At 54.5% G+C, this 135,919-nt stretch overlaps 6 protein-coding genes across 17 annotated transcripts in view; 4 read left to right on the top strand and 2 right to left on the bottom strand.

Annotated features, from left to right (window-relative positions):
• The window catches only part of LOC135173238 (deleted in malignant brain tumors 1 protein-like), a 40,210-nt gene extending 4,036 nt beyond the window's left edge, over positions 1 to 36,174 (top strand). Inside the window, exons 5-22 of the mRNA XM_064139992.1 lie at positions 974 to 1,330; positions 2,943 to 3,126; positions 4,410 to 4,618; positions 5,745 to 5,917; positions 7,464 to 7,852; positions 8,769 to 9,040; positions 10,404 to 10,575; positions 21,444 to 21,451; positions 22,083 to 22,395; positions 26,401 to 26,721; positions 28,038 to 28,356; positions 28,543 to 28,567; positions 30,472 to 30,622; positions 30,882 to 31,093; positions 31,826 to 31,998; positions 33,235 to 33,623; positions 34,620 to 34,891; positions 36,008 to 36,174. Of these exons, the coding sequence (XP_063996062.1) occupies positions 974 to 1,330; positions 2,943 to 3,126; positions 4,410 to 4,618; positions 5,745 to 5,917; positions 7,464 to 7,852; positions 8,769 to 9,040; positions 10,404 to 10,575; positions 21,444 to 21,451; positions 22,083 to 22,395; positions 26,401 to 26,721; positions 28,038 to 28,356; positions 28,543 to 28,567; positions 30,472 to 30,622; positions 30,882 to 31,093; positions 31,826 to 31,998; positions 33,235 to 33,623; positions 34,620 to 34,891; positions 36,008 to 36,174 (4,106 nt within the window). The remainder of the gene's footprint in view (positions 1 to 973; positions 1,331 to 2,942; positions 3,127 to 4,409; positions 4,619 to 5,744; positions 5,918 to 7,463; positions 7,853 to 8,768; positions 9,041 to 10,403; positions 10,576 to 21,443; positions 21,452 to 22,082; positions 22,396 to 26,400; positions 26,722 to 28,037; positions 28,357 to 28,542; positions 28,568 to 30,471; positions 30,623 to 30,881; positions 31,094 to 31,825; positions 31,999 to 33,234; positions 33,624 to 34,619; positions 34,892 to 36,007) is intronic.
• An 11,779-nt stretch (positions 36,175 to 47,953) lies between these two features.
• On the top strand, positions 47,954 to 58,524 carry LOC135173230 (deleted in malignant brain tumors 1 protein-like). The gene is made up of 13 exons (XM_064139978.1): positions 47,954 to 47,993; positions 48,629 to 48,790; positions 50,363 to 50,392; positions 50,488 to 50,595; positions 51,739 to 51,843; positions 52,390 to 52,479; positions 52,798 to 52,893; positions 54,647 to 54,970; positions 55,295 to 55,327; positions 55,453 to 55,512; positions 56,686 to 56,721; positions 57,452 to 57,554; positions 58,116 to 58,524. Exons 1-13 carry the CDS (start codon positions 47,954 to 47,956, stop codon positions 58,336 to 58,338), a joined length of 1,410 nt encoding a protein of 469 aa, XP_063996048.1. The 3' UTR covers positions 58,339 to 58,524.
• Positions 58,525 to 61,085: 2,561 nt separating this feature from the next.
• C3H10orf88 (chromosome 3 C10orf88 homolog) lies at positions 61,086 to 70,349 on the bottom strand. 3 transcript variants are annotated; one of them, XM_064168380.1, is made up of 6 exons: positions 70,320 to 70,349; positions 68,324 to 68,521; positions 67,708 to 67,780; positions 66,382 to 66,588; positions 64,525 to 65,003; positions 61,086 to 61,906 (listed from the first exon to the last, which is right to left on the bottom strand). In XM_064168380.1, exons 2-6 carry the CDS (start codon positions 68,431 to 68,433, stop codon positions 61,678 to 61,680), a joined length of 1,098 nt encoding a protein of 365 aa, XP_064024450.1. In that variant the 5' UTR covers positions 68,434 to 68,521; positions 70,320 to 70,349; the 3' UTR covers positions 61,086 to 61,677. The 3 variants fall into 3 exon arrangements, with proteins under 3 accessions (XP_064024450.1, XP_064024435.1, XP_064024441.1); XM_064168365.1 differs by lacking the exon at positions 70,320 to 70,349 and adding an exon at positions 68,663 to 68,838; XM_064168371.1 differs by lacking the exon at positions 70,320 to 70,349 and adding an exon at positions 68,663 to 68,838 and having other exon boundaries at positions 61,718 to 61,906; positions 64,608 to 65,003.
• Positions 70,350 to 75,552: 5,203 nt separating this feature from the next.
• Positions 75,553 to 79,078, top strand: PSTK (phosphoseryl-tRNA kinase). Its single transcript, XM_064139966.1, has 6 exons — positions 75,553 to 75,771; positions 76,094 to 76,379; positions 76,764 to 76,980; positions 77,567 to 77,642; positions 78,597 to 78,690; positions 78,870 to 79,078. The coding sequence occupies exons 1-6, from the start codon at positions 75,553 to 75,555 to the stop codon at positions 79,073 to 79,075; spliced, it is 1,098 nt and encodes a 365-aa protein (XP_063996036.1). The 3' UTR covers positions 79,076 to 79,078.
• A 3,326-nt stretch (positions 79,079 to 82,404) lies between these two features.
• Positions 82,405 to 98,096, bottom strand: IKZF5 (IKAROS family zinc finger 5). Of its 2 annotated transcripts, none has more exons than XM_064168348.1 (6): positions 98,034 to 98,096; positions 94,442 to 94,521; positions 93,530 to 93,624; positions 92,452 to 92,615; positions 91,996 to 92,178; positions 82,405 to 87,516 (listed from the first exon to the last, which is right to left on the bottom strand). In XM_064168348.1, the coding sequence occupies exons 4-6, from the start codon at positions 92,582 to 92,584 to the stop codon at positions 86,573 to 86,575; spliced, it is 1,260 nt and encodes a 419-aa protein (XP_064024418.1). In that variant the 5' UTR covers positions 92,585 to 92,615; positions 93,530 to 93,624; positions 94,442 to 94,521; positions 98,034 to 98,096; the 3' UTR covers positions 82,405 to 86,572. The 2 variants fall into 2 exon arrangements, with proteins under 2 accessions (XP_064024418.1, XP_064024425.1); XM_064168355.1 differs by having other exon boundaries at positions 94,455 to 94,521.
• A 208-nt stretch (positions 98,097 to 98,304) lies between these two features.
• ACADSB (acyl-CoA dehydrogenase short/branched chain) lies at positions 98,305 to 134,001 on the top strand. 9 transcript variants are annotated; one of them, XM_064168279.1, is made up of 11 exons: positions 98,305 to 98,351; positions 103,175 to 103,337; positions 104,234 to 104,334; positions 105,835 to 106,041; positions 106,463 to 106,633; positions 109,351 to 109,476; positions 109,914 to 110,006; positions 115,425 to 115,514; positions 118,552 to 118,689; positions 119,889 to 119,988; positions 120,879 to 121,837. In XM_064168279.1, the coding sequence occupies exons 1-11, from the start codon at positions 98,313 to 98,315 to the stop codon at positions 120,947 to 120,949; spliced, it is 1,299 nt and encodes a 432-aa protein (XP_064024349.1). In that variant the 5' UTR covers positions 98,305 to 98,312; the 3' UTR covers positions 120,950 to 121,837. The 9 variants fall into 9 exon arrangements, with proteins under 9 accessions (XP_064024349.1, XP_064024358.1, XP_064024400.1 ...); XM_064168288.1 differs by having other exon boundaries at positions 98,311 to 98,351; positions 103,178 to 103,337; XM_064168330.1 differs by lacking the exon at positions 98,305 to 98,351 and adding an exon at positions 98,791 to 99,152.
• Positions 134,002 to 135,919: the final 1,918 nt, after the last annotated feature.

Here is a 135,919-nt window from a genome sequence, read left to right as displayed (position 1 = left end):
ACCACCTGCCCCTTTCTTGGCCACAGGTGGCTCTGTGCTCAACGACTCTCTTCAAAGCCTTGCAGAGCAGCTCTGCTCAGAGGGACCTGGCAGTGCTGGGGCCACGCTCAGCTGCTTTGGCTGCCTGCACTCTCTGTCCCTCTTTGCTACCAAATGCTCACTACAAGTTGCCACAGAGCGCTCAAATAATAAGCAGGGACCCAAGCAAGTCCCACGGCAGAGCAGTCTAAGCATGCCTGCATAAACAGCTTTGCTGTGGCTACACAGAGATGTGTCTGACCTGGCCTAGAGTGGGAAATGGCCTTGCATTTCTCTGACAAAGCAGAGAGCAACGTTGGTGCCATCAGAGCAGGGAGAACGCAACCAAAGCACAGTGCTGCACAGCCAGGGCAAACATCTCCTCTTCTTCTGCAGTAGCTACCTGCTCGTGCAGGGTTGTTCTCAGAGGAGAAAGAGCTCCTGCCCTGCTCACTCCTGCAGGGCAGGTTGGCTCTTCTCAGTGCTGCAGCAGAGCCAGGGAAGCACACGTTCTCATTCAGCAGAGGGTGGCCTTAGAGCTGCAGAGCGCAGCAGCGCCCCAGCAAGAGCAGGAGCAGGTGTGCCAGAGGCTTTCCCATGTCTTCCCCTTGCCTGTCTTCCCAAGGTCTCTCCCAGAGCCTGGCAAACTCCTCCACCCACGTGGCTCCTACCAGCTTCTTTCTCCATACAGGTGCCACAACTTGGACCACAGAGAGCACACCACCAACCACTGCAGTATCCACACAGGTCCCTTCAGGTGGGTCTCAGTCTGCCATGGCTTTTCTGCTCAGCAGCTTCGGCAGCAGCAGTTAGCAGCTCACAGGCTGCAGTTTGGTCTCCGCCGTGGCAGAGCACCGCCAGGGCAACGCAAGGGCAGTGCAAGGTGCACTGAAGTGAAGGGAGGGCTGAGCTGCACAGAGCACTGCCCATGCCATGCTGAGGGAAGGCAGCTGAGTGCTGGGTTGCTTTGCCACCTTTCCCCTCTCTGCTCCTCTCCAAGGTGCCTCCCTCAGCCTGGTGAACGGCAGGAACCGCTGTGAGGGTCGGGTGGAGATTTCCCACCCCGGGGGCCGCGGCACCGTCTGCGATGACGGCTGGGACCTGAAAGCTGCCCAGGTGGTGTGCAGGCAGCTGGGATGTGGCTTTGCTCTTTCTGCACCATCCAATGCCTACTTTGGACAAGGCTCTGGCAACATCTACCTGGACGATGTGAACTGCACGGGGCACGAGTCCTCCCTCTTCCAGTGCTGGCACCGTGGTTGGGGCGTCCACAACTGTGGCCACAGCGAAGATGCTGGCGTCGTGTGCTCAGGTACTGTTGCTTGGTCCTGCTCAGCGAGCACTGGGCACCTTCACCACCTGCCCCTTTCTTGGCCACAGGTGGCTCTGTGCTCAACGACTCTCTTCAAAGCCTTGCAGAGCAGCTCTGCTCAGAGGGACCTGGCAGTGCTGGGGCCACGCTCAGCTGCTTTGGCTGCCTGCACTCTCTGTCCCTCTTTGCTACCAAATGCTCACTACAAGTTGCCACAGAGCGCTCAAATAATAAGCAGGGACCCAAGCAAGTCCCACGGCAGAGCTGTCTAAGCATGCCTGCATAAACAGCTTTGCTGTGGCTACACAGAGATGTGTCTGACCTGGCCTAGAGTGGGAAATGGCCTTGCATTTCTCTGACAAAGCAGAGAGCAACGTTGGTGCCATCAGAGCAGGGAGAATGCAACCAAAGCACAGTGCTGCACAGCCAGGGCAAACATCTCCTCTTCTTCTGCAGCAGCTACCTGCTCGTGCAGGGACACATTCACCACCTGGCCCTTTCTTGGACACAATTTGCTGTCCCTTCAAGATTGGATACATTCAAAGATCATTTTTCATTGCACTCACTTGTATGACCTCCTGGCAGTGACCCCCAGGGTCTCTGTCACCCACATGGGAAGGTGGCACCAACAGCCTCAATGCTGGGAGAACACCTGGCCATGCTCTTTCATCTACAAAGTGCTCACTTACTCCTTCTCTTCCTTCCCTTACAGGTGCCAGTAACACAACCCCTGCACCATCAACCACTACAGGTGTGTTTGCTTTTTGCTGCTCTTTGCTGGGCTCCTGTGCACTTGCAGTAGTTGCTGCTCTAAGGGTTGCAGTTGTTTCCATTGCTATCTGCAATGCCTTTGGAAGACATCACTGCTGCCTCTGGCTCTGGATACACTACACATCAGTGCCTTTTGCCTCTCTGACTGCTGCCTGCCATGGATTACAGAGAGCGTTGCCTTTGGGCACTTTTTCTTCTCCAGTTTTCACATGATTTGGGACAGCAGCTCTTGCTTGCTCTCATTCACCTCTCTGCCTTTAGCCTGTCAAATGCAGAATGGTCAGGGAGAGTCAGAGGTCTTTGCAGAGGGCATCTCTCTTGTAGCTTAAGTGTGATTAAGTGTAGCTTAAGTATCCCTAGAGCTGTAAGCTGCTGTTGCCATGGGCTGGACACCTAAAAGCTCTCTTCTTTGAGCAGAACTAAATCTAAAGCATAGAATCATAGGCTCATAGAATGCTTTAGGTTGGAAGGGACCTCAAGGTTCATCCATTTCCAAGCCCCTGCCATAGGCAGGGACACCTCCCACTAGAGCATGTTGCTGAAGACCTCATCCAACCTGGCCTTGAACACCTCCAGGGAGGTTGTGGAGCACAGAATCACCCAATGTGATCTGATCACATTGGGTGATTCTGTGCTCCATAACCTCCCTGAGGAACTTGTGCCAGTGTCTCACCACCCTCAACCTGTGCCAGTGTCTCACTACTCTCACAGCAAAGAGCTTCTTCCTAGCATCCAGTTTCAATCTCCCCTCTGCCAGTTTAAAGCCATTACCCCTTGACCTGCCATTACAAGACCTGGACAATAGTCTCTCCTTGCAAACAGCCATCACACTTGTGTGCAGTACATTTATTTTCCTTTGTTTTTTTTCCAGCTGGGAAATATAACTGTGGTGGCTTCCTCTTTAATCCCTCTGGTACATTCCAGAGTCCTTTGTACCCTTCCAACTACCCGGAGAATGCAGATTGTTTGTGGCAGATCCAAGTGGCCAATAACTTCCGCATTAGGCTCACCTTTGCAAGTGTTCAGTAAGTAAACCCCCTTCTGCCTGGGCTGTAAACAGGTCCCAAAGCTCAGCTACATCTGCAGTGCCCAAGCACATTTCCCATCTTTGTAAGTGGATGAGAGATGTGAAATGGGAACTGTGTGAGTGCAGTGCCTGAGACAATGAATCACAGAATCAGTCAGGGCTGGAAGGGAGCACAAGGAGCAGGCAGTGCCAACCCCCTGCCATGCCCAGGGACACCCTACCCTAGAGCAGGCTGCACACAGCCTCAGCCAGCCTGGCCTCAAACACCTCCAGCCATGGGGCCTCAACCACCTCCCTGGGCAACCCACTCCAGCCTCTCACCACTCTCCTGCTCAACAACTTCCTCCTCACCTCCAGCCTCACTCTCCCCACCTCCACCTTTGCTCCATTCCCCCCAGTCCTGACACTCCCTCACACCCTCAAAAGTCCCTCCCCAGCTTTTTTGTGGCCCCTTCAGATCCTGGCAGGCCACAAGAAGGTCCCCTGGGAGCCTCCTCTGCTCCAGCCTGCACAGCCCCAACTCTTTCAGGCTGTGCTCACAGCAGAGCTGCTGCAGCCCTCTCAGCATCCTCCTGGCCCTGCTCTGGACACTCTCCAGCATCTCCACAGCCCTCTTGTCCCAGGGGCTCCAGAGCTGGATGCAGGACTCCAGGTGGGGTCTCAGCAGAGCAGAGCAGAGGGGGAGAATCCCCTCCCTGGCCCTGCTGGCCACACTGCTGCTGCAGCAGCCCAGGCTCTGCTTGGCTTTCTGGGCTGCAAGTGCACACTGCTGGCTCAGCAAGGGTTTGTTTGGCACTTAGAACACTGAGGTGATAGAATCATAGAATGGTTTAGGTTGGAAGGGACCTCACAGCTCATGCAGTTCCAACCCTGTGCTATAGGCAGGGACACCTCCCACTAGAACAGGTCACTCAAGGCCTCATCCAACCTGGTCTTTAACACCTTCAGGGAGGTTGCGGAGCACAGAAGCACAGAATGTGATCTTTGATCTCCCTGGGCAACCTGTGCCAGTGTCTCACCTCCCTCAACCTGTGCCAGTCTCTCACCACTCTCACTGCAAACAACTCCTTTCTAATATCCACTTTCAATCTCCCCTCTGCCACTTCAAACCCATTCCACCTCCTCCTGTCATCACCTAGACCTTGTCAATAGTCCCTCCCCAGCTCTCCTGGAGCCCCCTTCAGATCCTGGAAGGCCACTCCAAGGTCCCTTTGAAGCCTTCTCTTCTGCAGGCTGCAGAGCCCCCAGGTCACCCAATTCCTTTTGTTATGTGTTCCCCAGGCTGCAGGGTGGGTGCCAGAATGACTACATCGAGGTCTACGATGGACTACCCAACACTTCTCCTCTGCTTGGAAAAGTTTGCTCTAGTTCTCGCCCCACTTACACATCATCCTCAAACCTCCTGACTGTCAGGTTTCACAGTGACTCCAGATACTCCAGTCGAGGGTTCCATGCTGAGTATCAGTCCTTTCCAGCAGACCAGACCTCCAGTAAGTTTCTGCTCTGTCTGTAGTGCTTTCTCTGCCCAGAAGTCTTTATAGCCTGCTCTTATTTGCTGAATCAGCCTTTGCTAATGCTGCTGCAGCAGTCCCAGACAGATTACATTCCTGCTGCTTGTTGACCAATCACTTTCAGACAGTACTTCTCTTTTCCATTTTAAGAATGTGATGGTTTGAGAGTTACCTTTTCCCCCTCCCCCCCAATGAAATCACCCAGACTAGGCTCAGCTGGATGGCACTTAAGGAATGAAGTTTCATGTTCCCAGCTTAGCACAATATACAAGCAGATAGTTACAGTATCTACAGCTATGGACAGCAATATAGAACTGGCTGGAGGACAGGGCCCAGAGAGTGGTGCTGAATGGTGCCACATCCAGCTGGCAGCTGCCACTAGTGGTGTGCCCCAGGGATCAGTGCTGGGGACACAGTCCTATTGAATATCTTTATTGATGATGTGGAGCAGGGGATTGAGTCCAGCAGCAGTGAGTCAGAAGATGACACCAAGCTAGGAGCAGCTGTGGAGCTGTTGGAAGGTAGCAGAGCCCTGCAGAGAGACCTGGCCAGGCTGGATGGGTGGGCAGAGACCAAGAGGATGAGACTGAAGAAGGCCAAGTGCAGGGTTCTGCACTTTGGCCACAACAACCTCAAGCAGCAGAAACTCACAGGCTCACAGGATGTTAGAGACTGGAAGGGACCCAAGGAGATCATCCAGTCCAACCCCCTGCCAGAGCAGGACCACACAATCCAGCTCAGGGCACACAGGAACACATCCAGACTCAGATAGTTATAGACATTGATTCAATCCCCTCTCAGTCTTCTCTTCTCCAAACTAAGCAGCCCCCAAGGCCCTCAGCCTCTCCTCATCAGGCAGTGCCCTCCAGTCCCTTCATCATCCTCCTAGCCCTCTGCTGGACTCTCTCCAGCAGATCCCTGTCCCTTTCCAACTGGGGAGCCCCAAACTGAAGGCGATACTCAATCTGGGGTCTCTCCAGGCAGAGCAGAGGGAGAGGAGAACCTCCCTGGATCTGCTGGACACACTCTGCTCAATGCCCCCGGGATGCCCTTGGCCCTCTGGGCCAGCAGGGCGTTCCTAACGTGTGCTCCTTTCCTCCCCCAGCCCTGGTGTGCCAGTCGAGCTCCATGCGCGCGGCGCTGGACAGACGCTACCTGGAGCTCCAGGGCTACTCGGTGTGGAACGTCAGCCTGCCTGACTCTGCCTGCAGGCCAACCATCACAGCAGCTGAGGTGGCCTTCAGCATCCCCTACAACCGATGTGGCACCCGCAGAGAGGTTGGTGTCAGCACGGCTTGGAGAGCTCTCCCAGCCTGGGGGTGGATGTTTAACAGGCACCTGGGAAACTGGCACGGATTGCCAGGGGTGATGCAGCCCACTGGGTCCTCGGAGACAGAGCAGCAGCTTCTGATTCTGGAGCCTGCCATAGGATTGGTTTGGTTGGAAGAGATGTTTAAGATTGAGTCCAACCTTCCACCTAACACCACCTCAGCTGTGAAACCGTGTCCCCAAGTGCCACGCTCCTTGAACCCCTGCAGGGACAGGGACTCCATCACCTTGCTGGGCAGCCTGTTCCAGTGCCTGACCTTCAGTGTAGACTTTTTCCCTAATATCCAACCTAAACCTTCCCTGCACAATTTCAGGCCATTGCCTCTTGTTCTATCACTAGGGAGAAGAGACCAACCCCCATGTCACTACAGCCTCTCTCGGGGGAGTTGCAGATGAGAGCAATGAGCTCTCCCCTCAGCCTCCTCTTCTCTGTGCTAAGCAATCCCAGTTCCCTCAGCTGTTCCTCAGAAGATTTACTCCCTAGACCTTCAGCTTTGTTGCCCTGCTCTGGATGCACTCCAGCACCTCAATGGCTTTCCTGTAGCAAGGTCCCAAAAGTGAACATAGCAGTTGAGGTGCAGCCTCACAGGTGCCAAGCAGAAGGACACAATCACTTCCCTGTGGTTTGTTAAACATTCCTACTCATCCTTCCCAGGCTGTAGGTAATCCCTGTGTCTGTTTGACAGTGGTGTTCTTGGGAACAAGTCATAGGAAGCAGTTAAGTGAACAGTCTCATCTGGGTGCTAGGTTGGACTGGATAAGCCTGGAGGTCTCTTCCAAGCTGATTGATTCTGGTTCTATGACACACTGGTGGGGCTGAGTATAACCTGTTCTTTCTGATGCCTGCTGGCACCTGGCACATGCAGGTGTCTGCTGTGAATGCTGACTGCATGGGATCACAGGCTCACAGGATGTTACGGGTTAGAAGGGACCTCCATAGATCATTGAGTCCAACCCCCCTGCCAGAGCAGGACCATAGTATCTGGCTCAGGTCGGAAAAGAACACATCTAGACAGGACAGAATCATAGAATCAACCAGTTGGAAGAGAGCTCCAAGCCTAGCACCCAGCCCTGCCCAACCAACCAGACCATGGCAGTAAGTGCCCCAGCCAGGCTTGGCTGCAACACCTCCAGCCACGGCCACTCCACCACCTCCCTGGGCAGCCCATTCCAATGCCAATCACTCTCTGCCAGGAACTTCCTCCTCACATCCAGCCTAGACCTGCCCTGACACAGCTTGAGGCTGTGTCCCCTTCTTCTGTCCCTGGCTGCCTGGCAGCAGAGCCCAACCCCACCTGGCTACAGCCTCCCTGCAGGCAGCTGCAGGCAGCAATGAGCTCTGCCCTCAGCCTCCTCTGCTGCAGGCTGCACCCCCCAGCTCCCTCAGCCTCTCCTCACAGGGCTGTGCTCCAGGCCCCTCCCCAGCCTTGCTGCCCTGCTCTGGGCACCTTCCAACACCTCAACGTTTGATGTTCACATCTCATGTGTCAAACAGGGCAACGGTGAAACCATCACTTACTCCAACGTGATCAGAGTGCCTGCTCCTGGTGACCTCATCAAGAGGAGACAGGACCTTCACTTCCACATCCACTGCAAAATGCTGCAGAACAGCTGGGTGCAGGTCATGTACGTTGCAGATGACGTCATGGACGTCAGCCAAACCCAGTACGGCAGATACGACGTGAACCTGACCTTCTACAACTCCTCATCCTTCCTGTGGCCCGTGCAGAGCTTCCCATACTACGTCGACCTGAACCAGAATTTGTTCCTTCAGGCTTCTCTTCACAGCTCTGACACGAACCTGCTGCTGTCCGTGGACACGTGTGTGGCGTCGCCTGACCCTGACAACTTTGAAACAGGAACCTACCAACTGATCAGCAGTGGGTAAGGGCTTCCTGAGGAGCTGCCTGCCAGGGCCTGCTTGAGGGGTTCGGAGAGCCCAGCTGGTGAGGGAGGATATTTAGGGCCAGCAGGAGTTGGTTGAAATCCTCATCACAAATATACTTCCAAGGAAGACTTTTTGGCAAAGCCTGGAGCTTTGGACTAGCTAGAAGGAAGACTCTTTTTTATCCCAGGGTGGTTAGACACTGGCCCTGGCTGCCCAGGAAGGCAGTAGATGCCCTATGCCTCTAAGTAGCCCAGGTTGGGCTGGGCTGTGGGCAACCTGATCTAGCTGAAGCTGTCCCTGTCCAAAGGGACCTTTAAAGATCCCTTTCAACACTAACTATAAAGATGTTGAGGTGCTGGAAGGTGTTGAGAGAAGGGCAGCAAGGCTGGGAAGGGGCCTGGAGCAGAGCCCTGTGAGGAGAGGCTGAGGGAGCTGGGGGTGTGCAGCCTGCAGCAGAGGAGGCTCAGGGCAGAGCTCATTGCTGCCTGCAGCTGCCTGCAGGGAGGCTGTAGCCAGGTGGGGTTGGGCTCTGCTGCCAGGCAAGCAGCAAGAGAAGAAGGGGACAGAGCCTCAAGCTGCACCAGGGCAGGTTCAGGCTGGATGTTAGGAAGAAATTCTTCACTGAAAGAGTGATTGGCACTGGAATGGGCTGCCCGGGGAGGTGGTGGAGTGGCCGTGGCTGGAGGTGTTCCAAAGGAGGCTGATGAGGCACTTAGTGCCATGGGTTAGTTGATGAGAAGGGTTAGGTGCTAGGCTGGGCTGGGTGATCCCGGAGGTCTCTTCCAGCCTGGTTAATTCTGATTTCATCATCTCACTCCATAATCCTCTGTTTAAGCTCAAAACGTGGCACAGAGAGAGGGTCAGAGTGTTCCTGCTCACAGCAGCTAACGCATTAGCTCTCTGTCTTCCCAGGTGCGTTAAGGACCCAACCTACTCCTCTTACTACTCCCCGCAGAGCACCACCGCTCGCTTCGCTTTCAGCGCCTTCTCCTTCGTGAGCCGGCACCCGGCCGTGTACCTGCAGTGCCAGCTGCTGGTGTGCCGCTACGGCGACTACGCCTCCCGCTGCTACCAGGGCTGCGTCAGCAGGCTCAGGAGGAGCACAGACTCTTCTCATCGGACAGTGAACGTCGTGGTGGGGCCCATCAAGCTTCGGGAAGGTGTGGCGCAGAGCAGGAGGGCTGGTGAGTTTGGCTAGCTGGACCTTGGGTGTGTGCATGTCAGCTGGGATGGCTCACCAGCTCTGACACGCTCCTGTCCTGGCAGACCCTCAGATCTGCTCTAACTCCTCTGGGGACTTTGTGTCCTTTATGAAAATGCTTGGGCAGCTTTACGAGTCCTCTGCACCACGGTCTGGATCCAGTGCTTCTCCTGCACGTGTCAAAAGGCAACTGATGCAGCTCTGGGGGGGGAAGCTGAGCTGGAACATGTCTCCTGCAGGATTTATACCATAGAATCATAGAATCAGCCAGTGCCAAGCCCCTGCCATGCCCAGGGACACCCTACCCTAGAGCAGGCTGCACACAGCCTCAGCCAGCCTGGCCTCAAACACCTCCAGCCATGGGGCCTCAACCACCTCCCTGGGCAACCCAGTCCAGCCTCTCACCACTCTCCTGCTCAACAACTTCCTCCTCACCTCCAGCCTCACTCTCCCCACCTCCACCTTTGCTCCATTCCCCCCACTCCTGACACTCCCTCACACCCCCAGAAGTCCCTCCCCAGCTTTTTTGGAGCTCCCTTCAGATGCTGGAAGGCCACAAGAAGGTCCCCTGGGAGCCTCCTCTGCTCCAGCCTGCACAGCCCCAACTCTTTCAGGCTGTGCTCACAGCAGAGCTGCTGCAGCCTCTCAGCATCCTCCTGGCCCTGCTCTGGACACTCTCCAGCATCTCCACAGCCCTCTTGTCCCAGGGGCTCCAAACTGGCTACCAGTTTTCCATGGCTGTCTGTGACTGATTGGCAGGGCCCTTATTTGTTGACAATCGATATGCAGGTCCCCTTGGAAATCACAGAACCATAGAATCAAGCAGGTTGGAAGAGAGCTCCAAGCTCAGCCAGCCCAACCTAGCACCCAGCCCTGCCAACCAACCAGACCATGGCACTCAGTGCCCCAGCCAGGCTTGGCTGCAACACCTCCAGCCACGGCCACTCCACCACCTCCCTGGGCAGCCCATTCCAATGCCAATCACTCTCTCTGCCAGCAACTTCCTCCTAACATCCAGCCTAGACCTGCCCTGGCACAGCTTCAGGCTCTGTTCTTTCCAGTGTCCTGTAGCTGCTGTTTCCATTGTCAGAAACCAGCATTTTTTGATCTTAAGAGTGTAAAAGCACCACAGTCTCTGAGCTGCATTTTCCTTCCTGGCCACTGTCTTTACTTGCCTGGCACAGCCACGGAAGCATTTGCCAAGCAGTGTGTAATAGAAGCATTTAGCTTCTGACCTGATCCACACTGCAACGTTTTGACTGAACTTCGCCTAATTACCTTTGAAATTGACTGGGTCAGGACAACAAATCTAAGCCTCTCTCTCTCTCTCTCTCTCTTGTGCACAGAGCTGCTCTCTGACACCGAGGTGGAAGCGGAGTCCGAGCGCGCAGCGCCTGCTGCTGGCTCCCAGGCTGCTGCGGTGGCTGTGGGCGCCGCGGTGCTGGCAGCTGCTCTGCTCACGGCAGGAGGGCTTCTTCTGAAGCGCAAGCTGCGGGAGCCTGTCCCTTACCAGATCATGTGAGGAGCAGCCCACGACTTGCCGGTGGAAGCATCTTTTCACCGGCTCCCTGCTTCATGATTTGGTTTTGCTGTCCGTGTAGAGGGCAACTCTTCCATGACTGTTCCAGCAGCCAGATCTGGTCTGAAGGCTGTGCTGTACCAAGGAAACACTCAACGAACCAATGGAACTGCCACACAGGAGCTTGGCTTTAAAATCCTCTATCCAGACACACCCAAGGCCTAAAGAAGAGAGAGTTCTTGCACCCCTGCATCCAAAGGAGCGACCACCTTCAACACTGGACTCGAGAGCATCTCGGCTGAGCTGCTGGTTGATGTCTGGCTGAGAAGGCTGCTGTAGGTGACTGGAGAAAGAAGACCTGACTTCTTTTGCCCCTGCTGATGTGCAGATGGACCACCTGTGCAGCACCAGGAGACACCCTGGGAAGCAGCTAGCAGTCCAAGAGAAACGTTTCCTTGTGGTGAAAATACCTGAGTGAAGAGCCATGAGTGAAGATGCACAGGCTCACAGGACATCAGGGGCTGGAAGGCACCCAAGGAGAGCAGCCAGTCCAAAGCCTGCCAGAGCAGGACAACCCTATCCAACACAGACCACACAGGGACACATCCAGACAGGCCTTGAAAGGCTCCAGAGAAGGAGACCCCACAACCTCTCTGAGCAGCCTGTGCCAGTGAATGCACAGGGACTGCATCGGAGGAGTTGCTCCTGTGCAGAATCCCATGGGTCTGGGGGGATGGCTCTCACCTCTCTGGGAAAATCTAGTCCAATTCCAAGAGTTTGCCCAAAGGATGAGTAGGATCAAATCTGTTACAGAAATATGTAATTAAACATGCAGAGAAACAAAGGCAGGGGCTTGAGTAATGCTTTTTGGGGGGGAGGGGCACTTGCAAAGACGCCACCTGCGTGTCTGAACTCCCAGCCGAGGCACTGCCAGGCTGGCAAATCCGGCTCCTGAGGGGGCAGCTTTGCCAGGCAGTGGCTCCTGCTCTTGGGCATTGCTGCAGCTGTGCTGGGGGTGGCAGTGGACAGAGAATGCAGACAAGTGGCAGTGGGAGCTGGCTCCTGCCCCCGTGCACACAGAAAATAAGAACAGGAGCTGGGAGGAGCTGCTTGCTGCAGGTCAGAAGGTCGTTAGCACTGGGCTGAGAAATGCTCCTCTCCAAACTTTCCCATTTTCTAGCCAGCTGTGAAAGAGGAAAGTTCGTTGGGGCCGGCAGAGGTGAGCCAGAGGCGAAGCAGTGACGTGTAAGGAAGGTGAGCTGTGCTCTGGGCTGACGTCCTGACCTGATGAGAAGGATGTGGGCAGCTCTGACGGGAATCATCACTGCAGCCCGCACCATTTCTTCCTCCAAGTTGCCTTTTCCTGGTGTCTCCAGGCAGACCTCCTGTCACCTCTCCGTGCTTTGGAGAAGGGACCACACAAGGGGGGACTCTGACAGTGACCACAGGAAAAGGAGATGGATTTTGTTGTCCACATATGAGCACCAAGAACTGAGGAGGGTCCTCCTGTCCTCTCTGCCTACAGCCACCTTTGAAGGGCAGAGCAATCCAGGAGGCTGCCCTGCCTTCTGCTCACTCCTGTGGACCAGCCATTGCCCAGCCCCAGAGGAACCCAGCAGCCTGCTCAGCAGAGTGAAGAGCTTCCTCCTTCCCCAGAAAAGCCCCTGCTCTTCCCAGGCCTTCTCTGCTCTCTCCTGCTCCTGCTGTGGCCTTGCTGCTGTGGTATTGCCACCCCACCAAATTTTTCAGGGCATAGCTTGCTGGCACTTCTCTGCTTCTTCTTCTTCTAGTTGCTGAATGTTATTGTGATCAGGAAGCAGAAAGGTGCCAGAGCTAGAATGCTGCTGCCTGCAAGGTGCCTGTGCTGGTCAGAGCTATCTTCCCCAGAGCTCCCAACTGGAGATGTGCAAATGCTGCACCAGAAGGCAAGGCAGAGCTCCCAGGTTCAGTTGTTCCCATATAAAATGCTGTTAAACTGTTGGAGCTGTTGCTTGCTGTCTTGGGCTCATCCTCGTGTCCTGATGTTTCCCTTCCTTTAGAGCACTCCTGGAGAGGGGATTGCTCTAAACACACCTGTCTGGTGAGTCAGCTCTCTGCCAAAAACCTTTCCTCTCACCTTCAAGGAATCCTCTACTCGTAAACCCAGTGGGTCCAACTCTCAGTGGTGGGCAGTTGGGACCCACTTGCAGCCTCACCACTGCACAGATGCAAATCACTTTGTACTGGTGTGCTCAACCTGGCACAGATAACTGAGCCCAGGAGGACCCAGGGAGCCTGATAAGTTATACTAAGGTGCCTTGGTGCATCACAGTGCATGGGTCCAGCCTCTCATCCTGCTGTGCAGAAGGCTGTGGGTAGCCTTACTGCATCACAGGTGAAAGCTGGATCACCTCTTGTCCTTTCAATGGCTTTCATCTGGACCTGACAACAGCCTGCAGAGGAGAAAGTGATTTGAGCTTGGCAAGGCTTCGTTCGCAGAGTAGTGAGCTGAGAAGTATTTCAAGCTGCCAGGAGAAGTCCTGGACCACGGGAATATGTTACTGCAAGAGACTTACCCAGCCAGTGGGAAGGATATCCCAGCAGCTAACCAGCTGGGGTAGGAGGAGAGAAGTTTTATCTTGCATCAGTAAGGTGAAGTGCTGGGAAGAGCATCTCAGCTCAGTGCACAGGGTGAATGTCTGCCACGTGAAGTGCCTGGCAGGAATGCTTAGGACCTCAGTGTAGAGGGATTTCATCCACTGCTTTCCTGTGCAGTTCAGAGTATTTGAAGCACACACTCTGCTTCTTTCTCTTCAGCAGCTGCTGAACACCTGAACAGAAGGACTGGATTCACTTAAAGGGAGGTAAATTTAGAGCAGGAAAGAAAAGCATTTCACACACCATGACTGCAGCCTGTTTCCTTCACAGGAATGTGGAGTTAACAGGGACACAGACTTGTGGACTTGCTGGGTGGAGCACTGCTGGATAAGGAATGGGCTGGATGGTGGCAGGCAGAGAGTGGTGAGCAAGGGCACAATGCCCACCTGGAGAGCAGTGCCAAGTGGCTCCCTCAGGGGTCAGTGCTGGCACCAGTGCAGTTTGCCATCTTTGTCAGTGCCATGGACAGAGCAATCAGTGCACCCTCAGCAAGTGTGCAGATGGAACCAAGCTGTGTGGCACAGTTGACTCTCTAGAAAAAAGGGAAACATCCAGAGGAACCTGGACAGGCTGCTGACCTGTGCCCAGGCCAACCTCATGGCATTCAACAAGGCCAAGTGTAAGGTCCTGCACCTGGGCAGGGGCAATCCCAAGCACAGCTCCAGGCTGGGTGGGGAATGGCTGAGAGCAGTCCTGAGGAACAGGACCTGGGGGTCTGGGGTGGTGAAAAGCTCAAGAGGAGCCTGCAGTGTGAGTGCAGCCCAGACACAACCCTGTGCTGGGCTGCAGCAAGAGCAGTGTGGGCACAGGGCAAGGGAGGGGATTCTGCCTCTTGGCTCTGCTCTCCTCACACCCCACCTGCAGTCCTGGGGGCAGTTCTGCAGCCCTCAGCACAAGCAGGACATGGAAGTGTTGGAGCCAGTGCAGAGGAGGCCACCAAGATGCTGAGAGGGCTGCAGCAGCTCTACTCAGAGGCCAGGCTGAGAGAAGAGAAGGCTTCCAGGAGACCTTGGAGGGGCTTCCAGTATCTGAAGAGGGCTATAGAAGGGTTGGGAAGTGACTATTGACAAGGTCTGCTAATGACAGGAGGAGGAGGAGGAGGAATAGTTTTGAACTGGCAGAGGGGAGAATGATGTTAGGAAAGGGTTCTTTGCAGTGAGGGTTGGAATTGGATGAGCTTTCAGATGCCTTCCAACCTAAACCATTCCATGGTTCTATGTTGAGATAAATAGCATGTCTGATTTACATGGACTGCAAGGGTCTGTTTGACACAGCTGGAGCTAAGATTATCACAAAGATAAATAACATCACCATCTGGAACAGTCAGCAAGAAGTGTCCTGCAAACATATGCTGCAGCACACAACCGGTGAGATGAACTGGCAAGGCAGGATTTGTTGCTGGTGCCACAAGGGCAGAGGATGTAGCACACCAGAAAAGATGTAGAAAAGGCTGGACAAGGCTGGTGCAGACCTAGTGGGAGGTGTCCCTGCCCATGGCAGGGATGATCTTTAGGGTGACTTCCAACCTAAACCATTCTGTGATGAAGTGTGCAACATAGAATCATAGACTCATAGAATCTACCAGGTTGGCAGAGAGCTCCAAGCTCAGCCAGCCCAACCTAGCACCCAGCCCTGCCCAACCAACCAGACCATGGCACTAAGTGCCCCAGCCAGGCTTGGCTGCAACACCTCCAGCCACAGCCACTCCACTACCCCCCAGGGCAGCCCATTCCAGTGCCAATCACTCTCTCTGCCAGCAACTTCCTCCTATTGAGGAATTCCAGTTAATGGGAAGGTAGCATTTAGCAAGTCCTGCTGGACAGAGGCTGTCTGGTAACCGAGACCCTCAGAACTACTGAGAGCTTTGATGTTTGTAGCGAGAGGTTCAGTGGTGAAGAATGCAGTGAAGAATTAATTAGTCATCTGCTGGCCAAGCTGTCCGGGGCAGTTCGACACGTCACCTGAACCACCTGCAATCACTTCTGTGCTCCCCTTCCTCTCCAGCCCCTACAGTTGTCACAAGAGCTTGCAGATGATTTGCTGTCCATCTCTTACTGCTGCTTCACTGGTGGTAGTGTTTGATTGGCCAGCCACACACACTGCATTTGCTCTCCTTCTTGCCAAGGTGTCAAAACCAGCACAATATGAACAGCAAACACCTGCTGCTGCCTGCATTTCCTCATTCATGTGCTAATGTGGCTGTTTGTACAAAAAAGAAGCATATTTACCCTTCTCAACGTTCACTTTCAAGGTTTCCAACATTATCTTTGGCCTCTGGTGATTTGCACTTCCTTCTTCCTTTGTGGGAAGACCTTACAAGTCATTCACATTTTCCCTTGAGCTCCTGGACTTTAGTTTTCATCCTTGATGACTGCTGCCAGAGACAATACATCTGTGTGTGGCAGCTCTTGTGCCACAGATGGTAGCTCCTGATGAGGCCACCCAAGATGTAAGAGGTAGGAATCAGGTGAGGAGCAATGTTTTGGTCGCCAGTGCTGGGCTGACTGTCAGCTTTTCTCCTTGAGTGGTTAAAACACAGAAAGAGAGGGAAGTGACCACTCTGGCAGGAGCGATGGAGGAGAATTCAGCATTATTCCATGTTGTGGGAAAGCTTGGGACTCAAGGAATGGCAGAGCTGGAATTCTCACTACACAGAGTGAGCCAGGGGATCTTCTTAACAGAAACCTGAACCTTCCCTTTTGAGTAGCTTTCACACAAGTTGTCAGTTGGCTCTGATTGTCTTCACACATTTGTAAAGCCTGGCTGGGGCACTTAGTGCCATGGTCTGGTTGGTTGGGCAGGGCTGGGTGCTAGGTTGGGCTGGCTGAGCTTGGAGCTCTCTGCCAGCCTGCCTGAATCTATGATTCTATGACACTTTCTTGCACTCTAACACCCTCTCAGTGAATAGGGGTTTGGCTTGAACTTAGGAGTGCCCAAAAGGCAACCCACAAATGGGTTGCTATCAGAGCTGAAGGTGTTTACATCAGGGTCAAGGTTCTTCAAGGATGCCCCCAGTCAAACTTGATCAGGGCCATCAGGTCTCACATTATGTCATTTAAAGTCTGCTGAAACTGTAAGCTCTTCACAGCTCCCTAGAGAGATTTGCCACCAAGTTATGAAGCATTTTTATTACTCCTCTGGGGGAAACCCATTGGAGTTTCAAGATTCCACTGCCTTCCCCAGACCCAGCAAAGAACCCTGCCAGAAAACACTGAGATTCATCATTCGGAACCAAAGCTAGGAGCAGCTGTGGAGCTGTTGGAAGGTAGCAGAGCCCTGCAGAGGGACCTGCCCAGGCTGCATGGGTGGGCAGAGGCCAAGGGGATGAGACTGAACAAGGCCGAGGGCAGGGTTCTACACCTTGGCCACAACAACCCCAAGCAGCACTACAGGCTGGGGCCAGAGTGGCTGAGAGCAGCCAGGCAGAGAGGGCCCTGGGGGTGCTGGCAGAGAGGAGCTGAAGCTGAGGCAGCAGTGCCCAGGTGGGCAGCAGAGCCAATGGCATCCTGGGCTGGCTCAGGAGCAGTGTGGGCAGCAGGGCAAGGAAGGTTATTCTTCCCCTGTTCCCTACATTGTTCAGGCCACAGCTTGAGTGCTGTGTCCAGTTCTGGGCTCCTGAATTGCAGAGAGATGTTGAGGTCCTGGAAGGTGTCCAGAGAAGGGCGATCTTGGAGGTCTCTTCCAACCTGGTTGATTCTCTCTTCTCTTCTCTTCTCTTCTCTTCTCTTCTCTTCTCTTCTCTTCTCTTCTCTTCTCTTCTCTTCTCTTCTCTTCTCTTCTCTTCTCTTCTCTTCTCTTCTCTTCTCTTCTCTTCTCTTCTCTTCTCTTCTCTTCTCTTCTCTTCTCTTCTCTTTTTTTGGAGAGGAGATCATTTTCTTTGTGCACTGAGATGATTGTGAAATCTATGGCAGCACAAACATTGCCTTCCAGGCAGTGGAAAATGTTGCTCTTGAGATATTACCCTCCCAGATAACCCAGGAAGTTACTAAATCCGAAATAACAAATCAAACATTCCTTTGTTTGTTTGTTTCAGACCACAGGGCTGTCTTTGCTTTATTGTCCTGCTGTGGAAAGAGAAAGCTCTAGAGCCACTCCCCTTCAGCAGGAGAGAGTATATACTGTGGCTGTCCTTGCTGGCAGCACCGCTTGGTGAGATGGGCACCGCTGTGGTTTTGACCTGGCTGCTGTTGATAGGTTCAGCAGTTCTGGAGGCCAAATCAGGTAAAGCACTGAGATACATTTCAGGGCACAGAAAAAGGACTGTAAAGAATGTTGGGAACCTCTCTTAATTCCATGGACAGGAATCACATTTGTGTTCATGCCACTCTTGGTTTGAGCAGGTGGTTACAGGGGAACTGGGTGAAGGAAACAGCACAGTGTTGCTCTGCTAAGCTGCTGAACTGATCACCAGGGTGACTGATGAGAATGTTCCTTTCACTGACATAGGCTCTCACTTGTCTGGAGCTCCTTGTATCACTGTGGGAATTGTGTCCATGAGGATGTTATGAGCCAGTTGCAGAAGTCTGATCTAAGACTTAAGGGAGACTTGGTTTGTTTCCTTTAGGGGTGCAATTATGCCAGAGTATATGCACACATGTGTGCCCTGCCTGTGTAATATTGCTTTTGGTTCCTCTAACACTGCTATTTGGTGGTTCTAACAGTGCTCTTTGGTTCCTCTAACAGTGCTCTGTGGTTCCTCTAACAATGCTATTTGGTTCTTCTAACAGTTCTATTTGGTTATTCTGATAGTGCTGTTTGGTTCCTCTAACAGTGCCGTTTGATTCTTCTAACAGTGCTGCTTGGTTCTTCTAACAGTGCTGCTTGGTTCCTCTAACAGTTCTATTTGATTCTTCTAACAGTGCTGTTTGGTTCCTCTAACAGTGCCGTTTGGTTCTTCTAACAGTGCTGCTTGGTTCTTCTAACAGTTCTATTTGATTCTTCTAACAGTGCTCTTTGGTTCCTCTAACAGTGCTGTTTGGTTCTTCTAACAGTTCTATTTGATTCTTCTAACAGTGCTCTTTGGTTCCTCTAACAGTGCCATTTGGTTCCTCTAACAGTGCCATTTGGTTCCTCTAACAGCACCGTTTGGTTCCTCTAACAGTGCTCTTTGGTTCCTCTAACAGTGCTCTTTGGTTCCTCTAACAGTGCTCTCTGGTTCCTCTAACAGTGCCATTTGGTTCCTCTAACAGTGCTCTTTGGTTCCTCTAACAGTGCTCTTTGGTTCCTCTAACAGTGCTCTCTGGTTCCTCTAACAGTGCTCTCTGGTTCCTCTAACAGTGCTCTCTGGTTCTTCTAACAGTGCCATTTGGTTCCTCTAACAGTGCTCTCTGGTTCCTCTAACAGTGCCATTTGGTTCCTCTAACAGTGCTCTTTGGTTCCTCTAACAGTGCTCTCTGGTTCCTCTAACAGTGCTCGCTGGTTCCTCTAACAGTGCTCTTTGGTTCCTCTAACAGTGCTCTTTGGTTCCTCTAACAGTGCTCTTTGGTTCCTCTAACAGTGCTCTTTGGTTCCTCTAACAGTGCTCTCTGGTTCCTCTAACAGTGCTCTCTGGTTCCTCTAACAGTGCTCTCTGGTTCTTCTAACAGTGCCATTTGGTTCCTCTAACAGTGCTCTCTGGTTCCTCTAACAGTGCCATTTGGTTCCTCTAACAGTGCTCTTTGGTTCCTCTAACAGTGCTCTCTGGTTCCTCTAACAGTGCTCGCTGGTTCCTCTAACAGTGCTCTTTGGTTCCTCTAACAGTGCTCTTTGGTTCCTCTAACAGTGCTCTCTGGTTCCTCTAACAGTGCCATTTGGTTCCTCTAACAGTGCTCTTTGGTTCCTCTAACAGTGCTCTTTGGTTCCTCTAACAGTGCTCTCTGGTTCCTCTAACAGTGCTCTCTGGTTCCTCTAACAGTGCTCTCTGGTTCTTCTAACAGTGCCATTTGGTTCCTCTAACAGTGCTCTTTGGTTCCTCTAACAGTGCCATTTGGTTCCTCTAACAGTGCTCTTTGGTTCCTCTAACAGTGCTCTCTGGTTCCTCTAACAGTGCTCGCTGGTTCCTCTAACAGTGCTCTTTGGTTCCTCTAACAGTGCTCTTTGGTTCCTCTAACAGTGCTCTTTGGTTCCTCTAACAGTGCTCTCTGGTTCTTCTAACAGTGCCATTTGGTTCCTCTAACAGTGCTCTCTGGTTCCTCTAACAGTGCCATTTGGTTCCTCTAACAGTGCTCTTTGGTTCCTCTAACAGTGCTCTCTGGTTCCTCTAACAGTGCTCGCTGGTTCCTCTAACAGTGCTCTTTGGTTCCTCTAACAGTGCTCTCTGGTTCCTCTAACAGTGCTCTCTGGTTCCTCTAACAGTGCCATTTGGTTCCTCTAACAGTGCTCTTTGGTTCCTCTAACAGTGCTCTTTGGTTCCTCTAACAGTGCTCTCTGGTTCCTCTAACAGTGCTCTCTGGTTCCTCTAACAGTGCTCTCTGGTTCTTCTAACAGTGCCATTTGGTTCCTCTAACAGTGCTCTCTGGTTCCTCTAACAGTGCCATTTGGTTCCTCTAACAGTGCTCTTTGGTTCCTCTAACAGTGCTCTCTGGTTCCTCTAACAGTGCTCGCTGGTTCCTCTAACAGTGCTCTTTGGTTCCTCTAACAGTGCTCTTTGGTTCCTCTAACAGTGCTCTTTGGTTCCTCTAACAGTGCTCTTTGGTTCCTCTAACAGTGCTCTCTGGTTCCTCTAACAGTGCTCTCTGGTTCCTCTAACAGTGCTCTCTGGTTCTTCTAACAGTGCCATTTGGTTCCTCTAACAGTGCTCTCTGGTTCCTCTAACAGTGCCATTTGGTTCCTCTAACAGTGCTCTTTGGTTCCTCTAACAGTGCTCTCTGGTTCCTCTAACAGTGCTCGCTGGTTCCTCTAACAGTGCTCTTTGGTTCCTCTAACAGTGCTCTTTGGTTCCTCTAACAGTGCTCTTTGGTTCCTCTAACAGTGCTCTTTGGTTCCTCTAACAGTGCTGCTTGGTTCCTCTAACAGTGCCATTTGGTTCCTCTAACAGTGCTCTTTGGTTCCTCTAACAGTGCCATTTGGTTCCTCTAACAGTGCTCTTTGGTTCCTCTAACAGTGCTGCTTGGTTCCTCTAACAGTGCCATTTGGTTCCTCTAACAGTGCTCTCTGGTTCCTCTAACAGTGCCATTTGGTTCCTCTAACAGTGCTCTTTGGTTCCTCTAACAGTGCCATTTGGTTCCTCTAACAGTGCTCTCTGGTTCCTCTAACAGTGCTCTTTGGTTCCTCTAACAGTGCCATTTGGTTCCTCTAACAGTGCTCTCTGGTTCCTCTAACAGTGCTCTTTGGTTCCTCTAACAGTGCTCTCTGGTTCCTCTAACAGTGCTCTTTGGTTCCTCTAACAGTGCTCGCTGGTTCCTCTAACAGTGCTCTTTGGTTCCTCTAACAGTGCTCTCTGGTTCCTCTAACAGTGCTCTCTGGTTCCTCTAACAGTGCTCTTTGGTTCCTCTAACAGTGCTCTTTGGTTCCTCTAACAGTGCTCTCTGGTTCCTCTAACAGTGCTCTTTGGTTCCTCTAACAGTGCTCGCTGGTTCCTCTAACAGTGCTCTTTGGTTCCTCTAACAGTGCTCTCTGGTTCCTCTAACAGTGCTCTCTGGTTCCTCTAACAGTGCTCTCTGGTTCCTCTAACAGTGCTCGCTGGTTCCTCTAACAGTGCTCTTTGGTTCCTCTAACAGTGCTCGCTGGTTCCTCTAACAGTGCTCTTTGGTTCCTCTAACAGTGCTCTTTGGCAGAGAGGGTGACTGGAATTGGAATGGGCTGCCCAGGGAGGTGGTGGAGTCGCTGGTGCCATGGTCTGGTTGGTTGGGCAGGGCTGGGTGCTAGGTTGGGCTGGCTGAGCTTGGAGCTCTCTTCCAACCTGGTAGATTCCATGATTCTGTAATTCAAGCATCTTTATGATCATGTATACTTCAATCATCAACCCTCCTGTTGCCTGGTGATCAACTTTCTCTGGCTGCTCCTGTTCTTCTCTGTGCTCTTGGCTGTGTTCCCCAGCCCCTGCCCCCTGGGTCAGAGTAAGTGCTGTGTTTCTATAACCACAAGCTTTTGTTCTTTTGACACCTCCAAAGTGTGAGGCAGGACTCAACCTACCGAATTCACACCCAGCTGATGGTTGTGCTCTCAGGGTGATGAGAGACCCTGACTGAAAGCAGATAGAAGTGGCTTAAATCAGCTTTGCTTCCCTAATCCTGCTCTGACTGCTTGCCAGCTCTGCAAGTGAGTGAGGTTCAAAACTGTTGGTGTTGAAGCAGTATTTGATGAGACAAGCCAAGGGGCACTTCTGTAGCTTCTCCCTTTGAACTGCCAGATAGACTGAAACAAATAGGGGCAAATTTATTTTGGACACTGGCTTGGCTGTTGTTCTGCTCCAAGGACAGGAAATTAGCTGGTGTGAAGAAATCCTACAGCTGGTAACTTCTCAGGTTTGTTTTGCTCTGGGTGACTTACTCAGAGTTTAGTAAGAAGCTAAACATGGATCTGGCAGAAAGGCAAAACGTGTCGAGTGCAGCACACTGCTTCTGCTCTCCAGAGTGTCAACACTGAAATCTGCTTACAGCATCTCTTTGCTCTCTTACACCTAGCAGGAGAGTCCTCTTCCAAGACAGGAGGCTGTTGTCCCTTGTCCTATTGCTTGTTACCTGGGAGAAGAAACCAACACCCACATTGCCCCAGCCTCCTCCTGGGTAGTTCTAGAGAGCAAGAAGGTCTCCCCTCAGCCTCCTCTTCTCCAACCCGAGTTCCCTCAGCCACCCCTCATAGATCTATGCTCCAGACCCTTCACCAGCTTTGTGGCTTCCCTGTCTTTTTTGTCTGACTGTGTTTGTGCTCCATTTGCTCTCTCCCAAAGTGAACCTTCTCCAGCTGGCGAACGGAAGGCACAGATGTGAAGGTCGAGTGGAGATTTATTACAGAGGACACCTGGGAACAGTTTGTGATGATTACTGGGACCTTTCTGCTGCCCAGGTCGTGTGCAGGCAGCTGAGGTGTGGCCAGGCCATTGCAGCTCTGGGCAGCGCTTACTTCGGGCCAGGCTCGGGCCCCATCCTGCTGGACAACGTGAGGTGCAGGGGAGATGAGGTCTCCTTGGCACGCTGCAATCACTCTGGCTGGAGGGTGCACAACTGCGCCCACTACGAAGACGCCAGCGTTGTCTGCTCAGGTGCTGCCACATTCCTCTTTTCTAACTGGTTCTGCCACTCTCCTGAGGGAAGATTGCATTCAGTTGGGGCTGATGGTGGAAAGCTACAGCAGACAGAGCAGATGCATGTCTAAATCTTTCTACTTTGCTGTGTCTGTGGAAGAGGACACTGCCTCTCGAAAGGCTGTCCTCAGGACAGAGTCTGACTGCCCAGCAGCCCTGCCTTGTCACTCCCTGTCCTCAGGACAGAGTCTGATTGCCCAGCAGCCCTGCCTTGTCACTCCCTGTCCTCAGGACAGAGTCTGATTGCCCAGCAGCCCTGCCTTGTCACTCCCCCGACCCCACTGAACCAGCATGGACTCCTGTTTTTCTCCCTAGGGTGGTGTAGAGCTGTGCTGACTCTGTCTGTGCAAAGCAACTAAAAGCCCCAGGGGTGAGATATGCACTGCAGTGCACAGAACTCCCATTCCACCTAATCACTCAGCACTGACACAGAGAGTAAGTCAAGGGTAGAGGTGAAGCTGCATCAATGCTGCTCAGGCCACACCTGGAGTGCTGTGTCCAGCTCTGGGCCCCTCAATTCAAGAGAGATGTTAAGGTGCTGGAAGGTGTTTGGAGCAGGGCAGCAAGGCTGGGGAGGGGCCTGGAGCACAGCCCTGTGAGGAGAGGCTGAGGGAGCTGGGGGGGGTGCAGCCTGCAGCAGAAGAGGCTCAAGGCAGAGCTCATTGCTGCCTGCAGCTGCCTGCAGGGAGGCTGTAGCCAGGTGGGGTTGGGCTCTGCTGCCAGGCAAGCAGCAAGAGAAGAAGGGGACAGAGTCTGAAGCTGTGGCAGGGCAGGTCTAGGCTGGATGTTGCTAGGAAGTTGCTGGCAGAGAGAGTGATTGGCATTGGAATGGACTGCCCAGGGAGGTGGTGGAGTGGCCGTGGCTGGAGGTGTTGCAGCCAAGCCTGGCTGGGGCACTTAGTGCCATGGTCTGTTTGGTTGGGCAGGGCTGGGTGCTAGGTTGGGCTGGCTGAGCTTGGAGCTCTCTTCCAACCTGATTGATTCTATGGTTCTACGACAGGCAGTGCTCATCAGAGAGGAAGGGGGTGAGGTGGAACCCATCTCTCCGTGGCAGTCCTTAAGGCTGTCATGGAGGCAATAACAATTTTGCCACACTGCCACAGCTGATGGCTCACTTTGCATCGTTTCTGTGGTTTTGAAGTTTTCCTTCAAGTTCAGGTCCATCCTTCAGCAGTACCCATCCATTCTGAGTACTGTGTCACTGTGCTGCCTTCTGATACCACTTTCCCCTTGCTTTTTAAGAGAAGTTAATTCTTGGTTTATGTTATTTTCTCCTGTGTTAGCAGCAGATGGTCACCAGCTGAGCCATGGAGGTCATTCAGGTGTTTTATACACACACTGTAGTTTTCCCCATTTTTCTCAGGGAGCAGGAGCCCAGGGAGCTCCATGCTAGCAGGAAATTCTGGCTTCATCAGGGCTTTGCACTGAAATCTCCCAGACTTGCCTTGGCAACTCTGCCACCACACACGTGCTGCGTTCAGTGCTACCTTAAGGGCTGTTTGCTTCTCAGTTGCATTCATACCCCAGTGCCCACAACCAACTGGCCAGATTCAACAGATGATTGGTGCTGGGCTGATCCATCTGTTGTTGTGCCAAGCACCACCCCACAACCACTGCCTAGGCTGCTCCTAGGAATGACCCAGTCCCCTGCAGAAAGGCATCCACAACTGTGGTAGGTCCAAGCTCTACTGTTGCCAGCAACCAGACGTACCTCCTAGCTCTGTGACAGGAGCATGCAGAGAACAGCCTCTGGCCATGCCTGAGGTGTGGGGTCCTGTGGCTGGCAGTGGATGCCACATCAGTACCTGTCCCTGCTGTCACCACCTGGATATACTACTTTCAAGAAAAGATTTTGATTGACTACTACCCACCTCCATTCCCTTCACTGACCCCCAGGCAGGATGGACTATGCCATCAGAGTACTTGGTCTTGATTTCACTTCATCCTTTGAGGCACTGAGCTTGTAGGTGTACCCCTTGCATGAGCATGGTCCTTACTTGGGTGGTGTTCTTCTATACTCACAGAAAAAGACACTACAGAACTGACACCCTCAACACTGGAGGAAGCCTCCATAACCAACATGGCCTCATTAGAGGAGACAACCACTACAGAACACATTACCACTCCAGCAGAGACAACCGTCATAGAGTCAACAGCCCTCACAGAAGAGACAGCTTCCCCAGTGGGCACGACCATGAGAGAGGAGACAACCACTGAAGTAGCAGTGAGCTCCGCAGCACAACCAACCACTGCAGCAGAGACAACCACAGCACTCTGGTCCTCTGCAGCAGAGATGAGCTCCGCAGCACAACCAACCACTGCAGCAGAGACAACCACAGCACTCTGGTCCTCTGCAGCAGAGATGAGCTCCGCAGCACAACCAACCACTGCAGCAGAGACAACCACAGCACTCTGGTCCTCTGCAGCAGAGATGAGCTCCGCAGCACAACCAACCACTGCAGCAGAGACAACCACAGCACTCTGGTCCTCTGCAGCAGAGATGAGCACCGCAGCACAACCAACCACTGCAGCAGAGACAACCACAGCACTCTGGTCCTCTGCAGCAGAGATGAGCACCGCAGCACAACCAACCACTGCAGCAGAGGCAACCACAGCACTCTGGTCCTCTGCAGCAGAGATGAGCACCGCAGTGCCGTTCACAGCAGGAGCCACCAGCACAGCATTTCTGAACTCCCTAGCAGAGGCATCCTCCACGCCAGAGGCATCCTCCACACTAGAGACAACATCATCACTGCCATCAAGCACCATATTAGAGACAACCTCCCTGGCAGATACAACCCGCATGGAAATGACGACCGGCACAGCAGAGTACAGCTCATCAGGTTAAGTTGTCCACTGTCACCCACTGAGCTGCTTACTGCCCCAGTGCTGGGTTGCTCAAAGGCCATGCAGGAGACCAGAAAGACACGAGCTGATGCCAGTATTACACATAGAAGGCCAATCCCTGTACTGAAGCTAAGTGTGGTATTAGATAGTGGAATGGGTGATACGTAGGTAATTCTGACAGGCTCCGCTAGCCACAATATTTTGCCTGTTCCCAGGGCTGACCAGCCTGCCCCCATTCAAGGCCCCCTCGCACAGCTCAGCTACAAGATAGCAGCTAAACTTTCCCAGCTTCTACCCAAGGCAACTTCCCTGCAGCTGTGCCTCTTATCAGAGTGACCCTAGTCTTATTCTTGCTGTTCTTCTCACTTCTCAGACTATTCCATTCTGCTCAAACCCCAGCACCCCAGTTCCCCTTTCCCAAATCTAATTGCACTGGAAGGAGTCATAAAATCATAGAATCATAGACTCAAGCAGGTTGGAAGAGAGCTCCAAGCTCATCCAGCCCAACCTAGCACCCAGCCCTGGCCAATCAACCAGACCATGGCACTAAGTGCCCCAGCCAGGCTTTGCTTGGCAACCTCCAGGGACAGTGACTCCACCACCTCCCTGAGGAGACCATTTCAATGCCAATCACTCTCTCTGGCAAGAATTTCCTCCTAACATCCAGCCTAGACCTCCCCCACTCTGTGAAGAGCCACAGAACAGGGTGCTCTTGCAGATCATCTGCTTTGGGGTGCCAGACACACACTCATGTCTGCACAGCCTTTCTCATTGACACCACTTCTTGGTGCCTCCTGCCCTGTGAGTAGGGTGGTCACCTCAAAGGAACAACAGAATTTCCTGGCAGGAAGTGCCACGGCACAGGAGCTGGCTGGGCACAAGCTGCTCTGGGGGCACACAAGATACACTGAGTGTGTGCAGAGCCCTTCTCAGTGCTAACCAACACTGATTTGTCTCCGCAGCTCCAGTGACCACCACCTGGGCAACCTCAACAGGTAACTCCTGCCCCACAGAGCCATCCCCGGCCTGGCAGCAGCCATGCAGGCAGCCTGGCTGCCAGCTGGGCAGCGCAGGGGGCCAGGCTGCAGGGGCCCTCACCCCGAGCCTGGTGCCCCACCCCAGGCAGCCGCCTGCGTCTCTCCGGCGGGCGGCACGGCTGCGAGGGACGCGTGGAGCTGAGCGACGGCCGCGAATGGGGCACGGTGTGCGACGACTCCTGGGACCTGCGCGACGCCCAGGTGGTGTGCCAGCAGCTGGGCTGCGGCCATGCCCTGGCCGCCCCGGGCAGCGCTCGCTTCGGCCTCGGCTCCGGGCGCATCTTGCTGGACGACGTCGAGTGCCACGGGGAAGAAGCCTCCCTGCAGCTGTGCCGGCACCACGGCTGGGGCCTGCACAACTGCGGGCACCACGAGGATGCCAGCGTCGTCTGTGCAGGTGCGTGGGCAGCACAGGAACCCAGCTCAATGGCAGATCCTACAAGGCACATTGCAGTGCCCTCCCTTGGGAGCAGCTGCACCTTCCTCCCTCAGAAGAGCTGCGTTTGGCGATGTTTGCTGCCTGCTGCTGGAAGCAGGAGCCATGCAGGGGCCCTGTTTTGGCACACAGAGGGCACGGCAGGCTCTCCAGGCTCACAGGTGTAGGCGCTTGGTGCACTGGCACACAGCAGGACTGCAGGACCATGTTCTGGAAGGAAGCAGTAGCACTGCAGAGAGGTTAGGCTGGGGTGAGAAGGCAGAGCCAAGACAGAGCCCCACGGTCCCACCCCAGGAGTGCTCCAAACCTTCATTCTCTTGTCCATCTCCATGTCCATCCATCACCACAACTCGTCTGCATTTGCAGCCACTTCACTCTCCCTCTCTTCTTCCCTGCAGCTGCGCAGACCTCCACTCCTGCTCCACCGTCACACTCAGCAGGTAACTGCTGCTCTCTCTCAGCCTTGCAGCCAGCCCCAGCACGAGAGGAGAGCAGGGAGACATGACAAGCTGAGCCTGCCCACTTCATGGCTGCAGCTCCCCTCTGCCCAGGGTATCTGCAGAGCCTATGAGTGATCCCCCTCAGGGGTGGGCAACAGGCAACGTCTGCAGAAGTTTTCCCTGCAAGTGCTCCCCATGCCTGCACCACCTCTGCCCCCTGGCAGGCCCTGTGGGCCGTGCCAGCAGATCCCTGGGCAGGGAGGTTCTCCCTGCTGCCTATGCGGGTCGAGGCCTCAGTCCCTGCCCTCCCGTGCACTGCGTGAAGCAGACAGCTCCTGATGGTCACTTCAGCTGAACGAAAGGCTGCCACTCGCGGTGAGGTGCCACGGAACAGGGCGCCTTGCAGATCAGCTGCTCTGGGGTGCCAGACACACACTCATGTCTGCACAGCCTTTCTCAATGGCACCACTTCTTGGTGCCTCCCGCCCCAGGAGCACGGTGCTGTGTGAAACAAACCATCCCTGATGATCACCTCAGAGGAACAACAGACTTTCACTGGCAGGAAGTGCCACGGCACAGGAGCTGGCTGGGCACAAGCTGCTCTGGGGGCACACGAGATACACTGAGCGTGTGCAGAGCCCTTCTCGGTGCTAACCAACACTGATTTGTCTCCGCAGCTCCAGCGACCACCACCTGGGCAACCTCGACAGGTAACTCCTGCTCCACAGAGCCATCCCCGGCCTGGCAGCAGCCATGCAGGCAGCCTGGCTGCCAGCTGGGCAGCGCAGGGGGCCAGGCTGCAGGGGCCCTCACCCCGAGCCTGGTGCCCCACCCCAGGCAGCCGCCTGCGTCTCTCCGGCGGGCGGCACGGCTGCGAGGGACGCGTGGAGCTGAGCGACGGCCGCGAATGGGGCACGGTGTGCGACGACTCCTGGGACCTGCGCGACGCCCAGGTGGTGTGCCAGCAGCTGGGCTGCGGCCATGCCCTGGCCGCCCCGGGCAGCGCTCGCTTCGGCCTCGGCTCCGGGCGCATCTTGCTGGACGACGTCGAGTGCCACGGGGAAGAAGCCTCCCTGCAGCTGTGCCGGCACCACGGCTGGGGCCTGCACAACTGCAGGCACCACGAGGATGCCAGTGTCGTCTGTGCAGGTGCGTGGGCAGCACAGGAACCCAGCTCGATGGGCAGGGGGCTGCTGTCCAGGGAGCAGGGTGCTGTGTGAATGAAACAAGCCATGATGGTCACCTCAGAGGAATGGCAGATGTTCGCTGGCAGGATGCACCAGGCCACCGGGCTGGCTGCTCACAAGCTGCTCCTGGGGCACACGAGAGACACTGAGTGTGTGCAGAGCCTCTCGGTGCCAACAAATTCTTGTTTGCATCCGCAGATCCAGCAGACACCACCACATTACGTCTTCCTTCAACAGGTAACTCCTGTCCCCACACACCTGCTCCTTAGATCTCATGGTCCTCTTTGCCCACCCCCTTCTAGCCCCATCCCCTCCTCACTGCAATGCCCATCATGGTGCCACACGTCCCTGTATGGAGCCAGGCCTGTTCCCCAGCTCCTCTCAATTGAGCAACAAATCTCACTTGTGTCCTTCCTTCCTCCACATGCACAGCTCCTGAGACCAGTCCTACACCTCCATCAGGTAATGCTCATCTGTGGCTCTTCTCACCTTTCTCATGTGTGGCTTCCTCACGTTGGGCTTTCACCCATTTCCTTGTACACTTCCACAGGGATCCCCAGGCAGGCTGTGATCTCCCCTTGCATTTCACTGATGGCTCTTTGGCACTTCTGCTGGTTGGCTCTGCTCAGACCACTTTCTTGCTCTGCTCTTCAACTTGGTCATGACTTAGGAAACGTCTTAATGTCTACCTTTCACCCTCGTACATGCGTATTGGCAGGGTGATGTTCAGGTGTTGCCCTGTGTACCTTGGTGGCTGTTCTGCACACTGGAGTTGTTTGGATCTTCACCTGCTGTTTTTGTCTTAGAAAAGGGATTTTAGATTAGAGCTTGACCATTCAGAGGAGGAAACAGTACGAAATTGAAGGCACCTGAAAGCCTGTCCCATCTCATCTGAAGAGGTTTCAGTGTCTGGGTGCAGCTGATGCTCCCAAGCTTGGAGCAGCCTCGTATCCCCAAATCCCAGTGCTGAGAGGAGAGTGCTGCACTGTGCAGGAAAGTGAAATGGGTGCTTGCTGCCTTTGCATCTCACACCTGTTAAGTTCAGACCTGGTGCTTCCCTTCCTATGAGGAAAGGTTTTAGGATCACCTGTGTGTTTAACATAAGAATTGTCTCCATGATCACAAAACCTTTCTGCAGCTACATTTATAGGGCAGATGAGATATAGGTAAGACTTAGCCCAGCAGCCTGGGCTGCCTGCTTCAGTCTGAGACCTTCAGATTACAGATTTTCCTAGAAGACTTCCAACTTATCCTCAAAAGTCCTGAGGGGAATAAAACGAGGCAGCAGAGCAGCCAAGGGGATGGCTGCTGTCTATTCAGGAAGAGCAGAAAGGTTCAAGGTGTTACCAATCCAGCCTGAAGAGGGTAGTCTGATACCGTGCATGGGACAGGCAGCCCCAAATCCAACATGAAAGTAAACCTGAAGTAAAAACAAATATTTGCTGTGATTTAGGTCATACAGAAGGTCATTTGCAGCCAGCAGGTGATCTGCTTTTCAGAATCATAGAACCATAGAACCAAGCAGGTTGGAAGAGAGCTCCAAGCTCAGCCAGTCCAACCTAGCACCCAGCCCTGCCCAACCAACCAGACCATGGCACTAAGTGCCCCAGCCAGGCTTGGCTGCAACATCTCCAGCCACGGCAACTCCACCACCTCCCTGGGCAGCTCATTCCAATGCCAATCACTCTCTCTGCCAGCAACTTCCTAACAACATCCAGCCTGAACCTACCCTGGCACAACTTCAGACTCTGTCCCCTTCTTCTCTTGCTGCTTGCCTGGCAGCAGAGCCCAACCCCACCTGGCTACAGCCTCCCTGCAGGCAGCTGCAGGCAGCAATCAGCTCTGCCCTGAGCCTCCTCTGCTGCAGGCTGCACCCCCCCAGCTCCCTCAGCCTCTCCTCACAGGGCTGTGCTCCAGGCCCCTCCCCAGCCTTGCTGCCCTGCTCCAAACACCTTCCAGCACCTTAACATCTCTCTTGACTGGAGGAGCCCACAACTGGACACAGAAGCTGTGGCTGAGACACTTACAGCTCAGGTACAGTTTTGTAGAGGTCACTGTGAGTAAATTCTCTTCCATTTCTTTCTGCAGCATCTTATTTTTGTGGTGGCTCAACCTCAAATTCCTCTGGGGTGCTGCAGAGTCCCTTCTACCCTGGAAGCTACCCAGACAACGCTGACTGCGTGTGGGAAATACAAGTAGAGAACAATTTCCGAGTCCTGCTCACCTTCAGAGACATTGAGTAAGCACAGCTCTGCTTCTCTGGGCAAGTAACAAAGTCAAACACTAGTTGAGGAGTTTGAAAACTTGCTTGGGAATGGGCAACCTATCCAGAGATCTGGGTTCCTGTAGGATTTTCTGCTCCAAATTTTCAGCTCCAGCTGTGCACAAAAGGAATAAAACCTTTGAAAACTTCAAGTGCTGAAAGATTTTACCACGTGGCAGGCAACAGCCAGGCTGCCTGAAACGCCTTGGACAAGGTGCTGACTTTTCCCTTCCAGGATGCAAGGTGGTGGATGCCAGCATGACTACCTTGAGCTCTATGATGGGCCTCTCCACTCATCCCCACTCCTGGGGAGGCTTTGCTCTGGCTCCCTTCCCACATACACATCCTCTTCGAACATGATGACCGTTCGCTTTCACAGCGATGCTAGGCACAGCTTCAGAGGCTTCCAGGCTCACTACGCCTCCATCCCAGCAGATCACAACACAAGTAAGTCCCCACTCAGGCCTGTGTGTTGCTTCTGGTTCCAAAATCAATGTGCGTGTAGAGGTGTTAGGCAACCAAATCATAGACTCACAGACTCAGTCAGGGCTGGAAGGGACCACAAGGAGCAGCCAGTGCCAACCCCCCTGCCATGCCCAGGGACACCTTACGCTAGAGCAGGCTGCACACAGCCTCAGCCAGCCTGGCCTCAAACACCTCCAGGGATGAGGCTTCCACCATCTCCCTGGGCAACCCATTCCAGCCTCTCACCATCCTCATGCTGAACAACTTCTTCCTTACATCCAATCTGACTCTCCCCACCTCCAGCTTTGCTCCATTACCCCCAGTCCTATCACTCCCTCACACCCTCAAAAGTCCCTCCCCAGCTTTCTTGCAGCCCCCTTCAGATACTGAAAGCTCACAATAAGGTCGCCTGGAAGCCTTCTCCTTCCAAGACTGAACAGCCTCGACTCCCTCAGTCTCTCCTCACAGCAGAGCAGCTCCATCCCTCTGCTCATGCTCGTGGCCCTTCCCTGGGCACCTTCCAGCACATCCATGTCCCTCTTGTCCCAGGGGCTCCAGAACTGGGTGCAGTAGTCCAAATGACGTGTGTGAAGTAGGTCAAGCTGATGTCTTGATGCTTACCTTCTAAATGGAGAAACCCCCAACACTTGGCTGAGTTACAGCCTTGAATCGATGACAAATTCCTGAACCCATTGTGTCTTCTTCTTCTGCCAGCCCTTCTGTGCTTACCAGACTACATGCATGCCGTGGTGAGCAGAGACTACCTGCAGTCTCAAGGCTACTCGGAGCAGATGGTCACCCTGGAGGACAGAGGCTGCAGACCCACAGTCACCGCGCGAGAGGTTATATTCAACATCCCCTACAGCGGCTGTGGGACCACGCGAGAGGTAGGCTCAGCCTCGGGTGCTGCAGGAAGAGTCATGAAGGGGCCACTGTGGTGCCTGCTGCTAAGCAGTGAACCAGCCTTACTACTAGTGCCTTACCCTGCCAGGCCTTAGGGAATCCCCAGGCTCCACTAAAATGAGCTGCTAGGGAGGCAAGCCTGGGAGGGAGTTGTATGAACATCCCGTGGTGCACATTGGGTGCAGCCTTGCAAGTGCTGTGTAGTTCTGAGATCTCTCTGCACTACACCACTGGTGGAGGAAAGCCTGGGAGGGACTTAGATGAGGTCCCCATGATACTGAGTGGATGTGGCTCTGTAAATGCCATGCAGCTCTGAGACTGCTGTGTACTGCACCACTGTTCAGTGAGTTTGCTTTGCCTTGGGTTTGGCAAGGAGCTTTTCTCCACTGACTCTGAGGGACTTTTTAGCACGTTGGGTAGCAATAGGACTAGGGGAAATGGGTCAAAGAACCATAGAATCAAGTAGGTTGGCAGAGAGCTCCAAGCTCCTCCAGCCCAAGCTAGCACCCAGCCCTGCCCAACCAACCAGACCATGGCACTAAGTGCCCCAGCCAGGCTTGGCTGCAACACCTCCAGCCACGGCCACTCCACCACCTCCCTGGGCAGCCCATTCCAATGCCAATCACTCTCTCTGTGAAGAACTTCCTCCAGGCTAAAGGAGGAGATTCAAGCTAGAGGAAGAGGATACAAGCTAGAGGAGGAGAGCTTAAGATTGGATGTTAGGAAGAAGTTCTTCACCATGAGGGTGGTGAGACACTGGCACAGGTTGCCCAGGGAAGTGGTTGTAGCCTCATTCCTAGACGTTTTTAAGGCCAGTCTGGATAGAATCATAGAATCAGTTGGGGTTGGAAGGGACCACGAGGATCATCTATTTCCAACCTCCCTGCCATGGGCAGGGACACCCTACCCTAGATCAGGATGTGGCTCTGGGCAAGCTGATCTAGTGCGAGGTGTCCCTGCCCATGGCAGGGGGGTCGGAACTAGATGAGCCTTGAGTTCCCTTCCCACCCTGACAATTCTGTGGTTGTTTCATCACATACTTCAGCAAGTTTATTTCCAATGTGTGAGCAGGAAAGAGTAGCACATAGCTTCTCTGTTTAAAGAGCTCAAAATGAGTCCAGTGTGCTTTTTACATGGCACACTACTCTGCCAAGGCTTAGAACGTGGAATCTGGCCATAAAATAAGAGCAGCTCCTCGTTTTCAATTCCACATTGAGCAGGAGAGCAATGACACAATCAACTACTCCAACGTGATCCGAGTCACGTCTTCTGGCCACATCATCAGGAGGAGAAAGAATATCAACTTGCACATCAGCTGCAAAATGCTCCAGAACACCTGGATGCAAGTGATGTATGTGGCCAAGGACACAGTGGAGGTGGACAAGAACCAGTTTGGAAGCTACGACATAAACATCACCTTCTATGACTCCCCCTCCTTCGTGCGGCAAGTGCGAGACTCTCCCTACTACATCGACCTGAACCAAAATCTGTACCTCCAAGCTCATCTTCACAACTCTGACCCCAACCTGGTCGTGTTTGTGGACACCTGTGTGGCATCTCCTGACCCGTACAGTTCTAACGCCGTGACCTATGACATAGTCAGGGATGGGTAAGTGCATTCGCTGGGGTGCGGTTCGTGGCTGCAGCACCCTCTCTGTATTTACTGAACAGAGCCACTCCGAGCTGGTGCAGCTCTCCTTGCCAACAGACTCTTCAAAGAGGTCTTTGGGGGTTGCTTTTGGTTTTGCAGTATGAGCCTGGGAATTAGAAATGCCAGTTCGGGTCTATATATCCACCAACGACCTGGCTGAGGGCACAGGGGGCACTGCCAGCAGGTTTGCTGATGACAGCGAGCTGGGTGGAGTGGCTGCCACACACCAGAAGGCTGTGCAGCCATTCAGCCAGAGCTGAACAGGCTGGAGGGGAGGGCAGGGAGACATGGAATGAAACTCAGCAAGTGTGGAGTCTGGCACCTGGGAAAGAACAGCCCCAGGGACCAGTACAGGTTGGGGACTGACCTGTTGGAAGGCAATGAAGGTGAAAGGGATTTGAGAGTCCTAATGGACAGGAGGCTGACCCATAGCCCAGCAGTGTGCTCTGGTGGCCAGGAGTGCCAGTGCCATTCTGGGGTGGATTAGAAGATCTGTGGTTAGTAGGTTGAGAGAGGTTCTCCTGCCCCTCTACTCTGCCCTGCTGAGGACACATCTGGAGTGCTGTGTCCAGTTCTGGGCACCCTCTGTGCAAGAGGGACATGGAACTGCTGGAGAGAGTCCAGCACAGAGCCAAAAAGATGCTGAAGGGAGCAAAGGTGGAGGTGGGGAGAGTGAGGCTGGAGGTGAGGAGGAAGTTGTTGAGCAGGAGAGTGGTGAGAGGCTGGACTGGGTTGCCCAGGGAGGTGTTTGAGGCCAGGCTGGCTGAGGCTGTGTGCAGCCTGCTCTAGGGTAGGGTGTCCCTGGGCATGGCAGGGGGTTCGCATTGGCTGCTCCTCGTGGTACCTTCCAACCCTGACTGATTCTGTGATTCCCTGGTTCTAATTTGGCTTTATTCTGTGGCATTTCTGCAGAGCTGTGCCCCCGAAGACTAATTCTCTCGTTTTTCTTTCTAGATGCCCTAGAGACCCCTCCTACACCACGCTGTACTCCCCCTACAGCCACTTTGCTCGGTTCAAGTTCAGCGCCTTTGAGTTCCTCAGCCGCCACCCGGCTGTGTACCTGCGCTGCCAGCTGGCGGTCTGCGGGCGCTGGGACCGCTCCTCCCGCTGCTACCGGGGCTGTGTGAGCAGGACCAAGAGAGACACAGGCTCCGCTGAGGAGAAAGTCAGCGTCGTTGTTGGACCACTTCGGCTTCGAGAAGGGGTTGCTCAGAGAGGGAGTACTGGTAAAGTCCGATGAATCTCTCTGCCTGATGCTCGAAGCTAAGCCACAGCCCTGCGCTTGGGGCTGCTCCCTGCAAGCTGCTGTGATGGTTTGGGTGTTGCACAGAGATGGGTGCTGGTCCCTTCTCCCAAGTAGCTAACAATAGGACAAGAGGAAATGGCCTCAGTTTGCTCCAGGGGAGGTTTATATTGGGTATGAGGTAAAAATTCTTTGCTGAATGAGTGGGGAGCAGGCTGCCCAGAGAGGCATCATCCCTGGAGGTGCTCAAAACCAGTGCAGATGTGACACTTCATGGCACGGTTTAGTGGGGGTGGTGGTCACGGGTTGACAGGTGGACTCCATGTTCTTGGAGGTCTTCTCAATCTTAATGATTCTATGATTCATTTCAGTTCTACAGCTCCATTAACCACTTAGCTCCAGTCTGCTTGTGTGACGTCATGGCCAGTGGGCAGCAGCGGGTGGGAGCGGCACCACAGGAGGTTCCACCTCAACACAAGGGGGAGCTTCTTGACAGAATGATTAGAGGAGAGGCTGAGGGCCCTGGGGCTGCTTAGTCTGGAGAAGAGAAGACTCAGAGGGGATTTAGTCATGTCTGTAACTATCTGAGGTTGGGGGTCAGGAGGGAGGGACAGGCTCTGCTCACTGCTCCCTGGCACAGGACAAGCAGCAATGGATGGAAGCTGCAGCACAGGAGGTTCCAGCTCAGCACAAGGGGAACTTCTTGCCTGGAAGGGTCCCAGAGCCCTGGCACAGGCTGCCCAGAGAGGCTGTGGAGTCTCCTTGTGTGGAGCCTTTCCAGGCCTGTCTGGATGTGTTCCTGTGTGCCCTGAGCTGGATTGTGTGGTCCTGCTCTGGCAGGGGGTTGGACTGGATGACCTCCTTGGGTGCCCTCCAGCCCCTGGCATCCTGTGAGCCTGTGATCCCAGCCTCCCTGAGAGCCCTTTTAGCTCCTGTCTGCTGGTGGAGTGTGCTCAGCTGAGCTGTCCTCCCTGCTAACACAAGGCCTGCTCAAGTAGCTCTAAAGATCAGATCTGTTCTGCGTTAGCTCATTTCTGCCCTGGGACCCACCCACATCTCTCACCTACTGAGGCCAGACTCCCTCTGCCTCCCCCCGCAGGGCCGGACCCTCCCGCGCCTCCTGCCCACGATCTCGCCGCCGCCGCTGACAAGCCTCTGGCACCGCTCGTGGCCGCCGTCGCCCTCCTGGCAGTTGTTGTCTTTGTTCTTGCTGGGTTCCTTGCAAGACCTGCTCTGAAGACATCTCTCTCACGTGAGACAATGTGAGGGCAGAGGTCTCCCCATCCACCAAACGGCCACGGGGTAGAATCCTGCGTTATGAGCCACCAAAATGCTTCAGCCACAGCCACACAGGTGTAGGTTTTAAGGAGCTGTGCCATTGGTATCCTCATCTGCAACGGAGCCCAACCTGTCACAATGCCTTACAGCAACTTTGTCACCCCAACCCCTCTCAAGTGATTAAGAAACCATTTCAACATCCACCTCACCAGTTGTTTGATGCAATCGCTTCAGCATCCTTCTCTAATTCCCATCTTGCATCCTTCACTCATTTCACTGCCTGAAACTTTGTGAGCTGGGAAGAGAACATGGATGAGACATGGAGAAGTATGCCAAGGTTCACTAAAAAGGAGGAATACTTCAGGTGGAGAGCAGTAACAGGCCACATCTGGAAAGGAGAGGTCAAAATCGACCTTGCCAGGGAGCTGTGGCTGTACACACTTCCATTTAGAGAATCACAGAACCAGAGAACCAGTCTGGGCTGGAAGAGACCACAAGGAGCAGCCAGTGCCAACCTCCTTGCCTTGCCCAGGGACACCCTACCCTAGAGCAGGCTGCACACAGCCTCAGCCAGCCTGGCCTCAAACACCTCCAGCCATGGGGCCTCAACCACCTCCCTGGGCAACCCAGTCCAGCCTCTCACCACTCTCCTGCTCAACAACTTCCTCCTCACCTCCAGCCTCACTCTCCCCACCTCCACCTTTGCTCCATTCCCCCCCACTCCTGACACTCCCTCACACCCTCAGAAGTCCCTCCCCAGCTTTCTTGTAGCCCCCTTCAGCTGCTGCAAGGCCACAAGAAGGTCACTTCTTTTGAGCGTTGCTTTAGTGCTGCATTTCTCACTGGAACCATATTGGCTCTGGGCTCGTTTCTCAAGGGCAGAGATTTCCAGGTGGGAGGCAAGCTGGGTGTGAGCAGTACAGCTGCAGATCAAAGGCAAGCATGTTTGCAGAGCAATGATTCTGATTTGCCTTTCACATTTGCACCTCTGTGATTAAAACAAAGACCTGATGAAGAGTGTGGTCTGTTGGACTGAAGTTTCACCAAGTGCTGGACTGAGCCCCTGCTTCTTAGGTGCTGCAGGTGGAACTTCTAAAGATCTTAATGCAGCCTCCAAAAGAAGGAGTTGATTCTTTTCTGTACAGGTGAATTATACAGCAAGCACCTGGCCCTAGGGTCTGTGACAGACTGTGCACAATTAATCACCTCTATGAATTTTGGCAGCCAGGTGAAGACTGTTACCAGCTATGAAACCTGCTTAGTAACATTAGATCTGCCCAGGAAACTGATTCACAGGGTGCAAAACCCAATGTTTGGAAATGTACACACACAGGGAACAGGCAAACCCAGAGCACCTGGTTCTTAAAGTGGCAAACTCAAACATGATCCTGGAAGAGTCTTGGGGTTGACTTTACCACTTAGCCGCCAGAGGGCACAGGAAGCTCCTTTCTGCTCATGGCAATTAGTGAAGGATTTGCTCACAACATAGCATCAGGCAGTAGCCAAAGTGAGTGGAGGAGTTGCTGTCAGTGGTCTCCAAAGGGATCTAAGATCCCATTCTGTGATTCTGTGCTCCACAACCTCCGTCATCAGGTTCCAAGCCTCCCACAAGAACAGGTTGCTGAAGGCCTCATCCAACCTGGTCTTCAACACCCCCAGGGAGGTTGTGGAGCACAGAATCACCCAACGTGACCAAAGATTCTGTGCTCCACAACCTCCCTGGGCAACCTGTGCCAGTGTCTCACCACCCTCAACCTGTGCCAGTGTCTCACCACCCTCACTGCAAAGAGCCCTTTCCTAACATCCAGTTTCTCCTCTGCCACTTCAAACCCATTCCTCCTTTCCTTGTCATTCCCAGACCTTGTCACTAGTCCCTCCCCAGCCCTCCTGGAGCTCACTTCAGATCCTGCAAGGCCACTCCAAGGTCTCCTGGGAGCCTTCTCCTCTCCAGGCTGCACAGCCCCAACTCTCTCAGCCTGTGCTCAGAGCAGAGCTGCTGCAGCCCTCTCAGCATCTTGGTGGCCTCCTCTGCACTGGCTCCAACACTTCCATGTGCTGCTTGTGCTGGGGGCTCCAGAACTGCCCCCAGGACTGCAGGTGGGGTGTGAGGAGAGCAGAGCCAAGGGGCAGAATCCCTTTCCTTGCCCTGCTTCCCACACTGCTCTTGCTGCAGCCCAGCACAGGGTTGTGTCTGGGCTGCACTCACACTGCAGGCTCCTGTTGAGCTTTTCACCACCCCAGACCCCCAGGTCCTGTTCCTCAGGGCTGCTCTCAGCCATTCCCCACCCAGCCTGGAGCTGTGCTTGGGATTGCCCCTGCCCAGGTGCAGGACCTTACACTTGGCCTTGTTGAATGCCATGAGATTGGCCTGGGCACACTTCTGCAGCCTGTCCAGGTCCCTCTGGATGGATCCCTGCCCTCTAGCAAGTCGACTGTGCCACACAGCTTGGTGCCATCTGCACACTTGCTGAGGGTGCACTGATTGCTCTGTCCATGGCACTGACAAAGATGACAAACTGCACTGGTGCCAGCACTGACCCCTGAGGGAGCCGCTTGGCACTGCTCTCCAGGTGGGCATTGTGCCCTTGCTCACCACTCTCTGCCTGCCACCATCCAGCCCATTCCTTATCCAGTGAGTGGTCCATGCTGTTGGCTTAGCCTTATCACACCAAGGTACAAAGCAAGGAAGAAACTGTGTGGCCAGGGATATGTGCAACTTACTTCACAATTCTCACTTCATGAATGCAGCCAGCTAAAAAAATATCCCAGCTAAAGAAAACAATGCAGTCTGTGACCCACAACTGACCTCTTTGTCTAAAAGAGCACAATATTGCTCAGCAGTAGCTCTGCTCACACTGAGAAAAGCTAGAGACGTGGGAGAGGTAAGGAATGCACAGGCAACAGTGCTTGGTTTATCCAGAAACAAACACCAGCAGCTAGGTCATAGCTTCCAAACAATTATCTGAGGGGAGCAGCATAGAATCATAGAATAGAACCAAGCAGGCTGGAAGAGAGCTCCAAGCTCAGACAGCCCAACCTAGCACCCAGCCCTGCCCAACCAACCAGACCATGGCACTAAGTGCCCCAGCCAGGCTTGGCTGCAACACCTCCAGGCACAGCCACTCCATCTCCCTGGGCAGCCCATTCCTATGCCAATCACTCTCTCTGACAACAACTTCCTCCTCACATCCATCCTGAACCTACCCTGGCACAGCTTCAGACTCTGTCCCCTTCTCTTGCTGCTTGCCTGGCAGCAGAGCCCAACCCCACCTGGCTACAGCCTCCCTGCAGGCAGCTGCAGGCAGCAATGAGCTCTGCCCTGAGCCTCCTCTGCTGCAGGCTGCACACCCCCAGCTCCCTCAGCCTCTCCTCACAGGGCTGTGCTCCAGGCCCCTCCCCAGCCTTGCTGCCCTTCTCTGGACACCTTCCAGCACTTTAACATCTCTCTTGAGTGGAGCCCAGCTGCTCACTCAAAGGGACCCTGACCTGAGGCCTGAAGTTTCCTGGTTGCAAAGGTTTGCCCACAGGTGCTCCTGAAGCACTTGGCATCAGTTACCATCATCTTCCCCAGCTATCATCACCTTCCATCAGTAAGCCTGGACTCGAGCAGAGCTTCTTTGCATGCAATGTGATGAGAACTGAGCTCCACTGCGTGAGGGCTCTGTTCTTGCATGCACAGAAGTGCCACAGAGCACTTCCTCTTCAAAGAGCCAGAGAGCAGGGATGTGGCAAAACCAGGCCTTCTTTCCAAAAGGCTGGACCCTGCCACCCCTACCTACAGGCTCAGAAAGCCTCGGTGGAGCCCCAGTTGCAAGAGGGTGGCCAAATTCTGTTGCTTCAGCTTCTTGTCAAGGTCCTGAGCAGCTTGGGCAGTGTGCATTTGAAAGCTGCACTCTGTGCATGTGGAGCAAACCCTTGGGCTGAGCCTTGCCAGTGTGGAACAAACCTTCTTTGTCTCAGGGCAGCTCCCTGGGTTGCTCTGAGGAACGCATTGTCGAGGAGCCAGCACCAAAAGCCTTCATCCTTGATCACGAGAGAGGCTCCCCTGAAGTATGGCAGCTGGGGTGACACTCACAGATCAAGCTGGAAATTAACTCTTTGCAACTCAGGCTAGGATTTCAATGGCCTTGGGGGGTCTCTGGCAGTCTGGAAAGAAGCATTCCATTTCCTAGCAACTACATCAATGCACTGCCCTGGTGATGCTTACAGCTGCAGGTGCTCTGCTAGGCAGGGCCTGGGGCTGTGGGCCATGGGAGCATGGGGGTAAGACCTCAGCCAGCTCAGGGTGCCCCTTCCCCTAGAGAAGGCCTATGAGGAGAGGCTGAGGGAGCTGGGGGTGTGCAGCCTGCAGCAGAGGAGGCTCAGGGCAGAGCTCGTTGCTGCCTGCAGCTGCCTGCAGGGAGGCTGTAGCCAGGTGGGGTTGGGCTCTGCTGCCAGGCAAGCAGCAAGAGAAGAAGGGGACAGAGTCTGAAGCTGTGGCAGGGCAGGTCTAGGCTGCATGTGAGGAAGAAGTTGTTGTCAGAGAGAGTGATTGGCATTGGAATGGGCTGCCCAGGGAGGTGGTGGAGTGGCTGTGCCTGGAGGTGTTGCAGCCAAGCCTGGCTGGGGCACTTAGTGCCATGGTCTGGTTGGTTGGGCAGGGCTGGGTGCTAGGTTGGGTGAGCCATACCAGTCCATTAACCTGTTGGAACATGCTAGAAGCTGAGAGCAGCTCTTTAAGCTCCAGGTTTGACTGCCATCAGCCACAAGGCACTGCCACAGCAGCTCATTACCTCTTTTCCCATGTGAAAATGAGCAGCAGGAAAACCTGCAAGGAGGCAGCACAGGCCAAGTTAAGCAACCTGTGTTGACACACAGCCTTAGCTGGGTAGCAGGCTGAAATGGCCTGCCCTGCCACCTGTCCATTTACCTTGGCATGGCCTTCACCTCTGGCAAAGACTTTCCTGTGCCCCATTCTCAGGGCTGGCCTGGGGCTTCCAGAGGCTGGGCGGACATCCTGGTCCCAGGGAGCCACTCCTCTGGGAGCAGGAATTCAGACCAGCACTTAATGCTCCAAACAGGTCCTCACCCAAGGTGCTCATGGCCCGAGGGAAATGCTTCCCTTGTCTCCCCAGGTCGGCCCCAACGGAGCAGATGAGTTCCCCTGTGCAGGGACCCAGCTGTCAGCACACTGCTCCCTCACGCCTGCTGGGGCTGCTTCCACTCGGCACTGGGAGCAGCTCCACCAGGGACCAGCCCTGGCCATCAGCAGCCCCCCGGGAACAGGGCTTCAGCAAAACTTCTCTACTCTGCCCTGGGGAGACCCCAGCTTGAGCACTGCCTTCAGCTTTGGGCTCCCCAGTTGCAGAGGGACAGGGATCTGCTGGAGAGGGTTCAAGGGAGGGCCATGAGGATGATGAGGGGACTGGAAGGCACTGCCTGGTGAGGAGAGGCTGAGGGCCCTGGGGCTGCTTAGTCTGGAGAAGAGAAGACTCAGAGGGGATTGAATCAATGTCTGTAACTATCTGAGGGCTGGGGGTCAGGAGGGGGGGACAGGCTCTGCTCACTGCTCCCTGGCACAGGACAAGCAGCAATGGATGGAAGCTGCAGCTCAGGAGGTTCCAGCTCAGCACAAGGGGGAACTTCTTGCCTGGAAGGGTCCCAGAGCCTGGCACAGGCTGCCCAGAGAGGCTGTGGAGTCTCCTTCTCTGGATCCTTTCCAGGCCTGTCTGGATGTGTTCCTGTGTGCCCTGAGCTGGATTGTGTGGTCCTGCTCTGGCAGGGGGTTGGACTGGATGATCTCCTTGGGTGCCCTCCAGCCCCTGACATCCTGTGAGCCTGGAATTGGGGCAAAGGAAGTCTCAAAAGTGCAGTAGGGGTAAGAAATGCACCACCTGCATGGGCAGCAGGGAACCACTGTGTGAGTGCACAAGGATTGGTGGTTTCTTTTTTCAAGGCAAATAGATGCTTGGACAAGAAATACAGTGAGGGGAGCAAGGCAGCCAGCCCTTCCTCATCCCTTCTGCACTGCCCCCTGAGGGCAGGCTGTAGCAAGGTGGGCAATGCTCTCCTCTCCCTATTACCTAGCACTAAGAGGAGAGGAAATGGCCTCAGGTTGTGCCATGGGAGGTTTAGAATCATAGAATCATTGACTCAAGCAGGCTGGCAGAGAGCTCCAAGCTCCTCCAGCCCAACCTAGCACCCAGCCCTGCCCAACCAACCAGACCATGGCACTAAGTGCCCCAGCCAGGCTTGGCTGCAACACCTCCAGCCACGGCCACTCCACCACCTCCCTGGGCAGCCCATTCCAGTGCCAATCACTCTCTCTGACAACAACTTCCTCCTCACATCCATCCTGAACCTGCCCTGGCACAGCTTCAGACTCTGTCCCCTTCTTCTCTTGCTGCTTGCCTGGCAGCAGAGCCCAACCCCAATTCACAGCTGCTCTAGCTTATCCACACCTACACTGTGGGAAAGGGGAGGCAAGTAAGAGGGGCAGACTAGCAGTGGGCAGGCAAATCCAGGGTGAATTTGTCTGCTTTAGAATGCTTGGGAAAGGAAAAAAGTCAAGCATGACACAACAGGCAGGGAGCAGAGCAGACAGAGCTCATGGTACCACAGGGATAAATCCTGCTCTCTGATCACAGCATCCCAGTGCAGCTGCACCTTTTAATCTATAATCATTTGAAGATGCCAAGAAGAAACTACTGGAAAGAGAGTCCAGGGGAGGCTATGAAGGTGCTGAGGGGAATGGAAGGAGGAAAGGCTGAGAAACCTGCAGCTCTTTAGCTTGGAGAGGAGGGACCTGAGGGGAGACTCCATCAGTGCTTAATACCTAACTGGAGGGGCTCAAAAATATCGGGGCAGGCTCTTTTCAGTGGGCAGTGGCCAAGGGGCAACAGGCACACACCAGAACCCAGGAGGTTCCTTCTGAAGCAAGCAGTAACTCCTCCCTGTGAGGGTGCTGGAGCCCTGGAGCAGACACCCAGAGAGGTTGTGGAACCTCCTCTGCAGACTGCACACAGGTCTGAGGTTGTGATGCTGAGCAAGCTTCTCAGGGTTGGCATCAGCAGCTCTGAAGCTGGCACCAAGTTGAAAGCTGCTGTGGGCACAGGAGCTAAGCACAGAAGCACACAACCAGCAGGCTGCTGCTGCTGCTGCTTCTGGGGGGCTCTGGCAGGGCAAGGAGCACAGGCACCAGGAGCCACCCAGCTCCTTCTCTACCACCACCCTCACCTCACTTACCTCAGAGCCTGGAGCAAGACAGCACAGAGAGGAGCTCAGCCTAAGTGAGGAGGTGCAGCCACCACCCGTGAGCAATGTTAGAGCAACCATCTGAGCCTAGCCCTAGCTGACCGGGGGGCCAAGCAGGCCCCCCGGCCTTTGGATCCCCTCCACCAGTCACCCAGTGGGCACCACAGGCACTCACCAGTGATGATCCGAGGAGGATCTTCTGCCCAAATGGGCAAGCTTGGGGCTTGCCTTGCCTGGGGCCATTAAATAGGGGAGTGGGCAGGGAGGGCAAAGTGGTCGCAGCTGGGGTGGGAGGAGACTCCAACAGGACCCAGGTGCTGTGGGTTTGGGGGGAAAGGGGAAAATGCAGTGTGGGGTGGGAAAGGGGCAGGTGTGGTGGGGAAGGGGAGGTGGTGCTGAAAGGAGGGGGATGGAGAGGAAAAGGGGAAGATGGGGGAAATAGGAGATGGGGAGGAAAGGAGGAATATGAGGGGAAAGAGGAAGATGGAGAGGAAAGGAAGGAGACGGAAAGGAAAGGAGGAAGATGAGGGAAAATAGGAGATGGAAGGGGAGATGAAAAAACAGAAAGGACTGAGCCTGGCCTGCAGGGTTTCCATTGCAGGCAGCCTTTGCTCTGACATTTCTGCTTGGAGCAGCACCTCAGCAGCTCTCTGCAATTCAGGAGCCCACAACTGGACACAGCACTCCAGGGGTGGCCTGAGCAGTGCTGAGCACAGGGGCACAAGAACCTCCCTTGTCCTGCTGCCCACACTGCTCCTGAGCCAGCCCAGGATGCCATTGGCTCTGCTGCCCACCTGGGCACTGCTGCCTCAGCTTCAGCTCCTCTCTCCCAGCACCCCCAGGGCCCTCTCTGCCTGCCTGATCTAAGCCACTCTGGCCCCAGCCTCTAGTGCTGCTTGGGGTTGCTGTGGCCAAAGTGCAGAACCCTGCACTTGGCCTTGTTCAGTCTCATCCCCTTGGCCTCTGCCCACCCATCCAGCCTGGCCAGGTCCCTCTGCAGGGCTCTGCTACCCTCCAACAGCTCCACAGCTGCTCCTAGCTTGGTGCCATCTGCAAACTCACTGCTGCTGGACTCAATTCTCTGCTCCAGATCATCACTAAAGATATTGAACAGGGTCGGGCCCAGCACTGATCAGGGGCTGGAAGGATCCTCAAGTCCAACCCTCTACCAGAGCAGGGTCACCTAGAAGAGACTGAAGAATGCTGCAAAGGCAGATCTTGATGCTTCTCCACACTGAGGATGTCTGCTCTCAGCTGCGCTGCCGCACTGCTCTCAGCAAGGCTCTCAGTGGAGAGGCACAGCCGTGGCCCTGCCCAGGAGCTTGCTCCATGAACACATCAGATTCCTGCAGCTGGGGAATGTGTCCCCACTGCCCACTGACTGCCACGCTCCTGCTGCCTGGCACTTCTGGGGCAAGTGGCCTTGCTGGTGAGTCAGCAGCCCGGCACGTGGAGGACAGGACACCCGAGCAGTGCTGATAGCCTGGCAGCAGCCAAAGCAGTGCTTTCCTTCTCAGGTGGAGATGAAGGGAGCTTGTGTGACACTGGGCAGAGCCAGACCTTTAGACCCAGAGCGCTTTGATCCAGGGCAGCTCACAAGACAGAACCAATTTGTTTGTCACAGGCTCACAGGATATCAGGGGTTGGAAGGGACCCAAAAAGCTCATCCAGTCCAACCCCCTACCAGAGCAGGACCACACAATCCAGCTCAGGGCACACAGGAACACATCCAGACAGGCCTGGAAGGGCTCCCGGGAAGGAGACTGCACAGCCTCTCTGGGCAGCCTGTGCCAGGGCTCTGGGACCCTTCCAGGCAAGAAGTTCCCCCTTGTGCTGAGCTGGAACCTCCTGTGCTGCAGCTTCCATCCACTGCTGCTTGTCCTGTGCCAGGGAGCAGTGAGCAGAGCCTGTCCCCCCCTCCTGACCTCCAGCCCTCAGATGTTTCTAAGCATTGATTAAATCCCCTCTCAGTCTTCTCAAGACTAAGCAGCCCCAGCCCCAGGCAGTGCTCCAGTCCCCTCCTCATCCTCGTAGCCCTCCCTTGGACTCTCTCCAGCAGATCCCTGTCCCTCTGCAACTGGGGAGCCCAAAACTGAAGGCAGTGCTCAAGCTGGGGTCACCCCAGGGCAGAGTAGAGGGGCAGGAGTTTTGCTGAAGCCCTGTTCTCAAGGGGCTGCTAAAGGCCAGTCCCCTCATCATCCTCATAGCTCTCTGCTGGACCCTCTTTGGTTTGGGAATGAAACCTCGATGAGAAGCTCTCCCCTGGGGTCTGGATTGTTTCTTCTTTTCCATTCAGAAGCAAACAGTGTTGGCAGAAGATGCATGGGCTGCTGCCAGCTCAGAGCTGGTACACACTGTGCTGTCCTGGCCCCGCTCACAGCTACGTGGGTACTGGTGGGGATAAGCTCACTCAGTCACTTCAGTACAGGGCAGGTTCTTCTGCCCCTGTGCTCAGCACTGCTCAGGCCACACCTGGAGTGCTGTGTCCAGCCTGGGCTCCTCCACTCAAGAGAGATGTTGAGGTGCTGGCAGGTGCCCAGAGAAGGGCAGCAAGGCTGGCTGTTGCCCAGGACAGGGCATGGCAGCTGGTCAGACTGCTCTCTTTTGACACAGTTCCTTCACTTCAGGTCTAAGCTTAATTCAGCATCCTCTAGCTCTGCCTTGCTCCTTATCCTTGGCTGCCATGCTTTAGCCCTTCTTGTTCCCAGTTCTCCTCACCCAGCCATGCCTTGGCCAGTATCTCTTACAGACATTTTATTGCTCCGTGGGCTGAGAGTGAGAGAGGGAGAGAACTGCAGGTCTGAAACAGGCTGGTGGGATCTAGTCCCAGGTTGAACAGGACTCAGAGGAAGACCAGAAAGCAAAGAAACTGCTTCTTAGAGGAGCAGCCTGTAAAGGTCAGAGAGAACTTGGTTGAGACTCCACTGGCATCTTTCAGGTGCTAATCTCCTGTTGGCACAGCGCTGGCACCAGTTCAATCTCAGCATGGGGTTCAGCTGGAAACCATCGTAACTGGCAGTGTGAGAATCCTTACCAAACAGCCTAATCTCCCAAAGTCAGTCACTGCTTCCTGGAACAAGCACATCAGAGGTCACACAGCTGCCTGGGGACTGTTTGGGAAGAGCTTGGTAGGCAGTCCGGAACCGCACCGGGACCTGGATCTGTCCATCCGGATGTCTGGATGTACCCTCTGCAGTGACAATGCCACTAAATCACTTCCTTGGCATGGAGCTGGAAGCTCAGGAGGGAAGATCAAATTGCACAGCACACACCTTTGGGGTAGACCACAACTCAGAGAGTATAAATGCTGAGGCTGCCCTGGGTTAGGGCAGACAACCACCGCAGCAATGGACAGGCGAGGCAGCCTCACCCTGCTGCTGCTGCTCAGCGCTGCCCTTCTGACTCAGCCAGGTACTGTGCCTAGGACACCTTGGTGCTGCAGGGCAGCGTCACAGGCAGAGCTAGCTACTGGGGAGGGGGCAAAGAGCCTTCCAGAATATTGCTGACAGGCTGGGCAACACTCAACTGATGGCTTGGTTTGCCTTCTGATTCAAAGGGTCAGACCAAACCCCTGGAGGCTGCAGAGTGAGGAAGGCTGAGGAACATTTTGTTTCTCTGCTGAGGGTGTTTTCTAAACATTCTGTTTCCAATAGGCTAGCTTTGAATTTAAATTCCTCTGCAGGACCTACACTTGGGCCACAACAACCCCAAGCAGCACTGCAGGCTGGGGCCAGAGTGGCTGAGAGCAGGCAGGTAGAGAGGGCCCTGGGGGTGCTGGCAGAGAGGAGCTGACGAGGAGGCAGCAGTGCCCAGGTGGGCAGCAGAGCCAATGGCATCCTGGGCTGGCTCAGGAGCAGTGTGGGCAGCAGGACAAGGGAGGTTCTTCTGCCCCTGTGCTCAGCACTGCTCAGACCACCCCTGGAGTGCTGTGTCCAGTTGTGGGCTCCTGAATTGCAGAGAGATGCTGAGGTGCTGGAAGGTGTTTGGAGCAGGGCAGCAAGGCTGGGGAGGGGCCTGGAGCAGAGCCCTGTGAGGAGAGGCTGAGGGAGCTGGGGGGTGCAGCCTGCAGCAGAGGAGGCTCAGGGCAGAGCTCATTGCTGCCTGCAGCTGCCTGCAGGGAGGCTGTAGCCAGGTGGGGTTGGGCTCTGCTGCCAGGCAAGCAGCAAGAGAAGAAGGGGACAGAGTCTGAAGCTGTGGCAGGGCAGGTCTAGGCTGGATGTTAGGAGGAAGTTCCTGGCAGAGAGAGTGATTGGCATTGGAATGGGCTGCCCAGGGAGGTGGTGGAGTGGCTGTGGCTGGAGATGTTGCAGCCAAGCCTGGCTGGGGCACTTAGTGCCATGGTCTGGTTGGTTGGGCAGGGCTGGGTGCTAGGTTGGGCTGGCTGAGCTGGGAGCTCTCTCCCAGCCTGCCTGATTCCATGGTTCCATGAAGTGCCTGAAGCAGTGTACAGCCTGTTCTTCACTGCAGAGGCAGACACAGTTGGGCTTCCCCTGCAGAGCTGAGCTGGCATTTGCAAAGGCTGAAGGTTACTGCCATGGCCTGCAAAGGCTCCACAGTAGTCACATATGGCAAAGGTAAGCACAGACCTCATTGCTGCCTGCAGCTACCTGAAAGGACATCGTAGGGAGGCTGCTGCTGGGCTCTTCTCAGACATAACGTGAGACAGAACAAGGGGAATGGCCTCAAGCTGAAACTGAGGAGGTTTAGATTGGACATTAGGAAGAAGTTTTTCATGGAGAGAGTGGTCAGGGACTGGAATGAGCTGCCCAGGGGAGGTGGTGGAGTCACCCAGCCTGGGCGTGTGTAAGGGTGGTTTGGATGTGGTGCTTGGGGCTGTGGTTTAAGGTGAACCTTGCAGAGTAGGGTTCTAGGCTGGGCTTGCAGATCCTGAGGGGCTTTGCCAGCCTGCATGGTGCTGTGAGTCTGTGGTTTGCTGCTGCCCCAGAGAGATTGGCAGAGCTCAGCTCCCAGCAGTCCATGTCCCCACTGGAGGTGAAGGATGTACACGATGATTTCTGGGGTCAGATGCCCTTACTCTTTGTGCTGCCATGACATAAGGTCCTCTCCAATCACCTTCCACTGAGCCATGAGGAAATGAGCCTGTCCATTGATGACACGGCTCCCATGAGCCGTGGGGAGGGAGCCACAGGGCTGCTGTGAGAGCAGATCTCATGCCAGCTGTGCCCGGCTCTGTGTCAACGCCTGCCAGCTGCCAAAGCGCACCAACAACTCTGGCACTGCAGCAATGCAAATGTGTTCTTCTCTGCTACAGCAAGTGCTGCCTGGTGGAACTCCTCAGGAGGCTCAGGAACTGGAGGGGATATTTGGAACAAGTTTATGGAATGGATAAAAGACAAACTGAAACCCGGAGGTAAGAGGCTGAAAGCGTGAGCATGCCAGGCACAGCCTCATGCTGTGCCAGGGGAGGTTCAGGCTGGATGTTGTTAGGAAGTTCCTGGCAGAGAGAGTGATTGGCATTGGAATGGGCTGCCCAGGGAGGTGGTGGAGTGGCCGTGGCTGGAGGTGTTGAGGAAAAGCCTGCATGAGGCACTTAGTGCCATGGTCAGGTTGGTTGGGCAGGGCTGGGTGCTAGGTTGGGCTGGCTGAGCTTGGAGCTCTCTTCCAGCCTGCCTGATTCTGTGATTCTATGGTCTTGAATCCCTTCCAATCCAGACCTTTCCATGAGCCAGCTGGGAGCCTCAGCAGCACAGCCATGGCAGCTCCAGTCCTGCATGCAGCAGAGCTGTGTGAGTGGGGCTGGACTAACCACACTGCTTTGGTCTCTGCTCTTCATCTCCCTGGCCCCTGCTGCCCTGTGCACTGCAGGCACTCCCCAGTAAGCCCTAGGAACTGGGCACACACAAACCTGCCTGCACAGATGGGGACTTCAGAAGTTTCTCTGCCCAGGGAAAGAAGCAAGGGAGGTGTTCACCTGTCAGCATTTGCTTTGCTCTCAGAGCCCCCACAGCTGTGCCGGAGGGGCAGATGTGCAGCCAGGGTGGGAGCTGACACCATGGCAAATGGGGCACAGTCCAGGAGGATCATTTCACTATGAGCAGGGGCAGTGTTGTCTGCAGACAGCTTGGCTGTGGCAAAGTCGTGGCTGTCTTGGGGCAGTCTCACTTTGACCCTGACAAAGGAGACATCCACCTGGATGAGATGCAGTGCAGAGGAAGTGAAGACTTCCCTGGGGACTGTAAGCATGCTGGCTGAGCAAGCATGGCTGTGGGCACCACGGGGCTGTCAGTGTCACCTGCTCAGGTTAAAATGGATACCTTGTGTGCTCTTAAAGATCTCCTTGGCTTTTCCTGGTGACCATGAATGTGAGAAAGAGCAGAGCAGAGCCTGCAAGTCAGACTAGAGCTGCCAAGTGTGCAGGTGGAAGTCACAGAATCACAGAGTCAGGCAGGGCTGGAAGGGAGCACAAGGAGCAGCCAGTGCCAGCCCCCCTGCCATGCCCAGGGACACCCTACCCTAGAGCAGGCTGCACACAGCCTCAGCCAGCCTGGCCTCAAACACCTCCAGCCATGGGGCCTCAACCACCTCCCTGGGCAACCCACTCCAGCCTCTCACCACTCTCCTGCTCAACAACTTCCTCCTCACTTCCAGGCTGAAGGTCCCTTGCATTCCTGCTGGGCTGTGTGACTGAGGGACTAAAGGACCCAGACTGGCAGCAAGCACTGAGTGGGAAGATTGTGAGAATAAGGTAGCTCAGGAGCACTTTAGTCAAAGCCTGCTGACAGGCTCTTCCCTGGGGAGAAAGGCAACCAGCTAGGAGAGAGAAGCACATCCAGATGTGAACCATGTCTGAGCTGAAAAGAAAAATGGATACTCTCGTCAGGAGCTAAACTGAATTCAAAGCTCACACAGCCAGAAGCAGCTTGTTTTGAGCCCCTGTGAATAACTGCCCACAAAACCAACATTTTTGCTTTCTTGTTCCTAGATGCAGCTGTCCCCACGGCCACACCATCAGGTAAGGCAGGGCTCTTGAGACAGAAGTCCATTGGCTCTTCACAGCCTCCCCAGATGTTGAGAGCCCTCTCATCATTTATTTCCTTTGACTTCTAGCAGCCCCAGAGAATCCCCAGACCTCCACTCCTGCATCACCATTTTCCACAGGCACCACAGCTGTGACACTCACCACAGAACCCCCAACCCCTGCTGACAGAGGCAAAGGTAAGGGACCAGCTGCAAACGGTGTGGAAGGAAATGCTGAGGCTACCTGCATTTGTCAGAGCAGACAGGGGCAATATTGGGAACTCAGGGATGTATTTTGCTAACTCTGCAAGTGGTTAGCCTTGGGAGAGCTTCATTTTCACAGGAGATTGTAGCTGGGGGGAAATGGACATGTGAGTGACCTACAGTGGGCAGAGCTCCATGCGTGAGTGGTGAGACCCCTGCAGCCGGCTCACCTGCAGCACTCTTGCCTGGGTAGCTCTGATCACCCTACTGAACTTCTCCTGCCTCCCAGCTTCTGTGATGGTTTGGGAGTTGTCTTCTCACACACACACAGTGAATTCACCCAGACTAGACACAGCCAAGCTGGAAGCTAACGAATGCATTTAGTTTGGGCAATTACCAAGACAGGGATTACAGAAGATGTAGTTAGGATTGTTTCCAGCCAGCCCTGCCCACAGCTCCATACAAAGGAGTTACAGTTGGGGTCTAATTCAGTGGGGAAAAGCTTCCCAAGGCTGCTTCTGGGCAACTCATTCATTGAGCAGAATCAGAACACTGGGAAAGGTTTGGCCACACAATGGCTTTGCCTCACTCCCAAACAGGCAGCTGCAGCCCTAGGGCAGGTCTGTGCTGCTCACTGCAGGCAGTAGACATTTCAGGCTAGTGCCTGGCTGCTTTGTGGCAGTGTTGGAACTGCTCAGCCCTTGAGAGGCTTCCAGATCTTCCCAGGGTGCTGGGAAAGAGGCAGAGGATCTCTGACCTGGTCCTGGCTCCTCTTGGCACAGAGGTGTGCAGACTATGAGTGCAAGCCTGTGAGTGCAGCAGGCATCACCACTGTTTCCTTCTCACGCCTAACATCGAACTCTTCTCACTACAATATTCCAATTAGCCTGAAGCTAGCACAGGATGGTGCAGTAGAATGGAAATAAGGAGTGGTTATGCCCTGCCAAGAGGTGCTCCAGTTGCAGCCACCCCTGAAGTTCCCACTGCCTGGGAGCTGTTCTGAGCCAGGTCACTGTGGGGTGACTTTCCTTCCCATGGACCCACAATGGTTTCACAGTCCCTGCAAATGCCTTTTCTTGAACACGGTGGTGATTCTCTTTGGTGACACACTGCCCCACCCCTTGCCCACCTCTGCAGACCCAACCCCTGCGAATGCAACCTCTGCAGCCCCCAGCTCTGCACTCAGCTCGAGCACAGCAGAGACCAGGACACCTTCTGCTCCAGGGACGAGCCCCAGGAAAGGTGAGGCAATGCTGAAAGGCACTTCCACAGCACAGAGCTCCTTCTTTATTTCCCCCAGCAGTGGTCACCTGGCATCTTTCAAGTGACTGCTGCACCTCCAGCAGCTGAAGAGTGCAGTCAGAGATGCACTTTGCTGCCTCTGTTGCTAAATATCAAGTGAGGGGCAAGTCTCTCTTTTCAGCCAAAACATGGGGCTGTGCTCCACCTCTCCAGCCTGCAGAGCCCAAGTCTCTTAGAATCATAGAGTCAGTCAGGGCTGGAAGGGACCACAAGGATCAGCCAGTTCCAACCCCCCTGCCATGCCCAGGGACACCCTACCCTAGAGCAGCCTGAAGCCTTTTTGATGTTCACAAAGCAAAGCTTTAAGATGAGGATCCCTGTTTGGGCCATGCCAGTGGATGTAGAAGACAACCAACACACAGACTTCCTTTTCCAGAAAGCCTGAAGACAATTACAGTCATCAAGGGCCCATTTCAGTCATTTCAGCCCAAATCTGGATGCTCTTTCCCTCTCATTTCCATGTTTTTGCCTCCTTCCTTCTCACAGCCTCCCAGAGTCCTGCAGAGCTCAATTCACCCAGACCCCCGGCAGAAGAGGCTGTCTCTGCTCCAAACAGCACTGCCGCAGCTGCTGAAGGTAAGAACAGGCACCGCGGCTCAAGCCCGGTGAGAGCAGTGCTTACTGCAGCAGATCACATTGGGTGATTCTGTGCTCCGCAGCCCCCCCGGGCAAACTGCGCCAGTGTCTCACCCCCCTCAGGCAATGGCAGAGCCACAGGGATAAGTCCGGCTTTGTTCTCTGCAGTAAAGCTTCCTTTCTTCTCACACTCTCTAGCAAAAATGACCAACTCAGAGGATTTTAACCCAAAAAAGTTCGATCCTCTTTCCTATTCAGGCTTGGTCCTTCTCGTTCATTGTTCTTCTTGGGCTTTTTTTCCCCTTAATGCTCCAACAGATGATGCAGCCACAGACAGCTCCACCACATCTGCCCCAGCCACAGCCACCACTAAGCCATTAACAACTCCACTATCACTCTCCACGAAGAGCCAAGGTAAGGAACAACCAGGTGCAGCCTGTGTACCTTGTGCTCCTTAGGAGCCAAAATGTCTCTGTCCTGCATCACTGTGCAAGGCACCACTCTGGGCTCAGGAGGTCCCTGAGCTCCTTTTGTGACCAGGTTCCTGCCTGGTGAATGTGGTGGCATCTGCCTGGACTGCAGCAAAGCTGTGATGGTTTGGGTGTTCCCCGCCCCCCCCACACTTTTAGAGATCACCCAGACTAGTCTCAGCTGGCTCTGGGAATATAAATGAAGCTATTTATTTACAGCAGCACAATGTACAAGCAGATAGTTACAGTACATACAGTTATAGACAGAAATAGACAAGGTAAAAGGTAATACAGAAACACAACTCCCCTCCCAGAAACCTGAGTCCCGAGGAGGGGCTCCAAACCACCCCTGCACCTTCCCCCTGCCCCTCTCAACCTTACCCCAGTCCCAAGGAAGAATGGAGGTTCAGCCAGGGGGTTAAGAAGCAAAGGTGAGTGGCAGGTGAGGTTAGGGAGATGCAGCTCAGCCAAAGCCCAGCCAGAGTGAGTCAAAATGGCCAGAGTGTTATCTAATGGTTTTTGTTTCTTCTTCAGCAAGACTCTGAGGGGAGTAGACATCACCACTGTTTTCCTTGCACAGCCTGTGATCTAGTCCTTTCCATCAAAACAGTCTAGCTAGCTTCAAACTAGCACAAAAGCCTTTGGCACCTTCTGCCACAAGCAGCTCCTGGCACAGCTGGCAGCTCCTTTTGCCTCAGTCCCTTCTTCCCTCCCTGAAATCATACTTGGCAGCCCTGTAGCAGCTCAGAGGCAGAAGTGTGAAGATGGGAAGTGAGCCAAGCACACTGCTGCTGGCTTTTCCTTACAGGCAGCTTCTGCAGAAGTAACTCGTGAGCTGAGCCTGAAGGAGCTTTGATCATGGCCAGAGAAAAAATAAAGGAGTCAGGGAGAAAGAGAGTCCTGGGCAACATAGCCCTGCCTCCAAATGGGTGTGCATTAGCTGGGCACAAATGGCTGCCAGGTGACAGCAAAACGCCCCCAAATGAAAACCTCCTAATTACTGCCCCACCGAGGAGCAAGACAGATGTGTACCCTTGGTGCAGTTGATGGCAGCCACAAACTGGGGGTGAGCTGATCACGTTGCCAGTGCTGCCTCTGATCTCTTGCTCTGAAAGAAAGATGCACCCCAGGCCCATAAAACCAATTTGCCCTTCAGATCTGTGCAAGCCTTTCCCCCTGGAAGCGAGGCAGGTGTGGGCAGTGCTCCACGAGGAGCCAGCTCTCAGAAACAGCTCTGCTGCTCTTCCGGGGAAGTGGTGCTGTGCCAACCATCTGCCACGCCAGGGGCAGAGACACTGAGCCAGGCATTGCTCAAAGGGAGGGGCAAAGCCAGCCCCAAACGATAGCCCTGCAGCTGCCAGGTGCCCCAGGAAAAGATGGGCTCTGGCTCTCTGTGCTCACCCTTCAGGCAGAGCAGCAGGGGCTGCGGGTGGGACCATTCCCTTGGCTGCACAGAGCAGAGCTGCGGCAGGCAGCAAGCTGGAAGAGGACTGTGTCCGTGCCCACCAAGGGAGGAGAGGATTCCAGCTCTTAGGATGTCCCCCAGCAGCTGTAATTCGGGAGGATCCTTTGTCAGGGCAGACCGCTGCAGGCTGCTGGATGCTGTCTTCGCTGGGTGGCTCTTGGCTTGAGGGCAGGCTGTGCCACCACCTCGGGTGACCAGCAGTGACTCCCGGCCTGGGCTCTGTCTCCTCCAGCAGTCACCTCCGCGCTGCCCCTGCGGCTGGCGGGCGGCGACAGCCGCTGCTCGGGACGCGTGGAGCTCTTCTACAACGGCAGCTGGGGAACAGTCTGCGACGACTCCTGGGACATGGAGGACGCCAAGGTGGTGTGCAGGCTGCTGGGCTGCGGAGAGCCTCTGCTGGCTTTGGCTGAAGGTCAGTTCGGTCCCGGCTCGGGGAGCATCCTCCTGGACGATGTGGAGTGCAGAGGCGACGAGGAACAGCTGTGGGACTGCTCGCACAGAGGGGCTGCTGTCCACAACTGCCAGCACAAAGAGGATGCCGGTGTCATCTGCGCAGGTACAGCAGGGGCACTGCGCAGGGACAGCAGCCTCTGCGCAGGTACAGCAGGGGCACTGTGCAGGGACAGCAGCCTCTGCGCAGGTAGTCCAGCACAGATCTCCTCAGCATTTCCTGAGCAATGATTCCATGAAGGGCTAATTTGCAGCCCCTGCAGAGAGCACACCACCACCTGAACCAGGTGGTGAGCATGACTTCAGCTTTAGTAGAATTGGTCTTTTTGCTTCCTCCTGGGAGTAAGCTACTCCTTCCCTTCCCAGTCCTTGCTTCACTCACACTGTAATGGAACAATTACTCAAGCATGGCTTTTGCTTCCCCTGACAGCCCCAGCCGAGGCCACACCAGCTGCAAACCCAGGTACTTGTCTGTGCCCCTGCATTCGGCCGTGGGTTGCTGCTTTCAAAGCAGTGGCTGTTCTCCACGAGCCACCAATGCTCCTGAAGCATGGGCAAGGTTTCATTCCCTGTCTTCTCTTCCCCCAGTGACAAGCTCAGCCATCGTGTCAGCCTCTCCCACTCCTGGGGCAGGAGCCACCACCACTAGTGAGTACCACAGCATCGCTTGGTGGCCACCCTCGGGGCTCTGTGTTGAAGCCTCCCCCGATGACCTGTCAGCTGGCTGCATTGTCCCACAGCTCCACTACTTAACTGAGAACAACTCCTTTGGCTTCCATGCAAATTAAGGGGTGGAAAAAAAGCTCTGGGTATCAGTATAGGAGAAATGCCTTCACTGGTGGAAGTGCCAAGGAGAGGGAAGCTGCTGGTGCAGACACTGCCCAGTACAAATTCAGGTTCCCTCTGGATCACCTCCCTCCTAGAGTCAGCCTCCCTGAGCTTTCAAAGCTGCATCCCTGCTGGCAGCTGAGTTGGTGAGAATCCCTCTGACATCTTCAGTGCTGTCTGCTTTTGTGCACTGGGATGTGCCTCTTCAAAAACTTGGCCCTGCTCTGGCAGAAGGGTCCCTTCCAGCCCCTGACATTCTATGGTTCTATGATGTGCTCACTGACTGTAAGTATTCTGCCTCAGATGCTCACACAGCAGACTCCAGGTTGGGGAGGGACTCTTTAGGCTGTCAGGTAGTGACAGGACTGGGGGGAATGGAACAAAGCTGGAAATGGGGAGATTCAGACTGGATGTGAGGAAGAAGTTCTTCAGCATGAAGGTGCTGAAAGGCTGGAAGGGGTTGCGCAGGGACGTGGTGGAAGCCTCATCCCTGGAGGTGCTTAAGGCCAGGCTGGATGAGGCTGTGGCCAGCCTGATCTAGTGTGAGGTGTCCCTGCCCATGGCAGAAGGGTTGGAACTGGCTGATCCCTGTGGTCCCTTCCAACCCTGACTGATTCCATGATTAAGTCTGCCCCTGCCAGCCTCACACTGGTAGAGGGCACTTGGCTGCTCAAACACATCCCTATGCTGGCAGCATACAGCAGCCTGAACTTGAAGGCAAAGTGTGCATCTGAGCACAGGACTCTGCCTGCACAAGGAAGGAGCAGAATTAAATCTCCTTCCCCCTAATGCCAAGGATATGTCAGCTTCAGTACTCAATACCCTGCACTTTTTAGTGGAGCCCTTTGCCCTTTGCACCTTTATTGCTCTGAACTGTGGCTACTAACATGTCCCAGTCTAACTCACCCAGCTGATCACAATGTCTATAACTTGGTAAGAGCACAATTTTTCCTCTTTCAATCTCAGTTCCTTTTGTTTCCTTTGCCTTAAAAGCTCACCAAGGAACAGAGCCAGCACCCACCAGCACAGGTGAGATATTCTTGTTCCTTTCACTGAGTCACAGAATGGGCTGGGCTGGAAGGGACCACTAGAAGTCATCCAGGCTAACCCTCTGCAGTCAGCAAGGGCACCCCCAGTTAGATCAGGCTGCTCAGAGCCCCACCGAGCCTCATCTTGAATGTCTCCAGGGATGGGGCCTCCACCACCTCCCTGGGCAACCTATTGCAGTGTTCCATCACCACCATAGCAAACGACTTCTCTTCCCAAGGGCAGTCCCTGCTGGGTAAGTGCTGAGCTGGGGAAGCCTGGCAGCTGAACTGCAGCAGGTGTCTGGGAGCAGATGAAAGGGGAAAGGTAGGAGGGGTAGCAGGACAGAGCTTGGGGATGCCATAGCTTACCCGGGGACACCATGCCACTGCTAAAGGGGCTGGCAGCCAAAGCAGCTATGGTGGGATGCCTCAAGGGAACAAGCTGGCCTGTGTCTGCACCATCATGTGGGGAAGTACATGTAAAAGGCCCACCTGGAGCCTGCCAGCTGCTGGGCAGCCAGTGCCCACATGCCCTGCAGGGCTCACAGGCAGAGGAGCAGCCTCTGCACCACCAAAGAAGTTCCCTTTCCTCTGCTCCCAGCTGTTCCTCCCAAGTGCAGCAGTGAGGCCCCCAGGTGCACTTGCAAACCCAGCCAGGGTTTGACACATGCTGCATTTTGCTCTGGGCTTGCATATGGGTCAGAAACCTGAAGTCTCTCCCTCTCCAGCAGGCCTCACCTACCTGCCCAACTACGTGCGCCTGGCGTTACTGAGATACCTCTCTAAGCTGTGCCAGCCAAGGAGACCTGGCATGCAAAGTGTGCAGCTGCACAGGTAAGCATCTCCTCACGCTCCTGAGGGGTGCCAGCCAAGCTGCAGCCCCCCCGAGTGGTCCTGCACAGGATCACAGGGTGTCAGGGGTGGGAAGGGACCCAAACAGGTCATCGAGGCCAGCCCCCCGGGCTCTTACAGCCCTCCAAAGCTCAGGTACGAGACTAAGCACCCACACTGCTGCTGGCTGCTCCTGGTGAGCTCTGCAAACCAGCTCTGCTCCTGCCGCAGCCTGCCTGCCGACCCAGCTGTCCCCAGAGCCAGTCCTGCTGCAGTCACTGAGCTCTGGGATGCTGAGTTTACAGGATAGGCTGGATGTAGGAGGGAGTTCCTGGCAGAGAGAGTGATTGGCATTGGAATGGGCTGCCCAGGGAGGTGGTGGAGTGGCCGTGGCTGGAGGTGTTGCAGCCAAGCCTGGCTGGGGCACTTAGTGCCATGGTCTGGTTGGTTGGACAGGGCTGGGTGCTAGGCTGGGCTGGATGAGCTTGGAGCTCTGCCAACCTGCTTGGTTCTGTGATCCTTGGAGGTCGCTTCCAGCCCCTGACACTCTGTGACCCTTCCCAGGTGTGTGAGGGACCCATCCTGCGGCAGCTACAGCTTACCCGACACGAGGATCATCCGCTTCAGGCTGCCGGGCCCCAGGGCCCCCCGGCCCTGCCTGCGCTGCGAGGTGCTGGCCTGCAGCGCCCCGCGCCGGCCCCCGCCCCGCCGCCGCTTCGGGTACCGGCCCCGGGGCAAGCGCGGCGCCGAGGGCAGCGTCGTCGCCATCATCAGCCCCAGTCAGTAACAGACCTCAGCCTGCTGCTGCCGTAGCGGGGTGCTGCGGGTCGCTGCGCCGCGGCTGCCAGCTTCCAGCCGTTCCTTGTGCTAGGGGGGGTCAGTCCCTTCCAATCCTAACTGCGCTTCCACTCCACATCCCAGACCTTCCAGACCTGTATAAGCTTAAACCTCAGTAAACACTCTGTGGCAAAGACCGACTGCATCAGCTTGCTCCTTGTCCTCACCGAGACCCTGTTCCCTCTCGCAGTGCTTCCACTGCTCCACACAGCCCCGACACTGAGCACTTCAACACAGACCTGCCTCACGGACACACATGGAAACGTAGAGCCACAGTCACAGAACCAAGGGTCACAGAGTTACAGAGCCAAGGGTCAATCACAGAATCACTGAGTCACACAGCCAGAGTCAGAATCAGCCAGGGTTGGAAGGGACCACGAGGACCATCCAGTTCCAAGTCCCCTGCCATAGCTAGGGACACCTCAGGCTGTCCACAGCCTCATCCAAGCTGGCCGTAAACACCTCCAGGGATGTTCGGGGCCACAGTTAGCACATGGCAGTGCTGCCTTCTGAGCTGACAGAGACAGCAAGCAAAGGACACAAGCAGCTGAAACAGAGAGCCAACAGCCACCCTTCAGCAGAAAGCCCAAACCAAAGCTGTAGGTGAATTGAGAAGCAGCCTCTGAAACGGCTACAAATGAAGCCACTTTTAACCCGTGCCAGGTTTTGAGACTGCAGAGCAGAGCTGCAAACCCCTGCACACCTAAATGGACATGGTTAGAAGCACTTGGTTCAGCCTTCTTCTTTCAGCAGCTGTTCAGGCAGTATCGCTCTGAGCCTCTCTGCTAAGCTGTCCCCCTTGGAATGACTCAGTGACAAGAAAGATGGAAATTCATAATGCCTAGAAAGTGTTGGGTTCAGAACTGCCACCTCAAGAGAAGGAACAGATTACCTTTTGGCCAGCTGGTGACCCTGGCCTGACTGTGACAAGCAGCTTTAAGGCCACTGCTCTGTTTCCACAGGACAAGGGCTTGCATGTGACTGCAGCTCACACGGAGGTGCCCTGTGCTGAACGTGTCCACAGTCTAGCAGCTGTGCCACACAGGACACAAAGTCCCACCTGCCCCAGCAACTTCTGCTTCTGTGCATCATCCTTTCAACGAGCCACACCCTCTTAAGTGTTTGGGACATAATCGTTAATAATGATTAACCTTTCTGAATTCCAGCAGCACTGCAAACATCTCCCTTTGCTTCAGCAGTGAGACTTGCATGCCTGTGCCAGAAGGGACAGGTGTATAGTGTGAGAAGGATCCAAGTGCAAACAGATCACAGTGACAAAGCCTCTTTATAAAGCAGACCAATTCTCACAGCATAGCTCATGATTTATCAGAAGCCAAATTCTGCCAAAGAACAGGCAGGAAGTCACTACAACCAGCAGGGCTAGAGCCTTTCTGCCCAGCTTTGCTTCAGCAGCACATCTGCCATCTATGCAGTTCCAAAGATGACAGCACTGCTGGGCACAAATTGGCTGCAGCAGCACCAAGGGACTGTTACAGCAGTGATGCTCTCCGGCACCACTGCTTTACTACAAACCTTTACAACTCCTCGGTGCTACACAGAGTTTGAAACACTGTGGGGCAGCTCCTCAGTATTTCTTACCTAGTTTGGTGACTCAGTTTTCACTGAAGCAACAGGGTGCTCCAAACTTGTTTTATTTCTTCTCTACAGAGAAGCCCTCACTCCAGCAGATGCTGAAGGAACCATGAACTTTCAATAAAACCACTTCTGTGCTCTCGCCCTCATGGTTTTCATCTCAGGTGCTGCCATTGTGACAGCTGTGACTCTAAAATATCACAAACACCACACAGGAAATGGCTACCAAAAACTCCAGAGCTCATCTTAATTCCAAATTCGTGTCACCCAAAGAGGGCAGAGGAGAAGACAAAGCCCAAAGCAACACCAAAAACCAGCAAACAAACAGCCCTGGAATCTAACAGTGCTTGGGAGCATATTTCAGCCTATTATGGAACTAAGGAAACCTCTCAGCCTGGAGTGGATTTTCAGTTGCCAAGTGAGAAAGGAGGTGTTCATCTAAAAACTGACTTTAGAGGTGCAAACTGACTTGTAAAGTAGCACATAATTTAGGTCCCTTCCTCTTAAAAGAATCATTGACTGCTCTGAACCACTTTGCAACTGCACCTGCCACGAGTTACACTGAACCACAACTGCCAGATGTCAGCATGGGGCAAATTATCCTCCCTTCAAAGAACTGCTCCTGTGTGTTGCTACCACCCAGCTCCTGAGAGTCTCCACAAGACATCAGGTTCCCTGGAGAAGCAGGAAAGAGGAGACAGAGTAGATCAAGGACCTGGATTGTCCATGCCTACTCTTGCTTCCCCATCAGTACATACAAAGACACAGAAGCATAACCAATATCTGCAGACTCAGCTCAGGAGCCGACAATGAAGCACCTACAGAGTTCAATGGTGCACCCCAGAATTCAAAGAGCAATCCACAGAACCAAGTGGAAGCTTGATATTCCATAACACAGGGATTTGGAGTCACTTCTACCTCCAACTGACAGCAGAGCTGAGCCCCACAGGTCAAAGGAAACCTGGTGTGATGAAGCTACTCCTCTCTAGGCTACAGCTGTAAAAAACAGTAGATCTCCCAGCATGTTCCACCGGGCAATAAAATCCCTCAGGAGGAACCACAAATGAAGTGCTTTCACCTCTCAGCACTGTAGAAGATGGACAACCACAAGTCTGCCACATACACTTTCATGTCAGTTGCTCCTGCATGGCCGAGGTGTTTCAGGAGGGATAAAGTGTGACAGTCTTGGTTTAGGTACCACTGAAGGAGCTGAGGTTCCTAACTTAGGTGCTGGTACAGCCAGCAAGGTTTCAAAAGAACTCAGGCTGGGCTTCAAATATCTAAACCTGAGTCCTTGAAGAGGCTCAAACAAGCAATGCCAGCACTGCCCTTCCTCTTACAGGTGGAATAAACATCTTTGACAGGACTGAAATGAAAAAGTACAAGCACAGAGAAGCTACCCTGTCCTACTGCTAACACTCACTTTAAAGTACTTCTCCACTGTTCAAACTGAAACTAGGAAATTGTGTTTCAGATGTCTTTTAGCAGTGCTCTTTAAATAAATAAGCCCCAAAGGGCATACAAAATTCTTGTACTTAGGAACCAAACCAAACCAACCCCACACCTCCTTAGGGCATCTCACAGAACTAACAACTGTGGACAGAATTACAGCAACAAACCACTGAGCTTCTTTAGCCATGAGCTCCACCAACACCCAGCTCTGTGCCCCTGCTGTCCTGGTGTGGAGCTGCAGCACCTATCTCTCCCCATTAGAGAAGCCCTCATTAGACTCATAGGCTGCTTCTGACAGCTTGGGTGGCTTTGAGCTCTGTACCAAGTCCATTAAGAGAACTATTTTGTCATCTATGTGTGTCTGAAGAGCCTGGATCTGACGATCAATATAGTCCATTAGTTTTCTCTCCATCAGGTCCATGTTTTTTGAAATGATCTTTTCCAAATAGGAGCAAATAGGCTGCTGCTCTACCCTGTGAAAAGAGCAAATGTGAGAGTAAGCATGATCTGCTTCTTTGTGACCAGAGGCACGTTATCAGCATGCTAGGCCAGGCTTCTTCAGCCTGGGTTTCTTCCAAGGGCTCAGTTAAGCACCACACAGCTCAGTCACACAGAACAAAACCCATACAACAAAACAGTGCATGGAGCTTAGGTCACAGAATCAAGCAGGTTGGAAGAGAGCTCCAAGCTCACCCAGCCCAACCTAGCACCCAGCCCTAGCCAAGCAACCAGATCATGGCACTAAGTGCCCCAGCCAGGCTTGGCTGCAACACCTCCAGCCACAGCCACTCCACCACCTCCCTGGGCAGCCCATTCCAACGCCAATCACTCTCTCTGCCAGCAACTTCCACCTCACATCCAGCCTAGACCTCCCCTGCCACAGCTTCAGGCTGTCCCCTTCTTCTCTTGCTGGCTGCCTGGCAGCAGAGCCCAACCCCACCTGGCTACAGCCTCCCTGCAGGCAGCTGCAGACAGCAGTGAGCTCTGCCCTGAGCCTCCTCTGCTGCAGGCTGCACCCCCCCAGCTCCCTCAGCCTCCCCTCACAGGGCTGTGCTCCAGACCCCTCCCCAGCCTTGCTGCCCTTCTCTGGACACCTTCCATCACCTTAACATCTCTCTGCAACTCAAGAGCCCACAGCTGGACACAGCACTCCAGGGGTGGCCTGAGCAGTGCTGAGCACAGGGGCAGAAGAACCTCCCTTGTCCTGCTGCCCACACTGCTCCTGAGCCAGCCTAGGATGCCATTGGCTCTGCTGCCCACCTGGGCACTGCTGCCTCAGCTTTAGCTCCTCTCTCCCAGCACCCCCAGGGCCCTCTCTGCCTGGCTGCTCTCAGCCATTCTGGCCCCAGCCTGTAGCATGACAGACTTGATTCCTCTCAGCTAATGAGCCACAGACTGTACCATTCTTGATCTTCTCCATCTGCACTCTTTAAAAGCACTGCACTTTCCCAAGAGCTGGAGACATTCAGGCTCTATTGGAACCCTGATTCCTAAGCAGCATCCCAACATCTCACTATTTCCACTTCTGTTCCTTAGGTAGCAAACTGGGTGCACTACTACTGTGAGGTCTGCACTGTAAATGCCAGCCAATGAGGGACAGGCAAGATGAGTGGGATGAGGTGCAAATTGTAAAGCAGAGAAGTTATGGCACAGTGTGAAAACAGGAAGAATTCAGGCAGCAGAAGCAGTTAAGATGTAGTAACAAACCAAATGTGTATGAGTTTGCCAAGAGCACACTTGAAACCACTAAGGGTTAAGTGGACACAAAAGAGCATTCAGTAAATGTGATTTCTTCTGAACTAAGTCCCACATATCAGGCAGCTGATCTGAAAAACTAACTGCAGTCATGGTCAGCACCACAGAGCCTCCCAAGCCACAGCTTCTAAGATACACTACTGCTGTAAAGAGAACAAAATGCTTCCTACAGCCATTTTATCTTCCACACTTGTCAGAAAAACCACAGAATGGTTTCAGCAGGAGAAATGCCTTTAAGATCAAGTCCAACCACCCTCTAACTCCACCAAGACTGGTACCAAACCAGGCCTCTCTGCAGCTTTTAAACACCTAAAGGATGGGGATTCAGCTGCCTTCCTTGGCAGCCTGCACCAGTGTTTGAGGACCTTTTCAGTGAAGAATTTCCTTCTAATGTCCAACCTAAACCCCCCACTGGTGCAACCTGAGGCCATTTCCTCTCATCCTATCACTTGTTACGAGGAAGGACAGGTCCCCATTTCACTCCAACCTCCTTTCAGGGAGTTGTAGAGAACAAGAGCCTCCCCTCAGCCTCCTCTCTCCAACCAAGCAAACCCAAGTTCCCTCAGCCACTCCTCACAAGACCTCTCCTCCAGGTCCACTGCCCTTCTCTGCACCAGCACCTCAATGTCCTCCTCATAGTGAAGGCCCCAAAACTGAACAGAGTACTCAACATGCACAGGGTGCTTCAGGACAGGGTTCAGTGGTCATAGTAGTGTCTGGTTCATGGTTGGACTCCATAATCTTAGAGGTCTTTTCCAAGTGAAACAATTCTGTGACTCCATATGGCCTCAGAAGTTTCAGTACAGGGAACAACCACTGGTCCTGCTGGTCACACTATTCCCCATACAGGCCAGGATGCTGCTGGCTTTCCTGGCCACCTGAGCACACACTGGCTCACATTCAGCCAGCTCCTGACCAACATCCCCACGTCTTCCTCTGCTGGCAAGTTTCCAGCCACTCTTCCTCAACACTACAGCACTGCATGGGGTCCTTGTGACCTAAGTGCAGGATGCAGCACTTGGCCTGAGCCATCAATCCAGACTTTATTCTCTTGTAAATGCAGTCAGAGAACAGAATCATAAAATGGTTTAGGTTGGAAGGGACTCAAAGCTCAGCCAGTCCCTGCCCCACTGTGCCACAGGCAGGGACACCTTCCACTAGAACAAGACACTCAAGGCCTCATCCAACCTGGTCCTGAACACTTCCCGGGGGGGTGTGGAGCACAGAAGCACAGAATGAAGATCACATTCTGCGCTCCACAACCTCCCTGGGCAACCTGTGCCAGTGTCTCCCCAGTTAAACCACTACCTCAACCAGGGCAGCAAAGGTAGCTTACCCAACAAGCTGAATGCCTTCCTCTTTGGTGCCTGCACTTCTACCAAGCTGCCTGTCGCCGTCCTTCAGCCGGAGGTGGCTCACCTGACTGCACAGGCTCTGCAGGAAAGGAAGCAGCACCTGGGGATTTGCTGCCCTGGGGAGCTGGCTCACTTGTTGCTGCATGCACAGAGATCCCACAGCTTTACAGTAATTCCTGAGGTCAGCTGTATTCTGCTGGGCAGTCAGTCCTTCAGAATCAGAAGCCTTCCCTCCCTCGGGTGCCGCTGCGTTCAGATCACCTGGCGTGCTAGTGTGAAGCAAGTCTCCAGATGCTGTTTCACTTGTTAGGTGACTTTTAACAGGGAGAGGCTCACCAGCTGCTTCATCTTGTGAGATCTGAATGGCTGCACTGTGCAACCCATCTTTTGTGTGGTCACCTCCAAAGGCTGAAGGCTTCCCCAAGATCCAGTTAAGTTTGTCTCCAAAAGGTGAACAATTCTGATGGAAAGAAAAACAACAGGATGGATAATTCAAAGTCTACCTGGACAACAATACCAACAGGCCACAACTCAGCAATCTGCCGGAGTGATGGAAGACTTTAGAAGCAGTTCTGCAAAGAGAGAAGCAGAAGCAAGGATTTCCCCTGTTTCCTCAGTCATGAAGCAATGAAACAACCCCAAGCAGCACTACAGGCAGAGGACAGAGTGGCTGAGAGCAGCGAGACAGAGAGGGCCCTGGGGGTGCTGGCAGAGAGGAGCTGAAGCTGAGGCAGCAGTGCCCAGGTGGGCAGCAGAGCCAATGGCATCCTAGGCTGGCTCAGGAGCAGTGTGGGCAGCAGGACAAGGGAGGTTCTCCTGCCCCTGTGCTCAGCACTGCTCAGGCCACACCTGGAGTGCTGTGTCCAGTTCTGGGCTCCTCAATACAAGAAAGATGTTGAGGTGCTGAAGGTGTCCAGAGAAGGGCAACAAAGCTGGGGAGGGGTCTGGAACACAAACCCTATGAGGAGAGGCTGAGGGAGCTGGGGGTGTGCAGCCTGCAGCAGAGGAGGCTCAGGGCAGAGCTCATTGCTGCCTGCAGGGAGGCTGTAGCCAGGTGGGGTTGGGCTCTGCTGCCAGGCAGCCAGCAAGAGAAGAAGGGGACAGCCTGAAGCTGTGGCAGGGGAGGTCTAGGCTGGATGTGAGGAAGAAGTTGCTGGCAGAGAGAGTGATTGGCATTGGAATGGGCTGCCCAGGGAGGTGGAGTGGCCGTGGCTGGAGGTGTTGCAGCCAAGCCTGGCTGGGGCACTTAGTGCCATGGTCCGGTTGGTTGGGCATGGCTGGGTGCTAGGTTGGGCTGGGTGAACTTGGAGCTCTCCTCCAACCTGCTTGATTCTATGGAGCAGCTTGAATGACTTTTCACCAGGCTCTGCCCCAGGACTGAAGGTTACCAGCCCCAGACAGACTCAAGACTGTGCTGAAAGAGGATCCAGATCAACTAAATGCTCTGCTGGAGTAGGCTCCCTGAAGGCAATGCACTTTAAGTAACCATGAAGGAGACAAAGCAGTCCAAACACCACGGGGAAGAACACCCACCACTCCTGACAAACAGTGACCATGGCAACAAGCAAAGGGAGGGTAGGATGGCAGTGAAGCTGAACATGATGATGAGAGAACTCTTAACCCTGGACTCACTGCATGCAGAGTGAATCCCTCAGTACACAATCCTTCTTCACTGAATTCATGTAACAGTGGCAACAGCTAAATAAAGATGAAAATGGCACAAAGTGTGGGTTAAGAGCAAACAGCTCAAAAACCTCTCCCCTAGTCAGTTAGGTACATGCTTAGCTGAGGTCCCAGTCCAGCATTCCTTAGGTGCAGGGACAACAACAGCAACTTACTTTCTGCTGGCACCGGACCATGTCCATGAGCTGCTGAGCACCTGGAGACAGCTTAGATCCCATGGACTCCATGATGGTTTGCACTCTGTCCAGATCTATGTTTGAGCCTAGCGAAGCAAAGGCAGGTGCTGGCTCTGCAGACACTGCTTTCACTTCTACCGCTATTTTACTGATGAGCACCGTTTGCTTCTCACCGATGGAGAGCAGCTGTTGCAAGAAGGAAAGGCAGTATTTGGTTAGGGAAAAAAGAATGTAGTTTGGGGTTTTCTTTGTAGGGATACAGGGCAATGTATTACTGAGCAACACTTAGCTCTCCTGCAGGAAAATTAAGCCAGTGTCTCCTTGTTATGACTCTGGAAAATCCTAACAGGAACAGAACTGTCTGCACGACCCAAAGATAAACCAAGTCTTGATCTAAGCACCACACAGACTTTCGTGAGGTCATTTAACCACACCAAAAATAACAGTTCAAGTTCTCTCCCCTCTAAGACTGTATTTTCTCTCACAAAGAATGCTCTCGGAAAATTAAAGCTGTGGTTTAAATTTCAGAGAACTCTGCTGTCAAGGCTAATGGAACTGTAAAGAGCAATGCAAAGTAGTCAGTTGAGTAACTAAAAAGACAAAAGAACAATGAAACGATTCTGTTCAACTCCTTGGGGGTGCTGCTGGAGGAGAAGCTCAACAGGAGCCAGCAGTGTGCACTTGCAGCCCAGAAAGCCAAGCAGAGCCTGGGCTGCAGCAGCAGCAGTGTGGCCAGCAGGGACAGGGAGGGGATTCTCCCCCTCTGCTCTGCTCTGCTGAGACCCCACCTGGAGTCCTGCATCCAGCTCTGGAGCCCCTGGGACAAGAGGGCTGTGGAGATGCTGGAGAGTGTCCAGAGCAGGGCCAGGAGGATGCTGAGAGGCTGCAGCAGCTCTGCTGTGAGCACAGCCTGAAAGAGTTGGGGCTGTGCAGGCTGGAGCAGAGGAGGCTCCCAGGGGACCTTCTTGTGGCCTTGCAGCATCTGAAGGGGGCTCCAGAAAAGCTGGGGAGGGACTTTTGAGGGTGTGAGGGAGTGGCAGGAGTGGGGGGATGGAGCAAAGGTGGAGGTGGGGAGAGTGAGGCTGGAGGTGAGGAGGAAGTTGTTGAGCAGGAGAGTGGTGAGAGGCTGGAATGAGTTGCCCAGGGAGGGGGTTGAGGCCCCATGGCTGGAGGTGTTTGAGGCCAGGCTGGCTGAGGCTGTGTGCAGCCTGCTCTAGGGTAGGGTGTCCCTGGGCATGGCAGGGGGTTGGCACTGCCTGCTCCTTGTGCTCCCTTCCAGCCCTGCCTGATTCTATGATTCCTTACCTTAATTCTACAGGAGGCTGCAGGGCATTCGAACCTGAGGTATTTTTGGTACAAAGTAACCTTTTCCGTGTCACTAGAAGGAGACAAGGAACAGGCTGTGACACCACCTTACAAAGCAGTCTTTCTTTAGTACATCTCAGTATTTGTAGTACTTCTGCGAGGAGAAATACCCAGGGAAAATGCAAGACCGACTGGGACATAACTTGTGACATGGTTTGAAGTTGGTACTTGGCTCTGCAGCCTCACACAGGAGTTTTCCAGCGCAGCACTTTACGGCTTACTGAACTCGTTTCACTAATCGCAAAGAACACCGAGTAAGCGCTGCAGCTGCAGGGTGGTTTGCTGTCACACCGGCTGCGGCGGTGCAAGCCGCCCGGACCGCCGAGGCACAGCCCAGGTCATCCCAGGCGCCTGCGGTGCTTATGCCCATCCGCAGGCTCCGCACAGAGCTGCACGGAAGCCCCTCCGGGGAGGCATCAGGTCTTCACCGGTAGGCGAACACTACAGCTGGGCAGCGAATGGCGCCGCCAGTGAGGGAAGGGCGAAAGGCTGCCCGGGACCCAGGGGCAAACCGCCCAACGCCGGCCCCAGCCCCCGCGGGGCTCCTGCCACTCACCCCGGGCCCCGGGCCGTGCCCAGGCTCTCGCCCCGGCTGGTGCCGCAGTACTCCTCGCCCACGTACACCTCCATGTTGCGGGCCTCGCTCAGGACACGGACGGAGACCATCCCGGCGGCAGGCCGGCACTGCAGCTGCAGCACGCAGGGCACCTCGCTCCCGCCGCCCGTCCGCCGCGCCACCACCACGGCCTCGGTGCTGCAGGGAGGGAAGCGTCAGGGCCGCGCTGCCCCGCCGGGCCCAGCCGGCACCCCCTAAGGCCGCCCGTTGGCCCGCAGCCGCAGAGAAGCGGCGGGGCACCGCGGCTCCCGGGGAGGGACCCTTGGCCGCCGCCCTCACCTGGCCTCACCGCCACCCGCGTCCCGCTGCAGGCAGAGCGCCCGGGCCAGGCCGCCCGGCGGCGCGCAGGGCCAGGAGCACTCCGCCGCCACACAGCACAGCTCCCGCGGGCCGCCAGACACACCGGCGGCAGCCTCCCGCGCCGCGCAGCCGCTCGCCATGGCCGCGCCGCCGGCGGAACCGGACACGGCACCGGCGGCAGCGCCTGCGCAACGCGGCGGGACGGGGCCTGTGCGGCGGGAACCCTCTGCGGTACCGGCAGCGCCCCGCGGCGGCGGCAGCCTGTCGGTGCGTGCTGGGCTGAGCCGCCGAGCTGCTGCTGCCCGCGGCTCTGCCGCCGCAGGAGCACAGAGCCGAGCCGGCTGGCAGAGAGCTCCAAGCTCACCCAGCCCAGCCTGGCACCCAGCCCTGCCCAACCAACCAGACCATGGCACTAAGTGCCCCAGCCAGGCTTGGCTGCAACACCTCCAGCCACAGCCACTCCACCACCTCCCTGGGCAGCCCATTCCAGTGCAAATCACTCTCTCTGCCAGCAACTTCCTAACAACATCCAGCCTAGACCTGCCCTGCCACAGCTTCAGACTCTGTCCCCTTCTTCTCTTGCTGCTTGCCTGGCAGCAGAGCCCAACCCCACCTGGCTACAGCCTCCCTGCAGGCAGCTGCAGGCAGCACTGAGCTCTGCCCTGAGCCTCCTCTGCTGCAGGCTGCACCCCCCCAGCTCCCTCAGCCTCTCCTCACAGGGCTCTGCTCCAGGCCCCTTTGTCCGCTTTAGAATGCTTGGGAAAGGAAAAAAGTCAAGCATGACACAACAGGCAGGGAGCAGAGCAGACAGAGCTCATGGTACCACAGGGATAAATCCTGCTCTCTGATCACAGCATCCCAGTGCAGCTACACCTTTTAATCTATAATCATTTGAAGATGCCAAGAAGAAACTACTGGAAAGAGAGTCCAGGGGAGGCTATGAAGGTGCTGAGGGGAATGGAAGGAGGAAAGGCTGAGAAACCTGCAGCTCTTTAGCTTGGAGAGGAGGGACCTGAGGGGAGACTCCATCAGTGCTTAATACCTAACTGGAGGGGCTCAAAAATATCGGGGCAGGCTCTTTTCAGTGGGCAGTGGCCAAGGGGCAACAGGCACACACCAGAACCCAGGAGGTTTCTTCTGAAGCAAGCAGTAACTCCTCCCTGTGAGGGTGCTGGAGCCCTGGAGCAGACACCCAGAGAGGTTGTGGAATCTCCTCTGCAGACTGCACACAGGTCTGAGGTTGTGATGCTGAGCAAGCTTCTCAGGGTTGGCATCAGCAGCTCTGAAGCTGGCACCAAGTTGAAAGCTGCTGTGGGCACAGGAGCTAAGCACAGAAGCACACAACCAGCAGGCTGCTGCTGCTGCTGCTTCTGGGGGGCTCTGGCAGGGCAAGGAGCACAGGCACCAGGAGCCACCCAGCTCCTTCTCTACCACCACCCTCACCTCACTTACCTCAGAGCCTGGAGCAAGACAGCACAGAGAGGAGCTCAGCCTAAGTGAGGAGGTGCAGCCACCACCCGTGAGCAATGTTAGAGCAACCATCTGAGCCTAGCCCTAGCTGACCGGGGGGCCAAGCAGGCCCCCCGGCCTTTGGATCCCCTCCACCAGTCACCCAGTGGGCACCACAGGCACTCACCAGTGATGATCCGAGGAGGATCTTCTGCCCAAATGGGCAAGCTTGGGGCTTGCCTTGCCTGGGGCCATTAAATAGGGGAGTGGGCAGGGAGGGCAAAGTGGTCGCAGCTGGGGTGGGAGGAGACTCCAACAGGACCCAGGTGCTGTGGGTTTGGGGGGAAAGGGGAAAATGCAGTGTGGGGTGGGAAAGGGGCAGGTGTGGTGGGGAAGGAGAGGTGGTGCTGAAAGGAGGGGGATGGAGAGGAAAAGGGGAAGATGGGGGAAATAGGAGATGGGGAGGAAAGGAGGAATATGAGGGGAAAGAGGAAGATGGAGAGGAAAGAAAGGAGACAGAAAGAAAAGGAGGAAGATGAGGGAAAATAGGAGATGGAAGGGGAGATGAAAAAACAGAAAGGACTGAGCCTTTGCTCTGACATTTCTGCTTGGAGCAGTAACCAGACATCTGCACTGGCTCCCTTGGCTGGAGAAGAGCAAACCACAGCTGTCTGTGAGGGGGAAAGGAGGAAACAAAGAGGAGAAGTAAGAACTCAAAATGAAAAGACAAACCAAACACACATCATACACAGATACAGGCACAAAGCATGAGGTCCTCCAGCAAGTCCTCCATGGACAGCAAAGTGCCCTTGTGGCCAAGAGGGCTGCTGGCATCCTGGGGTGCATCAAGAAGAGTGTGGCCAGCAGAGCCAGGGAGGTTCTTCTCCCCTCTGCCCTGCCCTGCTGAGAGCTCTCCTGCAGGCCTGTGTCCAGTTTTGGGCTCCCCAGCTGGAGAGAGACAGAGACCTGCTGGAGAGAGCCCAATGGAGAGCTGTGAGGGTGCTTAGGGGCCTTGAGCATCTTCCCTAGGGAGAGAGGCTGCGAGCCCTGGGGCTGTTTAGTCTTGGGAAGAGAAGGCTGAGAGGGGATCTGAGCAATGCCTGTCAGTGTCTGAGGGGTGGGGGTCAAGTGGAGGGGGCCAAGCTCTTGGGTGCTGCACAGTAATAGGACAAGGAGCAATGGAGACAGACTTGAGCCCAGCATCAGTAGGTTTGCAGATGGCACCAAGCTAGGAGCAGCTGTGGAGCTGTTGGAGGGTAGCAGAGCCCTGCAGAGGGACCTGGCCAGGCTGCATGGGTGGGCAAAGGCCATGGGATGAGACTGAACAAGACCAAGGGCAGGGTTCTGCACTGTGGTCACAACAACCCCAAGCAGCACTGCAGGCTGGGGCCAGAGTGGCTGAGAGCAGCCAGGCAGAGAGGGCCCTGGGGGTGCTGGCAGAGAGGAGCTGAAGCTGAGGCAGCAGTGCCCAGGTGGGCAGCAGAGACAATGGCATCCTGGGCTGGCTCAGGAGCAGTGTGGGCAGCAGGACAAGGGAGGTTCTTCTGCCCCTGTGCTCAGCACTGCTCAGGCCACCCCTGGAATGCTGTGCCCAGCTCTGGGCTCCTGAATTGCAGAGAGCTGTTGCAGTGCTGGAAGGTGTTTGGAGCAGGGCAGCAAGGCTGGGGAGGGGCCTGGAGCAGAGCCCTGTGAGGAGAGGCTGAGGGAGCTGGAGGTGTGCAGCCTGCAGCAGAGGAGGCTCAGGGCAGAGCTCATTGCTGACTGCCCAGAGAGGTTGTGGAGTCTCCTCTGGAGAGATGCCAAGCACCCCTGAGGTTTTGATGCTGGGCAAGCAAGTCTGGGTGACACTGCTTTAGCAGGAGGCTCACACTATATGACTTCCAGAGGTCCTTTCCAACCACCACCATTCTTTGGCTGTGGAGCTGCAGTTTGTTTCAAGATGAATGTGTCTTTAGCACAGAAAATGCTTTAGCATGAAGTTAAACAAGGTCACCTCTTACATGGTTCTCATTCCTGTTGTCTAGACACATCACTTCGGGATGGCCTGCTCTTTTTTTTCCCCCTGGTGTTGCCAGTACTCATCTTGGCTGTGCTAGCAGTGATTAAGAGAGATGCAGTAAGAAGGAAGTTTCGCAGCAGAAGCAGAAGACAGCACAGGTATTTCCTTCCTGCAGAGTATTTCATGGAGCAAAGGTGGAGGTGGGGAGAGTGAGGCTGGAGGTGAGGAGGAAGTTGTTGAGCTGGAGGTTGAGCAGGAGAGTGGTGAGAGGCTGGACTGGGTTGCCCAGGGAGGTGGTTGAGGCCCCATGGCTGGAGGTGTTTGAGGCCAGGCTGGCTGAGGCTGTGTGCAGCCTGCTCTAGGGTAGGGTGTCCCTGGGCATGGCAGGGGGTTGAGACTGGCTGCTCCTTGTGCTCCCTTCCAGCCCTGCCTGCTTCTGTGATCCTATGATCATGCTGCAGGTCAGTGCAGCAGGGAGGACAAGGTTTAGCTATGCCAAGAGCTGCACACAGGACACCCCTGCTGCAGGGCCAGCAGCCTGCCCGCGAGTGTCTCACACAGGCTCTCCAGTGTCGCCTCTCAAGCCTTTCCTCCCCAGACACCCTTCACCTCCCTTGCTGTCCTGGACAAGTGTGCTGCACAGGCACGCTGAGGTGTGTACCAGGGACAGAAAGGGCTGGAGTGAGGAGCAGAGTGCAGAGCTCTGAGCCGCAGCCTCGCGCCCCGAGCGCTGCTGCAGCCCTGGCGGCAAGGCGGGTGGCAGGGATGTGCCTGCCCATGTGGGCTGCTTTCAGGGAGAGCAATCTGCAGCCACCAAAGCAGGACAGCCCAAGCCAGGGCACAGCCTATGATCAGGTAGGACAGATCCATCCTTGCACTGTTTCCAGATGAGTAACCCAAACTCCACAGGTCCTCCTCTCTAACAGCCACTGATCACTTCGTGGCTCTCTGATGCACTGACACCAGCTGACTGCCCAAGGGCTTTTCCAAGTCCAGATGTTTCCAGCACGTGAAGGGGGCTACAAGAAAGCCAGGAAGGGACTTTTTACAAGGGATGCAGTGATTGAAGCTTGAGGAGGGCAGATGTAGACTGGAGATGAGAAACTGTTCAAAGCTAGGGTGGACAAGGCCTTCAACAACCTGGTCTAGTGGTGGAGGGGTTGGAGTTGGGTGATCTGTAAGGTCCCTTCCAACCCAAAGCATTCTGTGATTTGCTGATAGGATTTCTGGTTGGGTCAGCATGGGCTTGATGGCCTTCTCTGTCAACACAGCCTGCGAGGAGGTTGGGTTGGGACAGGCTGTGAGTAGATTTGGTTGGGGCAGGCTGTGAGTAGGTTGGGTTGGGAAGGCTGTGAGTAGATTTGGTTGGGACAGGCTGTGAGTAGGTTGGGTTGGGAAGGCTGTGAGTAGATTTGGTTGGGACAGGCTGTGAGTAGGTTGGGTTGGGAAGGCTGTGAGTAGATTTGGTTGGGACAGGCTGTGAGTAGGTTGGGTTGGGAAGGCTGTGAGTAGATTTGGTTGGGACAGGCTGTGAGTAGGTTGGGTTGGGAAGGCTGTGAGTAGATTTGGTTGGGACAGGCTGTGAGTAGGTTGGGTTGGGAAGGCTGTGAGTAGATTTGGTTGGGACAGGCTGTGAGTAGGTTGGGTTGGGAAGGCTGTGAGTAGATTTGGTTGGGACAGGCTGTGAGTAGGTTGGGTTGGGAAGGCTGTGAGTAGATTTGGTTGGGACAGGCTGTGAGTAGGTTGGGTTGGGAAGGCTGTGAGTAGATTTGGTTGGGACAGGCTGTGAGTAGGTTGGGTTGGGAAGGCTGTGAGTAGATTTGGTTGGGACAGGCTGTGAGTAGGTTGGGTTGGGAAGGCTGTGAGTAGATTTGGTTGGGACAGGCTGTGAGTAGGTTGGGTTGGGAAGGTTGTGAGTAGATTTGGTTGGGACAGGCTGTGAGTAGGTTGGGTTGGGAAGGCTGTGAGTAGATTTGGTTGGGACAGGCTGTGAGTAGGTTGGGTTGGGAAGGCTGTGAGTAGATTTGGTTGGGACAGGCTGTGAGTAGGTTGGGTTGGGACAGGTTGTGAGTAGATTTGGTTGGGACAGGCTGTGAGTAGGTTGGGTTGGGACAGGCTGTGAGTAGATTTGGTTGGGACAGGCTGTGAGTAGGTTGGGTTGGGACAGGCTGTGAGTAGATTTGGTTGGGACAGGCTGCTCTGCAGAGCATCCAAAGACTGAAGTCTGGAGTCTGTGGCCCAGTGCCTGAGAAGCTCCTTCGCCAGGCTGTGGCTCTTTGGTAGAACAAAACTATCAAACCAAAATGCTGCAAGGGAATGTCAAGGTTCAGGACTTGTGACAGTGACACTATCTGTGCATCCCTCTGCTTCCCAAAGGGAAGAGAAAGGGAATGAGGGAGAAAGGCTGATTGAAAAACTAAACCAGCTTTAATGTAAAGAATAACAACAGCATTAAACAAGCAGAGAGGTGCAAACCACCATCAAACCCAGCCACCAGCAGTCAGCTCATACTCACCACTGATGCTGCCAGGCACCCAGCAACAGAACAAGGGGACACAGCCTCAGGCTGTGCCAGGGCAGGTTCAGGCTGGATGTTAGGAGAAAGATCTTGCTGGAGAGAGTGATTGGCATTGGAATGGGCTGCCCAGGGAGGTGGTGGAATGCCCATCCCTGGAGGTGTTTAAGAGGAGGCTGGATGAGGATCTTAGTGCCATGGGTTAGCTAATGAGAGGGTTTAGGAGACAGGTTGGACTGGATGATCTCAGAGGTCTTTTCCAGCCTGGTTTCTCTGTGACTCCGTGTGGCAGATGCCCCAGTCCCTGCGAGCATTCCAAGTCAGGGTGGACAGGGCTCTGAGCCACCTGCTCCAGTTGGAGCTGTCCCTGCTGACTGCAGGCACCTCTCAGATTGACTTTAGGAGTCTCTCCCAACCTAAAGCATTCCGTGGTCAGAAAGCAAACCCCACACTGACTGTGTCCAGGAACTGGCAAGAAGAATGAACCAACTGTGAAGTGGCCTCATTAGACATTTCTAACTCCCAATGTAAGAACCCAAAAGATCCTGCAGGCAAAACTCTGCACCGGCACGAAGCATCGCCCGCAGAAGGGCCAGCTGCCCCAGCTCCTCGGAACCTTCAACCGTAACGATTAACTATGCACCCCCTCCAGTGACCCCCGAGTGAGCTCCCCGCCGCCCGCACGGAGCACAGCCGTCCGCCAGGGGGCGCCCCGCACGGAGCACAGCCGCCCGCCAGGGGGCGCCCGCCCGCACGGAGCACAGCCGCCCGCCAGGGGGCGCCCCGCACGGAGCACAGCCGCGGCCGCTCGGCTCCCTGCCGCCCCGCACGGAGCACAGCCGCCCGCCAGGGGGCGCCCCGCGCATGCGTGCTGCGCCGGGAACCGGGACCGTGCCCGTCCGATTCATGGCGGCAGCGGCGGCAGAGGAGGACGCTTCGGGGGGCGCCGGGCGTGCCCGGGTGGGCCTGTGCGTGCTGTGCGGGCTGCCCGCGGCCGGCAAGTCCACCCTGGCCAGCGCCCTGCACCGCCAGCTGCCGCCGCGCACCGGCTGGGCCTGCGCCGTGCTCGCCTACGACGAACTCATTCCGCCGGAAGCCTTCGGGCCGGAGGAGCCGTCCTCATTGGTCAGTGGGGCTCTGCGTTCGCTGCTCTGATTGGCCGGCCGGGGGGCGGTGTCCGTTGCTAGGCAGCGCAGCGCGTCTCTGACCGGGACCGGGGCTCCCCTGGCGGGGCCTGGGCTGGGCGGGCGGCGGAGCGGGACCGCGGGGAGCTCGGCACCGGCGGAGCGGGACCGCGGGGAGCTCGGCACCGGCGGAGCGGGACCGCGGGGAGCTCGGCACCGGCGGAGCGGGACCGCGGGGAGCTCGGCACCGGCGGCAGTGGGTGACCTGCGGCGGGGCGACATGGGAGCGCGGGCGTTCACCTCTCCGCTGCCTTCCTACGCAGCTGCCGCGCTGGAAGCGGAGCCGGCGGGAGCTGCTGCAGTGCCTGGAGAGCCTCCTGCGGGCGCTGCTCACCGGAGACCCGCTCGCCCGCCCTGCCGCCGCCACCCAGCCGGCCTGGGAGCGCTTCCTGGCCTGCTGCCGGCAGCAGGGGTTGCTCTCGGCAGAAAGCCACGCCGGAGCCGGTTACCGGACACTCGCAGCCACGCCTGGGCCACTCTACCTGGTCTTGGATGATAACTTCTATTACCAGAGCATGAGATACGAGGTGTACCAGCTGGCCCGCAGGTGTAATTACTCTTCCTTCCTGTGCATGGGAGCGTTCTCGGCTTCGTGGGAGGTTCGGTGGCCTTTAACTGCTTTTCCTTCGGTGCTCTCGTGTTACATCTGCTGCTCTTCATCACATGATTCCTGCGCTGCAGCCATCATCGCCCTCAGCGCTGCACTGTTCGACACTGCATGGGCACTTAAAGCCTTTTTTGAGTGCATCAGTCTCCGAAGTGGCTACCTGAGCAGCCTGGGAGGCTGTTTGTACTCTGTCCAGGCTGGCGTTGTGTGGAGGCTCAAAAGCTGTGTAGGAGCTCCCCGGTTGCATAAAGCCTTTCCCATGCCTGTTGCTTTCATTTTTCACTTGACCAGTTCAAAGATAAAATTGTCTCTTTGTGTTCTTTTAGATTCCTTGAGCTTCTGCCAGCTGTTTTTAGAGTGCCCACTTGAGTGCTGCTTGCAGAGGAACCGTCTCAGGAGCCAGCCATTACCTGAGCAGACAATATGCTTGATGGCAAGAAAAATGGAAATGCCTGAGCTCAAGAAAAATGCCTGGGAGCAGAACAGTCTCCTTCTGCAAAGTGCTGCTGGCACTTCAGAGGATCGTTGTGCTGCTGGACTGATGTGAGGGGTTTCACCAAGAGCTGCTTTCGGAAATGGGAGAGGGCAGAAGCATGTTAATGTGTTGAGGCAGTATGTTAAAAACATCCCTGTGGTGGTGGTTGGAAGCCAGCCCACTACACACACATCTGCCAGTTGCTGGGAGCTTGCAGCCACCACTCCTTGCACTTAACCTCCAAACAAACTGCACTTCTGAACTGCTGCTGGGCAGTTGTGTAAATGGTCTGAGAGGTTCAGACTGGAAATCATTTCTGTAGTTTTAGTTGTAGTTGGTTTCCATCTCACTACACACACAACATCTGCCAGTTGCTGGGAGCTTGCAGCCACCACTCCTTGCACTTAACTTCCAAACTAACTGCACTATTAAACTGCAGCTGGGCAGTTGTGTAAATGGTCTGAGAGGTTCAGACTGGAAATCATTTCTGTAGTTGCAATTGGTTTTCACCTCACTTGCACTGTTTGCCTCATTAATGCACCTGGAGACTTGCCTTTCTGTCTCTGTGATGAGGTGTCCTTACCAAACGAAAACAGGGACACCTCAGTGAGGATGCTTGAATAATGCCTTTTACTCTTGTGTTTGTTTTCGTAGTGAGCAGATCATTGGTTTGCTGGCCACTGCTCTGGCAAATCCAGTCAAGCAGAACGAGGAGAGCACTGAGAGCAAGGTAGCAGTGCTTGTCTTCACAGCCACATCTTTTAGCAGGAAATTCTTGCCAGAGAGAGTGATTGGCATTGGAATGGGCTGCCCAGGGAGGTGGTGGAGTCGCTGTGCCTGGAGGTGTTGCAGCCAAGCCTGGCTGGGGCACTTAGTGCCATGGTCTGGCTGGTTGGGCAGGGCTGGGTGCTAGGTTGGGCTGGCTGAGCTTGGACAAAAAAGACCTTTGCTTCATAGCACAGCATCAGTGAATGGCTTGAGTTGGAAGGAACCTTAAAGATCATCTAGTTCCAGCCCCCCTGCTGTGGGCAGATACACCTCCCACCAGTCGAGGTTGCTCAAAGCCTCCTCCAGCCTGGTCTTAGACACTTCCAGGGATGAGATGTGCACAGCTCCTCTGGACAACTCATTCCTGTGTCTCACCACCCTCATAGTAAAGAACTCCTCCATAATGCCCAATGTAAATCTACCCTGCCCCTTGTCCTGTCACCACTCTCCAGCTCTTCCATAGCCCCCTCCAAGTCCTGGGATGCTGCTATAAAGTCTTCCCAGAGATTTCTCCCCCTCAGGCTGAACAGCCCCAACTGCCTTACCCTGTCCCTACAGGGAAGGTTCTGCAGCCCTCTGATCATCTTTGTGGCCCTCCTGAACCCTTTCAAACAGATCCACATCCCTCTTGTGTGGTGGCTCCAGAGCTGGACACAGTGCTGCAGGTGTAGTCTCACAAGAGCAGGGCAGAGGGACAGAATCAGCTCCCACGGCCTACTGGCCACATGTGTGCCACAGATGCCAGTCTCTGGCAGTTGGGTACCCAAGTGCACCTACCTGCTCCTAGTGCACCAGAGCAGGTGTGAGCTGTGCTGGTCAAGTGTTGCTGCTGAGGTACTTGAGAAGCTGCTGCCAGCCTGGGTCAGATGTCATGTGCTTGCCTGTGTTCTTCCTTCCTGTTGGTGCCCCTGGGCAGGAAGCAGACCGAGCAGTGTGTGCTGCCAGTGCCATCCACCAGGCGGACCAGAGCTGCAGGCGCATCATCTCCCAGGCCATGAGGGACGCTAAAGGTACGGGTAGCACATTCCAGAGACCGAACCTCTGGACCACCCTTGCAGGCAGTTGTTAAGGAGTCACAGCCCTGCAGGTGTGGCTGAGGCAGTTGCCTTCAGCAGGCTGCTCAGCTCTCTGCTGGGAGAACTGCCGTCAAAGCCTGTAAACTGAGAGGTCAGCTTTGATTTTCTTCCAGATAAAAAGGTACTCCCAGGGGAGATGAAGAGCCTGGCAGAAGAGCTGCACGAACTGAAGGCAGAACTTCTGGAAGCCTTGCGCCAGGGAACTTGTTGGAAAGGCCAAGTTTGCCTGGAAAATCCACACTCTGCCCCTGCTGCCTGGGTCACTTCCTCATTCCAGCATGAAGTAGCCAATCTACTTAATAAATATATTTTCCAGTAATGCCATGGTGCTGAGTTTTCACTGGGGAGTCCAGAGTGCTTGGCATGCGCTGCAGCTCCCAGCACTGCGGCAGCTGCCTTCTCTGGGGGCCTCTGCTTTCTGCAGCCCTTCTCCCTCTCTGCCCAGGAGGATCATGGAACAGATCCTCCCAGAATCTCCCCACTGCATCCAGTTCTTGAGCCCCTATAACAAGAGGGCTGTGGAGATGCTGGAGAGTGTCCAGAGCAGGGCCAGGAGGATGCTGAGAGGCTGCAGCAGCTCTGCTGTGAGCACAGCCTGAAAGAGTTGGGGCTGTGCAGGCTGGAGCAGAGGAGGCTCCCAGGGGACCTTCTTGTGGCCTTCCAGCATCTGAAGGGGGCTCCAAAAAAGCTGGGGAGGGACTTCTGAGGGTGTGAGGGAGTGTCAGGAGTGGGGGGAATGGAACAAAGGTGGAGGTGAGGAGGAAGTTGTTGAGCAGGAGAGTGGTGAGAGGCTGGACTGGGTTGCCCAGGGAGGTGGTTGAGGCCCCATGGCTGGAGGTGTTTGAGGCCAGGCTGACTGAGGCTGTGTGCAGCCTGCTCTAGGGTAGGGTGTCCCTGGGCATGGCAGGGGGTTGGCACTGCCTGCTCCTTGTGGTTCTATGATTATCCTTACAGGCTGGGGGGTGATGTGATGGCAGCTTTGGGGAATAGGTTGCCCAGGGGGGTGGTGAAGGCCCCATGCCTGGACACATTCAAAGTCAGGCTTGGTGGGGCTCTGAGCAGCCTGATCCAGTTGGCAGTGTCCCTGCTTACTGCAGGAGGGTTGGAGTTGATGACATTTAAAGGTCTTTTCCAACCCAATTTGGTCCACAATGCTGCAAGAGAAGTGCACTCCCATGCTGCATTTGCCTCTGAAGCCCACAGCAGCTGCCACTGTACTTGCATGTCAGACACTCATAGGAGAGGTTGCCCTGGGAGGCATAGCCACAAGCCACCTGCTCCTGTTTGCTGTGTGCAGCAGGACTGGATCAGCTTTTGGAGAGCCTTCCCCAGCTGAGGTTTTGGAGGGCACCTTGGATGGTGACTTGCTTTGCTCTGCCAAACAGCTGGCTGAGCACTTCCAGCCAGTCCCTGCCTAGAATCACAGAATCATTCAGGCTGGAAAATACCCCCAGGATCCCCAAGTCCAACCATTAGCCCTACTCTGCAATGTTCACCCCTAAACCATAGCCCCAGGCACCACATCTAAATGACCTTTACACACCTCCAGGAATGGTGACTCAAGCACCTCCCTGGGCAGCCTGTTCCAGTCTCTGACCACTCTTGTGGTTATTTTTCTCCTGCTGTCCTGTTTCTGGTTTGAGACCATTCCCTGAGCACCCACTGCAGCATCCTGCTCCTCACCTGGACTCCTGAGGAGCACATGAAGACTTCAGTGGGCACAGAATCAGAGAATGCCAGAGCTTGGAAAGGACCTCCAGAGACCATCAAGGCAAACGCCCCCACCAAAAGCAGGATCCCCCACAGCAGTCTGCACAGCAACACATCCAGATGGGTTTGGAAAGTCTCCAGAGGAGGAGACTCCACAACCTCTCTGGGCAGCCTGCTCCAGCACCCTCACTGTAAAGAAGTTTCCCATCATGTTGAGGTGAAACCTTCTGCCTTCAAGTTTGTCTCCATTGCTCCTTGTCCTATTACTGTGCAGCACCCAAGAGCTTGGCCCCCTCCACTTGACCCCCACCCCTCAGACACTGACAGGCATTGCTCAGATCCCCTCTCAGCCTTCTCTTCCCAAGACTAAACAGCCCCAGGGCTCGCAGCCTCTCTCCCTAGGGAAGATGCTCAAGGCCCCTAAGCACCCTCACAGCTCTCCATTGGGCTCTCTCCAGCAGGTCTCTGTCTCTCTCCAGCTGGGGAGCCCAAAACTGGACACAGGCCTGCAGGAGAGCTCTCAGCAGGGCAGGGCAGAGGGGAGAAGAACCTCCCTGGCTCTGCTGGCCACACTCTTCTTGATGCACCCCAGGATGCCAGCAGCCCTCTTGGCCACAAGGGCACTTTGCTGTCCATGGAGGACTTGCTGGAGGACCTCATGCTTTGTGCCTGTATCTGTGTATGATGTGTGTTTGGTTTGTCTTTTCATTTTGAGTTCTTACTTCTCCTCTTTGTTTCCTCCTTTCCCCCTCACAGACAGCTGTGGTTTGCTCTTCTCCAGCCAAGGGAGCCAGTGCAGATGTCTGGTTACTGCTCCAAGCAGAAATGTCAGAGCAAAGGCTCAGTCCTTTCTGTTTTTTCATCTCCCCTTCCATCTCCTATTTTCCCTCATCTTCCTCCTTTTCTTTCCGCCTCCTTCCTTTCCTCTCCATCTTCCTCTTTCCCCTCATATTCCTCCTTTCCTCCCCATCTCCTATTTCCCCCATCTTCCCCTTTTCCTCTCCATCCCCCTCCTTTCAGCACCACCTCCCCTTCCCCACCACACCTGCCCCTTTCCCACCCCACACTGCATTTTCCCCTTTCCCCCCAAACCCACAGCACCTGGGTCCTGTTGGAGTCTCCTCCCACCCCAGCTGCGACCACTTTGCCCTCCCTGCCCACTCCCCTATTTAATGGCCCCAGGCAAGGCAAGCCCCAAGCTTGCCCATTTGGGCAGAAGATCCTCCTCGGATCATCACTGGTGAGTGCCTGTGGTGCCCACTGGGTGACTGGTGGAGGGGATCCAAAGGCCGGGGGGCCTGCTTGGCCCCCCGGTCAGCTAGGGCTAGGCTCAGATGGTTGCTCTAACATTGCTCACGGGTGGTGGCTGCACCTCCTCACTTAGGCTGAGCTCCTCTCTGTGCTGTCTTGCTCCAGGCTCTGAGGTAAGTGAGGTGAGGGTGGTGGTAGAGAAGGAGCTGGGTGGCTCCTGGTGCCTGTGCTCCTTGCCCTGCCAGAGCCCCCCCAGAAGCAGCAGCAGCAGCAGCCTGCTGGTTGTGTGCTTCTGTGCTTAGCTCCTGTGCCCACAGCAGCTTTCAACTTGGTGCCAGCTTCAGAGCTGCTAACAGCAACGTACACAGGAGCTCCACGTGCAGTGCCACCACCTCACTACGATCAAAAGCGATTTCAGACACAGAACTCTTGGTAAGTTGGAAGCAGGAGCACGAGGAAAGAAAGGATTTGGAGGAGGAGCAACTGTGCAAGGTTAACAGTGAGCAGGAGGCAAAATGTGGCCTGGCTCAGCACTAACACTAAGTCTGTTCAATTTCAGCAGGATGAAAGACAGGATCCTGGCTCACCCGGAGTCAGGCTTGGCTTCCTGACCACATGCTGGAGCTCAGCTGGAAAGGAGCAGCTCGGCAGCTCTGCCGGCTGCCGCCCAGGCAGCGACCCCAAGGCTTCGTTAGAAAGTGTTACTTTATTCATGTCTTACAAAAGCAAAGCTTCACAACATGGACTGCACTGGAGAGAGTCGAGTTCTGCCAGAGTTCACCTGCCAGCTGAGAACAGTCACTACAGGTTAAAGTCCTTGTACAGCTCTAACAGGTTCCAGGCTTTGTGTACAAAATATGCTCTTTACACTGGAATACAGAGGATGACCAAAGCAGGAACTCTGAAGCACACACACCAAGACTGCTCAAAGGAAAACGCTTCAGCAGGGATAGATTTCCTGCAGCAGGACATCCATTTGCTGTAGGTCTTCAAAGAAGCTTAAAATCAGGAGAAAACTTGCCAGGGGAGACTCCGAATTACATTGCCTTGGTCAGGAAGAACCAGAACACAGAGGAGCAAACCTCCCTCCCCAGACAAAACAGAGACAGGCCCTTTTGCTAGGAAACACTGCTGGAAGGTGTCCTCCAGCACTTGAGTTCATCTGGAAATGCCAATGGCTTCTGTCCAACTCTTCTCCATCTCAACTTGTGTCTGTGAGACACTGCCTCCTTACTAGCTGCATCACAGTGAGGTTAAGAATGAACCCAGGGCATCTGCTGTCATCTTCTGTCCACTGCACTACTCAGCCTCAGCCAGTCTGGATTAGGAGTCAAAAATGCCAACACACCTATCAGACCATCCAGAGCAAGAAAACCAAAACCCTCACCAAGTTCATGTTCTGCAACTACAGAAGCCAGCAGAGTGAAGTAGGGAGGAAGTTCAGCTCACTCCCAAGCTCTCCTGTTAATGCAAGTGAGAATGCTCATCACTGTCTCAACATGCAGAGGCCTAGAGGGTTCCAGAACACAGGAGTTAGTGCAGTGTAGCACCTGGAAAAGTCCTCCTGGCTGAGGGCTCCACCCTGCCAAGTGGCCCTGCTGGACTCCAAGGCCTGCTTGTGCAAGGGCACCATCAGCATCTGAGCCAATCTGGCAGCACTGCCGGTGGTTTCCATGTGCCAGTGACTGTTGTGTAGCAGAGGGTGCAAAGCTACCCTGGAAATACACCTGCAAACCTGCTCAGCAGGCATAAAACCAGAGCAGGCTCAGGGCACTCCTTGGCACAACTGAACACACAGCCTCTAGGTGAAAAATGAAGGATCCTTGTCCAGAGAGTGACCCTCAGGGTAGTGCTGGGCTGTCAGCAGGGACCCACTTCACAGTCTGCCTGCAGAACCAAGGGATGGACACCAAAGCCTGCTGCTACCTAAGAACTACCCCAGCAAACGTGAGCTGGCTCAAGAAAAGAGGGGAAGATCTCTTGAGCACTGCTCAGCACTTGATAGACATCGAGTTTTCTCTTCCCTGGGTGCTTGGAAGGAGAGACAACTCCCTGTCAGCAGGCCTAAAACAGTTCTAAACAACACTCTGCACAAGTTGGGGGTAGATGATTTTTTTCACAGAGTTCTACCATTAAGAACATTCCCTCCCCAGCAACAGAGGATTCCCCCCCTAGCTGAGGGCCCCTGTCCAGTAAGATCATGCAGGCTTCCTCTTGCTACCTCCAGTAGTGACCTAACTCTTCTCCTACCTAAAGCTTCACTCAGGGGCACAGTGGTTCAGAGGCTGTTGTTCTGAACTGCCAGCCCATGAGCTGGCACAGTCTGTAACGTTTACAGGCACTGACAGTGAAGTCTGCAGAAATGGAAGGACAACATCTCCAGCTTCACACTGATCTCCCTACTGGTACCAAGAGAGAGAAAGGTTGGGACCAGAGGCCAAGGAGAACCTGGCTGTGTGACTGTACCATACAGCACTGCAAGGTGATCCCTGGAGCAACCAGCTCAAAAGTTTCCTTGCAGTCAACAGAGGCTCAGAATAGAAGTTGGGGTCCTCTATCAAGAGGCAAGGCAAGAGACCTCTACGACTTAGTAATGGTCACAGCCTTCAGCAGTGGCTCCTGCTGTTCAACGCTGTGTTTTGGCCAAAGTCAGGTTTTAGAATGTGTCAACAGAGGCTCAAGAGAGAGCTCCCCTTGCTGTACTCATCTGGGGTTAGAAGAGTCATGTGGCAAACCCTGCAGAGGAGCAGTAACTTCCTGCTGGGTTCCACTTCGGTCAACTTCCAGTCCTAAAATAAAGGGCTCTGGATACACACAGAGTTGCAGGGGTTTGCTTATAAAATAAAAGTATAAAGCAACAAGGAGCTGTTCTGGAGTTCTAAAGGGCATGGTGAAGAGTGGGAATTGCATTCTGGTTTACAAACCCACTGCAATGGATTTGGAACAAGGCCTGGGCCCAAACCTGTTGCTAGGAGGGATTGTTATCATTCACCTTCACCAGACTAGAAATGCTCCAGTGGCACATCTCTGTTCTCATTACTACAAGGCTGTGTGCAGCCAGAAATGCAGTTTCTTCAGCTGGTTGCTTCATAAATCAGAGAGCGCACTGGGTAGGAAAGGACCTTTAAGGGTCATCCAGGACAAGCCCTCCCACAGTAAGCAGGGACATCTATCATGCTGCCCAGAGAAGCAGGGGAAAATCCAACAGCAGCTAGAAGCCAGAGCAGAAGAAACACACTTGGCTCCCAAATTTCCAAATCATTCAGGCTCCCTCTAAAGCTACACTTCTCAGCAGGGTGTTTCCACCCTGCCTTGACCTCACACTGCAGTCACTCTGATCTTCCCACAACCACAGAAATCTGAGTAAGCCAAACGTTTGCTGTTTAGATTCCAGCCTTTGACTGGCAGAGCATGGACCAAATCTTCCTGCTTTTAACAAATCCATCTGCTGTTGCATTTTGCTGGTAGTAAAAGGGGAGTACCTAAGGGAAGCTTGAATTTGTCTAGAGTAAGCCAAACCGAGGCAAAAGTGCATGTCCAAGTACAGGCAAAGCAGCAGCTCTTCACATTACCAGTTCCTATGGAGCACATCAAGAGCCTTTATTCATTTTGCTGGGGTGTTTTATTGAGGTTCCTGTTAAAGTGCCTGTCCCTCAGCCTAGGTGCTTCTGAAGCCAGCTGAGCAGCATCAAAAGAGCAGACAAGCGCAAGGGACTCTGTGTACATCTTCAGTCACCGTCTGCTACCTGCAACTGCCCACGCCGGTACCCCTCTGCCAGCCCCCCACAGCTCAGACAGCCCAGGTGCCCTGCCCCTTATTTCTAGCACACCCAAAGGACAAGGAATCTGGGGGAGGGGGCAAGGCGAAGCAGCTGTCAAAGAGGGCTGAAGCTGACGATGCGCCGGATCACACAACGTGCAGCCTGTCAGCTGTGGCTTGGCCCCAGAGGAAACTGAACTGACAGTGCATTTGTAAGCCACCTGTTTGTCCCTGCTAGAACTTCTGCCAGAAGAAAGAAGCCTAACTGTGCAAATTTCAAACAGCTGGACAAGTTAAAGGCAGGTAAAACTCTCACAGAATGTCTATTAGTTCTACAAGCTCTCTACTGTGCCCTCCTCTTAGCAAGAGTGAGCTGTGACAGGTCGATAAGTGTGGTTTAAGTTGTGTCACATGTAAGTAGTGAATGGCAAAGCTCTTAACTCTTCTCCCACCCAAGTTTCATTCACTGTCACCTGTTACCTTCTAGTTCTGGGGTGAGCTCTAGAAACAGCAACTTGGTGTTCAAGCCCTAGCAAGAACAGCTCAGACTATCCCAAGCAAAACCATCTCATTAACCTTCAGCAGGGAACAGCAAGGTTTACAGCAAATGGAATTGGTAAATCAAAGCTGCTTGTGTTTGGTTTTCCAGTTTTTCCAGCTAGGTCTGTAGGGATAAGCATGCCTCCACGCTCAACCTTTGCATTAACCTTTCCTACTTTATGGTGAATATGCTTTGTCTTGCCCAGTAAACAGTCTGATAATTGCACCCTGTGTTTCAGGACACAAGCTCTGCCTCTGCAGTTGCAGAAGGTGTGCTGGGATTAAGAGCAAGCATCTTAGATCAAGCAGCCAGAGCAGCTGAAGGTTTTCCAACCCTCAGACCAGGCTCTCGGCTTCTTTGCAAGGCTACACATAAAAGAGCAACCACACCTCAGATAAAAATTCCCTGGCAAGTTTTACCACAACATAAATTCATTTCCTATGTCGAAGTGGTGGATGTGAAAGGCTCCTCAGGGGAATGTGCAAGCTTTCCTCCAGCAAGTATGAAAAATATACTGTAATACATTAAAAAACTACCCAGCAGCAGCTCCTCAGTCAGTGCTGACTGTGTTGGCCTCTTGCAAAGTGGCAAGCAAAGTCGTACTTGTTCTTACACTTGCACCCACAGATGTTGCACTGGAAAGGATTCTCAAAGCCGTGGCAGCCCATGTGGATAGTGTAGAGGATGTTGTCTGCAAAGTACATGTCACAGTGCTGGCAGTGATGCAGGAGCTGAGGGTCCTGCACCGGGAGGGTGGGAGCCGGAGTGCTGGGCTGACTGTTGCTGATGCTGGGTGTGCTGGTGTGGGCGCTGCGGTCGCTGCTGGGGCCTGCCACGGGGCTGTAGTTCCTCTGGCTGTGCGCGGGCCGCGGGTCGGGGCTGGTGGGAGAGGAGCTCTGGGGCACGCTCGCTGACACGGCCGAGACCACGGCGGGCGCCGCGGGCTGCTGGATCATGAAAGGCTTCTCATCTTGGCAGGACACGGCGTCGGGAGAGGCTGGGGTTTGGGTTTCGGGGGGCAAGCTAGACAACTGTCCAGCCAGGGTAGAGAGCTGGTTGAGAGGGTTATCCACCATGAGGTCCTGCGTGTCCCTCGGCAGCCCGCTGCTCTGGGCCGGCTTGCCCATGCTGTCGTACGCCTCGGGCTGGATACTGGGGATCTCGTGAGTGAAGTCGTTCAGGTAGTCTGGCTTCTGAACCACCATGGAAGGTGGGCTCAAGTTAATTAACGCCCTCCTGCTGTAGCTCAAGTTGCTGGTCTTCTTCTGCAACACGCCCCACATCTTCTTGCTGCTGAGGGAAGCCCTCGTGCCCTTGGCGGGCACCATCTTGTGCTTGCGGCGGCGGTGGTGAGACAAGTTGCTCCTGTCGCTGCAGCGGAAGGAGCACAGCTCGCACTTGTAGGGCTTCTCGCCCGTGTGGGAGCGCATGTGGGCCTCCAGGTGACGTTCATAAGCTGAGGCAAAGGGGCACAAGTGGCATCTGTGTGGCTTCTCACCTGGAAAACAAAAATGGGTTACGCCAGAGCGCCTGGCAGTGCCCTCTGCAAAGGCCTTGCACAGAACAGACCGCGGCTAACTGGGAGCTGCTCAGCCAACAGTTCAGCCTCAGAGTCAAGACACTGAGCCTCCAGCTTAGCTGGGGACCTGGGGAAGAGCTGAGTGAACGTAAGCATTTGCCTCACCCAAGTGATAACAACCATCAGACAGTGAGCAAAGCAGAGAGCCTGACTGGGGAGCGCAGCAGCGATGCCAAGGGCAGCAGGCACTGCTGCCTCTGTGCTCTCCGCTGCGTCCAAGCCCTACCCACAGAGCAGCTGAGCCGCTGCCGCAGGAGCGCCTGCGCCACCACGCTGCTCCCAGCGCCGAAGGACTGAGGCAGGCTATCCTCTCGCTGTCTGCCAAACGCTCCTGCTTTTAAACACCCTGGTCCTGTTCTCTGAGTAACCCACGTGCACACCTGCCCGCTCCGGGGCTGGAGAAGGATCTGGGAGATGAAGAGTGAAAGAGAGAAGCCAGCCCTGGGCAGCTGCATGCTCCCTCAGACAGCAGCAGCAGACACTCTCCTTCCTGGCAGGCACAACTGTGCTCTCTGTTTAAATATCTGCAGATGTTAACACATTGAAAAGGACTTCCAAAACTTTCAAACGTAATTACAGGCCCCACACCGGTAACAAAACACTGTGGGACTCCTGCTCACCCTCTCCTAACAGATCGCTGCTGGGAGTGTGCAGATCCAGAGGTCACCTGGAGGCCTCCTCTAACCTGGTTGAGTCTATGAATGCCTAAGGGATCTGAGGCACATTAGGTGCTGAAATGACACATCCTCCTGTCTGGAGTGCAAGGCAATCTCTACAGCACTGCTGTGCAGCTCATCCTCCTGCCACACAAACTCAGAAGGAACGTGGGTGGGCTCCTTCTCTCCTTCTCTTCAGCCTCTGTGGCTTTTTTAAAGCACTTTCTCCTATTTCCAACACAGGCCTTCCAGATCCACCCAGAACAACTCTAAAAGCCAGAATGTGGCAAGGGCCACTAGTATGCTGCAAGCACTGTCTGAGCCCTGTAAGATGGCACCTGATTGACACAGAAATTCCTTCCCATGCTGAGCATCCCACAGTTTGGAATCCAAGCCTGGAATACTTACTAGAAGACATTTTGCTTACATCACTGGCTACTCCATAGGGAAAAAAGGCAATTCTTGTGCTACCTTTTAAGTATTTTATTTGCACCACCTTGACTGGAAGGTGTCCAGAGCAGGGCAGCAAGGCTGGGGAGGGGCCTGGAGCACAGCCCTGTGAGAAGAGGCTGAGGGAGCTGGGGGGGTGCAGCCTGCAGCAGAGGAGGCTCAGGGCAGAGCTCATTGCTGCCTGCAGCTGCCTGCAGGGAGGCTGTAGCCAGGTGGGGTTGGGCTCTGCTGCCAGGCAAGCAGCAAGAGAAGAAGGGGACAGAGTCTCAAGCTGTGCCAGGGGAAGTCCAGGTTAGGAGGAAGTTGCTGGCAGAGAGAGTGATTGGCATTGGAATGGGCTGCCCAGGGAGGTGGTGGAGTGGCCGTGGCTGGAGGTGTTGCAGCCAAGCCTGGCTGGGGCACTTAGTGCCATGGTCTGGTTGGTTGGGCAGGGCTGGGTGCTAGGTTGGGCTGGATGAGCCTGGAGCTCTCTGCCAACCTGGCTGATTCTATGAAGCCAGTTCTCCACACACACATCTATGTACTCAGGTATGTATGGATGTGTGCAACCACCTGGAGATCTGGGAGCCACCACCACGTGAAGACTGACAAAGTCCCTGCATTCTCAGAGAGCCTGGCAGCCTGGGCTTATGTCATTCCAAACTGGTTACGCAGATGCATGCCCTGTTGCATGATCTGAACACAACCCAGCTGGTGAACCACTAATTACAGTGCTGTCAGACTCAGCAGGAAGTTAACTCTGCAGTAAGCTGCACTTAACAATGGTAGTGTGGTGGTGCCTGGGTTATAATTACTTTGGCAGGTACCTTGCTGTGCTTGCATGTTATCCAGGATGCATCATCTCATACCTGCCTTGCTCTGAGGCTACACTCAGCTACCACTGCCCTGTTTTAATGATGATTCAGCCACTCTGAGCCTTCACAGTCTATGCAGTTCATCTCTTGGCCTTTCAGCATGCTCCTGAGTAAAACTACACTCAGGTCTTGGATCTCCTTGCCCTTGAGTGAAAAAAAACCCAAGAAAACCAAAACAAGACAGTAAAAAGAACTCTTTCTCAGAAAAACCCACAGAAAACCCCAACCAAAGCACTTCATAGAACTGTTTTGGTTGGAAAGCCCTTTAACACCATGAATCCAACTGTTATATAACCCTGCCAAGGCTGGTGCTAAAGCATGGCCCTCAGCACCACATCTCCATGGCTTTGAAATCCCTCCAGGGGTGAGGATTCAACTACTGCCCTGAGCAGCCTGTTCCAGGTCTTTGGGAACCTTTCAGTGAGGAATTTTCTTTCTAATATCCAACCTAAACCTCCCCTGGTACACCCTAAAGTCATTTCCTCTCATCCTTTCACGTGTTGCTAGGCAGAAGAGACTCACCCCCACCTCACTACAACCTCCTTTCAGGTAGTTGCAGAGAGCAATGAGGTCTGCCCTCAGCCATATGCCACTGGAAAGACCTGGAACTTGGACTTTGGAAGCTGATGTTACTCTCATGTTCTTAAGCACTATTCAAAAATGACTTGCTGAAGTCTCTCTCTGCTACATGACCTCACTGTAGCCTGGAGAAGGCTCAGGGGTGACCTCATTGCTGTCTACAACTACCTGAAGGGAGACTGTAGCCAGGTGGGGTTGGGCTTTTCTCCCAGGCAACCAGCAACAGGACAAGAGGACACACAGTCTCAGGTTGTGCCAAGGGAGGTTCAGGCTGGATGTTAGGAAGAAGATGTTGGCAGAGAGAGTGATTGGCATTGGAATGGGCTGCCCAGGGAGGTGGTGGAGTTGCCATCCCTGGAGGTGTTCAAGAACAGACTGATTGAGGCACTTAGTGCCATGGTCTGGTTGACTGGATGGGGCTGGGGGCTAGGTTGGGCTGGATGAGCTTGGAGCTCTCTGCCAACCTGGCTGATTCTATGTCACAAGCTCAGAAACAGTACTGCAGAGTAAAGCTGCTACCAAAAAGAGTAATCTCCTGCTGTCCACAGAGCAGATGAGGCAGTGACAGGTGAAGCTGTAACTGCTCCAGCCCCCAGTGCTGCTCTGCAGAGCTGCAGCCAGCCATGGTACTAAGGCCACGTCAAACACCGGCAAAGCCACAGTGCTGTACCCACTACTGGAGCTGCACAGAATTTCCACTGGGAGTCTGAAAATAGCAACAGCTTCCCCCAGAGGTAGCCCCTGCTAGCACAGCAGCAGAATTCTACCAGAGCTCCTGAACCTCAGAACTCTTGGATTTTCTGCCTTGCTGAAACAAGCTGACAGTGCAGGGCCAGTGCAAGGAGCACTTCACTTCCCCAAAACGTTATCCTGGCAGTGGCTGTGTCACAGCAAGGGGTCACAGCAAAGCAAGAGCCACAACCACCAGCAGCAAGCCTAACTGAAGAGAGCTACACTTACACCCAGGCTACAACAAGGTGTCTCCTCCAAGTGAGTCCCAGACTGACACATACCCAGGCCCACTGGAAAGATACACCTCAGGACAGTCCATCCCATACTGGGAACCTGTGCAAACTCGTGCTCTCTGCAGAATAACCCTGTTTCCCCCCTTCTTACTCTAGGTAGCAGCCATAAAGTGCTTTCTATTGGTGTAAGACACGCAGCAGACATCACAGACTTCACAAGGGCCTTTTGTCTGTTTCCACCAAGAAGTTAGAGCTGAAGAATTTAGGCTATTCTAACCTGTACTGAGAGGTCTGCAAATCCAACAGGGACAAATGCTCTTAAACAAGCCATGTTAAGAATCTTTTCATACCGTTCTTAACCACCTGTCTGATCACACACCCTCAAGTCTGACTATCTGCCATCAAGAAAACATCCCTCTTATTAGTGTCTTGTACTTCCCCATCCAGATTGGTGGACAGACCAGAAACACTCTCACGACTAAGCAAGAGAGGAGGAAAAGCCTCTATAAATCTCCATGTTGCAGCATGTGCACGTTGCACTTTTCTCATCAGCATGCACAGACCAGAAGTCACATTTGGGGCCCTCCAACTTACACTGGTGCTTTCATGGTAAACCTTACTGCCATACAAAGTCACTTTGGATTCAGGAGTCTCCAATAACTGTAAGCAGGACTTTGGCAAAATTTAAATAGCTACATAGCACACCTTAAAAAAATACAGCCTCCAGAAGTGCTCCCAACCCCTACCACTCTGAATAAACCTCATACGCCAGCTCTAATTGCTGAGGAACTCTAAGAGCCATCCCATTACCTGGAGATGCTAACTGCCACCCCCACACCCCAACACCAAGCTGAAAGCAGAGCCCCTGTGAGCAGAGCAGGGCAGGTTTCCCACCTGTGTGGATTCTGATGTGCTCTATCAGCCGTGCTGTCCCTTTGCTGGCATAGTTGCAGTACCGACACTTCAGCTTCCCATCGAAGGTCCTTTCAAACCCATCCACTAGCATTCCTGAGTTTTCATCCAGTGAGACTTCAACAGAAGGATGATCCAGACCATTCTGATCACCTTCTGTCCCAGCTACAAAGAAGGCAACAGAGATGCCAGTTAAGGATGAAAAGGTACCTGTGGTGCTGTGAGAACCTGCCAAGGATCTTTGGCTTCTCTGTGCCCTTCAAATACACAGGACTATGAAATCATACCCTGACTGGAGCAAAGGTATGTGCATATCTTGGGTGCTGTGAAAACACCTCTCAGAAATGACTCCAGGCAGCCAGAGCAGGCTGCATCATTATCTAGAACACAAACAGTGCAGTTATTCTGCATGAAAAAACAGCCCAGAAATGACCTTACCTCCCTGAAGAGGCTCTGCCTCCTTGTCTCCGCTGACTGATCCAGAAATCATATTCACATGGTGGGTCTGCTGCGTGAGATACTCCTGGAAGTCCTTCACAAAGTCCAGAGGTTCTGGCTTCTTCTCACCCATATTCACTCCTGGAGTTTACAGCCTCTCGTGCCTAGGAAGAGAAATCCTCTCAAGACCCAAGTGACACTGACTTTGAACAATCAAGACCCACACTCGGTTTGGGAGGGGTTTTGTTTCCAAGTGAAGGGTGCCTTGTCCCAGGCAGCATGGCTCAATGCACCCATCCACAACAAAGGGCATTTTTAACTCACTAAAACATGCCTTAGGCAACAGATACTGCTGGAGAAAACACAGAACCACAGAGTGGGTTAGGCTAGAAGGGACCTCAAGGATCAGCCAGTTCCAGCCCCGCTGTGCCACAGGCAGGACACCTCCCACTAGAACAGGTTGCTCAAGGCCTCATCCAACCTGGCCTTGAACACCACCAGGGAGGGAGCAGCCGCAACCTCCCTGGGCAACCTGTGCCAGTGTCTCACCACCCTCACTGTCAAGAAACCTTTCTTAACATCCAGTTTCAATCTCCCCTCTGCCACTTCAAACCCATTACCCCTTGTCCTGTCATTACCAGACCTTGTCAATAGTCCCTCCCCAGCCCTCCCTTAGGCCTCCTTCAGAGCCCGCAAGGCCACTCCAAGCTCTCCTGGAAGCCTTCCCTTCTCCAGGCTGCAGAGCCCCAACTCTCTCAGCCTGTGCTCAGAGCAGAGCTGCTGCAGCCCTCTCAGCATCTTGGTGGCCTCCTCTGGGCTGGCTCCAACACTTCCATGTCCTGCTTGTGCTGGGGCTCCAGCACTGCCCCCAGGACTGCAGGTGGGGTGTGAGGAGAGCAGAGCCAAGGGGCAGAATCCCCTCCCTTGCCCTGTGCCCACACTGCTCTTGCTGCAGCCCAGCACACAGTTGGCTGTCTCAACATCTTCAGCAACAGCACCATAAGGACAGCAGCAAATCAGGTAACAGGATAAAACAATCAAAATCATAGTGTCTTTTTCTTTCTGCAATAGACTGTACCTGAATTTCAGTCCCCTGCTAAGTAGCAAACATGCTCCAAAATGTGCTCCCACCAGGTCAGACAGAAAACACACAGCACAGCTCCTAGACTTGCCCTGGAAGGAAAAAACAGGAAATGTAGTCCACTCTTCTTCCCAACCCCCAGGAGTGGCAAGAAAGAAATTTTAACATTAAAGTTTTGAAATACTGCTTCTAACACTGCACTGCTCTAAGTTTTATTAGCAAACAATCACACTGCCAGCAAAAGCCTTCCAAAGTCTGCACCCACCCCAGGTTACCTTCAGAGCATCCGAACAGCGTCTCTGGGGAACACATGGATCCGACACAAACCCCACACCTGGGTCAGTGAGTCACAGCAGTGGTAAGGCTGGGAAACCAAGTGAACACCACTGACCAGCCAAGGTGGAGAGAAGCCTTACAAAGAGCAGTATTTCCTAGTGCTCCTGTTCTGCACAGCCCCCTCCACTCATGTCACCCTGCAGCACCAAAAGCATGAGCACCCTCACCAGAAGGCACTGGTCATACTCTCTTCTGGGACTGTAAATGCAAACCTCCAGAGCCTCCATTGGCAGTGACTCTGCGAAGAGAGAGCTTAGGATTCAGTTGGATAGAGAGCACTGAGTCAGCCACATTATTGTTCCTGCAGAGAAACCATCTCTGATGCTGCATTTTGGCAAGAACCTCTTTTTCTTTTCCCAATAGCTACTGAAGGCACGAGGTGACCTACAAAAGCTCAAGCCCCAAGTTCAAGACCACATTTACACACATTCTCCTGTATTTCTAAAGTGATTCAGAAGTGCCAGTTCCCTTTCAGTATCCAGATGAGTATCTTGTCTTCCATCACACCTCAGCGTGCTCAACTACCACCATAACTATCACCACAGACTTAGTTTTGAACACTTCTTTACATACCAATTTTGCCTACCCTCTTTTCAAGTATCACCAGCCTTCTGCAGGCTTAAGTCAATTTGTGTTCCATTTGTTGGTGTTTCCTGCAATAAAACAAAGATATGAGGATATGAATTAAAGGCAGAGAAAAGGAGGACAATGCAAGGCAGAGTTCTGACCAGGCTGAGTCACAATCATCAAAAATAACCACTTAGAACTGAACCACTCGAAATGGCTCCACAGGAACTGATGCTAAAAGTGCAATATTCATAGAATCACAGAACCAGGCAGGGCTGGAAGGGAGCACAAGGAGCAGCCAGTGCCAACCCCCCTGCCTTGCCCAGGGACACCCTACCCTAGAGCAGGCTGCACACAGCCTCAGCCAGCCTGGCCTCAAACACCTCCAGCCATGGGGCCTCAACCACCTCCCTGGGCAACCCAGTCCAGCCTCTCACCACTCTCCTGCTCAACAACTTCCTCCTCACCTCCAGCCTCACTCTCCCCACCTCCAACTTTGCTCCATTCTCCCCACTCCTGCCACTCACTCACAGCCTCAAAAGTCCCTCCCCAGCTTTTTTGGAGCCCCCTTCAGATACTGGAAGGCCACAAGAAGGTCCCCTGGGAGCCTCCTCTGCTCCAGCCTGCACAGCCCCAACTCTTTCAGGCTGTGCTCACAGCAGAGCTGTTGCAGCCTCTCAGCATCCTCCTGGCCCTGCTCTGGACACTCTCCAGCATCTCCACAGCCCTCTTGTCCCAGGGTCTCAAGAACTGGATGCAGGACTCCAGGTGGGGTCTCAGCAGAGCAGAGCAGAGGGGGAGAATCCCCTCCCTGGCCCTGCTGGCCACACTGCTGCTGCTGCAGCCCAGGCTCTGCTTGGCTTTCTGGGCTGCAAGTGCACACTGCTGGCTCCTGCTGAGCTTCTCCTCCAGCAGCACCCCCAAGTCCCTCTCCTCAGGGCTGCTCTCCAGCCTGGCACTGCCCAGCCTGCATTTGTGCTTGGCATTGCCTCCATCCAGCTGCAGGACCTTGCCCTTGGTCTTGTTGAACCTCCTGAGCTTGGCTTGTGCCCACCTCTGCAGCCTGTGCAGCTCCCTCTGAATGGATCCTGCCCTCCAGCCTGGCTGCTGCAGCACACAGCTTGGTGTGGGCAGCAAACTTGCTGAGGCTGCACTCAGTGCCTCTGTCCATGGCACCCACAAGGATGTTGAACAAGACTGGTGCCAGGACTGATTCCTGAGGGACTCTGCTTGTCCCTGGCCCCCACTTGGCCATGGAGCCATTGATAGCCACTCTTTGGGTGCAACCATCAAGCCAGTTCTTTATTCATCTCATGGTCCACCCATCCAACCCATGTGTCACCAGCTTGGAGACCAGGATGTGGTGCAGGACAGTGCCAAGGGCCTTGCTCAGAGCCAGGTGTTGTCAGAGAAGAATCTGTGAAACACTTTGTGTAAGGCAGGGAAACTTATTTCATAGCATCAAATAATGGTTTAGGTTGGAAGGGACCTCAAGGCTCATCCAGTTCCAACTCCCTGCCACAGGCAGGGACACCTCCCACTAGAACAGGCTGCCCAAGAGGCACATCCAGCCTGGCCTTTGATTGATTATTTTTATAAGGACACTTCATTTTCACAGGAAATTATCCCCCCCCCCCCCAAAAAAAAATGTGAGCAGGGAAAGCCATTGTTTTGGTGAGCAGCTTTACAAAACTTCCTTTCCCTGCCTCATCCATCTAATTTGACATTCAGCCTTTCTGTCGTTGTTTTTTAATGTCAGTGCAGGTAAATTGCCCCAGCTGAAGTACTGCCTCAGGCCTCCACAAAGAGCCTTTTGTGTCTGCATGAGGCACTTTTTACAGGTATACAAGCAGCAGTTCTCCTTCCAGGGCAGAATGACAGGGATCAGATGCTCGCTGTCATCGGCGCAGAGCAGTAAATGCAATTCCAATCGTTAGAAACCCGAGCAGAGCAGCTCGTGTTGCATGGGCTGATGGCAGCAGATGTTCCTCAAGTGCTGCTCAGGACATTTTCTGCAAAACAGCTCCACCTTCTCGGGGGTCTGGGCTGATGCAGAGCTCAGCATGAGCCTGCAGTGGGAGTGCAGCCCAGACACAACCCTGTGCTGGGCTCCAGCAAGAGCAGTGTGGGCAGCAGGACAAGGGAGGGGATTCTGCCCCTTGGCTCTGCTCTCCTCACACCCCACCTGCAGTCCTGGGGGCAGTTCTGCAGCCCCCAGCACAAGCAGCACATGGAAGTGTTGGAGCCAGCCCAGAGGAGGCCACCAAGATGCTGAGAGGGCTGCAGCAGCTCTGCTCTGAGCACAGGCTGAGAGAGCAGGAGCTCTGCAGCCTGGAGAGCAGAAGGCTTGGAGGAGACCTTGGAGTGGCCTTGCAGGATCTGCAGGGGGCTGCAGGAGGGCTGGGGAGGGACTAGTGACAAGGTCTGGGAATGAGAGAAGGAGGAGGAATGGGTTTGAAGTGGCAGAGGGGAGATTGAAACTGGATGTGAGGAAGAAGTTCGCAGTGAGGGTGGTGAGAGACTGGCACAGGTTGCCATGGGAGGTTATGGGGCACAGAATCACAGAATGTGATCTTCAATCACGTTGGGTGATTCTATGTCCCACAACCTCCTTGGAAGTGTTCAAGGCCGGGTTGGATGAGGCCTTGAGCGACCTGTTCTAGTGGGAGGTGTCCATGCCTATGTTGGGGGGCTGGAACTGGCTGAGCTTTGAGGTGCCTTCCAGCCCAAACCATTCTCTGACCGTCTGTGACTCTCCAGCTGCAGAGGCTGTCAGTGGCACGGTGGTTTCTTGCTGTCTGCAGAGCCACAACTGCTGACTTCACACCGGTTGCCCTGCTGGTGTGGACGGAGCTGACTGTCCAAGAAGGTCCACGGCATGAAAGGCCTCAGAAATATTTTTGTATGCCTAAAGAAAGTGATCCAGACCCAGCAAAATCACCTAACACCCAGGGCAGGAGAGTAAGCCGACTAAGAACCCCATGTATGTATCCAGCTGTCCGGGGAGGCACCCGGGGGCAGAAGCGGAGGTGTCTCTGCCCCGGACACAGCTTTCCCTACAGTTAAAGGGAGGAAGGAGGCAGGATCCCGAGCTCCACCGCAGCCCCTGGCGCTCCTCCTCACGGCAGCCGGCCCGACCCCGCGACCTGCCGCCAAAGCAAGCCGCCGGCCGCCGCCGCCGCCCTCCCGCCCCAGACGGATGCTCCTGCGCTTCTTCCACCTTCTCGACCCACGACACGTTCATGCGTGGGCGGGACGCCACACACCACTTCTGCCCGAAGCCGGCTGCCTCCCGGCTTCACAACGAGGGAGAAGCCGAGGGGCTGACCCGATCCGCCGCTCCCGGCCGGGCAGCGCGGCCCTCCCCGCCGGCCCGTCCGCCGTTCCGCCGCCTCTGCCCGCCTGCTCCCCGCGGGGATCCGAAAGCAGCCTCCCCTCCGCCCGGCCCCCTCACGTCAAGGGGAGGCCCCGGCAGGGGGACCCCGCGGCCGCCGGGCAGACGTGTCACGGCCGCCGCCCCCACCTCGGGGAGGGGGCACGAACCGTGCTGCTGCCGAGCCCCTCGGGCGCGGGGCAGCGGGAGCGGGGCTCTACTCACCGCCACCGGCGCCGCACCGCAGCGCTCCCCTCCCCTCCGCCCGCCGCCATGTCTGCCGTGCTCCCGCGGCCCGGCCCGCCCGCCGCAGCCTCGCGAGAGCGCGCCGCCGGGGGGCGGAGGGGAGCGGAGGGGGCGGTGGCAGGGGGGCGGTGGCCCCGGCGGCGGGCAGGGCCGGGCAGGGACGCGGGGGGCGGAGGGGAGCGGAGGGGGGCGGTGGCCCCGGCGGCGGGCAGGGCCGGGCAGGGACGCGGGGGGCGGTGGCAGGGGGGCGGCGGCAAGATGGCGGCGGCGGGCGGCTGGCTGGCGAGCTGCGCCAAGGTGAAGCGGGGCGCCCGGGCCGGGTGGGATCCCTCTGCTACCCAGGGGCCGATGTTCGCTCGGCTGCTGAGCCTGCGGGAGCGGCCGTGCCTGCTGTCACGGCGGCCGAGGGAGCGGCGAGCCCGGGGCTCCGCGCTCGGTGCGGGGATCGCGCCTCGCCTCTCACCTCAGAGCGCCGGTCGAGGCTGCCGAGGTCTGCAGGACGCGGTGCTCCGGTGCGGCCCGCGGCAAGGGGCAGCCGTGTTCGCCGTGGGCTGCGGTCTGCTGTGGACAGGAGCGCGGCCGCCTGCCGCCGCGGGGTCCCCGGGGAGCCGCCCGCTGGGCCCGGGAGCTGGCGGGGTGCGGGGTCTGGGCGGCCGGCCGGAGGGCAGCTCGGCAGTGCCTGGGTCTGGCGGGGGCTGTGCGTTGAGTAACTTCTTGAGACGGAACGTTCTTGCCCGGGTTGTGAAACAGCTGGCAGCGGGAGCGGGGAGCGGGCAGGCGGTTGTGCCGCGCACAGGCTGGTGCTGCGCGGGGCGAGCAGCTGCTGCCCCGCGACCTGCCCGCGGCGGCTGGCAGGGGCGAGCGAGCTTCGTGCGCTGGAGCGGCTCGGGCCGGGAGCCTGCCTGCCAGCCGCCGCGGCGGGCACCGGCCTGGGCGGCACCAACGGCAGCAAAGGCAGCTTAGGAAAGCGTTCCGCTCCGGCCGCCTTTGGTTTGTGGCTTACGGCTGCTGCCGGGGCCACCAGCTCTAAAAGCCTGGGTTGGAGTGTAAAACAGACAGAGGGAAACCAGAACAAACCCTTAAAGAGTTGAGGTGGAGGTAAGAATTCAGGTAGAAAAAGCAATGTTAGCACTGAGGGACCTTGTGTCTGCAGGGTATGTTGTGTGCAGGGACTCTGAGAATAGAAGTGTGGAAAATAATGTAGTTTTTGTTCACTCTGACTGTTGGACTCAATCATTTCTACCCTCTGCCTGCAGCAGAGGAGGCTGAGGGCAGAGCTCATTGCTGCCTGCAGCTGCCTGCAGGGAGGCTGTAGCCAGGTGGGGTTGGGCTCTGCTGCCAGGCAAGCAGCAAGAGAAGAAGGGGACAGAGTCTGAAGCTGTGGCAGGGCAGGTCTAGGCTGGATGTTGTTAGGAAGCTGCTGGCAGAGAGAGTGATTGGCATTGGAATGGGCTGCCCAGGGAGGTGGTGGAGTGGCCGTGGCTGGAGGTGTTGCAGCCAAGCCTGGCTGGGGCACTTAGTGCCATGGTCTGGTTGGTTGGGCAGGGCTGGGTGCTAGCTTGGACTCATGATCTTGGAGGTTTCCTCCAACCTGGTTGGAACCTATGATTCTATGATTACTCTGGCACACTGTGGGTTGCTGCCCTGTGTTGCCAGTGTAGGTCCCATCCCTTGGGGCCATAATAGTGGTTTCATGGCTTCTTGAGGTAACCTTCTTAAGAATATTCATTTCATCCTGGAGTGCCACCTCGGTGTGGTATCAGACAAGCATTTGTCAGACCACATCTGCCTTTGCTGCTTCTGGAGCTGGGACTCTGATGCTCTGCTGCATCCTCCAGCAGCCTTTTACACCGTCCTTTCTTGCCAGGGTAGCCGGGATCTTCCTACACATCACAGAATCAACCAGGTTGGAAGAGTCTCTAAGTCATCCAGTCCAAACAAGCACCCAGCCCTGGCCAAACAACCAAACCATGGCACTAAGTGCCCCATCCAGGCTTGTTTTGGCGACTCTACCACCTCCTTGGGCAGCCCATTCCAGTGCCAGTCACTCTCTCCGGCAAGAACTTCCTGCTAACATCCAGCCTGATCCTCCCCATCATGAGCATTGAGGCCAGGCACCAGGGCAGCAGAGGCAAAGGCAGTCTGCGTCCCTGTCGATCTGCATCCCTGTCACTTTACATCCCGGAGGCTTCAGGCCAGCCCCGGGGCAGCTGAGGTCCAGGAGGGCAGCAGAGGAGCTCTGTATCTGTTGGTTTGCATGAACAAGGGGAGCCAGTTTAGACTCACACGTAAGAGACTTCAGCATATCCTAAGACAAAAGGAGTCCATATCTCTGTTCTCCACTGGCTCTCCAGCCAGGGAGGTGACAAGTGCTGGAAGCCAACATGAAGGAGGGGGAATTATTAGAAAGGTCAAATGAATTTTTACTTCCTGACTCCAAAGTTTCTGGTGTTTTGTGAGGAATGCTGCTCTCCTGGCGTGCAGGGCAAAGCTGCCCCATGCCATGGGCACTGCTCACAGTCTGAGTGTGGCACAGCCAGGCCTTCTGCTTGCCAAGAGCTTCAGAGCAGGGCAAATCTGCTCCATGCCATGGGCACTGCTCACAGTTTGAGTATGGCACAGCCAGGCCCTCTGCTCACTGCAGGCTTCAGTGTGTGCTCCTCTCTACAGCACTGGCATGGGACAGCTGTGTCCCTGCTGGGGTCTGTCAGCACTTGGCTTGCTAACACATGAATGTCTCCACACTTCAGACTGGCATAGCAGGGGACAGTAATCCACAGCAGGGATCTGATGTGAGGACGTTAGCCAGAGTAAGGTGGGGTTGGGGAGCTCTGAGAGCAGAGCCATTTCTCTGTCTTGCCTCCTTTGAGACCACTCAGGTGAACTGTGCTGCTTTTCAGGGATGCATTGTGCAGTAGTTGAGCCTGTTGCTGTTTGAGTCAGATCATTACACCAACTTCTTTCACAGAATCACAGAACCAGTCAGGGCTGGAAGGGAGCACAAGGAGCAGCCAGTGCCAACCCCCTGCCATGCCCAGGGACACCCTACCCTAGAGCAGGCTGCACACAGCCTCAGCCAGCCTGGCCTCAAACACCTCCAGCCATGGGGCCTCAGCCACCTCCCTGGGCAACCCAGTCCAGCCTCTCACCACTCTCCTGCTCAACAACTTCCTCCTCACCTCCAGTCATTCTAAAGTGCTGGGAGGTTACTGTGTGGTTAGAAAGTGGAAGAACCTTCACACCAAGCTTCCTTTCTAATGCCTGCTGTTACCAGCTCGAGTCTTTGAACACTTAGGTATAGTTCACCAGGACCCAAAACTGTCACTTCATCTGTGTCCCCTCACCTCAGAGTCACCATGCAGCTTGCTCCCCAAAGCCACTGCTCTGTTTTGTTCATAGTTAGGACTTTTGCCACCTGTGCTCACTGCCATTCCCCTGCAGTAAAACACTGTAATGCCCCCAGTGCTGCTTGATAGTGTTTGAAATGGTTGTATGTCATAGGCACACTGGGAGAGGGTGAGCAGAGATTACTCAGTTTTGGCTCCTTCCTGCCCTTTTTACATGAATCAACCAAGTAAGACCCAGTAGTTGTTAGCTCCATAGTGCTATCACCAGAGCAGCTCTAGGATTTCAGCCAGCTATGTACAAACCAACAGCACAGAGAGGCTCAGCTGCCAGGGCTTTGGCTATGAAGTGGGTGCTCACTCTGAAAATGATGAAGTGGGTAAGAGCTCAGAATACAAAAATCCACAGTGCTGTGAAAGTTCTGCCCTTTCACAGCAACATAACCAATCCTCCAGGGCAGTGCAGGGAGAGTGCTGTAGAAACAAGAGCTTCTGATGCCTGCAAAATCATAGAATCAACCAGGTTGGAATCATAGAATCACAGAATTAACCAGGCTGGAAGAGGACCTCCAAGCTCAGCCAGCCCAAGCTAGCACCCAGCCCTGCCCAACCAACCAGACCATGGCACTAAGTGCCCCAGCCAGGCTTGGCTGCCACACCTCCAGCCACAGCCACTCCACCACCTCCCTGGGCAGCCCATTCCAATGCCAATCACTCTCTCTGCCAGGAACTTCCTAACAACATCCAGCCTAGACCTGCCCTGCCACAGCTTCAGACTCTGTCCCCTTCTCTTGCTGCTTGCCTGGCAGCAGAGCCCAACCCCACCTGGCTACAGCCTCCCTGCAGGCAGCAATGAGCTCTGCCCTGAGCCTCCTCTGCTGCAGGCTGCACCCCCCAGCTCCCTCAGCCTCTCCTCACAGGGCTCTGCTCCAGGCCCCTCCCCAGCCTTGCTGCCCTGCTCCAAACACCTTCCAGCACCTCAACAGCTCTCTGCAATTCAGGAGCCCACAACTGGACACAGCACTCCAGGGGTGGCCTGAGCAGTGCTGAGCACAGGGGCAGAAGAACCTCCCTTGTCCTGCTGCCCACACTGCTCCTGAGCCAGCCCAGGATGCCATTGGCTCTGCTGCCCACCTGGGCACTGCTGCCTGCTCTTCAGCTCCTCTCTGCCAGCACCCCCAGGGCCCTCTCTGCCTGGCTGCTCTCAGCCACTCTGGCCCCAGCCTCTAGTGCTGCTGGGGGTTGCTGTGGCCAAAGTGCAGAGTGTGAAGTGTAATGAAAGTGCAGATAGAAAGTGTAGGATGGAGGTATAAATGCAGGGAGAAAGCCACTCTTGCCATTACTGCTGACTGCTCTTCCATGAAAGCCTGTGTGTGTCTGGTTTGCCTTCAGCACATTTGCTAATGAGGGGTTAATTGCATCCCAACAGGCAGTGCCACCTTGCAGCCCATCCAGGGAGGCAGTGCGGAGGAAGTGCTGCCAGCAGGGTTTGCTTGCTGCCAACACGAGAGCGGACTGGCGTTAAAGTAAATGTGCAGAATGCCACTGTGGTAGCAAAGCTCTCAAAGAAAACGGTTTGGGGTTAAGAGGAGAGCGGCTGAAGGACATTCAGGACTCTGGAGCTGAGGAGCTTCTCCAAAGCTTTCAAGCCAGCCCTTGGCTGGCCATCTTTCCTGTGCCCCTGCTGAATGGAAGCGCTGGGTAGGGTTGTGCGTTGCTGCCTGTGTACCAGTACCAGTGCTGCTGCACGTTCTGATGGTCTGTGTTTGCTGTCAGCAGCTGCAAAGGAAGGCACCAGCCTACCTGGCTCCTTGGAGGGCTTCTCCACGCGTCTTTAGATCCTCCAAATCCGAAGTGAAGCCAAACGCAGCCAGCGGTGGAGTCGCCTGCGCTCCGCTTCAGACGCTGAGCGAAGAGGAGAGCATGCTGCAAACCATGGGTACCTGCTCGGGGCGCAGCGAGGCCAGGGCCGCCTGCCGCAGGGCAGCTCTGCCTCCAGCCTCCTTGCCGTGCTCTCCTTGGAGCTAAGCATTGCAGTCCTTGTGTGGGAGTGTGCCGCGGGTCAGAAGTGCTTTAGCTGGCAGGAGAAGGTAATGCTCTTTGTTACAGCTCACCCTAGCAGAGTTCCTCCTGCCACAGAGCAGCTTTCTCTGCATACGTAAACATTAACTCTTTCACACCGTGGCTGTTACAGAGGTGAACTTGCCTGGAACTGCCTCCTGCCGTTTCCCGAAGTGTTGAGTTCAGCTACAGTAACTGCTCAGGCTGCTTCTCAGAGCTTTCAGATGCACTGGAATGGTGACAGATGGCATGTGGTAAAGGAGACTGGCTCAGGAGGGATCCTTGGAGCAAAAGTGAAAGAGTGAGGACCTGTCCATCTGAGAGAGAGCTTACAAAGGCTCTGATGAAGCAGAGACAGCCTCACAGGACTTTGTGCACTCAAAATAGCATGATAAAAGCTGAGACTGTCTTCCCAAGCTGCAGGTTCAGTCCTTGAAGGACCACCATCTAGCTGACCAAGTAGTGGACATGTCTGAGATATGTCCTGTCCCTGCTCTTTCTTTGCTCAGCGTTCATAGCAGTCAGTGAGATGCCTTCCAGGCCTGTGAATGTGTAGGAAGGATTTGCTTCTGCTCAGAGAGCTGGAGCTGAGCTCAGAAAGCAGTTACATCTCCGCGCGTGTGGCACGTCCCCTCCCCTCGCTTGGGCAAGTCGTCCTGATGAATTTGTGTGGGAGAGTCAGGGATCACAGGTCAGAAGCAGCAGGTTGCAGTGGCTCTGATCTGCAAGAGGCTGCAGAACACTCACATCCCTGCTTTCTTCTCTTCCTTACAGTGGCAAAGTTTGCTCAGGACCGAGTTGCACCTTTGGTGCAGAAAATGGACGAGGATTCGAAGATGGAAGAGTCTGTGATCCAGGGACTGTTTGAACAGGGGGTCTGCTCATTTTCACTTGCTCTCTCCTTCAGAAACTGATGGCAGTTGTGAATGCCTGTCTGTGCACTCTGCAGATGGTTAGACTAAAAGATGGAGGGGTAGAGCTCAGATGGACCAATGAGTCCTTATACGTCTGCGATTTGGCTACAGCAACACAACTTTCCCTTCGCTTTTACTGCTTTGTCCTTCTCTGTCTTTTACTGTCACCTTCTTGTCATTCCTCCCAAACCACCTTCTTCATCTCATCTTTGAGTTTCTTGCCTTCCTTCCCCTCTCTTGTTTTTTCTGATTGGACAATCATGATTGTGTAGAATGCCAGAGCCAGCAGGACTCTCACGAGTAGTGCTGGAAAAGGCTATCAAGAGTCCTCTGTGTCCTTACTGGCCTGCCACCAGGACTTGTGTTGCAGATATCCTGTTGATGATTCCTGCCTTCAATTTTAGCCTTTCCTACTATAACCTAAACCTTGTTTGTCTTTGTAAAATGTCATTTCATACAAGAGCAGCTCTAAGTATTAGACTTGTCTTGAGGCTGCAAGTGTTCTGGAAAAACAAAATGAGAGTGATGATTTGCATCTGACACTGCACAGATTAGCTAGTTCATAGAATCATGGAACCAGCCAGGTTGGCAGAGAGCTCCAAGCTCATCCAGCCCAACCTAGCACCCAGCCCTGCCCAACCAACCAGACCATGGCACTAAGTGCCCCAGCCAGGCTTGGCTGCAACACCTCCAGCCACGGCCACTCCACCACCTCCCTGGGCAGCCCATTCCAATGCCAATCACTCTCTCTGCCAACAACTTCCTCCTCACATCTAGCCTAGACCTGCCCTGCCACAGCTTCAGACTCTGTCCCCTTCTTCTCTTGCTGCTTGCCTGGCAGCAGAGCCCAACCCCACCTGGCTACAGCCTCCCTGCAGGCAGCTGCAGGCAGCAATGAGCTCTGCCCTGAGCCTCCTCTGCTGCAGGCTGCACCCCCCCAGCTCCCTCAGCCTCTCCTCACAGGGCTCTGCTCCAGGCCCCTCCCCAGCCTTGCTGCCCTGCTCCAAACACCTTCCAGCACCTCAACAGCTCTCTGCAATTCAGGAGCCCACAGCTGGACACAGCACTGCAGGGGTGGCCTGAGCAGTGCTGAGCACGGGCACAAGAACCTCCCTTGTCCTGCTGCCCACACTGCTCCTGAGCCAGCCCAGGATGCCACTGGCTCTGCTGCCCACCTGGGCACTGCTGCCTGCTCTTCAGCTCCTCTCTGCCAGCACCCCTAGGTCCCTTTCTGCCTGGCTGCTCTCAGCCATTCTGTCCCCAGCCTGTGTCTTGCATGACCTGCCAGCTGCAGAGAACTGTTGGCTTCTTAAGGCTCTGGAAGGGAAAAGGCCTCTGGGGAGGGATCTGGAAATGCTTCCATTCTGTGGGTTTCATTTTAAACTGCCAAGTGCCAGCTTGGACTAACAAAGTGCTGTCAGGGAGTGACAGATTGATCTGTTTGCCTCTCTCATGTTGCAGCTGATGGCTATTGAGCTTGGGGAGGAATATGGAGGAACTGGAGCTTCATTTTTTTCAACCATCTTGGTGGTAGAAGAATTGGCCAAAGTCGATGCAGCTGTAGCCCTTCTCTGTGAACTCCAGAACACACTGACAAATAAGCTGTTTACCACATATGGAACAGAGGAGCAGAAGAGAACTTACCTGCCCAGGGTTGCCAGAGATCTGGTGAGTCCAAGTCTCGCTCCACTAAACTGTAACAGGAGTTTGTTAGTTCAGTGGTGGCAGGGTGGGTTTTTCAGTAACTAAATGGGTGAGTGCAGCACTGGAAACCAGCTGTGAGCTTTGAAACACTGGTTAGGGCTGGAGCCTGTGGCTGAGAGGTGAGAGTGGCACTTCCTAGCTTCAATGGAATGGAATTTACTCTGCAAAAGAACTGCAAAGCAGTTGACTTGGGGAGGCGTGGCCTTACCTGCTCTTTCTAGTCTTAATCTCCAGGCCTGAAACTTAGTCACTTTGCTGCAGGAGGTTAAAAGGTGTGAGTGTAAGAGAGTGGTGCTTGTCTGGAGCTGCTGCTGTGGCAGATGTGTTCTGTGTTGTGTGTTGTGTCCGGGGAGCACTGCAGTGACTCTCCCTCCTGCTCTGGCAGATAGGCAGTTTCTGTCTGTCGGAGGCTGGATCTGGCAGTGATGCTTTTGCTCTGAAGACTCGGGCTGAAAAGAAAGGGGACTACTATGTCATCAATGGCTCCAAGATGTGGATCAGCTTGGCAGAGCACGCAGGAGTTTTCTTTGTGATGGCAAACACAGATCCATCCTTGGTAAGCTGCTCAAGAATAGTTGCGTCTCGGTGACAGCTGATGGATTTTGTACTGCTAAGCTGATGTTCAAGGTTAATGTTCTTGGAACCTTTTCCTAGCTCACAGCAAACCTCTGCAAATATTTCCCAATGAAAATTGGGAATTGCTCCGAAGTGCCACCAGTTCCTCCCAGCAGGGAAAGCAAAGATGTCAGAGGCAGGATTGCTTCGCAGAAGAGCCCAGCGTGCGCCGCTGCGCTGAGTGACGTGGAACGGGTTGGCTTCCAGCCCTGCTGACTCCACTGCCTTAACTGACTTGCAGCTGGCTTAAACAGAGCCTGGGCTGCATGCACTGAAAGACTAACAGGAGTACCACACAGATTGTCCATGTGGAAAACTGCATAGCTGAATATGCACATTTAGAGTTGGTTACCGGTTGGGGTGTCAGAATCGTAGAATGGTTTGGGTTGGAAGGGACATTAAAGTTCCAACTGCCTGCCACAGGGATGCTTCCTCCTACACCAGGTTACTCAAGGCCCCATCCAGCCTGGCTGTGAACTCTTCCAGGGTTGGAGCCTGCACAACTTCTCCAGGCAGCCTGTTTCAGTGCCTCACCAGCCTTGTGGGGCAGAATTTCTTCCTACTGTCTAATGTCAATCCAGCTTCTTCCAGTATAAAGCCACTGCCCCTCATCCTGTCACTCCATGTCTTCCTGAAAAGTCCCTCTCCAGCTCTCCTGCAGCCTCCTGGAAGGCTCCCTTAAGGTCTTCCTGGAGCCCTCTCTGGGTTGAACAACCCCAACTCTTTGAGCCTGTGATCGCAGGAGAGGTGCTTCAGTAGGTAGAGAGTAAATCCAGAAGAGGCAGCTGCAGGCCTTACAGTGTACTGCACCACTGCTGCAGGCTGATAGTGCAGCACCAAACTGAATGGTTTAAAACTCCACTTCTGAAAGCATCTCCCAGTAGCTCTTAGAAAAAGCAACCCCCAAAACCAGCCCTTCTTGAAAGGAGGCTGCAGGAAGGTGGGAGGCAGTCTCCCCTGCAAGTGACCAGTGAAGGGACTCTGCTGGGAGGCAGAGGCAGTTGGGGCTGTTCAGTCTGGAGGGGAAAAGGCACCCAGGTCACCTTACTGTGGCCTTTCAGTATCTGAAGGGGACTACAAGATAGCTGGAGAGGGACTTTTTAGGCTGTTAGGAAGTGATAGAACTGGGGGGAATGAAAGCAAGCTAGAAATAGGGAGATTCAGACTGGATGTTAGGAAGCTCTTCAGCATGAGGGTGGTGAGAGCCTGGAAGGGGTTGCCCAGGGAGGTGATGGAAGCCTCATCCCTGCAGGTGTTTAAGGCCAGGTGGGATGAGGCTGAGGACAGCCTGATCTAGTGTGAGGTGTCCCTAGGCATGGCAGAAGGTTGGCTCTGGCTGATCCTTGTGGTCCCTTCCAGCCCTGACTGATTCTATGGTTCCATGACCAGAGAGAACAGCCTCAGGTCACACCAGGGAAGGTTTGGGTTGGACATTAGGAAAAAATTCCCCACAAAAACGGTTGTTGAGGCCTGGAAGAGGCTGCACAGGGCAGTGTGGAATCCTCACCCCTGGAGGTGTTTGGAAGCTGTGTAGATGTGGTGCTAAGGGACATGGATGGGTGATAGGTTGGACTGGATGATCTTGGAGGTCTCTTCCAACCTGGTTGATTCTATGATTCTATGGGCTAGCAGTAGGCTTAGAATAAAAGAATCAGCCAAGGGCTGGAAGGGAGCACAAGGAGCAGCCAGTGCCAACCCCCTGCCATGCCCAGGGACACCCTACCCTAGAGCAGGCTGCACACAGCCTCAGCCAGCCTGGCCTCAAACACCTCCAGCCATGGGGCCTCAACCACCTCCCTGGGCAACCCAGTCCAGCCTCTCACCACTCTCCTGATGAACAACTTCCTCCTCACCTCCAGCCTCACTCTCCCCACCTCCACCTTTGCTCCATTCCCCCCACTCCTGCCACTCACTCACACCCTCCAAAGTCCTCCCCAGCTTTCTTGAAGCCCCCTTCAGATGCTGGAAGGCCACAAGAAGGTCCCCTGGGAGCCTCCTCTGCTCCAGCCTGCACAGCCCCAACTCTTTCAGGCTGTGCTCACAGCAGAGCTGCTGCAGCCCTCTCAGCATCCTCCTGGCCCTGCTCTGGACACTCTCCAGCATCTCCACAGCCCTCTTGTCCCAGGGGCTCCAGAGCTGGATGCAGGACTCCAGGTGGGGTCTCAGCAGAGCAGAGCAGAGGGGCAGAATCCCCTCCCTGGCCCTGCTGGCCACACTGCTGCTGCAGCAGCCCAGGCTCTGCTTGGCTTTCTGGGCTGCCAGTGCACACTGCTGGCTCCTGCTGAGCTTCTCCTCCAGCAGCACCCCCAAGTCCCTCTGCTCAGGGCTGCTCTCCAGCCTGGCACTGCCCAGCCTGGAATTGTGCTTGGCATTGCCTCGACTCAGCTGCAGGACCTTGCCCTTGCTCTTGTTGAACCTCCTGAGCTTGGCTTGTGCCCACCTCTGCAGCCTGCCCAGGTGACTCTGGATGGGTCCCTTCCAGACTTGGTAGTGCTGTGTTAATGGCTGGACTAGATGGGCTGGAAGCTCTTTTCCAGCCTCCCCAGCCACACGACTCCCAGCAGGTGTACAGTTCAAGTACTGGAAGGAGGCACTTGGAGCAGCCTTTGGTGCTATGAATACAAGCCCCAATTCTTGCTTATTTTTTCATTCCCCTAGGGATACAGGGGGATTACCTGCTTCATAGTGGATCGTGACACAGAGGGGCTCCAGGTGGGGAAGAAGGAGGACAAGCTTGGAATCAGAGCATCTTCTACCTGCCCAGTAACGTTTGAAAATGTTAAGGTACTCCAAGTTTAGCTACTGAAGGATGATTTCTGTGTACTTGGTGCCTGACCACCTCTGAGGAAAACACATTAACTCTGCACATCTTGCCTTGGACACCATTTTTGGGGCATATTTTTACTATTTCTTCCCTGTTCTTTCACCAAAATCCTGTATCTGTTACAGTCAAATACTGAAATGACTCTAAATGGTACAGTTCTTCTTGGGTGGCATCAGAGAGGTTTGGTTTCTTAAGCTGGGGTACAGATCTTCTTAATCATCAGTTTATAATCACGTGTCAGGGAATGTTCTTATCAACTGCTCTAGAAATTAAGTGTCTGGTTTGTGTTTTCTGCCTTCACTTCTGGGGAGCATTAAGTGAGCATCATCACCTGTGAACCCAGCTAGCAACTGCAGAGCACAACAGAGAGGAGTAATTGAGTGATTTCCTTCCTTAGGTTCCTGCAAGCAATATCCTGGGAGAGGTCGGCCAAGGCTATAAGTACGCGATCGGAATGCTGAACACAGGCAGAATAGGTATTGCTGCGCAGGTGAGTTCGGGTCGCGGTGGGTAGGGCGCAGGTGGCCGCGGGCGCGGGGTCAGAGCTCCCGGGGAGGGACTCGGCGCGGTGCTATACCCGCGGCGGCCACACGGTGCCGCTGTGCCTGTGGCTAAGGGGCGGCGAAGCGCTGGCTCCGGGGGGCAGACTCCTGCCCCGCCGCTCGCTGCCATGAGCGATGCGCCTGGAGCGCAGTGCATGGCAGTGAGTCTGTCTTCGGTAGTTACCTTATTGCTCCTGAAGTACATCAAGGGTTTCCTCTTCCCTTAGGCAGCTTTGCTTTACAGAACAAGCCAGCTTTTGGAACCTGGCATGGTTATGCTTCCATTTACTGCCACACAGAACCATAGAATCAACCAAGAGAGCTCCAAGCTCAGCCAGCCCAACCTAGCACCCAGCCCTAGCCAAGCAACCAGACCATGGCACTAAGTGCCCCAGCCAGGCTTGGCTGCAACACCTCCAGCCACGGCCACTCCACCACCTCCCTGGGCAGCCCATTCCAATGCCAATCACTCTCTCTGCCAGGAACTTCCTAACAACATCCAGCCTAGACCTGCCCTGGCACAGCTTCAGACTCTGTCCCCTTCTTCTCTTGCTGCTTGCCTGGCAGCAGAGCCCAACCCCACCTGGCTACAGCCTCCCTGCAGGCAGCTGCAGGCAGCAATCAGCTCTGCCCTGAGCCTCCTCTGCTGCAGGCTGCACCCCCCCAGCTCCCTCAGCCTCTCCTCACAGGGCTCTGCTCCAGGCCCCTCCCCAGCTTTGTCACCCTGCTCTGGACACAACTTTCTCTGGACATGTGACCTTATGCTGAGCAGTGCTTTCCCAGCACCTTTTGTTTCAATTCACAGTTATCTTTAAAGTAAATACAGCTGTTTGGTTCATAGCAGAAATATCCTACTTCATCCTTGTGTTCCAGATTTGCACCTAATGGCATCACAGGGAGGAATCTTGGCTGACCATGGAGCTACTTCCAAACATTGTAGGATGGTGTAAAGTCAGTTTAGGTCTCAGGTTGCTGCTGATAGTGGAAATCAGGTTTAGCCCCACAGGCAAATGGTTTACAGGTTTTTATACTTTTAGTTTGCTTTTCAAAGTAATCTTGGGGCTTTTCTCTCCCTGTTGTGGATGTGGCTGAGCTGCAATACCAGAGAGTCACAAACTTTTTGCCACACACACAGGAGGACTTCTCAGTGTGCAGAAGAATCCATTCAGCAAACAATCTGCAGGCATCTGAAGAAAGCAAAGCTGCTACAGGCTGTACCCACTCTGACATTAACAGAAGTAAAATAACCACAGGAAAGCCTAAAGCAGAGCAGTAAATCCCCAATTTCCAGATGCCACTTGGTGTGCTGGGGGTCACCTAAGCAGGAAATTAGCATTTATGGCCTGAAATGAAATTGTGCTCTCGAACTGGCTGGAGCAGGAGGCCCTGCAGGCTGCTTGCAGCGTTGCACCAAGCCTTGTCACAGCTTGTGACAGTTGTGAGGATATCTGTGCTGAATGGCCAGAGAAGGCAGGGCTGGAGTGCTTTGGGTGTGTTAAGAGGAAAGAAGTCAACTTGCAGGCAGCGGCAGGGCTTCAGATGGGCCTTAATTCACCTTCAGGGACAGCTGAAGGGTGGTGGTGAAGTGCTCAGTGATGGCAAGAGCTGCTTGCTTGGTTCAGTGGCAAGAACAGGAGGTGTCTTAGAGTCATAGGATTATAGAATCAAGCAGGTTGGAAGAGAGCTCCAAGCTCAGCCAGCCCAACCTAGCACCCAGCCCTGCCCAACCAACCAGACCATGGCACTAAGTGCCCCAGCCAGGCTTGGCTGCAACACCTCCAGGGACAGCGACTCCACCACCTCCCTGGGCAGCCCATTCCAATGCCAATCACTCTCTCTGGGAAGCACAGAGTATGTGTGCCTGCACTGCCAGCCTCCTGTTGCCTTTTGTCCTGCTTTGCAGACAGACCAGAAGTATTCTGTTTCCACGTGGCACTGTGCTGTGCTGCTAAGTGGATTGGCTCTTCCACCCCTCCCTGAAGATTATCTGTGCTTGAGCTGCGGTTGACATGACATTTAAACAGCAGAGCTGTGGGCCCCATTGTTCCCAGAGATACAAATGTAATGTAGAGGCTCTGACAGTAAAATACATGGTCTAGGTTTACTCTTAATTACTCCAAGCTAGGCTTAGAACCTAATTAAAGTTAAGGTCAGGTAGTTGTTATATCTTAATCACTACTTTCTTGACACCTTCCAATGAAGAGAAATGTACTTGAATGGGCAAGAACAGCAGCTCTAAAGCCCTGTGCTATTGAATTCAGTTTTGAAGCAGTCATAGTTTTAAAGGATAATGAACACCTTATAAAAGGTAATTGTGGCTGTGAGAAGGGTTTCAGATAGTTTTAGTGCAAGCTCTGGTGCAGACACTGTCACAGGTGCTGGAGCTGCTGCGCTGGGTTCAGCTACAGGAGTTTCTCTGAGGAGAGAACAACAGGAGGTATAGTTTGGCTCATTTGTTTCCTGTGTTCTTTTCCCACACCCTCACTTCCCTCTGCATTGTAGGTTTTTTACTAGAACATTCCATTATTAAAGGCTGGATGTCAGACCCCAGGCAGCCATGGGTTTGCCTTCTTGGAGCTCTTGGCTTTCAGCTGAATGTGGTGTGAGTCTGCCCCAAAACCCCATACCCTGTGCTACAGCATCAACAGTAGTGGGACTGAGCTGCTGTATATCCCAGGCTACAAAGGCAGACTTCCTTCTTCACTGTTGTGTTTGGATCACAGGCAGACAGGATGTCAGGGGCTGGAGGGAACCCAAAGGGATCATCCAGTCCAATCCCCCTGCCAGAGCAGGACCACACAATCCAGCTCAGGGCACACAGAGACACATCCAGACAGGCCTGGAAAGGCTCCAGAGAAGGAGACTCCACAGCCTCTCTGGGCAGCCTGTGCCAGGGCTCTGGGACCCTTCCAGGCAAGAAGTTGCCTCTTGTGCTGAGCTGGAACCTCCTGAGCTGCAGCTTCCATCCATTGCTGCTTGTCCTGTGCCAGGGAGCAGTGAGCAGAGCCCTCTGCTGACCCCCAGCCCTCAGATGGTTATTAACATTTATTAGATCCCCTCTCAGTCTTCTCCAGACTAAGCAGCCCCAGGGCACTCACCCTCTCCTGATCAGGCTGTGCTCCAGTCCCCTCATCATCCTCATAGCCCTCTGCTGGACCCTCTCCAGCAGATCTCTGTTCCTCTTCAAATGGGGAGCCCAAAATTGAACTGGAATGGGATCTAATGCTCAAAGTCTGATAGTTAGAAATCCAAGAAGAAAATTTTCTTTCCAGAGCTCTTAACATTTCCTTAGGCCCACAAATCAGATATTAAGGTAGCTGAAGCTGAGGCAGCAGTGCCCAGGTGGGCAGCAGAGCCAGTGGCATCCTGGGCTGGCTCAGGAGCAGTGTGGGCAGCAGGACAAGGGAGGATCTTCTGCTCAGGCCACCCCTGCAGTGCTGTGTCCAGTTGTGGGCTCCTGAATTGCAGAGAGCTGTTGAGGTGCTGGAAGGTGTTTGGAGCAGGGCAGCAAGGCTGGGGAGGGGCCTGGAGCACAGCCCTGTGAGGAGAGGCTGAGGGAGCTGGGGGTGTGCAGCCTGCAGCAGAGGAGGCTCAGGGCAGAGCTCATTGCTGCCTGCAGCTGCCTGCAGGGAGGCTGTAGCCAGGTGGGGTTGGGCTCTGCTGCCAGGCAAGCAGCAAGAGAAGAAGGGGACAGAGTCTGAAGCTGTGGCAGGGCAGGTCTAGGCTGGATGTGAGGAGGAAGTTGCTGGCAGAGAGAGTGATTGGCATTGGAATGGGCTGCCCAGGGAGGTGGTGGAGTGGCCATGGCTGGAGGTGTTGCAGCCAAGCCTGGCTGGGGCACTTAGTGCCATGGTCTGGTTGGTTGGGCAGGGCTGGGTGCTAGGTTGGGCTGGCTGAGCTTGGAGCTCTCTTCTAACCTGCTTGGTTCTGTGACTCCCAAGCAAGGTACAGGTCCTCTGTAGCTTTCCTGTGCTGTGTTGTCCTGCAAGGTAGGAGTTGTGTTTGCTGTCAGCTGCTGAAAGTGTGAAGGGACAGAGGGGCTGCCAAGACTGTGCTGTGGAAAGTGCTGGAAGAAAATGCTCTCTCTCCTTCCAGGACACTGCTCTGCTGAGCTGTGGGATGAATTGCAGGTTCTGACAATCCAGTGGCCTCTGGAAAATGAGAAGTTATTTTGATTTATGAAAATGGCTCTAATTGGTTCTCCCTTCACCAGTGCAGTGCAGATCTATAGATCTGGAGGTTGCAGTCATTTTCTTGGATAATTAGGAATTTTTTTTCCAGCAACACTGAATATTTGTGCAGCCACAGCTGGGACCTGGGTTTGATTGTAGGAAGAGAAGAATGAGAGGGGATGTGGTTGGTGCTTGGCAGTATCTAGGGGGGCAAGACTCTTGTCGCTGGTGCCCAGTGATCAGACAAAGGGCAGCAGGCACCAGCTGAAGTGCAGGAACTTCCATCTGAACCTGAGGAAGAACTTCCCTGTGAGGGTGCTGGAGCCCTGGAGCAGGCTGCCTGGAGAGGTTGTGGAGTCTCCTCTGGAGAGAACCCAGACACTCCTGGACACGATCCTGGGTGTCCTGCCCTGGGTGACCCTGCTTTAGCAGGAGCTGCACTAGATGATCACCAAACTGGATAATCATGGACTTGCTGGGAGGAGCACTGCTGGATAAGGAATGGGCTGGATGGTGGCACAGACAGTGGTGGTCAAGGGCACAACGTCCACCAGTGCCAAGTGGCTCCCTGAGGGTCAGTGCTGGCACCAGTGCAGTTTGACATCTTTGTCAGTGCCATAGACAGAGGAATCAGTGCACCCTCAGCAAGTGTGCAGGTGGCACCAAGCTGTGTGGCACAGGAGACTTGCTAGAGGGTAGGCATCCATCCAGAGGGACCTGGACAGGCTGCAGAGGTGTGCCCAGGCCAACCTCTTGGCATTCAACAAGGCAGGCTGGAGAGGGACTACTGACAAGGTCTTGTAATGACAGGACAAGGAGGAATGAGTTTAAACTAGCAGAGGGGAGATGGAAACTGGATGTTAGGAAGAAGTTGTTTGCAGTGAGGGTGGTGAGACACTGGCACAGGTTGCCCAGGGAGGTTGTGACTGCTCCCTCCCTGGAGTGTTCAAGGCCAGATTGGATGAGGCCTTGAGTGACCTGTTCTAGTGGGAGATGTCCCTGCCTACGGCAGGGGGTTGGGACTGGCTGAGCTTTGAGGTCTCTTCCAACCTAACCCACTCTGTGATCTGCAGAGGTCCCTTCCAGCCCCTACCTTTCTGTTACTGTCAGGAACAGACCAGTCTGGAGTAAAGCCTGTTCCTTAGAGGTGCTGTTGGCTTTGCTTGCTCTGACTCCCTGCCTTCTTCCTTCCAGATGCTGGGACTGGCACAGGGCTGCTTTGACCGCACCATTCCGTACACCAAGGAGAGAGTCCAGTTTGGGAAGAGCATCTTTGATTTCCAGGTACTGCTGAGCACACGGGGGGGAGTGTCCTCCCAGAGGCTGTTAGTTCCCACAGTAGCTGAACTCAGCCATGGGACTCAGCTGTCTGCATAAGTGGTGCCCCACCTCGTGCAGAATTGGTGCTCCACCTCCTGTCTTGTCTTTACTTCTCAGTCTTGTGAGGAATTCATCAGAAGGCTTCCAGCTGAGCATTCAACTGCCTTGTGAAAGACTTAAACTGCCCTCTGCCTTTGCAAGTGCCACAGGAGTCACTTCAGACTTCCAAATCATAGTCAGTCAGGGCTGGAAGGGACCACAAGGAGCAGCCAGTGCCAACTCCCCTGCCATGCCCAGGGACACCCTACCCTAGAGCAGGCTGCACACAGCCTCAGCCAGCCTGGCCTCAAACACCTCCAGCCATGGGGCCTCAACCACCTCCCTGGGCAACCCAGTCCAGCCTCTCACCACTCTCCTGCTCAACAACTTCCTCCTCCCCTCCAGCCTCACTCTCCCCACCTCCACCTTTGCTCCATTCCTCCCACTCCTGACACTCCCTCACACTCTCAAAAGTCCCTCCCCAGCTTTTCTGGAGCCCCCTTCAGATGCTGGAAGGCCACAAGAAGGTCCCCTGGGAGCCTCCTCTGCTCCAGCCTGCACAGCCCCAACTCTTTCAGGCTGTGCTCACAGCAGAGCTGCTGCAGCCCTCTCAGCATCCTCCTGGCCCTGCTCTGGACACTCTCCAGCATCTCCACAGCCCTCTTGTCCCAGGGGCTCCAGAGCTGGATGCAGGACTTCAGGTGGGGTCTCAGCAGAGCAGAGCAGAGGGGGAGAATCCCCTCCCTGGCCCTGCTGGCCACACTTCTTCTGCTGCAGCCCAGGCTCTGCTTGGCTTTCTGGGCTGCAAGTGCACACTGCTGGCTCCTGCTGAGCTTCTCCTCCAGCAGCACCCCCAGGTCCCTCTGCTCAGGGCTGCTCTCCAGCCTGGCACTGCCCAGCCTGCATTTGCGCTTGGCATTGCCTCCATCCAGCTGCAGACCATGCTAACAGACCTCCTTGTCCTGGTATCTTCACTGCCTTTGAGAGCAGAACCTGTGCAGCTCCTTTCCCTTCTGTTGCAGTGTGGCACATGTTGTCCCAGGCTTGGCAGCCTTCACAAGGTGCAGGGGTAAGGACACCACAGAGAGGTGAGGAGAAGTGACTGAATTATTCACTGTGTCACACACAAAGAGCTTTAGTTCTCACAGTGGCAGCTGCACCTTAAACCCAAAAGCTAAGGACTCCTTGCTGTAAGTGTGCTGCATGGTTTAGTGAGGAAGATAGCTAACTGCAGTGACTCTTGTCGGCTTCCTCTTGGAAGAGGGCTGCATCTGGGCTGAAGGGGAGGGACATCAGTGCTGCCTGTCATTTACATCAGTTCTAGGAAGCACCCACAGGCACCTAGGGAATGACTGGACCCTGGAAAATGGAGTTTGCAGTTGCCAAGTCCCTTTCCTGTTTTGAGCTGCATAGATGTTGTTGCAAGTTTTCTATGAGGGCAGTGTTAATGTTGCCATTAGGTGAAAAGACTTCCTTGGCTTTTTGGAGTGCTCCTTTTCAATCATCATCATGTTTGAGTCTCCTAAAATGAAGCTGGGTTTCTGTTATACTCAGCATTTGGAGGTGAGCTCCACCAGCCTCATCCATCCCTTTGGATCCATCACTCACATTCTCTAGGCTTTTGCACTGCTCCTCACTCCTGTCCTCTGCTGGTGGGACATGGGGAGAAGTGGTTGGCACCTGCCTGTTTCTCCACTTCATTTGACGCTTTTGGTGGCTAAGCTCACAGCAGTGACCTGCCTGCATCTCTGGGGTGCTGAGGAGGATGTTAAGATGGTGCTGAGATTATCCTTCACAGGTGCACAGAGGTTCATATTACAGAACCACAGCACCATGCAGGCTGGCAAAGCCTCTCAGGAGCACCAAGCCCAGCCTAGAACCCTACTCTACAAGATTCACCTTAAACCATAGCCCTAAGCACCACCTCCAAGGTAGGTGACTCCACCACCTCCCTGAGCAGCTCCTAGCATTGGACTCTCCTGTCCAGTTGGTCAGACTAAGAGTTCCCCAGTACCTCTGAATCTGAGAAGAATCATAGAGATATGGAATGGTCTAGGTTGGAAGGGACCTCAAAGCTCAGCCAGTCCCAACCCCCTGCACCATGGGCAGGGACAGGTCACTCAGGGCCTCACCCAACCTGGCCTTGAACACCTCCAGGGAGGGAGCAGCCACAACCTCCCTGGACAACCTGTGCCAGTGTCTCACCACCCTCAACCTGTGCCAGTGTCTCACCACCCTCACTGTCAAGAACTTCTTCCTCACATCCAGTTTCAATCTCCCCTCTGCCAGTTCAAACCCATTTCTCCTTGTCCTGTCACAACAAGACCTTGTCACTAGTCCCTCCCCAGCCCTCCTGCAGCCCCCTGCAGATCCTGCAAGGCCACTCCAAGGTCTCCTCCAAGCCTTCTCCTCTCCAGGCTGCACAGCCCCAACTCTCTCAGCTGAACTGCTGCAGCCCTCTCAGCATCTTGGTGGCCTCCTCTGCACTGGCTCCAACACTTCCATGTCCTGCTTGTGCTGGGGGCTACAGAACTGCCCCCAGGACTGCAGGTGGGGTGTGAGGAGAGCAGAGCCAAGGGGCAGAATCCCCTCCCTTGCCCTGGTGCCCACACTGCTCTTGCTGCAGCCCAGCACAGGGTTGTGTCTGGGCTGCACTCCCACTGCAGGCTCATGCTGAGCTTTGCACCACCCCAGACCCCCAGGTCCTGTTCCTCAGGGCTGCTCTCAGCCATTCCCCACCCAGCCAGTAGAAAACAGAAGTGCAGCCCGTAAGGGGCTTTGGTGGTCAGAGGCTTTCCCAGCCGCGGTGTGCCGAGGTGCAGAGGGCAGGGCAATGCCCAGCCCCTCTGGACGCGGTAGTTCTCTTGTGGAGCGTGGGTGCGGTGGCTGGGGCCAGGAGCGGCTGTGGGCAGAGCGGAGCAGCAGGAGCGGCCGGGGCTGACCTGCGGCGTGGCTCTCGCAGGGGATGCAGCACCAGATCGCGCAGGTGGCCACGCAGCTGGAGGCGGCCAGGCTGCTGACCTACAACGCGGCGCGGCGGGTGGAGGCAGGCCAGCCCATCGTCAAGCACGCCAGCATGGCCAAGTACTACGCTGCCGAGGTGAGAGCCGCTCCTGGCACGGGCATGAGGGCTGTGAGGTCAGCTGTGGCAGCGCGATCCGGGGCTGCGCTTTGCCCTGCGGCTCATTCGCAGAAGGCACTGCTCCTGCCCCTGGGTAACGTTCATAGAGCCATAGAACCAGCCAGGCTGGCAGAGAGCTCCAGGCTCAGCCAGCCCAGCCTAGCACCCAGCCCTGCCCAACCAACCAGACCATGGCACTAAGTGCCCCAACCAGGCTTGGCTTCAACACCTCCAGCCACGGCCACTCCACCACCTCCCTGGGCAGCCCATTCCAGTGCCAATCACTCTCTCTGCCAACAACTTCCTCCTGACCTCCAGCCTGAACCTGCCCTGGCACAGCTTGAGGCTGTGTCCTCTTGTTCTGTCCCTGGGTGCCTGGCAGCAGAGCCCAACCCCACCTGGCTACAGCCTCCTTTCAGCATGTCCCTCAGCATCACACCTCTGCATCTTTTAAACACCTCCAGGGGTGAGGATTCAGCCACCTCCCCAGGGAGCCTATGCCAGTGTTTAAGAACCCCTTCAGTGAGGAATTTTCTTCTAATACCCACCCTAAATGTGTCCTGCAATTTGAGGCCATTTCCTCTCATCCTATTACTTGTTACCAGAGAGAAGAGGCTGGCCCCAAACTCACTCCAGCCTCCTTTCAGGGAGTTGGAGAGAGTGAGAAGGTCTCCCTTCAGCCTCCTTTTCTTCAGGCTGAACACCCCCAGTTCCCTCAACTACTCCTCCCCAGCCTTGTTCTCCAGAGTCTTCTCCAGCTTTGTTGCCCTTCTCTGGACCTGCTCCAGACCCTCAATGTCCTTCTTGAAGTGAGAGGCCTAAAACTGACTCCAGCACTTAAAGTGTGGCCTCAGCAGTGCTGAGTGCAGGAGGACATTCAAAAGTCCAGGTGGTAGGATTCAATCCTGGGTTACTTCTGCCTCTCTGCAGTTTGCCTGGTGTTGCCCTGCAAGTCCTTTTCTTAGTGCAGTATCCAAACTGCTGCAGTTCCAGTAAGTGCATTCTTGATGTCCTCTGGAGCAGACAAGAGCCATTTTGAGTCTAAAATGACTTGCATAGGTAAGATGAATGGGAAAATCCAGTCCTTCCTCTTCCCACTTGTTCTAACAGCTGCTTTCATTGTTACCACCTATGTTCAGTCCAAACCTGCAGTGGTAACTGTGAAGCTCTCCTCACAGGTTGCAACACTGACCACTAGTAAATGCATTGAGTGGATGGGTGGTGTTGGCTTCACCAAGAACTACCCCATAGAAAAGTACTACCGGGACTGCAAGATAGGTGAGTGACAGTTCCTCAGCAGGCACTGCCTCTGGCACTAGTAGTGATGAGGCTTGGGGGGGAACAGCTTGGGGGGGAGGCGTTTTTTCCCTGGCACTAATCAACTGATTTAAAGGCTTAGATATAGGAGGGTAGAGCTAAGTGTAGGATGAATTAGAGAGCACTGAAGCTCAGACACACACAGTACCTGATGTAGTGAAGCCCAAACACACACAGTACCTGGTGTAGGACTGAGTTGGAGAGCAGTGAAGCTCAGACACACACAGTGTCTGGTGTAGGACTGAGTTGGAGAGTAGTGAAGCTCAGACACACACAGTGCCTGGTGTAGGACTGAGTTAGAGAGCAGTGAAGCTCAGACACACACAGTGTCTGGTGTAGGACTGAGTTGGAGAGCAGTGAAGCTCAGACACACACAGTGTCTGGTGTAGGACTGAGTTAGAGAGCAGTGAAGCTCAGACACACACAGTGTCTGGTGCAGGACTGAGTTAGAGAGCAGTGAAGCTCAGACACACACAGTACCTGGTGCAGGACTGAGTTAGAGAGCAGTGAAGCTCAGACACACACAGTACCTGGTGCAGGACTGAGTTAGAGAGCAGTGAAGCTCAGACACACACAGTACCTGGTGCAGGACTGAGTTAGAGAGCAGTGAAGCTCAGACACACACAGTACCTGGTGCAGGACTGAGTTAGAGAGCAGTGAAGCTCAGACACACACAGTACCTGGTGCAGGACTGAGTTAGAGAGCAGTAATCATCTTGTTTCTAGAACTTGCTCAGTAAACTGCTCTTCATAGCTGTGAATGTCCTACCTGGACTGTCAGAGCCATGTCTTGGTCTCCCTTGGTACACTCCTGCTGCATTTCTATTCTAACTCAGTCTCTTTTGATTCCAGGTACCATATATGAAGGAACTTCAAATATCCAACTGAGCACCATTGCAAAATGCTTAGCACAGGAGTACTGAAGCCAGAAGGACTTCTTGGCTCTGACTGAACTTTCTTTTCCTGAGCAGTGGTTGTGAATTGCACATTTCCTTGTAACCCATCAGCACAGGCAGCCCCACAGGGAAAGCCAGGGAGCCCCCATTTCAAGAGAGTGAGTGTGGAATTCCATCTTCAGCTCCAAACCATGGCTCAAGAGTATCTCTTTCTGCCTGAGACATTTCTAAGCTACTACATTGGCTAAAATCATTTTGTTGCCTTAGGTGATGCAGGAGGTTTGTCTCCACTTTGAGATGTCAAAGTGAAGCCAGCTCCTTGGCTTGAGTGGTGTGAAGGGTTCTGTTAAGCCACCTGGGGGAAAGGACTCTCCTGGTGCACTGCTGCCTGGCAGAGAGCTGCTCTTTGTTCGTTGTGCCCCACCTTAGCATGGGGCACAGGAGAGGGCTGTGGCAGAGACCGAAGTGCTGCTGTCCTCTCCCCCATGTCCGTGGAGCTGCTGTAATTGGAGTCGTTTTTATAGCAGCCCTTAGCGTGTTCTTAAGTCTGCCTTGGTAATTAAGCCCTTCCAGCCCCAATCTGTAGTAGTGAAAGGTGGATAATATCTGCCTCCCTTTGCAGCCTCCTCAGCTGTTGAGGGGTTTAATCTAAAAGCCTATTTATAGTTCTCCTTTCATAGAAGGTTGAGTTGAAATCTTAGTGAAATGGGGTTAAAAAAGCTCTGGTGGTTGTGCAGGGAGGCAGAGGGGAGCTGGGTAATAGCGGTGCTGTGATGCTACCTCACAGCAGCCTTGCCATGCTCAGTGCCTTTACCAGCTTTAATCCTTAGAGCCTGGGTGCCCAGACAACTCATTCATGGCTCTTAGTGCTTCTCCAGTGTCTTGAGAGAGAAAGAGAGGCAAGTTTTGAGCAGAGTTGCATTTTTAGTCCTGTCTGTTTGCTTTCAAATGCAAGTTTGGGGCTAGGACAGAGTTCATTTTCTCCATGGTGCTTCATAAATGAACACTCCTGTGGCCCCCCAGTCCTGTGGTAACCCTCAGCTGTTCCAGGGGCCAGGTATTCTGGAGTCCCACATAACACCCAACATCTTCCTCTTGCTCTTTCTGCTAGATGCTTTGTTTGCAGCACAAACCTCTCCAGGGCTGGAGAGCTAATGAGCTAAGACTAGGGTTCACACAGGAAAAACCATTCTACTTGCTGCCACTGGCAGTTTGTTTCAAGTGGCTTTGGGAGGGAGGATTTGGGTTCTGCTTTTGGCTGACTTAGAAGAGTCTGATGTTTGAAGCTTGCCAGCCACTGGTGAGTCCTTCAAGTGGAGCTTGGGCTGTTACTGCCCAGGGATTTTCTAGCAGAACTGGGGCAGGTGCCACTGCCAAAGTGTGATTTGTAACACAGCCTGCAGTGCCTCACACTGAGACACAGGCAAGCAGGGAAGACAGTGACAAAGTTTTCTGCCTTTCTGCCAACTTCAGAGCAAAGTAACTGCTTGAGTGCAGTCATCCCCTACTGACACACTTCTGCTGCTGACAGGCAGAGAATTGCTGTGAAAATTATCCTTATGGCAAGTGAAAAAGCCCCCCCCCATATCATCAGCTGTGAGACTGGATGGGTGGGAGGGGAGACTACATGATTTCTGAAGTTCTCTTCTAGCATCTTTGTTGCTATAGGGCCAGGAGGATGCTGAGAGGCTGCAGCAGCTCTGCTGTGAGCACAGCCTGAAAGAGTTGGGGCTGTGCAGGCTGGAGCAGAGGAGGCTCCCAGGGGACCTTCTTGTGGCCTTCCAGCATCTGAAGGGGGCTCCAAAAAAGCTGGGGAGGGACTTCTGAGGGTGTGAGGGAGTGTCAGGAGTGGGGGGAATGGAGCAAAGGTGGAGGTGGGGAGAGTGAGGCTGGAGGGGAGGAGGAAGTTGTTGAGCAGGAGAGTGGTGAGAGGCTGGAGTGGGTTGCCCAGGGAGGTGGTTGAGGCCCCATGGCTGGAGGTGTTTGAGGCCAGGCTGGCTGAGGCTGTGTGCAGCCTGCTCTAGGGTAGGGTGTCCCTGGGCATGGCAGGGGAGTTGGCACTGGCTGCTCCTTATGGTCCCTTCCAGCCCTGACTGATTCTGTGGCTCTATTCTATGATTGTTGTTATTATCTCCTCATTCATGCATCTGAGCTTGCTTGCAGCCTTTTTCAGCTCACATGAAATGGCCATGGAGATGGTCAGGCTAGAATTAAGACTACAAACACCACAGCAGTCAAGTCCAGCTACTCTCTTAGCACCTCCAGACACGGAGGAAGTTCCTGGCAGAGAGAGTGATTGGCACTGGAATGGGCTGCCCAGGGAGGTGGTGGAGTGGCTGTGGCTGGAGGTGTTGCAGCCAAGCCTGGCTGGGGCACTTAGTGCCATGGTCTGGTTGGTTGGGCAGGGCTGGGTGCTTGGTTGGGCTGGATGAGCCTGAAGGTCTCTTCCAACCTGCTTGATTCTATGACTCTATGCTGCATGTAATTGATGAGGCAGGGTGGTTTGGTTGGGTGATAAAAGCTTGGTCCAGTGAGCTTACTTGGCACGAAATAAGATTTGGCTGCTGAGCAGAGCTCTGGGTTTCCAAGGGCCAAAGCAAGGTGCAGCAGGAGTTGTTCCCTCTCTTGCTAAAGTATGTTAGCTGTGCTGTAGTATGGCTGCAGTGATTGGATTTGCAGAGATGAAACAGTTCTCTGGAGGTAATAGAGCCTGAATTGAATAATTGGTTAAAATGTGCCTCTGTTTCCCTCGTGGCAGAATTTAGGCTGCAAGAGGGCTGTGGTGGTCCTGTCATTCTGCAAGGGGCTGCTGCAGGGCTGGGTGAGAGCCCCCGGTGGCCTGGCTCCCAGGCTGTTGGCATTTAGCAGCCAACTTGTGCTGTGCTGCTGCTTCTGTAGAGAAATGCCCCCAAATCTGCTTTGCTTTTTCTCTTCTTTCTTTAACTGTAGAATCCTTCTGGCACTGAACTGCAGCCATGTCTTGACTGAAACATATCTGCTCTATGCTAACCTCATTAGCCAGGAGTGATTTCTACAAGAGGAAGTGCACAGTAATTAAATCATTCCTAACTGAAGGAAATGCTTTGCAGAACTATGCAGATCCCCATTTGGCCAAGATGCTGTGGCTTCATGTTCTATTTCTGGGAGGGGCAGAGGGAGAAACTGCTATTTTAGGGAGCCAGCTCGTGGCTTCAGCAGATCTGAGTCTTGCCCTGAGATGAGAGTGTGCTGGGACGCCCCTGCTCGGGCACCTGCCATTGCCTTGCTTCTTGGGACCCCACCCACTCTGAGTGCTTGGAAATGAAACCTGCCCCTCTTGCTGCCAGCGTCATCTGCTTTGGCTGAGCCTTGCTGAGATCCCTGAAGTGCAGCCTTGTGCCTCTCTGCAAAACTGGGGCTCAGCCCTCCTCTCAAGCAGGCTGGGCTTGGGCCAGGTTTTAGGTGAGGGCTTCGAATGAACAGGGCAAAGGTACAGGGGGGTGGAGCTGCTTCACCCCTGCTTCTCAGGCTGTGATGTGGTGCCTGGGAAAAGAAGCAGGGTAACATTTTGGAGTTAAACCACGAGATGGTTCTATGTGCAGGCAGCAGAATCATAGATCACAGAATCAGGCAGGTTGGAAGAGAGCTCCAAGCTCAGCCAGCCCAACCTAGCACCCAGCCCTGCCCAACCAACCAGACCATGGCACTAAGTGCCCCAGCCAGGCTTGGCTGCAACACCTCCAGCCACGGCCACTCCACCACCTCCCTGGGCAGCCCATTCCAATGCCAATCACTCTGTCCGGGAGTGTCCGGGAGGAGTGCCCGGGGCAGCGGCCGGGCTGGGCACAGCCCTCCCGGGGCTCTGCAATTCGCGTTCGTGGATTTGTTTCCATTTCCTCACCTGCAGATTTCACTCTTGCAGGACTTAAGGCGAAAAGCAGGGAGTTAATAAAGGCCAAAGCAGCAGGAGTGGCTGTCTTTACGTGGGGGTGTTTGCGAATACAGGAGTGACGTCTAACTGATTCTTACCCGGGGGAAGAAATGGAATCGGAGTGCTGGCAGAATGGCTCGAAAGACCTCAGCTTGGGCTTTCAAGGAATCAAATTGCTAAAACGAGTTGCGCGCTCCAGAAGTCTGCTTAGAAGCAGCAGCTCCTGCCCTGCTTTCCCGGCGCTGCCTCTGCAAGTTGCAGCTCACAACAATGGAGAGCAAAGAGCCAGCTCCGGGGATCTGCAGGAGGCACCAGCCCCGCGCCTGTGCCGAGCTGGTTGATTTATGTGCTGTTTGCTGGTTTAAGGGAACACAAAACAATTAATTTATGTGTGCAAAGAACAGTGAATTAATCCTGGAGAGCCCTGGAGCCTTTAAAGACCTGCATCGTATGTTGGGCTCGTTTAAAACTTGCATAAGGAATTAATGTAGAATAAAGCCCTTTGATTTGAAAAGTGCATCTCTAGCAGGGTGTCCCTAGGATATCTCCTGCATCATTATTCAGAAAGGTTAAGGAGGACTTTATTTTTTGCCTCTCTCTCCTTTTACCTTCAGTATGCATTTTGCAGTTGGCAGCTCGACGTGGTGCATTTCAACTCCTGAAGAGACAAGAGACGTTAAAAAGAAACGGGGAGCTTTTTTTATTCACCTTCCACTTAATTTCCTCGCTGCCTGGCCAGTCCCAGCTTAATGAATGTAATTGCTACCTTTGATGAAAATACTATTATCAAGATCACACATTACATTGGAAAACAGTTTTTTTCCCTTTAAACACAGCTCCTGCAGCCTCTAATTATGCATGTAACAAGTGGCCGCCGAACAAAAGAGCATGTTGTCTGCAATTGCTAGGAATTGGAGCAAGGCAAATCCGAACAAAGAACAGATTAGATTTGCTCCGTGCTCCACAAAGCCCGTTCCCCTGATTAATTTCCTGCAAAAACTAAAACAATTCTCTCTTAAAAGAAGCTAACCCTCGTCCCCGGAACGATCCATATGCCGTTTGTGTCAGGCTATATGATGATAATGGCCGCAGATTTAAATTATTAACTATTAGATGGAGTAAAAAGAGGAAGGCTCTTTTATAAACTCACCTTTTCACATGCAAATAAGCAGCACAAGGACTCGAGGAACAAAACCCTGACTTTGCTGTGGCGGGCAGGAGCCAGAAAGCAGGCAGCAAAGCGAGGGGCTGAATTGTGCCTGTGTAATCCAATTATTTTGTCAGCTCGGCCCCGCGCCCCGCGGGGGCTGCAGGGCTCCTAATGTCACCTTGGCTTTTCCGACAGGGACACCTCCCAGGGCTGCCTCCCCTGCCTGCACCTCGGGGAAAGTCCTCCCGACAAGGATTTCGTTTCATCCTTAACCCAAACGGTTCTGTGCAGGGGATTGAACGAGTCAGAGATCAGGAGGGGAGCTGCGCTGTGCCGTTCGCTGCCGGGGCAAGCGGGCAGGCACTGGGGGCGTTCAGTAGGGCACTCGGCTGCTGGAGAAGCTCTGCGGTACGGATTGAATTGGTTTTTGGTATCGGGAATAGAAGGAATTAGTCACAGCCCTTTAGAAGGGGCTGCGATGCTTCATTCTGGTGTGTATTGATCCCGGAGGCCGAGCTGTGGCCCCTTGCACCAGATGCACCCAGACCTGTTATCCGGCTAAAAGGTTCTGCTTCAGAGGGTTTGCGAGATGGGTTGGGATTGAGCGTGGGCTAATGCAGACCTCTGCCCAGACTGCTTCTGAGAAAAATGGGTGCTGCTAGGGAAGCAGCCCCAGCCCTGCCTCCTTTTGCTTCTGCCGCCAAGGCAGGCTCCTGCCAGCAGAGTCAGCTCAGTCGCACTGCACTACAGCTGCCCCCGCAGCGGCAGGGAACGGTGGTGCCAGGCTCAGCCCGCAGCCCTGGAGTGTGTAATGCACCCTGCAGGCCTTGGCTGGCCTCAGGTTTCAGTGGTGTCCTCTCTGCTGCTGGAAGCTCTGCCTGGCCGTAGCCACTGGCACGTCTGAGCTCTGCCAGGGGACAAAGCCGTCGGCGCAGCAGGTAGGAGTAGATGACCTTTAGAGGTCCTTTCCATCCAGGGTGACTCTGTGATTCCAGGAGGCCTATTTGTGGGCTCACTGCTCCTGCAGTAGGTATCACAGAATCAGTCAGGGCTGGAAGGGAGCACAAGGAGCAGCCAGTTCCAACCCCCCTGCCATGCCCAGGGACACCCTACCCTAGAGCAGGCTGCACACAGCCTCAGCCAGCCTGGCCTCAAACACTTCCCTGGGCGCCCCATTCCAGGGTAAACCAAAACATGTCCTCTGCCACAAGCCATCCAAGACAGGAGCTACTGAATCCTCCCTGTAGTTCTCAAACACACCCAAGCATCTTTCTGTTGCTGTATTTCTTCACAGAGTGCATTCTTCATGGGGTCAGTCTAAAAGGGTCCATCTCTGCTCCTGACATCTGAATGTCTGATCAAGACGCTGCTGGGGAACCTCCCAAGCCACACAGCTGTTACCTGCACTCCCAGTGCCCTTACATAAAGCAGCATCTCTTCATCCCCAGTGGGTTCTCCTGGCTGCCTGCCTGCCTGTCAGCTGCAGCCCTGCGTGCTCCGTGCTGGCTGCTCGCAGGCCTGCAGTGCTGTGCTTCGAAGCAGCCACGCTCCCTGCGCCGGGCCGGCAGGGCTGTGCAGTGTGAGACAGGACTGTGAGATGCAGCAGGAGAGAAATGATGCTAAAATTAATGATGTGCAGTAGCCAAGAATAGGTTCTCACTGTGCTGCTATTTCACAAGAGAACAGCAGGCAGGGGAGGGAAAGGAGAGGCCAATTCCATTTTCCAAATGCGTTTCAGTTGTGAGGATTTTTCTGAGTGTCTGCAGCACTTCCTTATCCCTGGGGCTCATCCTGCAAGGCCCTGCAGCCCCTTCATAGAATCACAGACTCAGCCAGGCTGGAAGAGAGCTCCAAGCTCAGCCAGCCCAGCCTAGCACCCAGCCCTGCCCAACCAACCAGACCATGGCACTAAGTGCCCCAGCCAGGCTTGGCTGCAACACCTCCAGCCACGGCCACTCCACCACCTCCCTGGGCAGCCCATTCCAGTGCCAATCACTCTCTCTGCCAGCAACTTCCTAACAACATCCAGCCTAGACCTGCCCTGCCACAGCTTCAGACTCTGTCCCCTTGTTCTTTTGCTGCTTGCCTGGCAGCAGAGCCCAACCCCACCTGGCTACAGCCTCCCTGCAGGCAGCTGCAGGCAGCAATCAGCTCTGCCCTGAGCCTCCTCTGCTGCAGGCTGCACCCCCCCAGCTCCCTCAGCCTCTCCTCACAGGGCTCTGCTCCAGGCCCCTCCCCAGCCTTGCTGCCCTGCTCCAAACACCTTCCAGCACCTCAACAGCTCTCTGCAATTCAGGAGCCCACAACTGGACACAGCACTGCAGGGGTGGCCTGAGCAGTGCTGAGCACAGGGGCACAAGAACCTCCCTTGTCCTGCTGCCCACACTGCTCCTGAGCCAGCCCAGGATGCCATTGGCTCTGCTGCCCACCTGAGCACTGCTGCCTCATGTTCAGCTCCTCTCTCCCAGCACCCCCAGGTCCCTTTCCTGATCTTTTGCTCCTACAGGAATCACTGGGGGATGAAGGACATATGGAAACTTCCAGGAAGGAGCTGCAAATGCTTTCAGTAAGGGGAGACCTTGCCAGAGCTGGGGAATTCAGCACTGAAGGAGCTGCACTGCAGGACACTTGCATGGGGAGCTGGGAGCTGCCTCCTCAGCCTCCGTGGTCTTTCCTATTCTCTTTGAGGCTGCTTAGGAAGTTACTGGTGTCCTTTTTTGGACCACTAGCTGACCATCCAAAGGGGTGCAGAGGTAGAAGGACTAAACTAACCTGAAATGAATTGGGCAACCCTCCTAGAGCCCCAGTCCTGCAGCCTGTCGTGTCCTGAGGGAGCCATGCCCCACGGGGCAGGCAGCTGATCTCAGTTCTCTCATTCACCATGCAGCAAACCATGGAATCAGAGAATGCTTTGGGGTGGAAGGGACTTTGTAGGTCGTCTGGTCCAACCCCTCTGCAGCAAGCAGGGACAGCTTAAACAAGATCAAGTTGCTCAGAGCCTGAGGCCAAATGTTGCCAGGAATGGGGCATCTGCCACCTCTTTGGGTAGCATGTGCCAGTATTTCACTGCCCTCACTGTAAAAGCTTTTCTGCCTTCTGTCCAGGCTAAAGGAGGGCCAGAAGGATGCTGAGAGGGCTGCAGCAGCTCTGCTGTGAGCACAGCCTGAAAGAGTTGGGACTGTGCAGGCTGGAGCAGAGGAGGCTCCCAGGGGACCTTCTTGTGGCCTTGCAGCATCTGAAGGGGGCTCCAAGAAATCTGGGGAGGGACTTTGGAGGGTGTGAGGGAGTGTCAGGAGTGGGGGGAATGGAGCAAAGGTGGAGGTGGGAAGAGTGAGGCTGGAGGGGAGGAGGAAGTTGTTGAGCAGGAGAGTGGTGAGAGGCTGGACTGGGTTGCCCAGGGAGGTGGTTGAGGCCCCATGGCTGGAGGTGTTTGAGGCCAGGCTGGCTGAGGCTGTGTGCAGCCTGCTCTAGGGTAGGGTGTCCCTGGGCATGGCAGAGGGGTGGCACTGCCTGCTCCTTGTGGTCCCTTCCAACCGTGACTGATTCTGTGGTTCTATAAATCTCCCCTCTTTTAGTTCCAAACCATTCTCCCTTCTCCTGCCCTGACAGGTTCTGCAAAAAAGACTGCCCCAAAGCTCACCAGGAGCTCTCTGGGAAGGAAGGCTGACAACAGACAGGTTGTGTTTTGCAACAGCAGTGGAAGAAGTGAAGTAGCAGAGGTATTGAATTATAGAGTAGCCTCAAAAGTCCCTCCCCAGCCTTTTTCTAGGCCCCCTTCAGATGCTGGAAGGCCACAAGAAGGTCCCCTGGGAGCCTCCTCTGCTCCAGCCTGCACAGCCCCAACTCTTTCAGGCTGTGCTCACAGCAGAGCTGCTGCAGCCCTCTCAGCATCCTCCTGGCCCTGCTCTGGGCACTCTCCAGCATCTCCACAGCCCTCTTGTCCCAGGGGCTCCAGAGCTGGATGCAATACTCCAGGTGGGGTCTCAGCAGAGCAGATGTCTGTGTCCTAGCAGCCTCCTTTTTCCTGCTCGCTGGCTTCCAGGGGCTCTGCATTCTCATCATGTCACTGCAGAGAGCAGGGGCACAGTCCTGTCCCTGCCAGACCTGTCAGCAGCCCTTCTCAGTCGCTTGAGGTGCTTTGTTTTGCAGACTGTCTCAGCCCTCCCCAGCCTACATTACTTGCAGCAAATATAAATCTTTAAAATATGCCCTGCAGAGAAGGGGAGGGAAAAAATCATCATCCTGAAAAAAAAAAACACCTTCATAATTTTCCACGTGGATAGAGTTAATCAAGACATAATTACGGCACCAAATGAAGTTACTTAGAGCATCACGAGGTCCTTGTTCACCTCAACGTCAGTGTGGTTAAGAAACTCAATTAAGGAAACTCTAAGTCTTTTCTGTGGGAATTAAAACCAGTGCTGAGCTCAGACACCTTTTTTTCCTGGAGTGCTTCAACCCCTGCAGGTCTTCTGATGATGGCACCAATGCAGAAGTGCATTGGTGAGGAGAGCCCTGAGAAGAGCCCTGTGGCTTTAAGGCTTCTCTGCAAATATCAGTGGCAAAAAGGAAGAGCATGAACATGAGGCAGCAGTGCCCAGGTGGGCAGCAGAGCCAGTGGCATCCTGGGCTGGCTCAGGAGCAGTGTGGGCAGCAGGACAAGGGAGGTTCTTGTGCCCCTGTGCTTAGCACTGCTCAGGCCCCACCTGGAGTGCTGTGTCCAGCTGTGGGCACCTGAATTGCAGAGAGCTGTTGAGGTGCTGGAAGGTGTTTGGAGCAGGGCAGCAAGGCTGGGGAGGGGCCTGGAGCAGAGCCCTGTGAGGAGAGGCTGAGGGAGCTGGGGGTGTGCAGCCTGCAGCAGAGGAGGCTCAGGGCAGAGCTCATTGCTGCCTGCAGCTGCCTGCAGGGAGGCTGTAGCCAGGTGGGGTTGGGCTCTGCTGCCAGGCAAGCAGCAGCAGAAGAAGGGGCCAGAGTCTGAAGCTGTGGCAGGGCAGGTCCAGGCTGGATGTTGTTAGGAAGTTGTTGGCAGAGAGAGTGATTGGCATTGGAATGGGCTGCCCAGGGAGGTGGTGGAGTGGCCGTGGCTGGAGGTGTTGAATCCAAGCCTGGCTGGGGCACTTAGTGCCATGGTCTGGTTGTTTGGGCAGGGCTGGGTGCTAGGTTGGGCTGGTTGAGCCTGGAGCTCTCTTCCAACCTGCTTGGTTCTATGATTCTATGAAGCACAAAAGGGAAGGAGCAGTGGGTGCAGGAGGCTGCAGAGCCAGGAGCTGCCTTGCTTCTGCCAGGCTGATGGAGCTGAGCACAGCCCAGCTGGGCACAGCTCGGCTCACACGCGCCGCTCGTTCGTTTCCTGCCGCCTCTCTGTCTAGATGTATGATCCAGAGAGAAGGAAAAAGTAGTTGAGGTTTAAGCTCTTATCACTAAAGTGAGTCTCCCTCTCCATTAACAAACTCTGCAGACACGGTAGCAGGAAGGGGCTCGGCTCTGGTGTCACAGATGTGAGTGTGCAGCAGGAAGAGTTAGTGGGGAGCTGAGCAGTATGTTTCGTGGGACTGGCAGTCGCGACCCATTACAGCAGTATTTATTTGATTCTTAAAGAGCACAAAAGCATGGACTACAAATAAAGAAGATGGAGTAATAGCTTTTGACTGGGCCACTAGCTTTAAACTTGAAATGAAGTGTCCAGTTTTGAGTTACTGTGTCCAAATGCCATTTGTACAGTTTGAAAAGTGGGGGCATTTTTCCAGCTTGTCACTGCTCGCTGCAGTTCATTCCAGTGAGTGATATCACCGAAGGAGCAGTTGTTCTGCTATAAGTACTTCACTCATGACTGGAATGGATTAAATGTATTAATCTGCGCCTCAGAGCGTAATTTAGGGAAGCCCTACATTTGACACATTCTTGTACATCCTTGTTTTATTGCCTGCTGCTGCAGGTACCAATGTCTCAAAGGCAGAGGGAGTGGATGAAGTTAAAATTAGGTGTCAGCCGAGAGCAGATGCGCTTTGGGGCACTCATCTCCCTGCCAGCGCTGCCGATCTGCAACAACATTCGTTTGAATATGTTTATGGCTTGATTTACACCTCTGATGTCAAAGTAGAATCCCAGGCAGGAATCCAAGGCTTCTAAGGAGCCGGGAGGTGAGGATGAAGCCGTGAGGGAAGCGTCCCCAGCCTCACGGCCACATCTTTCACAGTAAACCTCTGCCGTGGACGGCACCTAGGCTGACCAAAGATAAAACCTGAGGGTTGAGATGTCCTGGAAAGTGTTTGTCAAACCTGCTTTAAGTGGCCAGAATAAAAGCATGCTTTGTGCAGCAAGGTTAGACCTGATGTCAACTAAGTGAACCCACAGAGCGTTTACGGCCACCTCGTGAGTATTACCCAGCATAAATTTGAGGTGCTCTTATTCCGTAGGTGTACTCGGAGGCAGTCGGAGGGAGATACTCTGCACACCTTCTCTTTCCAGTGCAGGAATTACCCACACTGCCGTGAAACCAGGGCACGAGGAGCAGGTACAGATGGCATTTTCTGCACTGCACAGTGAGTTATGCACCTGCACCAACACACACCCCTACCTTGCTGCCCCAAGCAGGCGCAGGTGTCGCAGCCCAGGCTGTCGCACGCAACTCAAGAGGCATTTGTGGTGCTGTGGTTGTCAGCGTCAAATCTTGGGCATTGAGGCAGCTTAGGTAGTTGGGTGTCAAAACATCTGTTGAGTAGCTGAACATCTTCCTCATGAGGAGAGCCTGAGGGAGCTGAGGCTGAGCTGCTTGGAGAGGAGGAGACTGAGAGGTGACCTGATTAATGTTCATCACTATGTGCAGGGTGAGTGCCAGGAGGCTGGAGCTGGCTCTGCTGGGTGATGCCCATGACAGGACAAGGGGCAATGGGTGGAAGTTGAAGCACAGAAGGTTCCATGTGAACCTGAGGAAGAATTTTTAACCTGTGAGGGTGACAGAGCCCTGGCAGAGGCTGCCCAGGGGGATTGTGGCGTCTCCCTCTCTGGAGATATTCAGGAACCACCTGGTAGCATTCCTGTGTGATCTGCTCTGGGTGTTCCTGCTGTGGCAGGGGGCCTGGACCAGATGATCTTTTGAGGTCCCTTCCAGCCCCTGACATTCTGTGACTCTCTGTTTCTATGAAGCTACTGGTGGCTGTGCTGCAAGCTGAGTCCCTTCCTTCCCGTGCTGCGGAAAGCATTGGGTGCGGAGCGCATCCTGTCCTGTGTGTGAGCAGAATTCCCCTGCAGAAGCTGACACCCAGACCGCCAGAGCTGTGCTAGCAGCCAGCCCTCTCTCCTCTAACCACGGAGGGCTGACGCCTGTCTGTGCATTCCAAAACAGACACCCTGAGCTCCCCACAGCTTCTCTTGCAGGATGGAAGAGCCTTGGCTAGGGAGCGAGGCCATTCATAAACATAGCCAAGTGCCCTTGCTCCACCTGCAGGCATCGTTAGCTGGCAGTGATGGGGATGATAGAGGAGATGGGACCAGCGGCTGAACCCCGACCTTATCGATCCTGCCGCCTCTACCCAGCTGAGCTGCCGCGGCCCAGTCAGCTGAGAAGGAACGCAAAGGGCAGGCGCCCCCCCGCTCGGCCCCCCTGCCATTAATAACGTTTTCATCCCTGACAGTGACAAACACGTGGGACTCGAGCAGAGTTTATTAAGGTCAGTCTATAAATAAAAATTAAAATCTTAAAGAATGGGTTTACAGAGGTGAACAGATGGATGAATAAAGTGATTGCCCAAACAATAAATATGGAAGCAGACAGATGGATGGAGGTGCTGGCAGCCACCCCCCGAAAAGCCCTAACCTGCTACCAGACCCTGCTCTCCCCTCCGATAAAAAAGCAGATGTAATGAAGCTGCTGCAGAGCTTACAGGTCTCGTGGATCTGTGGCCTGACTAATATTTTGTCATCGGATGCCTATTCTGCAGGCTGATAAAAAGGATTACAGCCATTTCTCTCTGTCAGGTGTGTAACTGAGTGCTACTAAAATTTAAATGTCTCATCTGTCCTTGGGTTTCAGTACAGATGGCCTTAAGCTGCCAGCGTTCCTTAACGCGAGATGGTACACGCCGCACGCCCTGCCTCTGGCTTCTTTTGTCACCCCAGGGGCTTGTGTCTCGGGGGCACTCGTGCCGCTGGCAAGCAAACGTCCTTTCTCCGCTCCCCACGCCTGAGCACCAAGCCGAAGAGGGGAGCCTCAAAGCCCGGCAGTGTCTCGGCACCCATCAGCCGCGGAGTGCCGCCAGGTCTCTGTGCTGTAGGGTAACCGGCATTTCCCTGGGACTCTGCTCACGCCCGGCTGGCACACCAGTTAGGTGGTAAACCTTAGCTTCAGCTCAGCGCTGTTCAGAAGTGCCAGGAAGATGGTGAGGGAGGACGTTCCCTGGAAACTCAGGGCATTGTTGAAGTGAGACTGTTTGCTTCTGTGCTGGCTCTGTGGGTAGCTGAGCATGAGCCTGGAGGAGCATCGTGTAGGGAAACTTCTGCCATCACTGTGGGTGAACACTTGGCTCAGGGTCAGGAGTAAGTATGCAACACCAGGGGAGCCTCGGTTGTTGCTCTGGTTCCATATTCCAAACCCGTCACCCCCAAGACTGTGATTACTGATCCTCGGCGATGCCTCCGCTGGCCGGCGGTGGCCTGGGCGTTCCCTGGCACTAAGCAGAGCCATGCGCAGCACTGCATTGTTTGCTGCAGGTGAAGGCTCCCAGTGCAGAGGCTGAGCGCTGGGTCGGGGCTCGCCCAGCCTGAGCCTGCCGTCAATTTCCATTGCAAGCGGCTGCCTAAGTGAAATGGATGAGCAGAGGGTGCCCGGCGCCTCGCAGGGCTGTGGCACTCGACATGGCTTGGTCCTTAGGAAGCAATTCAGTCTAATGCTGAAGGGGTGATGGGGCACATAACTGCTGTTCGTTAAATCCAGCCTTAAACGGAACAAACCAAGAGCACTGCAGGTCCCTAATGAACAATCAAAGAGGTGGTTAGGATTGTGCAGAACAGCGGTATTGCTTAAAAATAAGCAACAGTTAAGGGAGTAGTGGCTTAAACCAGCTGCCGAGGAGATCCGAACAGCACAAGAGGCTGAGATCCTGCTACCCGCCATCCCCGTGTGGCCCGGGACTAGTCACAACTTGCAACGTGAGATTTCAGTGCAGTGCCTCTGCACCCGTGGGCTCTCCAGGCCACCGGTAGAGCTTCTCCGTTTTGGAGGAAGCAAAAAACAGACCAAGGTCCCAGCTACCAAACTCAGAGGCCAGAAGGTCACTGCGGGCAGCACCCCTCCAAAGTTGCTGCCAGCTAGAGGAAGGATTGCTCCCTTCCCAGCAGCAGGGAACAAGTCAAGACACAATTTAACCTTTCCCGGGGTTTTAAAATATTCTTTCAAACAAAAGCTTGTTTGCTTCGGTGATGGGATTCTATTCAGCTAAGCTGGAGCCAAGTTATAGGAATCATAATGGAGGGGATAGGAATCATAATGGAGGGGAGAAAAACCGCTTTTGAGACTGCCTCTTGCGTCCGTGGCTCCCTTTGAGGCTCCTGGGGTGTTTTAGAAGGACTCCTACAAACCCGTGACTGTAGCTGAGGACTTTCGGAAGATTTGCTGGCTGCTGCCACTGGTTTGGTGCACCTAGCAGAGAACTGGTGAGCAGGACTGAGCAATGGGGAGGGCACAGTACCAGACCTTCGGAAGTTTCGAGTTCTGTTTCCAGAGAGCACAATGATCAGGGGGTGTATGCCGGGAATGCTACCTCGCTGGGCAGTGCCCCGCAGAAAGCTCGCTCTTCCATTTTTGCCTTCCGACTCTGTGGCTTAGTCTCAAGGTCTCATTACCCAGATGGGAATCAGCAAAAGCTGTGGCTGTGACCTTTTAGGTATGAGGCTGGCAGTGCTATGAGTTGGACCTTCCTCTGGAAATGGGAATGGGACT

Source organism: Pogoniulus pusillus, chromosome 3 (assembly GCF_015220805.1).
Source record: "Pogoniulus pusillus isolate bPogPus1 chromosome 3, bPogPus1.pri, whole genome shotgun sequence".
NCBI lineage: Eukaryota > Metazoa > Chordata > Aves > Piciformes > Lybiidae > Pogoniulus > Pogoniulus pusillus.
The sequence above is the reverse complement of the archived record's forward strand: the minus strand, read 5'-3'. Positions and strand labels throughout refer to the sequence as shown.

What these genes read in the sequence shown, in the direction of transcription:
- LOC135173230 (XM_064139978.1), top strand. Translation starts at nt 47,954, where the DNA reads ATGGCCTGCAAAGGCTCCACAGTAGTCACATATGGCAAAG. An exon ending in ACTCTCCACGAAGAGCCAAG is followed by an intron (nt 52,894 to 54,646) that starts GTAAGGAACAAC and finishes TGTCTCCTCCAG; the next exon opens with CAGTCACCTCCGCGCTGCCC. An exon ending in TGCCGGTGTCATCTGCGCAG is followed by an intron (nt 54,971 to 55,294) that starts GTACAGCAGGGG and finishes TTCCCCTGACAG; the next exon opens with CCCCAGCCGAGGCCACACCA.
- C3H10orf88 (XM_064168365.1), bottom strand. Translation starts at nt 68,823, where the DNA reads ATGGCGAGCGGCTGCGCGGCGCGGGAGGCTGCCGCCGGTGTGTCTGGC. An exon ending in GCGGGTGGCGGTGAGGCCAG is followed by an intron (nt 68,522 to 68,662) that starts GTGAGGGCGGCG and finishes CCCTCCCTGCAG; the next exon opens with CACCGAGGCCGTGGTGGTGG. An exon ending in GGCACGGCCCGGGGCCCGGG is followed by an intron (nt 67,781 to 68,323) that starts GTGAGTGGCAGG and finishes GTCTCCTTCTAG; the next exon opens with TGACACGGAAAAGGTTACTT.
- PSTK (XM_064139966.1), top strand. Translation starts at nt 75,553, where the DNA reads ATGGCGGCAGCGGCGGCAGAGGAGGACGCTTCGGGGGGCGCCGGGCGT. An exon ending in GTACCAGCTGGCCCGCAGGT is followed by an intron (nt 76,380 to 76,763) that starts GTAATTACTCTT and finishes GTGTTCTTTTAG; the next exon opens with ATTCCTTGAGCTTCTGCCAG. An exon ending in AGGAGAGCACTGAGAGCAAG is followed by an intron (nt 77,643 to 78,596) that starts GTAGCAGTGCTT and finishes GCCCCTGGGCAG; the next exon opens with GAAGCAGACCGAGCAGTGTG.
- IKZF5 (XM_064168348.1), bottom strand. Translation starts at nt 92,584, where the DNA reads ATGGGTGAGAAGAAGCCAGAACCTCTGGACTTTGTGAAGGACTTCCAG. An exon ending in GGCAGAGCCTCTTCAGGGAG is followed by an intron (nt 92,179 to 92,451) that starts GTAAGGTCATTT and finishes CCTTCTTTGTAG; the next exon opens with CTGGGACAGAAGGTGATCAG. An exon ending in GCACATCAGAATCCACACAG is followed by an intron (nt 87,517 to 91,995) that starts GTGGGAAACCTG and finishes TTTGTTTTCCAG; the next exon opens with GTGAGAAGCCACACAGATGC.
- ACADSB (XM_064168269.1), top strand. Translation starts at nt 104,008, where the DNA reads ATGTGTAGGAAGGATTTGCTTCTGCTCAGAGAGCTGGAGCTGAGCTCA. An exon ending in CCAGGGTTGCCAGAGATCTG is followed by an intron (nt 106,042 to 106,462) that starts GTGAGTCCAAGT and finishes CTGCTCTGGCAG; the next exon opens with ATAGGCAGTTTCTGTCTGTC. An exon ending in CAAACACAGATCCATCCTTG is followed by an intron (nt 106,634 to 109,350) that starts GTAAGCTGCTCA and finishes TCATTCCCCTAG; the next exon opens with GGATACAGGGGGATTACCTG.